Source organism: Orussus abietinus, unplaced genomic scaffold, assembly GCF_000612105.2.
Source record: "Orussus abietinus isolate OABI.00-Male unplaced genomic scaffold, Oabi_2.0 scaffold177, whole genome shotgun sequence".
Lineage (NCBI taxonomy): Eukaryota > Metazoa > Arthropoda > Insecta > Hymenoptera > Orussidae > Orussus > Orussus abietinus.
This window is the reverse complement of record NW_019394363.1, coordinates 1-138196: the sequence shown is the minus strand read 5'-3', so window position 1 is coordinate 138196 and position 138196 is coordinate 1. Positions and strand designations below refer to the sequence as shown.

General features: G+C 44.9%; 13 protein-coding genes and 1 long non-coding RNA gene across 47 annotated transcripts in view; 5 read left to right on the top strand and 9 right to left on the bottom strand.

The window, feature by feature from the left end:
• LOC105700450 (rap1 GTPase-activating protein 1) overlaps positions 1-39682 on the bottom strand; it is an 80051-nt gene extending 40369 nt beyond the window's left edge. For 2 of the 6 annotated variants that reach the window (XM_012426285.2, XM_012426292.2), the window contains exon 1: positions 38692-39682. In XM_012426285.2, the coding sequence (XP_012281708.1) occupies positions 38692-39071 (380 nt within the window). In that variant the 5' untranslated portion in view covers positions 39072-39682. Of the gene's footprint in view, positions 1-19333; positions 20106-28650; positions 29431-32034; positions 32360-38691 lie in introns of those variants that run through there. The other 4 variants (XM_012426308.1, XM_012426324.1, XM_012426314.2 and 1 more) reach the window with 4 other exon arrangements.
• On the top strand, positions 34081-38769 carry LOC105700499. Its single transcript, XR_001104135.1, has 4 exons — positions 34081-35222; positions 35308-35517; positions 38003-38189; positions 38465-38769. It is a non-coding gene; the product is annotated as an uncharacterized LOC105700499 (long non-coding RNA).
• A 90-nt stretch (positions 39683-39772) lies between the features above and the next one.
• Positions 39773-42519, bottom strand: LOC105700489 (cytochrome c-2). 2 transcript variants are annotated; one of them, XM_012426344.2, is made up of 4 exons: positions 42368-42519; positions 41259-41311; positions 40534-40675; positions 39773-40390 (listed from the first exon to the last, which is right to left on the bottom strand). In XM_012426344.2, the coding sequence occupies exons 2-4, from the start codon at positions 41295-41297 to the stop codon at positions 40245-40247; spliced, it is 327 nt and encodes a 108-aa protein (XP_012281767.1). In that variant the 5' UTR covers positions 41298-41311; positions 42368-42519; the 3' UTR covers positions 39773-40244. The 2 variants fall into 2 exon arrangements, with proteins under 2 accessions (XP_012281767.1, XP_012281775.1); XM_012426352.1 differs by lacking the exon at positions 42368-42519 and adding an exon at positions 41843-41953.
• A 2842-nt stretch (positions 42520-45361) lies between these two features.
• LOC105701177 (disks large homolog 5) lies at positions 45362-55737 on the top strand. Of its 8 annotated transcripts, none has more exons than XM_012427720.1 (13): positions 45362-45421; positions 46164-46269; positions 46656-46673; positions 47121-47268; positions 47491-47839; positions 47945-48364; positions 48413-49522; positions 49671-51603; positions 52063-53092; positions 53168-53409; positions 53522-53751; positions 53872-54091; positions 54152-55737. In XM_012427720.1, the coding sequence occupies exons 2-13, from the start codon at positions 46227-46229 to the stop codon at positions 54256-54258; spliced, it is 5850 nt and encodes a 1949-aa protein (XP_012283143.1). In that variant the 5' UTR covers positions 45362-45421; positions 46164-46226; the 3' UTR covers positions 54259-55737. The 8 variants fall into 8 exon arrangements, with proteins under 8 accessions (XP_012283143.1, XP_012283152.1, XP_012283098.1 ...); XM_012427729.1 differs by lacking the exon at positions 45362-45421 and adding an exon at positions 45440-45517 and having other exon boundaries at positions 48437-49522; XM_012427675.1 differs by lacking the exon at positions 45362-45421 and adding an exon at positions 45440-45517.
• Positions 55738-63010: 7273 nt separating this feature from the next.
• Positions 63011-66930, bottom strand: LOC105698926 (protein spaetzle 4). The gene is made up of 7 exons (XM_023432023.1): positions 66723-66930; positions 65078-65259; positions 64834-64989; positions 64503-64518; positions 63637-64457; positions 63423-63545; positions 63011-63263 (listed from the first exon to the last, which is right to left on the bottom strand). The coding sequence occupies exons 1-7, from the start codon at positions 66750-66752 to the stop codon at positions 63011-63013; spliced, it is 1581 nt and encodes a 526-aa protein (XP_023287791.1). The 5' UTR covers positions 66753-66930.
• Positions 66931-69775: 2845 nt separating this feature from the next.
• On the top strand, positions 69776-77795 carry LOC105699270 (heparin sulfate O-sulfotransferase). 4 transcript variants are annotated; one of them, XM_012424150.2, is made up of 14 exons: positions 69819-69900; positions 69988-70120; positions 70280-70366; positions 70476-71072; positions 71163-71358; positions 71430-71595; positions 71660-71801; positions 71877-72065; positions 72139-72357; positions 72429-72614; positions 72684-72935; positions 73113-73455; positions 73528-73743; positions 73810-74385. In XM_012424150.2, the coding sequence occupies exons 2-14, from the start codon at positions 70085-70087 to the stop codon at positions 73989-73991; spliced, it is 2811 nt and encodes a 936-aa protein (XP_012279573.1). In that variant the 5' UTR covers positions 69819-69900; positions 69988-70084; the 3' UTR covers positions 73992-74385. The 4 variants fall into 4 exon arrangements, with proteins under 4 accessions (XP_012279580.1, XP_012279573.1, XP_012279566.1 ...); XM_012424157.2 differs by lacking the exon at positions 69988-70120 and having other exon boundaries at positions 69776-69900; XM_012424143.1 differs by lacking the exon at positions 69819-69900 and having other exon boundaries at positions 69918-70120.
• On the bottom strand, positions 74885-75931 carry LOC105699397 (60S ribosomal protein L35). The gene is made up of 3 exons (XM_012424343.2): positions 75846-75931; positions 75335-75471; positions 74885-75174 (listed from the first exon to the last, which is right to left on the bottom strand). Exons 1-3 carry the CDS (start codon positions 75846-75848, stop codon positions 74943-74945), a joined length of 372 nt encoding a protein of 123 aa, XP_012279766.1. The 5' UTR covers positions 75849-75931; the 3' UTR covers positions 74885-74942.
• Positions 77395-79168, bottom strand: LOC105699338 (N-terminal Xaa-Pro-Lys N-methyltransferase 1-A). 4 transcript variants are annotated; one of them, XM_012424238.2, is made up of 5 exons: positions 78643-79167; positions 78378-78564; positions 78198-78306; positions 77767-78089; positions 77395-77512 (listed from the first exon to the last, which is right to left on the bottom strand). In XM_012424238.2, exons 1-4 carry the CDS (start codon positions 78814-78816, stop codon positions 77795-77797), a joined length of 765 nt encoding a protein of 254 aa, XP_012279661.1. In that variant the 5' UTR covers positions 78817-79167; the 3' UTR covers positions 77395-77512; positions 77767-77794. The 4 variants fall into 4 exon arrangements, with proteins under 4 accessions (XP_012279661.1, XP_012279671.1, XP_012279679.1 ...); XM_012424248.2 differs by lacking the exon at positions 77395-77512 and having other exon boundaries at positions 77734-78089; positions 78643-78833; positions 78937-79168; XM_012424256.2 differs by lacking the exon at positions 77395-77512 and having other exon boundaries at positions 77734-78089; positions 78643-78833; positions 78950-79168.
• Positions 79169-81563: 2395 nt separating this feature from the next.
• Positions 81564-86256, top strand: LOC105699311 (protein FAM122A). Its single transcript, XM_012424186.1, has 5 exons — positions 81564-82211; positions 82531-82594; positions 82903-83300; positions 83404-83544; positions 83634-86256. The coding sequence occupies exons 1-5, from the start codon at positions 82075-82077 to the stop codon at positions 83857-83859; spliced, it is 966 nt and encodes a 321-aa protein (XP_012279609.1). The 5' UTR covers positions 81564-82074; the 3' UTR covers positions 83860-86256.
• Positions 85871-88579, bottom strand: LOC105699321 (ribonuclease P protein subunit p30). 4 transcript variants are annotated; one of them, XM_012424217.1, is made up of 9 exons: positions 88426-88579; positions 88037-88092; positions 87588-87796; positions 87448-87516; positions 87179-87379; positions 87029-87096; positions 86764-86843; positions 86545-86658; positions 85871-86242 (listed from the first exon to the last, which is right to left on the bottom strand). In XM_012424217.1, the coding sequence occupies exons 2-8, from the start codon at positions 88056-88058 to the stop codon at positions 86549-86551; spliced, it is 759 nt and encodes a 252-aa protein (XP_012279640.1). In that variant the 5' UTR covers positions 88059-88092; positions 88426-88579; the 3' UTR covers positions 85871-86242; positions 86545-86548. The 4 variants fall into 4 exon arrangements, with proteins under 4 accessions (XP_012279640.1, XP_012279630.1, XP_012279621.1 ...); XM_012424207.2 differs by lacking the exon at positions 88426-88579 and having other exon boundaries at positions 85871-86353; positions 88037-88388; XM_012424198.2 differs by lacking the exon at positions 88426-88579 and having other exon boundaries at positions 88037-88388.
• Positions 88580-93064: 4485 nt separating this feature from the next.
• Positions 93065-96958, bottom strand: LOC105699361 (ras-related protein Rab-14). 3 transcript variants are annotated; one of them, XM_012424279.2, is made up of 8 exons: positions 96845-96958; positions 95908-96367; positions 94332-94444; positions 94031-94157; positions 93809-93926; positions 93537-93655; positions 93349-93417; positions 93065-93269 (listed from the first exon to the last, which is right to left on the bottom strand). In XM_012424279.2, exons 3-8 carry the CDS (start codon positions 94435-94437, stop codon positions 93152-93154), a joined length of 657 nt encoding a protein of 218 aa, XP_012279702.1. In that variant the 5' UTR covers positions 94438-94444; positions 95908-96367; positions 96845-96958; the 3' UTR covers positions 93065-93151. The 3 variants fall into 3 exon arrangements, with proteins under 3 accessions (XP_012279702.1, XP_012279710.1, XP_012279717.1); XM_012424287.2 differs by lacking the exon at positions 96845-96958 and having other exon boundaries at positions 95908-96379; XM_012424294.2 differs by lacking the exons at positions 95908-96367; positions 96845-96958 and adding an exon at positions 95313-95844.
• LOC105699202 (chromodomain-helicase-DNA-binding protein 7) lies at positions 96638-132583 on the top strand. Of its 10 annotated transcripts, XM_023432024.1 has the most exons (26): positions 97401-97783; positions 98504-98698; positions 98849-99165; positions 111134-114999; positions 115377-115777; positions 115867-116214; positions 116347-116638; positions 116728-117363; positions 117487-117711; positions 117813-118129; positions 118207-118681; positions 118775-119139; positions 119224-119419; positions 119497-119799; positions 119886-120177; positions 120519-121041; positions 121181-121270; positions 122128-122322; positions 124275-124677; positions 124913-125198; positions 125390-126657; positions 126739-126982; positions 127082-127358; positions 127723-127867; positions 127964-128725; positions 129008-132583. In XM_023432024.1, exons 4-26 carry the CDS (start codon positions 111241-111243, stop codon positions 130814-130816), a joined length of 13611 nt encoding a protein of 4536 aa, XP_023287792.1. In that variant the 5' UTR covers positions 97401-97783; positions 98504-98698; positions 98849-99165; positions 111134-111240; the 3' UTR covers positions 130817-132583. The 10 variants fall into 10 exon arrangements, with proteins under 10 accessions (XP_012279458.1, XP_023287792.1, XP_012279485.1 ...); XM_012424062.2 differs by lacking the exon at positions 98504-98698; XM_012424097.2 differs by lacking the exons at positions 97401-97783; positions 98504-98698; positions 98849-99165 and adding an exon at positions 109375-109936 and having other exon boundaries at positions 111134-113442; positions 113530-114999.
• Positions 131076-134170, bottom strand: LOC105699354 (1-Cys peroxiredoxin). Its single transcript, XM_012424267.2, has 5 exons — positions 133756-134170; positions 133479-133635; positions 133166-133383; positions 133015-133087; positions 131076-132933 (listed from the first exon to the last, which is right to left on the bottom strand). The coding sequence occupies exons 1-5, from the start codon at positions 133839-133841 to the stop codon at positions 132799-132801; spliced, it is 669 nt and encodes a 222-aa protein (XP_012279690.1). The 5' UTR covers positions 133842-134170; the 3' UTR covers positions 131076-132798.
• A 295-nt stretch (positions 134171-134465) lies between these two features.
• On the bottom strand, positions 134466-136468 carry LOC105699300 (probable 26S proteasome non-ATPase regulatory subunit 3). Its single transcript, XM_012424175.2, has 2 exons — positions 136320-136468; positions 134466-136114 (listed from the first exon to the last, which is right to left on the bottom strand). The coding sequence occupies exon 2, from the start codon at positions 136082-136084 to the stop codon at positions 134582-134584; it is 1503 nt and encodes a 500-aa protein (XP_012279598.1). The 5' UTR covers positions 136085-136114; positions 136320-136468; the 3' UTR covers positions 134466-134581.
• Positions 136469-138196: the final 1728 nt, after the last annotated feature.

The following is a 138196-nucleotide window of genomic DNA, read 5'->3' as shown; positions in this document are numbered from 1 at the left end:
GGGCCCCTTTATTAGCGAATGTCGCACCGATTGATATGGGCAATACCCTAAGCCGCATTACGCGGTGTTAAGCCGCGTTAAACAGAGCTCCAAGAAGGAGATTTCGAGTTGACCTTTCGTTAAATAAATCTCTCTACATGGTAATTTTCCGCCATTATTTAAATAAAATATTTCCAGAACCATGACAATATTTACGGTGCGTTGGATGAGATGGATCCACTAATTATTGCATCGTTGGTTAATTGTTCATTAATTATTAAAATTGCATTAAGTCGAGGGAGAAGAAAGGAATTGTTTGTGGATTTATTTGGTATCTGATAAGAGCTAGATCGAGGGTACGTGGCGGTACATTATCTGTAGTTGACTCAAGTCGGGGGCTCAGATTTTCATCAAATTATGCCGTTTCCCGATGTCGAGTTTGTCCGGTACGGTAGCGGAAGTAGTATCGAGAGGTCGAATGATGTCGGGCGCAATTTCTGCGGAATTACGGGCGTACTGGTAATTCCGAGCCGTGCGAAATTGCACCGATGTAATTTAATCGAACGGGATTCAGCGGGAACCAATTTCGCGGGACTTAAGGGGTCTCCTCCGGTGCAATTCGTTCGCGAATGTCGCGCCTCCGCGTCACGCCAAACTTTTCCAATATCCGCGAATTATTCCTGCTCGGCAGGAAATTTACATATTTCATTTAATTTTGCCCCCCGCCATCGTCAAACGTTCCCGAGACACATAATTCAGGATGCACGCGATGTAACCTACAATATTCCACATTATGCCCTAATATTTCATGCCCAAATTCTAGAATTACTTTACAAATAATGAATCGATCTGTCGAATTTTATGCCTCATAAAAATCGTCAATAATTCCCAGTCGCTACCTGTTGGTGCACCCCCCCCCAAAAAAATGAATGGGATGATAAAGACATTTCGGAAGCGCAGGGTATACGACGAACCGACGCGACAATTACCGAGAAAAATGTGACTGCAGCCGAATTTTTTTTTTCCATTAGTCAAGTAAGAATTATGTCCGCATGCCGGCATAATATATGCCGCATTCACTCTCGTAGGCAAACTAGGGAAATATACACATCGAGCCCCCCCCCCCCATTGATCGGCGGGCCCACTTTACGTCATTCATGTCAACCGGAGCCCCACTGGGGCGCAACAAAAGCCGAGATGCAAAATTGCATCCGGAGCGCCGATCTCTCCCGTGCACGTCCGTCTCTGAGGGGGACACTCGTGCGTGCAAGCGAGCGAGCGTGCATGCGTACACGCACGCATAGATGAATGAGTGTAGACCCTGTTGGCCCAGCAAACAATTATTTCCCATTGTAATTATGAATATAATAAAAATTTTTATTTTCTTCCCTTTATCGCGTTTATTTGGCGTGCCTTTACCTCCTCCCTAATAATTTTTCAGGTGTTACTCACGTCACGTCAATGTAAATTCGCACGTTAAGAAACGGAAGCGAGTAGAAAAGTGAGGCACTCGTCCATTTACTTCCATTTTCCACGGTTAATTGCTAATTATATTCATCCCGTGTGTCGGTATCGAGGCAATTAACGTAAACGATTCCCTAAGTGTCGGTACGTTATCGTGCGGTGATAAATACCAAAGTCAGTGTTCTGGACTTTTGATAGGTGTACCGAAACGTGTTATCAGTTTCATATAGGAATATTATTCGAGAGGTAGTTCAACGGAACACCATCGATTTTTCAAAGTGATTTATAACTCGCGATCCGCGAGTGTCACCCAGAGGAACGGGTAGATAACGTCACGCGGCCGATTATCATTTCTGCCACCTCGGCACTCGACGTGACAAAAATTGGGCCGTCCAGCTCCCCGACAATTGGACCGGATTAACAGACGGAAAATGACCCTTCATATTTATCGCCGCCCTCCTGCTTATGGGACAAACGCGGCACTGCGTGCAGGGCTAAGTGCACGCGTGCCCACACATATGTCGCGTCATTACGCGGAGAGCTATCGGGAGGGGCCGGAGGCACGGGATGACACTTTCGAAAACTTCTCATTTACATAACCATATATCTCCTCTCATTACTATTATTACGAGCACCCGGCCATTGTGCGACGTTCGGCGTAGCACACGGCGATGCGTATCCCGTTGACATTAGCATTTCAACGGAAATAGTGTTCACGCCTATTCACGAGCTCTCGATTGACTCGCCTCGAGGCAGCCTCCTCTTCCTACCGGGATCCGCGAGAGGATATTACAAGTCCGACAAGGCGGACTTCGCGAGGAGAGAAGACGTCGTGGAAATCCTCTCCCCGGCCCCAAAAGGACCGCCTCGACGTTTTCATCCCCCGATTGGACCTCGGATTTTATTACCTCGCCGGTCCGCTCGCCGATTGAGAATTTCTATCGCGGCCTGCGCCAAGGCTCGAGATATGTCCTCCTCGGGCTTAAAGGGAGCCCGTGGAAGACACTAAATAAATGTTGAATCCATTTGCGCGGATTTTTCAAACGCCCATTTCCCCGGTAAATCGATGACAAGGGGGGCCTCGGAAAGCAGCTTTTCTGGATTAGCTTAAATTGTTGCGGTGTCCTGATTTTTCGAATTTCAATTCCCTGACTCCTGGGGACGCCGATAAAATAAGGCACCTTGGATGGTGCCTGAATGGTCGTACAATCGTAAATATGGGGTTGTGTTAATATTTTTTTTTCAATAATTTCACTGTAATAATACCTATCCTTGGGGTACGGTAGACATTTCTGTATAATCCAAGGAATTCTGAATAATCCGTGGTTGGCTTCACCGGGCATGGAATATCTTTGAAAATTGCGAAAAGAACACCATGGCGGATGCGCTTCATCGGGGATCCGTGAATCAGTCGGCGGAGAATTTGGGAGGCATTTCCGATCGCCAGGACTCGATCGGGGAATCCTAATCCTCGACGAATTCGACAATCGATCCCCGGCTAATTCCCCCCGAAATTCATCCGACAAGCGTCCAGCGATTGGCTATAAATTCCCGGCCACAATGCGGCCGGCGATTGCTCGCTGCGCGTGTACCACCGATGTATGGGGTTAATAATAATCCCCTTATAATGGAATTACCAAGGGCTTAGCATCGGGTGCCATGTGGGTCAGTTCGATTCCAGAGGCCGAGTCATTCCGGGATGTAAGTCGGGGCGCGAAACAATTGCGCGTGCAGAGCACCGTGAAGCGTTCCTCTATAAATCGCCGCAACTTTTGCCGGGCCTTTTGGCTGCAAACGAGGTCGACATGGCATTTATGCCGCGAAACTTATGTCGCGTGCCCTCGCATATGCCATGGCTTGTCCGATTTAGGACCATGGACGCATTCTCCCGAAGCCTCGTATTTTTTAATCATTATCGGCCCGGGTTTACTTGCTCCACTGCCTTTTCTTTTCTTTAACCAATCCTAAGCTAAAAATGTTGCTAGAACAAATACACCGTTATAAAGTATCTCTGTATCCACACTATAAATAAATAAATCGGAGAAATTTAATATACGCCGAAAAAAAAAAAGAAAAATGGCAAAACCCAAAAATCGAAGTTGATTTTAATCGATTGATTTTTATTTTTAAAAAGAAGTCATGACTTTTATCAGCCCCGATATGTAATAACCACGTGTATTGTCTAATATCTCGATAATTACATGTATTTTTAGTCAATCGATATATGTTAGCCTCTGATTCGCACGAGTTTTATTTTTAGATGTGATATTTTTTATGTGAATAAATTATGACAATGGAGTTCACTAGTCCAGGTCCTTCTCTTCTTGGTGGAAATAAAAATGCTAAATTACGGGCGGTGAAAAATTGTTACGTCAAACGTCGAAGTTACGATGATTTAAATTTTGTAAATGATTTTATACATTGCATGACTCTTTTGTGACGTTCTTTACGTGGAACCGGGCATTGAAGTGTGTTGGCATCTCCTAGCAAGCCTATTTCTATGACGTGCTGACTAACGTACCGCAACTTACATGCGTTAATGTCCACGCACAAGGATTCAGTTAAGAAGCGACTCGGCCGCGCGGAATTCCCGGACACGGATTCCCCTAATTACTCATTTCCGGTGCCACTCGATTTCCCCGGTTTGGACTGCCGAGCTTTACCGATGTCCGCTGTTGGAAACCGAAACCCGGTAGAGCCGGAAACGCAATTAAGAATTTCTGGAAAGGGAATAATGGGTTGGAAAAATAAACTGGACGTCTGCCATCGGTAATTTTCCGCTCAAACTACCGCGTGCAGTGCAACCCTCCCGAGGGAGTATCTATTATGCACTTGACATATCACATCCAAGTTTCTGGCACACGCTTATCAGCGATAAGAGATTCAACTTTTCTTAAAACTACCCATTAAAATACTTCAAACTGGAACTTCTTTCAGTACACCATATTTCCACCCTTAACCATCATCCTAAAACATTTGCAATCTAAATTATCTATATCGCAAAAGTCCTTCTCGCCAAAAAAAAAAAACCTCAACGCCTAAAAATCAAACTGGAGCATGTCCGATAATCACATGTATCGCTTAACAGAATGAACGAAGAATGTGACTGCACCTCGATGGTTACAAATATTTTTAAACCAAAATTGAATCGCCATCACTATTACCTCAACAGAGTATGTCCTTTTTATTTACACGATTTTTACTTTTAGGTGTTGCAATTTGTTATCCTTTTTTTTTTTCTTTTAGCGAGCAGGGATTACGGATGCAATTGCTTTTCCAGAATTACGTAACAGGTTTATCCAAGTCTTGTCATGTTCCCACTTTGCATTCCCTCGGTTGCTTTTATTCTGAAAGGTGCTCTTCCTTTTTTATGTACTATAGAATTTAGAGCTCCCAGCGAAGTCGCGCACACTCTGACGTAAGCGCGACGTATAAATTTCATCGTGGATCGACACGCTGACATGCTCGAGTGGTTGAAATGTATTCATCTCGTGCTTTGAAGGGAGTGTTTGCGCCCGGCGTCGTAATATCCATCGGAGCGTGTTAGGCGTTTCGAGCATTTCAATCGAAGCGATCGCCCTCGCGCCGATACGCCCCGAGATATATCGAGATATATCGAGATACCGCGGGGATTTTCAATCCGGGATCGCCGCGTGGTAAATCGTCGATTATCGTAGGGTCGATCGACAGGGATGCCAATTTTACGAGCATCCACTATCCGCGGTCTACCGACAAATGCAAGCTACTCCTTCGAATCGCGGCAAAACCTGACCTACCCTCCTGGAAAAGCTCCTTCTCCAATTTCCTTATTTTCCCAATCACGCATCCTTTAACAAGACACCGGTCGTTTTCTCATTTCACCTCTAAGTAGGGGGAAAGTCGTTTACCCGGGGAATGGTTCCGCGATCGATATTCTTAATCAGTGATCGATGATTGCCCCCATCAATCTATCGGATCGATCACGATTGCCTCGGAAAGGGGCAAGAAGCTGAGAGGCCGGCAAATTGACCCCGCAAAAACCGACTTCCGGGCTCCCTTAATGCCCCGCAAAGTCGACTAGTCATCGAGAACGTTTCACTCGTCCTTAATTTGCTTTTAATTTCGCTTAAGGAAAAAAGGTCTCCGAGGTACCAGGAAGCGGACTGACCCCGATAGATAGAGACGCCGTCGTTTGAGTGCGTGCAAATGTTTGCGCAGCCAAGAGAGCGAAGTGCCACGTTCTCGTGAACGGTGGAAACCTCTAAGAGGGTCGACTAATTCGCCCCCAGAAAATCAACGAAAGAAACTAAAACGCATCCAAAGAGATTCCATATCTCTTGAAGAAAATCTGAGATCCCGGCACCTAACGTAAGAGGTGGTAGAAATCAATGATATTAAATTAAAGTTCGTAAATATCATAGTACAAGTTCACGTTCCAGAATTCAAAGGAGGTTAGACAGAAATAACCAGTCTTTTGATACACGAAATTTAAGCGATTGAATGAAAATAAAAAAAAAAGGATAAAGATATGCGATAGGGCGAAAAGTTAAAAGAACTCGCGAAGAAATTAATTTCGTATCATTTTGAGGTGTCCCTAACGTCAAATATATTCTACACTTAGGTAGTGAGAAAATTTTAGAGAGGGAAAATATCTCTCTAACCTCCCTTGGGTAGTCTCCTCTATTTCTATAAGCCCATGGGGAAAGGCGTGTTGCAGGGTGTACAATATATCACAATACTGTCTGCGGGAACCCGTTTAAGAAAAATGTGGGACTTTTGCGCGGCGTGGCCCCAAAGGGAAGAAAACGAGCGTGTTTCGTGGAAGACGGCTCTCGCGGGAAGTTTTCCTCGCTTAGGAGCGCAATATCGCGTGCGCCACGCGTCACGCCGTAGGCGCCGCATCCGCGTGCCTTTAGTAAAGAGATGAAAGAGGAAGATTCTCCCTAATTAAATGCATTCCATCGCGTTGGGTAACACGGAGCCGGGTTCCTGTGCGTTTTCGATCACCCCGATACATAAGCCGAGGGGGGAGACGCACTTAGAAAGGACCCTTGTCGGGAGGAAAGCGCGAGTCGTAAAATACGAATCCGAGGCCGTGGGGGAAAACCGTCGAGCTCGAAAAACGGGGAAAACGACGCGCTCGAGGGTTTACGGTCGCAGGATTTTCCGGTAATGCGATTTCCTCGGATAGATTACGGCCTGCTTCCTTCTCCGCTTCGAAGATATCCTAGTAAGCAGCGTTCACTGGTTTCGAAAAATTTATGCGGACGCGATGAAACATTTACTGTGTACGCGAAGCCGGGTTTTAATTTTCTCAATTTTAATGCCCTACGTAGGTAATTATCGAGAACCCAAGGAGCAGATCTAAGTCGGAGCTTGTTAAGACTTAATCTGGGTTGCGAGGTGACGACGCATACGATGGGCAAAGAGACATTGATATAAAAAAATTCTTGGGCAATTAAAGTTTCGATGTGATTATGGATGGACTTGGAATGTTCCCGTATCAACGTTTCGACGCATTCCTCTCAATTAATAGAATTTTCTTTACGTTTGATGGGTTTTTAATTTTTCCTCTAATATGTGAAATTATTGCGCGTATCGTCGGTGGGACTAATTTTGAAACTCGATATCTTCATTGGCATAGAAATTTATGCTCAATGTCTTAATCGGTGTCAAAATGAACGCTGAACATCCCCGCCCGCCAACCTGAGGCGAGGTTGCACGGTTCGTTCTTCATTTTGTCAAGATCGGCACGAGGCAGCACTTGTCTCGAAAGGTGAGCGTCGTTTTTAAACACCGTTTCCTCGTTTATCCGAGCAATTCGAAGCGAGTAAAATAACGATGGATCATCCAGCCATTAAGGAGTTCTTTGAAAACGCCGGTTCGGCAGCCATCGGCGTGGCCGAGTTGTAAGTCACGGTGTGAAACGTCAGCATTCATGGGGGAAAGCGCCATTACCGCGGACTTTCCGGGCGTCCCCGAATTTCTTTTCTTTTCTTTTTTTTTCCTTAGCAGTTTTTTCTCCCCACGAGGACTGAGGAAAAAGGAGCGAGCCTCGGCGATCGGTAATGTGGATGGGCATGAAAATCGGCATCGGGTCCGGACTAGGTGAATCGGATGGGAACTGCGACAGCGAGAGACATCCCTCGGAATAATTCCCCCCTGAAAAGCTCCCCTTGAGACCCCCACGAATCCCCATGGATGGGGCAGAACGCGTCGCCCAGAGGGGTGACTCGCACCTATACTTTTCTATACCTTCCTGTGCCCGTCTATAGACACCTCTACCCGTCTATAGACACCTTTACCCACCTATGGAGAGGAGAGGACTATTGTGTCCGATCGCCCTCCTGCACCGCCAATTGAATTGCGGTTATTCTATTCGACGCGATTTACCGAGATTACGAATATCAGAAAATCTCCAGAAGGTCCAATTTTCCTGGCGATTGATGCCGGACTGGACATTGCGACAAATTTTGTAAAATGTCGATTTCGACAATGTGACCTAAATTGAACTGTAACAAATGTTCATTCACAACGCCACAAAATTGTAACATACAGACATATTTTTTGTTCTTTAATTGCCATAAGTATATGAAATGTTTATCGCCGTTGCCAGACAATACAAACAATATAAAATCAAGAGATGATACAAAATCGCTTCGTATTGATTTGCAGAAGACATATGTTGAATTTAATATTTTTGCACTGTCTATCTACACGACCTCAAACATACGTATCCTCATATCACCGTGATAATATTATGTTAATACCAACGTGCATTTAGAAATGAGTATTCCGCATGACCAATGCATCATACCAGTAAACACTCATTTCTTACGCAAACCTGACGACAAGGACGGTATCTAAATCAAGACACACATTACCGCGATAAGATACTCAACACAGCCTTTCAATATAGTAATCTAAAACGCGTACCCTTAAGATCTCAATTAATGCAATTGATGTTTGTCTATCTTCTCGGAACAGATAGTTTATCAGTGCAGAGCGCGACTCGAATGAATTCAATTTGGAGTTGCAAATTGCCGAATCAAATCATAATGGCGAACACGGAGCCAAACAGAGTCATACTGTCTCTAGGTGGAAAGTACCCCGTCATACGCAGAACGTATCCGGGCATAAACGAGCGTAAACGAGCACGGACGACACTAATTCGTAGACGGGACTCAATGGCAATAATTAGACCTAGTTTTTGCCCCGGCGTAATGAGTAATTCAAGCCTGTACGCGAACCACTTAAACCGCGGTGCTTTTCATTCACCTACTCGAGGCTACTCACCTCGATACGATTAATTTAACCAAGAGCGAGGCGAGCCTTACTACCGGATCATGAAAATGAAGATGGGACTTGTGTGCTCCCTCCATCCCGGATCTTGCTCTCGGTACTGGTTACAAGTGTACTCTATCATCTTTGCGAGTCCGGATGCAAGGACCGAATCTCTAGATGCAGCTTCGAAAGGGAGCAAATTCGTAAACTTGTATTCTCGGATTTTCTCATTTTTAATACACGATTATACGATCGCAAGCAGGGTCATTTCAGGGGCTATAAATAAAAGCTCCGTGAAGTGATTAATAATTAAACTATTATGAACGCCTCGAGTAATGAAGATCTGCGGCAATGAGGCTGTTGACACTTTTACGACGTAAAGATAGCCTGCCAGGTCAGAGCAGTTTTCTGTGACGTGCTTGAAAAATGATTACTGGCTGATATTTTAATAAGATGTCGGGAATTTCGGGAAAAATATTTATTGAAACTCTTGGTAGAAAAGTACGTCTGATAAGTCAAGATAAATTCAATGTCGGGTAACAATAATAACTCTGTATTGCCAAAAGCTGTATTTCAGATTGTTTACCTCTACAATGGAAATATACTTTATTCCCAGGTTGGGTGAAATAAAACGTCCACGTCGATGAGCAGGTATCAAATTAAAATTCAGTAAACCCATTATAATCTAAACGTATCCCAGGGAGGGAAAAATAAATAATTGCTTTCTCGTGCAGTGCCACGATACGTCGCTTAAAGTACTCGGAGAAGTAATTAGTGCTGAGTGCATCTGCCGGGTAAAAAGGAAAGGAGTGGAGAAAAAGATCCTTCGCGGAACGTTTCAAGCACGAGCCACTTTCAACCGATACGACGAGAAGAGACCTCGCGCGATCGAGGTTCTGATTGTTCCACGGACCGAATTTCTTCGAATTCGCTTCACCGCTAATTACGTAAACGATTAGTTACTCCCTGCGTCACAGGGCCCGCGATAAATCCAGCTTTCACCCGAGCTCCACCAAATGGAAGAAAACATCGAAACGTTTCTCCAAATTCCAATTTGCTAATTAAGAAAAAAAAAACAGGTCCACCCAAATCGACATAAAGCGGCGCCTTCAGTAAATTTCTACATATTTTTCTCATTGTCACAGACACTATTCAGTGTTTAATGTATTTTCGCATCAAACGTACAGATTTTCACATTTATTTCGAAAAACGAGCCAGAGACCGATGGTGAAAGAAAGTGGAACTTTTCAAGAAGAAGCCCCGCGCCGCGCGGGGCTTCTCTAGCCTGGCTCCCAGCGGATCAGCTATACGCTCATTAAATGTGGAACCCCGGATCGCGGAAAGTTCCACTCGCGAAAAATCGCCCTTAGGTCATCGTAGCCGCGTAGTCCGGGCACGTGTGTGCACGAGCCTTTAGTCCCCGCTCTCATTTATGGGATAAACTCGCAACTGGCACTTAATTGCTCGTTTCCTGCCTGGAAGGAGAGCTCCGACGGAATCTCCCTCCTGCACCCCGGTGTCCCTCTCGATCGCGCAGAATGCGCATCTCTCTCCTCTCCTCTCCGATCTTTTCGCCTCTCGTGACTCTCTCGTGTGTCTTACTGTGCCTTTCTCTCGAGTATTCTCGTTGCCGATGTCTTTCTCGCCCTCGTCACCTCTCGGCCATCCTCGACATGCGGCTCTCGCGTCATTTTTCGCGCCAACTTTCGCCTCGTCCCTCGCTTGGCTTCTTTCTCTACATTCGCTCCGTCGCTGCCACTTTCCACCTTCAAATCTAGGCATCGATTATTATCGATACCTTTCACGATCTCCACGAATATAAGAAGAACCAATCACATCATAAAGTGAAATTTTAAACGAGGGGCCTGCGTCGCCATCTTGTTTCGCCATGCAGCCCGCGAAGTGTCCTTACGGTGTCTTTCTCGAAAAACGATAAATTGGGTGCCAAAAAAAAAAATTAAGATCGTAAAATTGCGCTATCCATAGTTTTTAAGGACAGACATTACAAATGACGACAACAGGTACCCTGGGCTTGAAATTGTATTTATATTTTATTAAAAGCCGGGAGGACGCGCTAGCAAAACAAGATGGCCGACACTAATTACCTCCCCTTGCGTCTGGAGCTTCAACCGTGCAGCGGTACTCTGCATCAGTATCTTCTTATATCTATAATAGATGATAAATACCGCGGTTTTTCCCGCCCCCCAAACACGACTCAGCAACCCTGACCTTCCGCAAGGCGTCCCCTAAGCTCCCCCGCGGATTTTCGCGGATTTTTTCCTCTTGCATTGGGGTGCGTGGGGTGAAACCGCCCTTCCCCTGGTTATTACAGCGGCTTACAAACACCAAATCCAATTGGAAACCTCGGCTGCAAATACACCGGGGATGAAAATCGCCTTGTCGCCCTGGGTAATCGATTACAGATCGCCAGACGTGAAAACATTGAAATGTACACCCGTAGGGCTGCTCGCGTGTTTGGGCAAAGAATAGCCACACAGTGGGCAGAAAATGTGTATATACATCGGCGCGTGAGCTTGCTTGCTTGCTCGCTCGCGTCAAGCGCGTAATCCCCCGTAATCCTGTCATATTCCCGTGGTAATCCCGGGTCGGTGGGCAATAAGCCCGCGAGCTGTTGGCCGATGTTTGCCGTGGCTTGTCTCATCGGGCTCTTCGACATCGGCTTCGACGTCGACGTCGACGTCGTCTCGACATAGTTTCGACATTGGCATTAACCGCGGCTATGCATCGACATCAGCCGCGTCTATCACATCGATATCCATATTGGCATCTGCATCAGTATTCATATTGGCATCCATATCGGCATCAGCATCAGCATCAACATCAGCATCAGAATCAACCGCAGCTACCACATCGGCATCAGCATCAGCATCGGCATCGACCAAGGATGATCTGGGTGCAACGCTCGACCCGGCGTGATTCGAACCACCGGTTCCCAGTTCTCTGCTCCCGTCGGTGCCCTCAGGAGAGGGGACGAGCAGCGCGTCCGCTTTTCCTGGGGTCATGCTACCGGTGGAACGGCGGGATTTCAATGACCGGTCAACAAGGGTTCTTTCGAAAGAACCTCGTCGAACGCGATCCTTATCGCGTGATTAATCACCGCGATCATCGTAAACTTCTTAATAATTCCGTAATGCCAGACTCTCTCGGCGAGTGTTGACAGTTCCCTGGAAACTTATAGCCGGGAGATTTGGCCAGTCGGCATCTTTCATATTTGAAGACATTTTAATAATTCGACGTAACTCGCAGATGGCTTCGTCGATTACAATTGACGTCGGTCGCGAATGGAAGAAAAAGTAAAAATGAAGCCTTTATTAGATGTAAAAAAATTCTATAGTATGTTTTAATTTTTAATGACAGTATTGGTCATGTAAGGAAAAATAAATGCCCTGTAGAGCTCCGTGACTTTTGTTGGAGACGCTATCTTGCCTTGTGATGCAATTTTTTTTTTCACGTTGCAGATTCATCGCAAGAAAGTTCAAGGTTTTTGGAAGTAGTGTATGGAATTTTTATATTGACATTTGAATATTTTTGAGGAATCTAGCCGACTGATACAATTGTATAGTTTCGGTAGAGACCCAACCATCGGGTGTGAACGTTTAAACGCACGTTTCTGCCTGGTGTTAAGGAAATTTATCGTTCCTGATACCTGCGATCATTGCCACCTCTGCCAGAAGCTCCTGAGAAAAAGATGCTGGGTTCAATGCTCGATCCGTCCCGGTCCAAACCGGCGGTTTCCCGACCCCCGTTCCCTGTCGATGCCCTCGGGAAAAGGGGGACCTGCGGCGTCTCCGTTTTTCCTCGGGTCCACGGGCCCGGAAAAACGTTGCGATTTCAACGAGTCACCCAAGGACCCCCTCTTTAAAGTCGCCAGTCTAAGCTCATCCCCCTTTTTTCATCCTTCAGGACCGTGAGAGGGTTTCCGTCCCAAGGACCATCTCTCCAGGGATTCGATCCTTTCCTGAGAAGCTTAAGGGGGCTACAAATTGATACTTTGACCAGGTATCGCTTGCCGATGAAATTCATTTCTTACAGTTGTTCAAAATTGCCGAATAAAGAGGCGGCAATTTGACCAAAATGAGTTTACGGTGTTGGCACTTTACCCACTATCTACGATGCAATTTTGATCGTTGCATCCTTGCCACCCGACTAAGGGACGATCCGGGTGCAACGCTCGACCCCATGCGATTGGAACCACCGGTTCTCGGTTTCCAGTTTCCGGTTTCCCGAAGACGTCCTTGGGAAAGAAGTAGCCGTGTATTCGCTTTCCTTAGGAACCCATGGAATTTCAACGACCCGCCGTAACGAGATTCCGCTATCTATTTAAGATAGTTTCGTACAAAAAGTGACTTAAAAGCCGTCGCCAATTTGTTCGCAATTAGTGGCTAGTTAATGACCGTACTTAGACATTACCCCATATTTTTCCCAAATGAATTTCAAATCAGCTTAACGATGAGATTATTTACAATATGGCAACCTTACTCTGAAACATATAATTTCGTTAACTTGGAAATTGTGTAAAAGGAGGGTTCAAAAAATGCTCATACGTTTGTAGTCCTCCCAGCGAAGGGATTATCTGTTAAACAAGCACAGATTTCTGACTTCCTCTTCGAAATCACTAATCTCCGTCCTTATCCACGCCGTATCTTCAAAGACAACAAATGCTTCCCCGGAAAAATTCCTTCCCTTCAAAGTCAGATCCTCCTAGAACATGGTCCCTTTTTTTTATAAAAAGAAAAAAAAAGAAAAGCAAACTTTGCGTATTCAGAAAACAGTTACTACCACCTGTTGAATACATATCTTGAACCCTTAATGTTCGCCGCCATATTTCTTCACGTAAATGTACATTTAACCCTCGGACATGAACATGTACACGTTAATAGCCGAACCCCTTTCACGAACCTTCGGCCCCGCGTTTTTTAATAAAACTAGTTGTTACCCGAGTACAATAACGGCGCCGGTAAATTTGTATATTCCTTTTCAACCAGCGCTGTAACAAAACACATTAAAAAGAAAGACCTCCGGGCATTGAGGGATTAAGTCGGAGATGATCATTAAAACAAACATGAGGACGCTCATCCAGACTCCCTTATCGTCCCGTGGACGTTATCATGCGATAGGAAACCGCAGACCGCCTCGAGGGTTTTCCTAAGAAGAGCCAAAGCCTCCTTTTAATCATCCTCACGGTCAACATCTCTTCCTCTCGGCTCGCCGAGAGACGCCCTCGAATTTTCCTTTTCGTCTCGTGGAAACGAGAGAGACGAGACCTCGATCCCCGGGGCTAAAAAGAGAGCGCGCGGTATCCCCTGGACCGCAGCATCCCCAGAGATAATAGGTGACTCCAAACTGACATTTTATCACCTATATGCTTCCCATAGCCTTCCATCCGCCAAAATCGGTGCGTCGTAAAGTCCTAAAACGTCGATGCCATCACGCGGTAAAAAGTCAACACCGTACACCCTTCATGGCCAATTAATTTTATTGCACAAGTGCATGGACCGCAGCAGGGATGCTGCCCTGAGAAAAAAGATCAGCTGATCGAAACAAATATACATGTATATCCTCGCCTGAATCGCATATAATTGCAAGAAACAATTATTTTATTGAGAAGAAAAATTGATGTTGACGAACGAATTTCGCTTACTCAATATGACATTTCTTTGGAGGTATTTAATCCCAGGATTTTGTTAATGCAATTCATATTTCTTCGAGTCAACCAACTATTTTTCTCAGTATGGAGGTAAGAGGCGATCCCGACTTCACTTTTTATTACCTATATGCTTCCTATAGCCTTCTATCCTAAAAAATGAGTGCATCGTAAAGTTCTAAGATGCCGATATCGTCACGCGGCAAAAAGTCACCTCGGGACACCCTTCATGACCAATTTATTTTATTACACAAGTGCGCGCCATAATCACGAGCTATCGAGAGCGACCGCCAGTGCTCGGTGTCTCATCGGACTTCTGACGATCATTAATACGCACTAATGAGCGCGATAATGACTGACGCGGTAATCGTCTCTAGTTGAGTACGACGCTGACTATTCGTTACGATTTCCAGGTAATGGTATTCGCAATGCTCTCTTGTAATCTACCAATTCTGACTTTCTACCCAAGAAAACTTCACTACCACAATCAAACCTGAACCGCTAAAAAAAAAAATAAACAATGTGGAAATAAAAGAAAAATCGGAGCGTAACTACGCGGATTGGCAGTGAAATTTCTGAGTAAAAGAGTTACAATTAGTAATTACTAATTATTCCTAATTACTCTGTCATGAAATGCCCCACGCGTTCCGTGCTATCTGTTTTGAGCAAAACAATGTCGACACGCAAGGATAAATGTAAATAGTAATTAACTGAAAAAAAAAATAATAATAATAAGTGTTATACTTTTCGACACGTTACTTTTCTTAACATGCAAGCTTAGACGTCCACTTCACGTGACGTTTCACTTAAAAAATTACTTTTATAAAAAAAAAAATGTAAGATTTCGATCCTCAGCGACAGCTCCGTCGACACGCGAGAAGTAGGTTATCAGAGTCAAGATTTCTTTTCTCGTTCTTTTCTTAAGTGCACACTCTGGTAAAATGTGCACGCAAGTGTTTCAAAGCGTACCGAGGAGACATACCTGGGGCTAAAAAATATGCTTACGATTCCTCCACAAGGGTTTTCCTCCGCCGTGATAATAAATCTTAAAAATATTTCCCGGTCCCGAGCCATTGATTAAAATTCTTTCCCACAACAAGGGGAGCGCGTAGGTATACCCGATGACAGCGGGTCGGTTTCGGGTTTACTCATGGGGTTTGATGGGAATACGGGTGCCCCATTAATTCGGGTAGCTCGATATCGGCCGATATCAGGTATCATTCAATGCGCCCGACATCGGATGAACTTGATTTAATCTCGTTAACACGACCTAACCGATAATCTTCGACTCTGTACCGGGTCTCTCTTTAATTATTCATAACCGCCGTCATACCCAGATCCTTCGAGTGCACTTGCGAACATGCAGTCCCGATCGGAATAACGCCGGCTTGAAATAATGAATAATATTAAGTCGAAACTCTATTGATTGAACTATTTCCGCGACATGTCGCGCCGAGCTCGTTCACTCACGAAAAAGAATAGACGTCATCGAATCGCGGGTCGACCTCCTTTCGCGAAATGGGAAGCGAATTCCCAGGACGGTGACACACTGGCGACGAGGATGTTGAGGATGACGGGGATGACGAAAATGACGAGGATAACGAGGATGACGAAAATGACGTGGATGACGTGGACGACGAGGATGCACCGGGAAATAATGGCATCCGGAAGCCGCGACAGCCTAATCGAGGCCGAATTATAATCGCGCGACAGAGCTTGGGGGAACATCTACGAGAAATTCGGAAGACTTGGTACTCGAGCACGTATCGCCTCGTCGAGCACAATGCGAGCGCTTCTTGCGCTATCGCGAGAAACAAGATAATGACGGAAAGAGGATAATAAGTGAGAAAAGCGAAAGCCGGAGAATCTCTCAGCTGAGAATCGTCTGTAAAGAGACGTTTATGTAACGCAACCATGCCAATGGGACTCAAACCGAGTACTCGTGTTACCTTGTCAACGTTTTAGGATTTGCGATAAAGACACGTAACAATGCTAAATGCATCGGCATCCACGAATCCGCGTATCTGGAGTTCCGTACAAAATTCATGCGAAATCGAAAGTGGAGTTAAATGCGCGTTACGAGTACTTGCCGGAATCTTACTTGGCAAAATTCGAAATTTAAATTATTCACCACTAGCCGGTAAAAAAAGTTCATCCTTAAAAATAAGGGGTAAGATGGAGATCAATGTAGAGTAACCCAGAATTTGTCAACGGTATGAAATATGGTAAAACAATAGCAATAGCAACCTCGTCTCTCACCACTCCCCGAACCCTTTCGTTCCTTTTAATTCCATTTAAAATAATTCCAGCTTCCTCATTGCGGGTACTAAACATTGCACAGAGTCGTACGGAAGCACACAAGTCACTTTTCAATCGCGGCCTAGCACCGATCCCCAGAGCTTACCAATTATTTTATTAAGACTAAGAACCTCCTGCCATTACCTTAAGTATCGGCGATGGTACAGGGCTTTTAAAGGAAGTACAAGCAATAGCTATTACGGTTACCACGACTGTCGCTTCGGTAACACTTAATCTTCCTCTACATACATTACGGCGCAACCCAATAATAGGACGAAAATCTCGAAGTTTATAAAATAAAATGAATAAAAACAATAAAATCAACAAAATCAGCAATCATACCGCGAGGAATTTCCTGCAATTGGAGGAGTACCACGCTTACCGTAACTCCTTCGAGCAACGCAACGAGATTCTAGGAACGATCTAAAAGACAATTTTAACCCGGGCCAATGGGTGAAAAATTCCAGAAGGTCGGTAAACGCACGGGCACGCGTGCGGCACGCGTAAGCGGATCTCCCTAGGGAGGGCCGGGACCGCGCAAACTTCCTCGCGGAGGGAGCCGTCCCGTCCCCGAGGAATCCCGGGAGAAACTTCTCTCTCGGGCGGCACAGTGCCTCGATTCATACTCGCGGCGAACATACCCGACGCAGGCGCGATAAGCGTCCGAGAGCGGGCGAGAGAGAGAGAGAGAGAGAAGGGTCGAGAGGGGGCGTGCGCGAGAGAGGGAGGAGAAAGAGAGGCCGAGATAAGAAAAAGCCGGGATAGACGGAACTGCAACAGCTGCGGCGCTTCGGATTGAGAATGCGTCGCGCCTACGCCGACGCGCCTACCGCCGCCGTTGCGTACAGTGCGCCGAGATACGAGCCCCGCTAACGAGAGGAGTTAACGGCACCGCCCCGCACTAAGGTTCATATTGGATGGCCCGGTCGCAGGATTACAGTCCTTACGGCTGGCGAAGGCCCGCGACCGCAGTCGCCCGGGCTGGCCGCGCGGTAAAGTCTATATTCGCTTGCACGGCCGCGGGAATGTAGACCTTACGTTGCCACGGTCGGCGGTAGATATATCGCGAGGCATGATTAGGACCTGTCACGGGCTGCCGGGATACCGGGATATCCTCGTTATCGATAGGCTATGGTATCCATATATATATATATGGGATAGCTTCGTGACGGTCGAGAGGTGGAGGGCCTCCCGCGGTACGGGTCGTATTGGCGCGCCCAGCCGCGGGAATATCGCCCTTACGAGAATCACGCGGTACCGCGCATTGCGCACTCCGCGTTTAATTTATAATCGAGGGGCTCGACGTTGGGCTTACTCCGTACCCTATCATCGATACGTTCTTCTCGTCATTTTTCAACGCGAGTTGTGTAAGCTCTCTCCCATTGCGTAGGATTTTGGATAAAGATAAAGATACGCGTTTAATGGTAATGATAATGGGCGATTTGTTTCTGGCTCGCGACTTGGACAGTTCCGCATCGGATGAAACGGGGCAGCTCGTGGCGCCTCTACCTCTCCCTCCCTCCCTTCCCGGCACATGCCGTCCGTCTCGGAGAAGGACCGAGTCGGATTTTATCTGGCGTGAAACCCGGGCTAGGGGAAATTTATCGTTGGGTCCTACTAATTTATGGGAACGATGTCCGGAGCGGACCCCGAAACCGGCGAGTACCGCTACCGTTGCGACCCTGTCCGGTCCGGTCGCGTGGCAGAAATCAGCCGAAATAGCCGTACCCGAACACCCACCCACGTCCACGGTCGTCGATGAAGAACTATCTCTCTCTCTCCATAATTACCGATAATCCGTGGCTATCATTAGAACCGATTATTTCGAGGTAGTAACGATAGCGTTATCGCACTCTGGCGAGTCTTATGTCGCCTTTCAAGTACTAAAGTATAAACTGCCACGTGATAGAGGCAATCAGTCGCGTCCTCAGACTAACCGCTTATTTTAAAACGTCATCGAGCTCTCTATCATCTGCTTCGAAAGACATTGAATCTGACCGAGATAGGTTCGACTTAATTGAGCAAAAAATTCCTCCGGATAAAGTGCTCGTCACTTCGCTCGAGTCCTCCTGAGTTCATAAACCGTTTGGACAGGATATCATTTTTAAATCTCTGGACAGGAATTTTGACCACACGCTTTTGGGTAAGATATAAATTTTAAGACATCAGGAAACTTATACCGGATTTACTGATTTTAAATGATGATAAAAAAAACTAAACTTTTAAATCATTGCCTGCGACGTTACTTCAAGAGTATGAAACGGCAAGTTTTGAAATAACCTAAAATAGATTTAGAACTCAAGATTGTCTACACTAAAAAGAATAGTGTCAATGGTTACTAGAAAGAAAAAAAAACTGTGAAACAGTCGTCAGTACTGAAAAAGACACGATAAATAACCGCAGAAAGAAAATAAACACTTTAGAAATTCGAGCCGGGGTCTAATTTCATAGCTGGCAACGTCGACGCTATTTTTTTTTTCTTTTTTCGTTTCAGTATACCGCGTCAAATCTTCCTCGAAAGGAGGAAACAAAGATAACGTTTGATCGATCGATTCGCCGGATCGGCAGCGCGTCTCGAAACGGGTCGCCGTTTTTCCGGGCGATTCCGAGTAGCGCGACCCACGTGGGGGAAGATAAACCGGACGGCGCTCAAGATCGATTTACCGTTTTCTGGAGAGCAGCGTGTAGGACTCCTTGGAGGTGGTGCAGAGGCGCATGCGCATCCTACGGGAGCGGTCCGCGCCGCGCTTCCTGGCGACTCCACCTTCCAGGACGGGCATCCAGATCCGGATGGAGCCTCGGGGCGCGCGAGCCGAGGCGCAGGATCACCATTCCACTCCCGGCTCGCGGAGGACCCGGTCGGGCCGTGCGCGCTCTCCGCTTGGTTCGCGGCGCGCGAGATTCAAATCCCGCCGGCTTCGCGCCTGCGCGCCACCGACGAGTCACCAAAGTCTAGTGATTCGAGTCGCGAATCATGCGACGTATGTTACCAAAATTCGCACCAACGTCCGGCGAAGTTCACTTTTTACCCAGCAGTTCAAGGTCCGAATTATTCTCCAAGGAATATTTCCGAAAACACGTGGCAGAGTTCACTAGGTAGTCCCTATTTGCCCTCCCTAGTAATACGATCAAAGTCAGATAGTTCGAATTGAAAATGATCGCAACGGATATTATGAAAATTCGAGAATACCGACCCCACGTGACCTCGATCCGAATCTTTGCGCCTCACTTAAAACCGGACAGGAAACGTTCGGGTCGCAGTTCGTTATCGGTGCAACCAGGTGTTCGACAATTTGAATTGCGAATCTGAACGAATTTCAGATCTCCCGCGCCACGGCACTCGTGGTATTTAAATTGAGAGCTCGGGGCGCGTCTCGCCGCGACTCGATATACCGGGCAGTACTGGAACGCGCTCGACTCTCGTGGAACTCGTGCCGTGCCGCGTGGCCCCCACCGACTGTGGCCGCGTTGCGTGCCTCTTGTGTGCCAACTACGGACTCGGCGCGCCTCGGTGGGGGGCTGCCCCTCCCCACCCTTCCGACCCGCCGTCCCTTCCGATCGTGCCCACGAACTCGTACCCTGCTCGACGCAGCTCCCTCTCTCTGTCTCCCTCGCACCACCGCCTACCCGCATCGCTCGGTCTCTCTCGCTCGCGCTCTCGACTTCACGGCGTACAGCGAAAACGCGCTTCTTCGGCCAGTCCTCCCGGGACCCCCCGAAAGTGGAACGCTTCGCGGCCTATTGACTGCCTCTCCCCGATAGGTGTTACGTTTCCGTATTTATAAGCCCGAGGTTTCGTAAACGCTGAGTTTAGCGTGCCGCGAGATCTTGCCGCGTCGGTCTCGACCCCGGAATGGAACGGCCGCTTTTCCGGAAGATTCGGATCGGCGCCGGCGAGGCCGGTTTAAAAAGGAGCAGCTGCGAGGACGACGAAAAATCGTAAATTTCCGCGCTATCTAAACCCGGAGAAGAGCGCATTACGGGGACGTCTTCGGGTTTCACCTGTGCGCACTAATTAAAATTTTCTCTCGTTAAGTGGCCCCATTCCCCCGCGTTTTACCGAACCTCCACGCGCGCAAATATACCGCTGTTCAGTAAATTGCTACAATTAACCGTAATTCGTATTTATCCCGAGACGCGGTTTTACTTGATAGTCCCTACTTGTTGCGATTTCCACCGTGAAATTGTCCCCTATTTTCTCGGCAACATTGAAATACTAGCTTTACATGCGCGGATTATACCACTTAATTATGAATTATTATTTCGAGTTTAATTAATAAGGGGATACCGTACGTGTTCTCGTTCGAGGATTGCCCACGGGGGCCGTAAGGCGAGGTCGCGTTAAATGTCCACCTTTCCACCTTGATGCTGAAATAGAACTCTCCGCAACGTCCGCGGATTATGCCGATCGGGGGAAACCGGTCGGGTCGGCGTCCCGCCTCGGTATCGCGTTTCCCTTAAACAAAAGGATATTACCGACCTCGTACCGGTTTCTCCTGACAATTGGGCCGCCTGTTACGCTCGCTTTCCCCCGCGCTGATTACATATCTAAAGGACGCACCGGAACGCGCCGTAGGCGCATCTAGACAACTCGTGACCAGCGGCGTGTCTTCGACCTCGACGTCTCTCGGTGACCTGCCTCAACATTAGAAAAAAAAATTTCATTTCACCTTTTTAGCTGTCCTATATTTTAAGGTGATATGAGAATAACATCCGAGAAATCGATCCCTTATGAAATTTTTCCACGGAACAAGTGAACCGAATTGTTTGTAACTTTAACCAGTGAATATGGAGGATCTTAGAAAAGTCCTGACCATCCATTTTATCTAACTTTTTAAATGCAAAACTTAAGAAGGTTTTATTTATTCTCGTTTAATGTGGGGAAATTTTACGAGTGCCAGGATTTTCTTTAGAGCCTTTTTATGTGTGTGGTAAAAGTTTCGAACAATTCAAAGGACCCAGTTTTGAGAAAAGTTTCGTATTCGCCAGTCGGCACTTTCATGTATTATGCTTGCGAGAAATTTGTACCACCTGAAAATGAAAATTGGACAAATCTTAGACGAACGTGTAATGTTTGGGGTGATGTAAAGAGACAGTGACTCGTCGTGCTAAAAAATATACGTGGTCAAGTATGAGCAACTCTAATTTTCAAGTTTTCCATACCTTTTCACGGAACGAATTTCTCATACCAAAATCATGTTACATTACCTTACTTTTTAATCGGGATCGCAGAACAACAAATATTAATACAAGGGCACGATTCGAAAAATCTCCCCCTAAACGCTTTAACTTCCTTTAGTTTTGTCCGTTCTATTTCTACTATTCAGGCTCAGAGACTTGTAAACATTAATATCTTCTTTTTTTTTTTAATAGAATCCAAAAAATCATGGATTCGTATTACCTATTTCAGTTTCACTTTCCGAGGTAACCGTCAACGTCCTAAGCCCCTTCTAAAATTTCGCACCGATTACCCGGCGTAAAAATGCATTCGCAACTGCAACGGGTGAGCCTCGCCTTTAAATGGGGAGTTTCACGCCTGCATAGAATAAACATATCGCGATGGCTGAGATTATCGTGCACAGGTGTGGCATCCGGATTTCGGGGTTGCCCGGCGATTAATATCGCACCGGGGGCACGGGAGAGGAACGATAAAAAGAGAGGAAGTTCAGCGAGGCGAACCGTTCCTTCGGGAGCGGAAGTCCTTTTCAACCCCCCCGGGGGGCGTTTCCTTCGTCCTTCCTAGGTGGCAACCTCGAAAATCCTGATAAAAGTGCCTCGATAAATGGGAACGTGTGATGATGCGACGACGCGACCTCACCGAACCGGCGGTGAGACCGGAAGTGGAACCGGATGATGAAACGGTTTGCGTGATCTCTCACCAGGGCGGGTCTTTTTCATTGAATAGAAACGAGGAGGAAGTAGGGTAGCAAATTCTCCGTGCGAATGGAAACTCGAAACTGTCTTGGTATTTCGTCGCAGAAGGACGGGTCCTCTATTCTGTTCGTTTAAGATTTCGAGGATGGAAGGGAAGAATTTAAATTAGTCTCGAGTTTCAGCTCGACGGGCGTTGGTCGTACCATAAAATGATAATAGTTATGGCTAAAATGAGAATAATGCGAATGCCGTCTGCGTGTGAAATCGCAAGGTAAACTCTGGATAGCGAATACGTGAAAGAAAAAGAGGAACCGAAGTCTCGACGAAGCGATCCCATATTTGGCGGAAACCTGCGAACTTAATTAGTACATGTCTGTATGGATGTTAAATCAAATTTAAGTCGATACAAAAGTGGCATATCAGCAATCAATCGTTGAGGAAATTTTTCTACGAACTTGGGGTACCGAGTAGATTGAAATCCCACCACCTGAATATGGAGGCTCTAAAGAAGGTCCTGACAGTCGTGAAGTTTAATCCCTTCAACGTGTAAACAATTTTCATCAATGAACTTGAATAAATGAAATGGGTGTCGGGACCTTACTTAGGACTTCCATATTCCCGTGGTTTTCAAACGATTCGGTACACCCAGTTCGGAGAGAAGCACCATAAACGAGGTATCTTAAACGCTACATTCATATCCCCCAGCCCCCCGATAAAAGACCCCCCAATTTGAGTCCGCAGTGGCCAAATTTTCCAATTCTTCGAGCTAGAGGAAGCTACATCATGATCAACAAATTGACAAGGAAACAAGTCATGCCCATTCAGTGGCAAAAGGGGTAGGAATTCCCTCGCCTCCTCGGAGCGTTCCGAGCGTCAGTCGCCCGGAGATATCAAAGGATATCAAGAGATATCAAAAGACAACGGGCAAACGCGGGGGAATTGTTAAGAGGATCCCTCTCTTCCTGCCTTACACATCCGGCCGCGCTTTCGACCCCACCCTCGGGGGTGACTCTCGAGGTTTTTTCTCTCCCTTCTTTCTTCGGTGCTCCCGTCGCGAGAAATTGAAAAGCGAAGAGGCGGCCTCGTATCGGGCCGCGCCTCCACCCCCGAGGAGAGCTACTCTCGCAGCGTCCCGATGAACAATATAGACGCGACGCTGCGGCTGTCGGCAAAGAAGACAAAGAACCGGAGAATACCCGCCAGGATGACAGAGCCTAATGGATGACCAACGTCGCCGAGGCATCCACGATGAGACGCGACGCCGTACATACCGCGCGCGACACGCGTTACATGCGCGGCATGTACCTATACCAAGTGGTGCACCAAGGTGCACCAAGTACGACATGCCCTCTACACTTGCCTTCTCGCTTTCGGCGAGGCTTCGACAAGGACCCTCGAATTAGGCTTTCCAGCCTCGTACGAGCAGGACGTGAAGGCTTACGTGCGCTAATCGCGAGCCTATCGCACGTATACGCGTTAAGGTGCTCATTGTTGAAGGGGATTCGAGATTTCGAGGTATCGGATGCAGATGTACATGATCAAATCGAACGTGACTCAACGTATGCAGTGGCGTGCCCATGAGTCGAAACTCCCCCGACTTCAATTTCCATGTCTCTTGTCTTGGCGAGTAATGAGTAAAAAGTAGATCCCGATAACCCTCCCAAGAATGCTTTCCGGGAGGATTCTCCCTGCGATCACTTTTCCCTCCACCCGTAAGTCGTATTCCAGCGAAAAGAATATTGTAATCTATTAACATTTTCATGGCAAGTATTACTCAGACATGGTATACTATCTACGAGATATCCTCAAATTTAGTACACAAGCACATTCATTTCCCCACGATATTTCACAGAATCGTAATAGGGCGTTAGAGAATGATAAACTTCTAATTTACAGTTTCTTTATTTCATCCTTGTACTAGAAGCGCGTACGAGTTTGAAGAAAATATTTAACAGCGTAGGGAGAGATAAGGGGGGAAAAATAAGAGATCGGGGGAAAGAATCCTGACTAAAATCCGGAGCTTCGGATTTATTCACTTATAAATCCGTTTTCACGGCCCAAGGGGTATATTCGAGATACCGCGGGGGTATAAATTCTCTGAAATTCGTGTACCCGCGTACACGGTACGTGTACGGTAGAAATCACGGAACGATTTCCACTGGTGCGTGTACCGCGATTTGAATAAATATTTTTAACAGCCCGGGCAAGTACGTGGAACGGCCCCGACCATGAAATATCATTTCACGGGCCGCGTTACATGCTACGCACGGGACGTTACATACGATGCGGCGCGTACGCGACACGCCGTTTTACGCTTGCTTTCTTGCTTTCGGCGCAACGCGGGCGTAACTCGGACTCTCGAATTACGCTTTCCAGGATCGTGCCACGAGGAGGACGAGATGCCTCGCGTGCACCGATCGTAAATCCATCGCATATGCGCACTTTTTTCCGGGGTCTGCGTTTACGTTTCGCCCTGGACGTCACCTTTCGCTCAGGAGAGGCTACATGCTTCTCGATTCCCAGGCACTCTCGCTTTGCTCGTCTCTCCTCGTAATTTCCTCGCTTTTACGAAGGATAAACGACGCGATCTCTTCGCATGGTCGTAATTTTCCTCGAGTACGAGCTTTGACTCCGATTTTCCGCATGAGTCCCAGCGCCGAGCTTTATTTAAGCTCGATCAAAAACGAGAGCATTTTTACGGTACACCTCGGGTAAACGTGATAAAACAATGCAAGCTATGTATTAAGAACGTAAACAATGAAATTAGAAATCCGGGAGGATGAAAGAGTGAAAAAATTTGTTGTAATTATGCTCCTTTCGCATTCTATAAAAATGCGAAATGCCCACGGGTACTGTTCTATATACCTCCACGTCAAAGTGAAATTGAAAGAGAGAGGGAGAGAGAGCAAACGCGAATAGGAGATGTCCACAACAATTTTCTTATACACTTCCCCCGAGGCAGAGATAAATTGAAACTGTAAAAGAAATGAAACGCGTATAAGAGGCATCTACAGGGATATTCTTAAGAAACGTTCTCGAGAAGGGAATGAATTAATTTAAGATTGAGAAAGAAATAAACCACGAATATGAGATGTCCGCAAGAACTCTCTTGAAATTTCCTCCGGACGGAGATAAATTGAAATAGAAAAAAGGAGAGAGAGGGAGAGAGATAAATTGTGAAGAAAGGCGACGTTTGCAGTGATTCTCCCGGAATTTCCCCGAGAGATAGATTAAGCTCAAATCGAAAGAGAGGTGAAACGCGAATAAGAGATGTCTACAATAATTCCCTTGAAATTTCCTCGAGACGGAAAGTGGCAGGGACATTCCCGTAGAAATGTGGCGAGGCTTAGCCAAGAATGTCGCCGTCATTAAACGTTACAATCCCAATTAAGGCACCGCCACTCCGAGCGAACTCGGCCCTCGGGTCCCACTCCGGTAGTGCCCCTTATCGGAGGGTGCGACGGCGATTTCACGCCTGTCGATATCCTTTTTGCTTCCTTTCGACGAGCCTACAGTCCGACGCACCCGTTCGCAGTAAAAAAGTCGGACCTCTTCCTGAACGGTGACGCACATCCGCGGTGCCGCGACCGCGGGGCGTTATTACGTCCCGGCGCGTCGCGTCGCCGCAAACCGCAGGGGGGAAAAAAGCGCCTCGCGCCCCGCCGAAATTCCTGCGACTCGAGTCGCCTCTTAAACGCGACACTTCCTGTGCAGAAGGGGACCGAATCTTCCCCCGACAGAGGAGGAAAATTTCTGAAAGATTCACTTCCGGCATGGAAATACCTAATTATGGGAGACTTATAAGAGTCGTCGTCCGCTAAGCGAGTCTCCTAATTAAAAGGACGACTGCATAAAGAAGCCAAATGGGATTTTCCAAATTTCCTTCAATTCAAATTTCAACTACTTCTAACCACGTTTAATCTCCAAGGCGGATACCTTCTGCAGGAAAATGCCCTAAACACTTAATCGTAGTGTTTGTTATAATACGAAAGTTGGAGGTTATTTAGCAAAATATCTAATACGTAAATGCCGTTTTTCTTAAAGTTTATTGTATTTAACTTTTAGCATAGTTTGAGCCTGTTATTTAAAGAAATATACCCCGAGCAATTAATTTTATTATCGGTTGTAATGAAAAGATTCAGGTATTCTAAGAAAATTCCGGTTTTCTCACGATAGATATTTGCCTTTTTATCCACTCGTCCCTTCAATTGGCACTTGCGGTCATACCTGGTTGGTTAAAAAGCTTCTTATCTTGCGAGTTCATTGACTACTTTCTGAAATTGGCGCAGAGCAATGTCTGAAATCGTTGTCAGTACATATCTGGATCAGATGGATCGAATTACCGGACTCGGCGAGAGTGTAATTGTTACGATTAAAGAGGACGCCGTCGACTATCGATCAATCGAACGTGATTTTCTGGGTCATTAAATGGTTCGTTGGGAACGATCCAAACTCGGTCTTACGGGGTGTTTCCGTATGATAACGCGGTTTCTACACGATACCGTAGGCGTAGTCGTTCCGCAGGTTACGCATATCTTATGGCATTACGACAATGCGTATATTCACGTGGGAAGATAAGGATCGAGCCTGAATTGGGTCTTTAAAATCTTATCAGTCTCGCCTTTCTATGTTGCGTTTTTTTGTACCATCGCTGAATGAAAGTGATAGTCCGAGAAAGTGAAATACCGATGACGAACCACGAGATAATTTTTTCCCATTAATGCATTCATCGATTGTCGTGTATGTTGCGTTTATTCTTAATATTATTCCCAATATCAAAGAATACAATCAAATTGATAACATGTACCACATATATACATATTAGGGCATGGTGCATTAGTCACGTAAAATATACACTTCTGACCGCGCATATCTTCCACTCTAATTTCGATGCATATTACATGAGTGCATTATGCAATATGTATATTACTTCGCGCGGAAGGTGCAGAAACATTAAATCCAATGGACTTTCTCCGCAGCGGTGCAACATCACTGAAAGACATTTAGGTTCTTTATCTAAGATGCCCTACCGAGGGTTGGATTTATGCCTAGGGGAACAAGATCCTATCGTAAAACCGCCATATTTAGAGGCAGCATATATTCAATGTGATCACTCGATTATCGATAAAAATAAATTAAAAGGGAGGGAGGAAATAATTTCAGCCCAGGGGTAACAGTTATGCTAATTCCAGTCCCGATCATGTATACGTATAACTATAACGTGATTTTTACACGCCTGCGGCATTTAAGAGTATGTATGTACATGCATATACAGAGTGTTCCTAAAATAGGCCCCTTCGTTTTCCAAGAGTATTAGAATCTTGATGAAAGTGATATTGATGTCATAAGCATTCCAGCCAAAATATGGCACCACTCTATCACGAAAAAGAGTTTTATAATTCGGAGGGGAGAGCGTATCCTTATCAGTGCCTATAATTGGTCGATTATTTTCCATCCTGAGCGATAGGACAAAACGGTTCCTCAATATCAATTTCACGACCTATCCAACAGACCCCTGTGTCTCAAATCGGTAAAAAAGTGATATTTAATTAAGAATAATGTATTACTAATACTGCCGTTAATGAACAGCATTGAAAAAATTATTACTCCGTAAGTAATTTCAACATTTTTTTTTATTACTCGGTTAATCGGTACTCGAACTATACTATACCACAAAATTAAAATAGTATCATTTTAATAAGCATTCCTGTATATATAAAAGACGTTCTCCTAATTCCGATAAAGATAAATCCATCCTTTTCAAATAACAGTTGTTAATTGTTATTACTGATCAATCGTAAGAATTCTTGACCAATCGAGTAATAAGAAAATATCGGCCCTGATTACTTGAATAATGAAAAGGGTGCTCTGATTATAGTTTAATCGAGTATCGAAAAAATGTTTTCCTCCGTTTAATCAATTGGCATTTTTTTCATTATTCCACTACCGGCACTCGAGTCACCAGAGTGACAAATATTCTTGAAAACATGTTCAATGTATTTTTGCCGATCCCTGCCATCGGCATAGGCGTTTCGTACTCGCGCAACATTAACTCTGTTACACGTCTGAATTGCATTTGCCGTGCGGAAGTGGCAGAGGCGACTCACCCTGCATCCGCGATGCAGTCCAGCGTGTGAATCTTGATCATCGTCGTAGAAGGTGGCGGGATGTCCAGGGAGGTCCGGATGTCACCTGGGCCCTGATTTCCGAGTATATCCGGTCTCCGAAGAGCCGTGTTTCCTTACGAGAATTTGGAGACGGAAACGAGGAATCCACCAAGGCTCGACTAAAAATCACCGCGTCGAGCCGGACGGCGCCGCTTTGTTCCAGATACTCCGGGCTCTAATTACCCATCACGCGACGATGGGACGTTTCGTTAATCTTCCATTTTGCACCCCGATTAAGGCCAGGTCGTGCCTTACTTTCCTACCCCGAAGCGTAGCCTCGGCGACCCCACTTCCGGTCCCCGGATCGCCCGACTTCCACCCGGAAATTGCCACCTCAACTGGTAAGGTGGATACTGGTAACGCGGACGTCGAAGTAGGGGTCAAATTGACCCAGCCTATAAGTCTTCATATTACGTACTCGAGGGGACTGCAAAAGAAAATCGGAATTATTTCGACATTTCGAAAGATTCGCTCCCCGGATTTCACTCTCCGTCCCCACCGCCCATCGGCTTTACGGATAAAAGCGAAAACGAGTTTAAGACCGCCACACGAAAGTGCAACGTCTTTTCTTATTTCTCCTTCACATTAAATATCAGTAACTAACCGAGACAATAACGCATTAACGTTGTAATAATAATTAACTATGAAGAGAAATTAAATGTTACATCTTTTTTTTTTCTTTCACTTTCCATTTTCTTGAAATGCGAACTCGGGGACAGAAATGACACGAAGGGCGAAGAAAAGGGGTGAACGTGATATTTCCCCCTGTGGAGAACACTTGGTCAACTTCCTTCCTCTTTTTAGCATTCAGGTGCCTCGATCTGTCCTTTGTCAGGCCGAGAGCTCCGAAGAAACTCATTCGTCTTATCGGACCCGGATGTGCCGGACATTCGGGTCGTTTCTAGGTCTCGGGGTAGCCCGTCTCGTATATCTTTATATTCGAGGCCCGGGTCGAAGTAGAAGAACGGCGCGACAAAAACGCCGTCCACGTGGGACGCGGGTAACATATGGGGGCAAATAGAAACGCCCCGGAGGAAAGGATGGGGGAAAAAAGACGTCCACGGTTTTTCTCCCGGTCGTACGGGCCTCCCTAGGGCCGTCGAGGTTTCCCGAAGCCATTTCCCGCGGAATGTCCATGGATTAATGTCGCGACCTGTACCCACGTAGTTAAATCCCGCGCAACCGCCCACGCGGGTGGACGTCCCGCGCACCAGGTGCTCTTGCCGAGTTTTTAGCGTTGTTTTCTGCCGGGGGACAAGACCCTAAGAAAACCAGGCAAGGAACACACTTCGACGGGATTTCAAAGAAACTAGAGAAACAACTTGAAAGACGTTTCAGGGGAAACTTTGTGATTTTCATGACCGTCTTGCTTTTTATCTTTTTATAAGGGAACTGCCCACGAGGGTGCAAGAGATTTCGTCATTTCAATCTGCTATTGAATCGGTGCCTACTTGTTACACCTTACTATTTCCTGGTTATTTCTTAGTGTAACATTAATTATGTACCAACGTGATATTTACTACGTAGTTATTTATTCTTCAATTTATAAGAGGGAAGGAAGAGGTGAAGATGCGCTCGTCATGTTTTTAGTGCTGTTTTCTGCCGAGGACAAGCCCTAAGAAAACCAAATGGAAGAAACACACTTCGGGGTTTCAAAGAAAGAAAATAAACTACGTGAAGACGTTTCATTTCGTTTTAATTTTAATTTACTATATATCTACTTTTCGCTGTTTATTATTTTATTGATTATTTGCTACTTATCAGGAGGGAAGTAAGCGACGAAGAGATCGAAGGGCAGGAAATTTCGACACTGAGAGGATCCTTTCCCAGGAAATTTAATATCGGAGCCTTTGAGCCTGCAGAGAATACCTACAGGTGGCCCCTTAAAGGACCCACTTCTGCTCTCGAATAAACCTTGAGTATTTCCCATATGTACCTTCTAAGGAACAAAGACGTATGTGTTTCGTCCAGCGACCCATAAAGGATAAAAACGAAAATCCTTACCGTCCTTCATTTCTCATTTAAAAGCACAGCTTAACGTGAATACGAGATTAAGTATGTACCCAACAGGTGGCACCGAAGTTCTACCAATTCGCCTAGCGTTCCTTCAAATACATTAACCACGTGGAATGAATGAAAAGGTCGGTGTTGTCAACCCCGAAATTTCATGAATCGAGCATTTTCTCAGGGGAACAAGGACCTTCAGTCTGTAGCTGAAGCTCTGATATCGAGAACACTAATCAGCCATTGATACCGCGATGTAAACAAAACCACAGGAACAACGCGACAAAGGTTCTTTGAGGTATATCTCAGAAATACCGAGGATGTTCCCGGGATTATTTTCGGTACTTTTTGTAGCGACACACGCACCTCTTCTACATTCTGCATGTCTCAAACAAAATCCTTCCATTTATTACGAATTTTTTGAACAGCGCCAATGCAAAGATGACCAGATCAAGACATTTGTTTAACACGGTATAATTAATCCGACGATGTTTCAGTGCACCGCATCGATAACACACGTGAACGCGTTTTCATCGAACAGATCTATAACCCTCGTTCGCGGCTCGCCTGACGGCTTAAAAAGGGGCAAAAGAAGGGTTAAGATTTAATCCGACCATAGGTAAAGCATCCTATCACCCGGCAACATACACGCGCGTGCGACGAGGACAAATCTATAATCCGCATCCGCGACGTGCCAAGCTGCAAGAGAAACGACGAAGAAAGAAGGCAAAAAGACTTCAAGATGGGCCTCCTACGAGAAGATATCGGCCAGGCTCCATGTAGACAGGATCAGATCTCTGGGTTTGTTTAACACGGGATAATCGATTCGAAGATCTTTCAAAGCAGATTTGCTTATCAGGAGATAACGCGATAAACAACGATTTAAATTCTTCAAAACGCCATCCCCGCGATTCTCGTGTATAGGCTTATTTGGATAAAAATCTGTACAGGAGTTTTCGTGGTTAGGATGTAAAATAAAAATACGATAAGAGATGCCGGAACGTCTCAAACAATTCATGTTTTTTTTTTAAATGAGATAGGATTTAATCCGAAAATAAAAAGGACACCAAACGGGCCTGCGAAAACACATCGTCCAAGCTGGCAAAGAGGATCAGTTTAACACGGGATAATCGACCCCAGGATCTTTCAAAGCAGATTTGCTTATCGGGAGATAACGACTTCAAAGGTACTTAAAACATCGTACCTGGGGCACGCGTGAATGGGCTTTCTTGGACAAATCTATGCGACGCTAGGGAGATAAGAACAGGATTAGGATTAAGATTAGAATCTAATCCGAGCATAAGTAAAGCATCGCATCACCTGGTAAGGCGAATACCCGCGCAGGCGACGGGGCCGAATCTATAATCCTCGGTCGCGACGCGTTTCGCCGCGAAATTGCGCGGAAACGAAGATAAAGGAGTCGTGGAGGGAGCTCCCACGAGAACGTGTCGGCCGGCTCTCGCGTACGCCTCGCACGAGGTGGACAGTGATCGCGAAAGGAGGGCTTCGCTCCACGGATCCCGTTAGCCGAGCCTGGTGTTTCTCGGCTCCGAGGCCGGGGAGAGTAGCGAAATAAGGACGCGCCACCTGGGGACTCCGCTCGGTTCGCGCTCGCTGGTTCCGTCGGTTCCGCCGCGCCGGAGGACAGCCGAGGACTGCCGAGCGCTCGCGAGGACCGTTCGGCACTGTCCGAGCCCGCGCGGCGTAAGCCACTCCCACGCGCCGAACGGGTCCGAACCGGTGAGTGGCGGGATGGGGATTGGCGAAACTGCGAAACTGCGAAACTGCGAAACTGCGAAACTGCGAAACTGCGAGTCTGCGAGTCTGCGAGTCTGCGAATCTGCGAGTCTGCGAGTCTGCGGGACGGCGAAACTGCGAAACTGTGAAACGACGGAAGGGCGAGAAAACGAACGGGGTACTCGCTTATTCGGGTGCACGCATTCACTTTTCGTGTTAGGTGTGTGCGTGCACTCGTTGCGAGTTTTTGCGGCGAAGCGATCCGCCATGTCCGGCGGCGTTGCCGTGTTGTACCTTGCGGTACCGCCGTGCGCAATTTCCAGTTTTTCGGCGAGCCCGATAGACCGGCACGCACGGGTAGATCGTATCGGTAATTAGCACTCCGCTGTAAGGAGTGCATTAGCCCGAAAAGCGAGACATGCGCCGTGCATTTCGGTATCGTGAAATTCTCCGTGCAATCTATCTTATCCGCTCGATTATAATGGTTACTTTTTTTTTTTTTTTTTAATAAATGTCGCGAAAGGAGATGACTCGTGGAATGGACAAAAGGCATCCTTTGATTTCGGAATTATTTCGGATTTTTTTTATCATATTGTATCACACCAGCTGTGTGGAAACGGTCCCATTGAAATCCGAAAACGAGTAGACCAGACGCTAGGCTAATTGGACGAATTACACAAATTAAGGAGGGCCGTTATTACTCCGGGCGCACTGCTGGTGGGAAATGACCGTATTCAGCAGCATGAAACTCGACAAGGATACTAGATTATACATGCACTCGTTCCATTCCTCGGTTTTTCTCAATGAATCGTCCACCAGCACTACCGGCGTACAACCACCGTACACGGTCACGTAGTTCGCCTTTTCGCAAAAGGAATATGAGCAACTAAAATCCAAATAATCTAATCTTCGAATGTTGATAAAAAAAAAAAGAAATCGATACGTGGTCGCCGCGTTGGAAGTCAGACTTTTAAGTTACAGATAATGATAAGACATTACCATTTATCCTCAATTATTCATTCACGTAATTCCCTTACGCTGTTTGAGCATAATTAATTTTACTTTTTATTGGTGCGACTTTTGCTTCACTTTACAGTGCAACAATTAACCGAGAAAGTAACGCATTGGCACGAACGAAAGGGTTTACGTAAATTGTCTTAATACTAAAACCCCATAGGGTCCCTTGAAAACGTGCGAATTAACATGTACTAAGGTGACCAAGGCATAAATTTAATTGAACCAATGAAATGTTTTGTTCATTCAAACAATATTTATCTCCCATAAACTCAAATAATTCATTATTCATAGTTAATCATTCATTAATCATAATTCCGAAGAAACGTTCCATCCAATTCATTCCAGTTTGAGTCAAATAATTATTCCTTGAATTAACCAAATATTACTTTGATACCGTTCAAAGAACTATTACTATGGTTCAATGACACTTTTTTTCCCAGGGTGCCATGAGAAGTTTCACTTAAAAATCTATGCCAAAATCTATCTATAGGCAAGGGATTAAATTGATCCGATTTATTTTCAGTTCCTGCATAATACGAGGGGATCGCTTTGCACTCGATCCCGGTGGGTACCGCAGGATCGCCTGATGTACCGGAAGCGTAAAAAGTGCTAGTACGCATCGAGAGAGGGGATTCCATTACGTGAGTTGTTGGTAATTCTTCAACCAGATAGTACATTGCACCGCGATAACGGTGTCGAGGAGTTGTCTCCTACGAACACTAACAGCACACCTCTATTTTTGGACACCGTTATGCTTGCACAGATGCAGCGCACAACACGCCACGTGCCGTGTCGGTCCACATTCTATCTCTAATGTACATACGTGTTCATATTTAGATCTTTTTATTAACGAAAAGAAAGCATTTTCCTGCATGTCAAGTACAGATGATCATACCTAAACTTTCACGGCGTTTCTTTTCAATGATTGACAACACTACATTTTCTTCTTAATAATTGTTTAGTAATTCTTGCGACACTTTATAAGTACTACACTTGGTCAGTGGTGTAAAGAAAATACTCAGCTCGTCGAAAAATCGCATCACTTGAAACTAAAAATCATGAAAATTGGAAACTAACGTAAAGTTTGGAATAACGTAAAAAGGATTGTGATTCAAATCTGCTTTCAAAAAAATACACGTAACGAGATATGGTCATAGCCTCTTTTCATTATGCTAAACAGTACATTGTAGTCATCAGATATGCACAATTTTGATGTTAGATATTTCAGATAGGATTGTTGGATAGAATAGATTTCTTTTAAACGAGCAAGATAAAACTTTAACATTTCAATCAGCGCCATGCTAATCAGCGGTAACTTAAATTGGCCTATCGTAAACCACGTAATGTCGCATTTCAAAAGGCACGACTTTGCGACGACAACCTCTTTTCTGTTTCCCTCTAAACCTTACGACCATACCAGAGGATGATTCAAGACCGAGGCACCAGGTAATAGTACAATATTCCCCATGATTACCGACACAGTGTTACATTTCCTTCGCAATAATTATTGTGACATTTCGTAGGAACTATACCATGACAGATTCTATTCAGCCAAGGCTAGTGGCACAGTCAAAACAAAGTTCATCACCGTTTCAATCAACGGCATGTTCATCAGCGGACAGACGGGTATAATCATAAAACACGTAACGTAGCATTCCAAAGGACACAACCCTGCGACGATTATTCCTCTTCCTTTTCTCTGGAGACTTTACGACCAGCCCAGGTGATTCCAGCAGAGGATGATCCAAGAAGGGGTAATAGTATAATTGAGCCCCATCGCGCGGGCAACCACACCTTTACGATGTTTCTGCGCAATAGAATGTCCGATATTAATTGCAGCACCACCGTCGGGGCAATTTTGGCACGATCACAGGCAACCGGTGGAAGTACCGTTTTGCACATAAATAAAGTGCCTCGGCACGGCATTCGACATTCTTGGGCATCGTGCTCGGCGGGAATAGGACAGGCAATAGAACCGACGTTGGATAGGCGCTAGGACTGGCGCTGGATGGGCAATGGAACCGGCATGGGATAGGCAGTATAATGGAGGTAGGATAGGCGCTGGTCCGGCGTAGGTGGACGGGTAGAGGTAGGTCAGCGTACGTGCGCCGAGAAATAACGATACCGATCGGGCCGATTTAATCTCCAGCCGGGTCGGCGCAGGAAGATCCACATTGACGACCGGCAGGAGGTTGTTTCGCTCCTATTCTCGATAACTCGGTGCCTAACGCTACCCTAAATCGACCTAACTCAACCCAACACCAGCTAATGCCGCCCGACGATACGCGGACCCCGATTGGTGGTAATGACTGTAACGAGCCGAGAGCGATCCCCTTTCGATCTCGCCGTTTTACGCGTACCAGATGCGTGTATGTACCCAATGCGCGTATGTACGCGCGCAAGCGCGATTCGCGGCTTGTTCCCACCTGGAAACCTCCGGCGAAATACGAGCAGCCTTTCGAACGGGTCTCCAGGACTTTTTCTTGCCGACCGCCTCGGAGCCTGAACGAAAAGTCCTCGCTTAATGTAAACTAGGGCTGAACTATTCCACGAGAGCGTGCTGCCGGGAGAAATTAACGGAGATAAGGAACTCCGTGAAAGTATCGCACGCGGGGAATAATTAACTCCCGAGAGAACTCCGATGGAAAGTGGGCTGATAAAAAGTGAGAGGCGAATTAAAATGTGGGTGGGTGTTTTTTAATGACTGGGATTTATTCGAGTCCTGTATATGTGGGCTGGAGTCACGGGAAACTCATTTGTTCATTTTCATCACTCGCGGGAGATTTTATCGGAAAAAGGTCTAATCTCTTTATTGGGAGTATCGGAGTTCTAGGGTTGGATCAGTTTCTTGTTCGGCATTCGGGAAAAATCTCGGCTTTCTATCCGACTCCAAATATTCTGGGTATCGTAAAAACCGGGGGTGGTATCGTATGTCATGCCGAAGACTTACGTACGAATACCCGAAACTTCTGATTCACAGAACGAATCGATTCATCGCGGCTCTCACGCCGGAAGTGCGCCCACTACTTGAAACACTTCACGTGTAGATTCCATCGGTACGAATTTGGACGGTCTGATTTAAAAGTAAACTCAATAACCCCGTCTTGCCGTCTGGCAAACGCCCCTCTTCTCCTTTGATATCTTCAAAAATCTCTACTCGAGAAAATTCAATTGAACCAAAGAATTTAGATGGTTCGACGTTGGAGTTTCGACAAAACGTTAGAATTTCATTCCCATCGATATTTGTCACCCTTTCTGGTGACGTGGTTTTTCTTGGCAAAAAAAAACTTAACATGACCGTCCCATCATCCCTATCGGTGTCGTTGTCATTAGAAGTGCATAAGAGTCCCAAGTTGTAACGATACGTCAGCCCGCCCACGTGGCCTTTGACAGTGTACAAGTGTTGCGACAGTGACATTACCGACTCATTGATCACGAGCATTTCCGTTATTTCTTACTCCTCTGTTCGAACGTATTTATTTACCGAAAGGTTGGTTAATCCCCGGCAAGGATAGCGTGGGCATCCCTACATATCGTCCTTTCGGACGAGTCACCCCCGATGTATGTTAATATGGTCACCGCCACTTCCACCCACGTCCGGTGTCACGGAGGCGGCACCGATCTCGCGATCGCGAGATCGCGAGAGATCGAAAGAAATCGATTTCGCGGATTAACAGGCGAAACGAGCGATCGCGATAGTACGCGGCCGTTTTGTACCCGCGATACCGAATCGGATCCCCTTTCATTCATTTTAATTCAACGAAGAATCCCCTTACACACTACCTGAACTGCACGCTGCAACAAGCACAGAGGTGGCTTGATATTTTACATCCTTTTCAAATTTTCACATGCCTACTCTTTTCCAGTTAATCGGGATGTTTGTTTTATTTAACTGATAAGTTATCCCGCCCCCGATATCGATAAAGGCAGGAGAAACGTAAGGAAACACTCCTCGCTCTTCTTCATAATTTCGAAAACTTCGAAATATTTCCTTGGCGCGACGTATGACGTCTTATATGAGGTACTTTTCACGGGATTTGTCAGTACATTGTTAAACAATAATTAACTATCGATGTAGAGAACACGGCAGTTACGTGGATACTACCGCACGTATATCATCCATGTGAGCCAAAATAGTCGCCCTTGCCAGAACGTTTGTCCGACCTCGACCGAGATTTATCACGCAACGTTAACTGCTTTGTCACTGGTAGTTCATAAGTCTAATAGTAAATGACGGATATATCAATCCCGGTTAATTTTTGTTAAGCATTTTTTAAGACGGCCTGAAGTGTAGGTGTTAATAAATGCCACGTAATGCGCACGATAGTCATGTATATACAACGATGGTCTTTTATATATATCGATTGATGAACCGAATATTCCACGAATAAGGTATAGAATTGTTAAAAATAAATTGGATATATATAATCTTTAGCAACAAAATACCGGCACTTAAGTATGCGATTGGTCTCGTTGCGGTAAAAATATGTACCATCTCTTAGAGACACAAATGACGGATCTGAACATTTTCCAGGAATTGTCTGAAACATCGATTCATAACATTGGCTCTGACAACAAAGAGAACGATGGTCATAAAACGAGTGTCGGATCATAAACCAGAAAATGCCGCTCCCCACATCGTTGGCGGATCCTTTATTAAAAAGGACATGCATCAACTTTACGGATAATACTTCCTGCGTACAAAAGTATCAACTTAACTTGTAGGTAACAACTATTCAATACTGATTCTAGAATCGTTCTTCTTTCAAGTGAAAAGAAAAAAACCCTTGCAGTTGAAACTTTCATTTACTTTGATATTCCTCGACTTCATGCTAAGCGAAATTCAATTTTAAACAGAAAATTAACACAAAGAGGTAATCAGTGCTAACCATTTTGATACTTGCATGATGTTTAAATCATTTCTTATATAAAGGAAACCTATATAAATACGTCGTGTCTCGTGTAAACATAAATTACAGACGTACAAATTTTCCAGGAATCCCCCGAAACGAGAGTCGAGTACGTACGCCGATTCATAACATTGGCTCCGACAAGAAAGGGAACGATCGTCATAAGACGACTATCGCCGACATTTCAGATCATAAAATGGAAGATGCCGCACCCAGCGTCGTTCACGGATTGCGGTAAACATGGCATACATATGCATGTCGAAGAGTTTCATGGGTCGCATATATAGCGGCGGTGATATTAAGCGGTACTCACGGTTTTCCGGCATGAAGGTTGCTGGAAAACGGACAGTGCGGGGATTCCGGAGCGGAACGAATAGTCGGAGTTCCCGGAGAGCCGCTGTTGCGGTTGCCGTCCGCGAGCGAAGAGTAGGAGGACCTCGAGGTTCCATGATTCCAAAGGAACCTGGACTTGGTGGAAGGACTGTTTTGCGCCGAACAGGATCCTCTAGAGTCCGGCGACCTCTTGTCCGGAGATCCTGGACTTCCAGGACTCGACGGGGTCGAGAAGCTGAAGACTCGAGCCAGTCGGATCCTGAGAGGCGTCTTCATCCTCAGTTCCACCTGAGTCCCCCCATCGTCTATGGATTCGTCTCCGTCCACCGAAGAGTTTAACGACTTGCCCTTGGAGACCATTATTCGCGGAAGGATTCCTCACGATCGACCAAGCCGTGAACACGGAAGCGACCTGGCCGAGCACCGGGTGATTCGGGACCGTTCACCTTGGATTCCGTTTACTTGCCGTGGATTCGTAGAATCTCGGCCACGACCCTTGCGCAAGAACGAGCAAACCGCGAATGAAGAATAATCGCCGGCCAGGAGGCATTCCGTCTCGCGTCATAGAAATCTGGTTAAACCCCGAATCCTATGGTCCAGCTTCCTGCACCCGCAACCGCATCCTTCCTCTTCTCTATCGCTACGGTCACTCGTCAACCTACTTTCTTATACAGGGAAGTAAAAGATGCAGGACGCCGCCTAATATGGTTTTCAAGAAGTACCATAAAGCGACCGGAAAGCATATTTCTTGAAATCGATTGATCCACTGATGGAAGGAACCAGGAAGTGGTTCAAGTTCGTTGACCGTGAGTACCGTGACTAGATTTGTGGACGAGTCGTTGGAAGTGAATAGGCAGAACACGTTACACCTCAACCGCATATTTCCTCCGTTCCCACTCAACTTTCCTCATTCACGCAAAGGAGGAAAATACGCCAAAAGTGCCTTTAAAGTTAAAGCGCAGTTAATTATAATTATGCCAAGGTTTGCTCAATAAAAGGTGCAGAGAATTGCGTGGACTGGAACAAGGAATGCAGGCAAAGAGAAAGAAATTACGCAAAAGTTTCAGTGCCAAATCTTATGCATTTCGTTGCAGACCTACGCACAGCGAGCGTTCGGTACTGGTGAGTCCTGATTAATAATTTATTATGAACAGTCGCGATGACCGGCACTGAGACATCTGGGTTCGAAGTGTTCGAACATTCATTTAAACTGACATTGGTCCAGCCCTAGTCAGCGTCAGATTATGTACGCACCTCGCCCGATCGTGCGTACATGCGTACATATGTCGTCACGGTACTCTATACCTACTTAACAATAACAATTCTTTACTAGTTGATCGGCAAACATATGGGGTACCGAATATCTTTTGAGTTGTTCGGGAAAACCGGAGAACCAGAGATCAAGAGCGAACTCGTGGGGCAGCGGACTGCGTACTTTCCACAGGATGCGGTCAGTTTAGCACCAAGGATGGGAGAACTTCATTTATCTGCTGCCCTCCGTGTCCTTTACGGTAATCCTTGACTCTTGGCACGTTACTTGCTCGCCTGTTCAATGTAAGCGATCAGGTCACCACGGTCTTGAGGTTTCTTCAATCCAGCGAAGACCATCTTCGTCCCAGGGATGTACTTCTTCGGGTTCTCCAAATACTCGAATAACGTATCCTTGTTCCATGTGATGCCTAAAGGATTCAGTTATTTCAATTACGCATCTACTTTGAAATTATCCATACACGATTTATAGTTTCTGTCTCCTACTTTTAAGTATGCCAAAAATGTACTACAGATATCAATCATATTATTAAATAGTAAATTTCGTATTCACCTTTAGCTTTGTTGGCTTCCGTGTAAGTGTAGCCAGCTGCTTGCCCAGTTTTCCTGCCGATTAAGCCGTGCAGGTTGGGGCCCACCTTATGCTTACCCCCAGCTTCAATCGTGTGGCACTGTGAACACCTCTGGACGAAGATCTAATTGCACAAAGAAAACAAAATTTAGGTAATATGTCTTAATACATCTGTAATTTTAAATTCTGCCAGAATATTCTCTCGGATTGCAAATATCTCTTAAAACCAATAAGTAAAAATCAACGACTCTTATTGCATAGATTCTAAAGTGATAAGAAAATTAGTTACGAGTAGGGAACACATGACAAGAGTTCATACTCCGATTCTACGTGTCAGCAATTTTTACGTGGACTTTGCCCGGTCTAAAGTTGCTCTTAGCTCGGATCAAAAACTGATCAATGATTATCAATTACCTTGTACAAAATGATCAAAGCATATCCATATCACTCTACAGATTGTTATCTTTTAAAGTATATGAACATTATACATAAAAAATCACTTCTAACACAAAACAGCATCGTCCATGAGAGGTTCACACAACATAAGAAATCATTATACAACCTTGTTTAAGAAATTTGTTAAAAATTCATGTAAAACTCAGAATCGATGCAGTGCAATCGTCACAGGAAATTCCATTTAATTGCAGCTGGTATACGTAATCAAGGATGAGTAACCATCTCCTCGCTTCGAGACTGCAATCTCTCACCTTCTTCCCCTTCTCGGGATCACCAGCTGGAACACCCATGGCGATAGTGGGATCTGTAAAGGAAACAGAGAATTCAGTTCAAATAATTCCACGATCAAGCGGGAAGAGAGTAAGGGAGAGGGAACGATGAAGTGGGGAGAAGCCAGACGAAGTCGCGCGATAATCGAACAATCGAGCAAGGACGGCGGGTAAAAGCCACGTGCTCGAGATTTTGAAAAAAAAAAATCGCTCCCGAATTCCCCTCATCTTCGTCTATCGTCTCCATGCCCACGTAAAATCCTAAGCATGCGCGATGCGATCTACGTCGATATTTTCGCGCGAATATCGCTCGCCAATGCGCAATCTCGTGACACATACGAGCTCATTGCGCGTAATACGATCTCGAGTTAGCACGCCTTTGAGATACGCGTTTAATTTTCTCCAGACTGTTCGAGAACGCAATGGAATTTTCAGCCAGGAGCAATCTTGAAGTACGGTGTGAAGCGTGCAGATCGTGTCGCTCTATGAAGCTACTAATGACACGTTGTGTCTTTAAAATGAGAAAATGATAAAACGGAGCGGAACGAGATTCCAAATGCACCGACCTTCGTTCGAGCTTCGGCAGAAGAAGACCCAAGTGCGACTGAAACGCCTGTCCTCGCGGCGGGATATTAGTGTCCACGGTCGAAGTGCGACTCGTGTACGCAACCGAAAGAGTGGAACACTGGGCTAACGGCCAGATCGCGCGGATTACATAATGCTGGGTCAGACCGAACTTTAATAGAATATGAAGGCACAAGGCCGACGGAACGGCGATCGATTCCTCGGCGAAGGGGGAAGGTCCGCGACGCCCTTTGGCCATTTTTCGGGGATTTTTTCTGACTTAAATGAGGGATCTCTTTTAATAGGATCGCACGCGGTTGTGCTCGTGGACACGCGGTGCCCCTGACCGAGAAGGAACCCAGGAAGGGCCGCGATGCGAGTGGAACCTTCGAACAGGGTTCGGTCATCGAACAAACGAACTTGAAATCGACGAGTCCGTTCGCGATATAGTTCCACTAAGGGCAGGGATTTTTAGCAATGATTCGCGTTATCGAACGGGTTTGCTTGCGTTTGTTTCAGGTACTTACCGTGCGGCAGGTGGAAAGGAGTGAACGGTCTCGCAGCGGATGCGATGGATCGATCGCGTGCTCACTGACGAGTCCGGGGCCTCCCTGCAAGTAGCTTGTTAGATGACGCAACTGCGTTGAGTTTTGACGACATCGTGCGCCGCGAAGGTTTAGGAATGCTACGTGGCGGCGCTAGTATCGCGCGGGTAAGCTCGTCCGCCGCGTCGCGTTTAAAATTAATTTTACGTAAGGCGGTGATCGCTAGCGTTATATGAAAATAGATATCACTATTCATGCGAAGAGTGGTGTGTTACTGCGCAGTACTTCCGACGAAGTAAATACGAAGTAAATTTAAGGGAGAGGTATAGAATGTGTAAATATTATCATTCCCTGTCTTTCCAGTCCAGTTTTTACATGAATTTATAGAGCGTTTAGGCATTTTTCAGTTTTTAAAATACAGTTAATCCGTCATGATACTTGAAAACCGCCGCCATGTTGCGAAATGACGACGTTTCGGAAGGTGCAGTGCGAGTTAAAAATAAAACTTCCTTGAGGTACTTCTTTTCTCCTTCGCATTATGGAGCATTATTATCGATGAATACAGTAATCAACATTTATCTCGTGTTTTTGGATCAAGTTAAATACCAGAGATGAGTTAGGAGATTGCTCACGGGCAGGGTCGCGCGATCACATACTGTGCTGCCCTCTGATTTCGTACGTCAGTTTTCACCGTTTTTTGCCCCCAAGGGCGGCGCAACGAATTTCTGGTAGGGGCTCGCGCACTCAGGATGGCGGTGCCATCTACCAGTAGCCGTTGGTGGCTCACGTACTCGTGATGGTAATACCATGTGACTGTTGACGGTGGTGGCTTACCTACGCTTACCGACCCTGCTAGCTTTCGATGGTAAGGGACGAACACTCGTAGCGCCTTCTTTGACTTTACCCTTCACTTACCTTATTTATTTTATGGGAAGGTGAAATTTTATCTTTATTAAATTCTACTTCACAGCTAGTTCGCGGATCGGTGTCATCCAATAAGGATTGTACTAACTCGTGAGAATCAGTTTTAAGGTGCCGTTAAAGAGGCAGCCGAGGGGTCAGTGGTTTTCGAAATTTTTCTCGAAACTAGGTGCACCGAATCGTTTCAAATTGTATAGCGTGAGTATAAAGACTCTAAGAAAGGGCTTGGTAGCCATGAAATTCCATTTATATAAAGGAACTAAAAAATTGGAACATATTAAGGTGCGATGAGGAACTGCGCATGCGCATGCCGGGGTGGGGTCCCTATATAAGGCCGCGAGCGGGATCGGACCGTCATTACCCTTCGGTCCCCCGAAGTGTCAACATCGGTTTACCTGTTTCTACCATCGCTCACACATACATACACACACCTGTAAGTATGTTTGCATACTATTAAGGCTCGGTTCCACTCCCGAGTTAACCAAAGTTTAACTGGTTTACCACCGGATTAAACCGATCGTAAACCAGTCAAACTCCGGTTAACTCGAGATGTGAAACCGGACCTTATGGGAGACATCCCCCCTCTTTCCTGTTCCCATTGCCCTTATATACAAATTAATTTACTAAGTTCGTAAAGGGCTCTGGTGCGCAACAACCTCCACGTGGTGAGCCTGGGGGATCGGTGGTTTCCAACTGTAGTTGAAAACCCCCGGTCCGCAAATAGCTGCGCGAGTGGTTCCACTTAGCTTGTTTTTGCGTATGCTAGTAGTTTAACGTAGTTAAAAGTGGAAGCACTCATTGCGTGCGCGCGTTAGTATAAATTGCGGACAGGACGTTGTCGGGTACCTTTCCATGCAGCTAGTAATTTCGGATTTGCATTTGCTAACCGAAGTAGATTTTCTGCAGGTACGGCGATGCCGTACCTTTAGTGTATCCGGCAGCTTCCGTCGGCACCTAGTACGTCGTAGCTAAGCTACGGCGTGCAAGTCTACCTGGCTCAGGTTGTCGGTTGCGCGATACGTTGTTTCGCTTTGGCGGCATCCTGCGGGGGCTCTGCCTGCTGTAAGCCGGGACAAGCTCGTCGAGTGAAACTCGTATTCGCGGGCCGACAGCCGAGCTGGGTTAGTCGACGGTGACGGTGGAAGCTGCTGGATTGTTCACGTTAGAAGTAGTATGCCCCTCTGGCAAATTATATTCGAAATTCGATGCCAACTAGCAATGTACTCGGCGACTTTCCCTGTACTGTACGGCGAGCGTTGTCTGGACGGATGAGTATGGTATGCGAGTGGTGTGTTGTATGGACGGATGCTTACGGTATGCGAGTGGTGTGCTGTACGGGTTATGAAATCCTGGTTCTGTGAGTTCCTGGGACGCTGGGAACTCAACGGAACCAGGTGCCTATGCTTAGGCGGGTCCCAATCGCAGCGGCCTCCTCGTGACGGGACCTGGGGAATCGGTACCAACCTTATGGGATGACACCGATCCGCGAACTAGCTGTGAAGTAGAATTTAATTAAGATAAAATTTCATCTTCCCGTAAAATAAATTAGGTAAGTGAAGGGTAAAGTCAACGTGGGCGCCACGAGTGTTCTTCCCCTACCATCAAAAGCGTGCAGTGTCGTTAAGCGTAGGTAAGCCACCACCGTCAACTGCCGCATGGTATTACCATCACGAATACGTGAGCCGCCAACGGCAACTGGTAGATGGCACCGCCTTCGCGAGTGGGCGAGCCCCTACCAGAAATTCGTTGCGCTGTCCTTGGAGGCAAAAAACGGTGAAAGCAATGTACGAAACCAGAGGGCAGCGCACGATGTGATCGCGCAACCCTGCCCGTGAGCAATCTCCCAACTCATCTCTGTAAATACTTTCCACGATCGATCGATACGTCCCTAAAATGTGGATATATGAGACAGGTTTCTTCGCTCATGGGATCCATCTATCGAGGCGTCGACTGGCGCCATCGAGCGGTGAAAATGTTAACTTTCAATACTCGACGCTACCCTTCACTCCTACTCCCCGGTGCAGTATAGAACGCACCCAGGATCGCTCGGGAACTTCGGATTTCTAGGAAATTTATCTGTCAATAAACCGAACCGATGACGCGGCGCAACTGTAGGTACGTAACACGGTGGAAACGTAGTCTGCCAACTACGTGAATCGGATCGTAGCGGCGAGCGAAAATGGCTAATTGTCAGGATTGTCGGTACGCCAGGTGAGCTTTTCGTCTCGGACGTGGGAGTTCGTTCGCGCGGTGGGCGCCGAGGGATCTGGTTATTCTCAGCTAAGATTATGTTGCCAGCGAGAGAAGATATCCGTTATTCCTTGGCAAGGTGAAATCCAAACTTTCCAATGGAGTGATATCGGATTCACCTATTTCTGGTTCGATCATTTGTCCCGAGGAACGTCCTCGACGGCTCGAGACGATCGTCCTCGCGTCGACAGGTGCGCCGAAAGTCCAGTGACACTTTGTCGGCTGGCTTTGCCAGTTCGAGTCAGTCTAGCGGACACTTGTGCGCGGCTCGCGGATGCATCATTGGAAAGTAAAATTGATTTCCTACGACCATCCGAAAAACATAAGCCCTTCGGTGTATCCTTTACGTCAGTGCATCTCATGCGGAAACTATGAGGTTCACTATGCTCTGTTAGGTGTTTTATCGCGGTATCCTTAATCGTTCGTAATCGCGGCTGGCAATGGCATTTCAGTGGAGTGCGGATTTCGCTCACCTGTGGAAAAGGTAGCAGAGAATCACGATTGTTCTGTAGGCATCCGGGCTTACTAAGTTTGTTGTAGGATAGCTATTGACAGTCGTCCAAAATAGATTTTTTATGTGAAAAAGTGGTGCAATAATATGTTTCAGGAGAAATGTACGTCGCGTACCGATGAAGGCACACATCTGGTAGAGATTCGTCAAAGCGGAAGCATGGCATCGGGTGCTTCTTCCCTTGATAGCGCTGGGAGCAGCGGTAAGTCATTGGATCTTTGTTAATCTACATGTCCATTGAATTTGGAGTTTGACGCGTACTTTGCATAACGATACTGCATAGCGATGTGGTTTTAGGTCTATTTATGGTTTATTTACTAACTGAACATTGTACCTTGTATATGTCTCTGTTTGCATAGTATTCGCTACATATCGATTTATAAAGAATATTTTATGGCAGAATAGGGACTACCGGAACATCCGCGTTAGACTCTTTTCCCTAATACATAATTCATACGAGCAGAAGAGTTGTAACACTTTGAAATCTCATTTGCAATTTACAACTTAATTCTAGTTGAACTCAAAATTTAGTTGTATTCATCCTGTTGTATTTCACAGAAGCGTTTACATGTAAATTTTTTGTTACAGATGGTGCTCTCAATATGGGTAAGCCTTGTTTTTTGCTTACGTTGCGATTTCTATGATGTATTCTGTGTTCCTTCTAGCGTGCAAAGAGAGTTTAGAAAGTTTGGTTTTTAGTGTGTGAATTATAAATACATATAGCTCTCTTCATGATTCGGTTGTTTCATGCATGCAAACTGGTGAGATTTTTACCGTGACCAAATAATAGTTTGATCAAATAATGTGGTATCTTTAATACATAGTAATAAATGCAGTTTGACAATGTCGAAGTCTGTTTTACATCGCAATCATGTGTCACATGATAAAGGTGTTTATACTTATAAATAATTTGATAAAATATGTATATAATTAGCACATCCTTTCAGTTTGACAACCCCCTGTTATTTTTTGTTTTCGTTCGCATTTTGTTGCATCGCTTTATGGTTTTGCGATGTGTCCCCTCGATCGATTCAACTTGGCCATGGCATTTAGAGAGGGATAGTGGAGGGTACGGAAGCGTTGGGAGTCCCGTTGGGGGTTCCGAATGTCGCAGCGACTATGATGGTTTACAGGCTCAATGCGACCAAGCTATGCATCAACTACAACTACTTAGGCATAAGCATTCCGACACCATTCGACGGTTTGTCCATTTTTTATTTTCTTACTTTCATCATATTTTTCTATCCTGAACTTATTAATCACGTTTCTGTTACTAATACTACTAACCATACCGTCTCCAATGAAACTTTATCTGAATAAGTACTCAATGGTTAATGGAAACAAAAGTAAAAGATTCGAGATAACGGTAATATGTACATGTTTCTTCAGTAGTTTTCATAGTGGATCCATTATTCTCTCATAGGTGTGAGCATACCATGAAGGAATTGGAATACTATCGGGGACAACACATAGCAGTCATGAATCAGTTGGAAGCAACCACGCAAGAGAGCTCTGCTCTGAGGGGAAAGTACGGTGACCTGGTCAACGACAAACAGCGCCTTGACCGGGAGGTGCAGGCTTTGCAGAAGGAGGTGAGCGAGCTACGATGTCAGAATCAGGAAATCCTGGCTCCGGAAGGCAACAACACCGATGCGATGAATCAGCACTACTTATCAGCAGTTCGAAAGTACGAGGCCATCAAGGACGAGTACGATTCCTTGAGAAAGCGTTACGATGATCTCATCTCGTCGCATACATCTGCTGTCAACAAGGCAAGTATGCAGGACAGCAACTACCTTTATGTAAACAGTGACGATAAATAGAATTAAATGATGATAACAGCGAATAACCACGTGTGTATGCTTTCGAAAATGTAGTTGGAGTTAGCACAAGAGGAAGCAGCACGCCTGAAGAAACAATGCGAGGAAGTGGCTCAGGAACGTAACAGTGCTGTGCGAGAACGGAACGGTTTGAAGCAACAATGTACAGCAGCGATAAGGCAATGGGACATCGCTCTTCGAGAGCGAAACGAGTACCGGGAAGCCCTAGCTAAATTACAACAACAGCACGAGGAGGCGGTCAAAGAGATCAATCAAGCTATGATACTGCGGATGAAGGCTAGCAAAGATATGAAGCGACTCACGGAGGAAAGGAATGCCGCTCTTCAGGAGTACAGCTTGATTATGGGCGAAAGAGACACGGTGCACAAGGAAATGGAGAAGCTCGGAGACGACCTGTCCCAGGCGTACTCGAAGATCACGCACCTGGAGAACCAGAACAAGCAGCTCACCGAGGAGGTAAGTAGCAGCATGAAGACAATTCCTGTTACCACTCAAATCGTAAAGCTCTCTTCGTTGAAATTCCCCCAGAAAAAGGCGCTCTCCTATCAGATAGAGACCCTGAGGAGAGAGATCTCGTCTGCGCTGCATGACCGCGATGAAGCTCTGAAGGAGTGTAACGAGTTGCGCCAGAAGTTCGGGGACTACTCCGAGTCGAGCAGAGACTACAAGAACCGGCTGGAGTCGCATTCTTTAAGCCACGAGAGGGATAGCTCGAGCAAAGAGGCGGAGCGTGAAACCAACACCAGGGATTACGCTAAGCGCGAGAAAGAGCGAATGGATAACCTGGACCAGGCCAATCTGGAGCTCGATAAGCTGCGCAAGTCGGTGGATACCTTGCAAGCCGAACTCGAAGAGGCTATCCAAGAGGCCGAAGTGTCTAAGAGAAGGAGAGATTGGGCGTTCAGCGAGAGGGACAAGATCGTCCTAGAGAGGGAGAGCATCAGGACGTTGTGCGACAGACTCAGGAAGGAACGGGACCGAGCCGTTTCCGAGTTGGCTGGTGCTCTTCGGGATTCGGACGATATTAAGAAGCAGCGAAACGAGGCATCCAAGGAACTGAAAGATCTCAAGGAGAAGATCGAATCGGGTGACCATCTGCTGCGGGCGAATCAGTATGGCCAGGGCCACCTGGGGCACGACTCCGCAACCATCGACTCCGAGGTCGTCGAGTGGGATGTACTCACGGTTCACCTCGACCTTACCAGGCTTGGTATCGACTCCGATCGCGACTTGGGACTGGTACTGGTGAGCGGTCGCGACGACCCTCAGTATTCGAGTGAAAACGGCGTCTACGTTGCCCAGGTCAGCCAAGGTAGCATCGCCGATGGCAAACTGCGAGCCAACGACTGCATCGTTAGGGTGAATAACGTTGATTGTACGTCTGTATCGACGAGGGTGCTTCTCGAGACCCTAAGAGCGTGTACGGCCGGCCCTGCCACGCTTACCATCCGACGACGTCGCATCAGCAGAAGATCCCTTAGAACTACTCAACTCCCCATTGGTTCCGTACCCCATGGCATCGCCCTTGAATTAGGTGTCTACATATCGAAGATCTCTCCCGGCAGTTTGGCAGCCAAGGATGGAAATCTTGCCGTCGGCGATCGGGTACTCAATGTAAGCATATGTCATTCGATTGTTGCAATCTACACAAATATTCACAAGTATTATTATTTACTCCTGCATGATGAATCCATCTTTATCTCCACTTTTAGTGAAACTTTGTCCACTTTATTCGGATAAACCGAGTATTTTTTTATTGCAGATTAACGGGAAGCCGATGGATGGAATCCCGTCCGCTCACGAGGCAACAACCATCCTAAACGACAACGCAACAGACGTGATAACCATTACCACCCTGAAAGGCATACCATTGCCAGCGTCAGGCTCGCTCCCGTTGGACAGTAGCAATCTCAGCGCGGAAAAGCAAAAGATGGTGAATAGTGGATCTCAAACTGAGCAGGAGCGATTGATGCTGAAGGCGACATCGGACGACTACGAACGTCGGTACGTCTCATCGGGCGTGGGAGAACGGAGCGTCTACAAGGTGTCAAAGTCGGTCAGTGGCGAGAAGCCGAGCGGCATCACCAACGCATGGGAAAACATCTGGGAGAAGTTCGACATCGTGCGGGGCCGAAAACATAGCAAGGACCGGGAGGAGAAGAAGAAGAGGCACCGCAATTCTAGTCCGAACACCATCGAGCAGGAGCAGGTCGCCATCGCCGAACTCGATTCGGTGATCGAGAGCTATCACAAGAAGGCGAACAACGGGGTGCTGAAGAGGAGCAAACGCCGGGTTGAGAAGGCCGAAAAGAATGGCGATACGTGGCCAAAGGCCAGAGGTGGACCGCTCATTCAAAACGGTACGGGAACCATCGTGCATCCGCGCAAAACGAAGGAACGTCTGCCCCTCAGCGTGATCCTGAACCAACCACCCACGTACGACGGATCCAACCGCATCTCCAACCCCATACCAAACTCGAGCAGCGGTAACATCAAGGCCGGTACCAATCGACACACCGTCTACAAGGTGGTCGAGAGTCCGCCGTCGAGCTTCACCAAGTCCCAGCTCCCAGGCCAGAAGACCTCCCCGGTAGTCCAGTTCAAAGACATCCAGCTGGACAAGAAACCCTCGAGCGAGTTCGACATGGGCGACAACAGGCTAGGCTCCATCCTAGCCCCTTCGGACACGAGCATCGACTTCGCCTCGATGAAGGCGACCAGCATCGGACCTGGAAGAGTAGTCAGTCTCGGTGGTACCGGGGCATCCTCCTCATCCACGGGAGGCACAGTTTCCCTGAAGGATGCCGACCACGCCCGGAAGAAGGCGCAGAAGTACATGGGCAGCAACGACATCCCGATCGGTGAGGGTCTGCACAACCGAACCCACTCGCAGGTGTACGGGACGAGTTCGGGCTCGATGTCGGGCGGTATGAAGCTGACGAGCGGTAATTTCAGCCCTCCGTACTCGTACCCCATACACTCCAGGTATCCCTCTCCGCCGCCGCTGCCGTCCGCGCAGTCCGGGGAGTCTATCGGGTTGTCCGACATTCGCAACTGCACTTTTGAACCGCCCTACAGCCCGGGTTCCCACCAGCCCATCATGGGACACGTCCACACCCCCTCTGTAGACATTCACTACCCCAAACCCCGACCACACCCCAGCATTGACTTGCCCTACACCCATGGATACGAGGGCGGCACCTTCCCGAGAAAGAAGGAGAACCAGCGGTTTCGAATACCCTCGAACCCCAGCGTCACCTCCAAAAGCAGCGCTGGCAAGCTCTCCACCGGCAGCATCGAGCGTACCTCCGAGCGTGGGAGTCCCATGCCCACCTTCCACGTGGAGGTCCTCAGTCCCGGCACCGGCACGGTCCGAGGGAGCGGTAAGAGGTCGAGCATGATAGACTGCACCTGTCCTCACTCCAATAAACCGGCGCCCGGGGAGCTGCGCAGAGTCCACATCGACAAATCCGTCGAGCCCCTTGGCATCCAAATTTCCTGCCTAGAGAGCGGCGGCGTCTTCGTCTCGACGGTGAGCGAGCACAGTCTGGCCTCCCAAGTCGGCCTTCAAATCGGGGACCAGCTGCTCGAGGTTTGTGGCATCAATATGAGGAGCGCCACCTACCAGCTGGCCGCCAACGTGCTGCGCCAGTGCGGTAACTCTATCACCATGCTGGTCCAGTACAGCCCCGACAGTGAGTATTGGTGTATCCGGACTGCTTAACCCTTTGACTGCGAAAGGCGTATGTGTACGTCCAACGTTTGGTCCACTTTTACCTCTGCGTGGGCACGACTTTCGCCCATACGTCGAAAGGGCTTGACAGTCGGAGGGTTAAGTACAATCTGCCGAGTAGTAGCTTGTTGGTAGTCGCATGTTGCGTCATGTTAGATGTACTCAGCTTTGACGTTCACCGATGTATCCTAAATGTTACCTGTAGCATCGGAGGAGCTGGCCTGGTTCCATGGTGCAGGTTCCTGCGAGGGAACTCGGCATGGAAACGTTGCTTTTGAACCAACCGTTGACGCTGTATGTTAATCGTTCAGCAGAATTTGCGTCGCCTTCGGTTGCAAGAGGCTGCAAAGGAGGAGATTATCTTCGCTAGCTTGATTTCCTTGGCACTTGTTAGATGGGAACCTAACTTTTGTCTTTTCAGAGTACAACGAGCTGGAGGGGTCCGCCTCGTCAGGTTCCTCGGACGCCGGCATCGAGGGTGCGTGCAGTCGCAGCGGATCTCCGACGCCGTGTAACAGCCCGGAGACTCCTAGGAAGACGGCTCAGCCTATCGAGGTGACCGACCGGGAACCCGAAAGGGACACGACGATCCCCACGTCTGCCGTCTCCGCGGTGACCTCGGCCAATCCCCCGACCATCACGGCGCCCGTCAAGCGAGTACCACCTAGCGACCGGGACAGGGTTATGAACTTGGTGACGTCTTCCCTGGATGCGAGAAGCACCCAGGAGCGCGAACGAGACGTCAGGAACTTCGCTTCCCTGGATATCGATATTCGTAATCCGAAGTTGCGCACCTCGGCAGCGTTCGAGAACCTCAGGAACTCGACTGCACTGGACTCTCTTCGAGGTACAACCGGTACCCTGACCCGAGCCCAGATCAACCAGGCGGTGACGACCTTGCAGCGACAAAACGCAACGGTTCGAAGTCCTACTCAAGAGGAACAGGGCAGTCGCAAGAGCCCACCTCCTGGGGAACCCAGGTACCTCTTCATCGAGACGAGGAAGTGCTCGAATTTAGGCATTTCCCTGGTAGGCGGAAACGGCGTTGGCATCTTCGTCCACTCGGTTCAACCTGGTTGTCTTGCCGAAGAGGCTGGTTTGCGCACTGGAGACCGCATCCTGGAGTACAATGGTGTTGACCTTAGGCAAGCCACGGCCGAGCAGGCCGCCCTGGAACTTGCCAGACCGGCGGATAAGGTCACTCTCATCGCCCAGTACTTGCCAGATCGATATAACGAGGTCAAGGACAAGCCTGGGGACAGTTTCTACGTTAAGGCCATGTTTGACAGGGTCGGCGAGGTCGGTGATAGCCTGCAGCTCAGATTTAACAAGGACGACGTTCTTTACGTGGATAATACCATGTTCAACGGTACTCCTGGCCACTGGAGGGCCTGGTTGGTGGACCAGACAGGCAGGAAACTGATGTGCGGCATTATTCCCAGCAAGTTTAAGTAAGTCTTAGACGCCTGGTGAATACATTTGGTGATAAGTACAGATAAATAGAAATGTCATATACTTCTCTCTAGGATTGAAGAAGAGCTGCTTCTGAGGAGGTCTTTAGGCGATCTGGAGACGGATGCTGGAAGACGAGGCTCGACCAGTGCTCGAAGGAGTTTCTTCCGTCGAAAGAAACACCAGCGTTCATCTAGCAGGGATAGTAAGGAGCTCTCTCAGCTTACTGGAGTTAATCTGGGGTGGTACAGCGACAGCGGAACCTTGAACGAGGAAAGCGTACCTGCGAGTTATCAGCGCGTCGAAAGACTCGATTGTGAGTGCTCTAAGTAGAATCGGTACATCATTGAATGATAGAGTTAACAATGAATTTAATTTTTTACTTCGATGTCTCTTTATTCTTTCTTCCGTGAATTTTTTTTATACAGATCCCAAGCTGAGACCTGTACTGATCATTGGCCCGCTCAGCGAGTGCGTCGCCACGAAGTTGCTGCAAGAATACCCGAATCAATTTACCAGATGCCTTCCCGAGGCGATGCACTGTTCCCAGGCTACCCTCGAGCAGGGTCTGCGCGACTCCCTGTACGTGGACTACAGGAAGAAGGGCAGCTACTTTGAGTGCACCACCGTGCAGGCCGTCAAGGATATCTGCGAAAAGGTACAATCACTATCACATTACATTTATTAAGCGCATTCTGTAATTTCGCTCGTGGAATCCAACATGCGTCAGATTGACGGGTCCCGTAAATCTAGTGTTAAATTTCTCGCTTCTTTCCAGAATTCACATTGCGTGTTAGATATCTCCATCGCTTCGATCGAGCGGTTACACAGACACCAGATATACCCGATCGTCCTGCTTATCAAGTTCAAGAGCACGAAGCAGATTAAGGAAGTGAAGGATTCGCGATACCCAAGCGACAAGGTCAGCGCCAAAGCGGCTAAAGAGATGTACGAGCAGGCCCTCAAAATCGAGGCGGAGTTTAGGCACTTCATTTCTGGTGAGTTGTGTCTTCGTGTCTTTTGATCTAGCTCGTGTAATTAAATCTCTCGTCTTTCAGCCGTTATCCCCGCCGGCGTTAACGTGGCATATATATGCACGCAAGTCAAGGATGCTGTCGACGACGAACAGAGCAAAGCGTTATGGGTGCCTCGAGGGCCTCCCTGACATCAGCGGGGGGGTCCCCACAAACCGCAATGGAAGTCAATCTAAATTCCATCGGGGGACCCTTACACTCTTCTACGACGTACGAAATCGCTGGAATCTTAACATTGCGTTCTCTGGTCAGGTGCTGTGGTGTAGCGAGGTTACCGCGGATGGAGAACGCGCGCATGCGGTGCGCACTTGGGCGTTCTCGTTTACGTACCTGCGCCTGTTGTGAGCGCACAAGCTCAACGGTAGGAGGGAAGAAAACGGAAGTCGGAAGTATCTTTCGGGTCTTTCGGTCGTCGCTTCGACTCGCCCTGATCACAGTGTGCGTTTCGCGTCTCCGTAAAGAGTCGCGGCGCGCGTCGGATTTCCAGAAGCTGAAGAAGTCTTGGGAGGGATGGTCGGGAATCTCCCATTGCCGAGGTTTCTCCCGGGTCGCCGCGTAGCGAACTCTCTTCGATGATTTAACGTGGTTCGCAAGCTGGTGGAGAGCTTCGGCCCGTATTTAAATAAATAAACAATAATTTATTCGCCGAGCTTGGCAGCCCGTGAGGGGGGAAGGTCCTCGGACGCACTCACGGCTGCGTCGATAGTTAACTTCTATAACGAGGAATTGATAAATTTAAGAGGAAATTTATAACGGAATTGACGAGTAGATGACTCGGTGTCTACGGGCCGATTTTACATCGACGTGTAAATACCTAGTAGTGGGCGGTTACAGCCGTGGGTAACTCGTGGCAATCGGATGTCGACGCTCCCGTAAACGCGAGTTATTGGTAATAAATTATAGTAGAGGTTCTTGATCAGCTATCGAATAGTCTTCCGAAGGTCGGGGGTTGGACGAATTAGGGATGGAGAGATCGTTTTATGCGCGATACTTTAACGAAACAGGTCGGAGTGGTCGGACTCGGGAAGCGTTGCTGCTCCGATCTCCAGAGGTGTTATTCACAAATCGTGTTATTATTTATTGTTTCGTTGAATGTCCGGATTTGATATGGGGTAAATTGACGCGAGCTGTCGTCAGAGATCGTTTGGGCTCATTCGCGACGTGCTCGGGTGGCGGCAGTGCTGCCTACTGCAGATAATATTTCTTCTTTTTCTTTTACTTCCCGACTGTGACTGTCGCTGATAGAGTCTGAAAATAAAAAAGAGAAAAAACACCTAAAGCAATCGCATACCGCATTTAACGCGCTTCTCATCACGTTTGGTCATTTTCTCATCGTTCCCATTTGACGACTATTTATCAGTTTCAATTGAACGATAAAGTTTTGTGAATAACTATCCTATCGTCGCGATGCTGTCGTTTCTGTCTTCCGCTACTGCGACGTTAAAGCGAGAGGACTATGTAGATTTTTCACTGTCACTGTCTAGAGCCACATCGACATTGCGCTGATCATTGACCAAAATCTAGGTGGCTATCGACGAGCTTTAATTATGTATTTTTCGTCGTTAACTCTTTTTCTAGCAGCGTGCGACTCGCTAGTCGCTACGCGCGCGCCTCTAATCGGGAAATCGGGAACTTAACGAGAATGAATTTTATACGAATGGAAATTAGTTTTGCTATCGAGACAATATTTAGGCGTAAGTTTACCGAGACCAAAAATTAAAGGAGTATAATAATTAATAAGCGCTACGATTAAACTTACTTCTATTGGCAGCGGGCGACGGTTACGATTAAAATAGAAAGTGATATTTTTCTGCGAGAAACTTACTTCGACCTGAGCTTTCGCTCGCTCGTCGACTGAGCACCGACTGGCTCTTCCATATCCCTGGCAAAGAAAGAGAAAAGAAAAAAAGAAACACCGTTAAACGCGGCATCAATCACATACTTTTCATTCAAATCCTGGATCATGCAAGTTTACCAGAAGTTTGCCATTAATTACAAGCTTCCGCGATCAATTCTATTAATTTTTTAATTCACATATTCCAAACGCTTCCAGTCGGCATCGACATCGGATAGGGTGACATCGAGTACCCTCGGATGCCAATGCTGACATCTCCTCCGAAATCGACTTGACGATATGAGATTTAAAGAACCACATTTGTATTTATAAAACGTCTTTGAGATGATTTCACATCACCTTTATCTAGTACAATCGAATGAAGGTAACGGAGTAAGAAACTAAGGAGCACGTTGGGCCCTACTCGCCGATCGAAACGAAAGCTCAACTGGGAATTCGTTAATTAATACATGATAAGCGTACTCCGGAGGGCGATGCGATGCGACGCGAATTAAAAATCGCCGATAAAAGGAAAGCCGAGAGAGGGGGGAAACGTGATTACGATTAACTCGATCACAGCACTGTGATACGTACACCGCCTCGACGACATATCAACTTATTAACGTCTTACGTATGTTATATCGCACGGAAATATTTTTGGCAATATACACATACGTCACACGCGTATACATATATATATATATATATATACATATATATTTTAACGATGCACCTTCGACATTCTGTGTTAGGCACGTTGTACTGATCCTTTTGTTGCGAGGGGGCGATCGCGCGTTCGCATCGGCGACGTTTAACACGCGGTGATAAGCACTGTTAACACCGAACTGTCGCGTCCGGTCGGGAGCGCTCGCACATTGTTATATTATTTATTAATTAAGGGCTCAGCTGATAGAGATACGATACTGCCGTATATAAGCGATTCTCGCAGCGACGACGCGCTCAAGATTTCTGTCGGCACTCTTTGGCGCAAAGCGCAATTAATCGTGCTCTTCTACTTCGTTATCGTGTATGTATTATGCATGTTATGTATGTACAGTTCTTATGTATGCTCTTGTTTCCGATCTCAAGGCGGAGACGTGTAACGTCCTCGTCGTCGCTGTGCGTGCGTTAAGATATTTAATCGGTACGATTATTAAGGAGCTAAAGACGGCGCTCGCTCCCGGCTCGGCCGTTTTCCGACGTCGCGACGCCACTCGCCGCTAGCCTTCGTTAATGTACTTCACCGTCTAATTACGCTAATTGGTAATCTGGTAATTTAGGGATTTTCGCGCTTCTTCGATCGCGTTTCATTCTTTTTGCTCTGGCTGTTGAACATTTCTTGGTATTGTCTCGCGATACTCTCTCAATGGTCATCCTACGTTCCCGCGTCTTACTGTAATGCTGCATCAGGCACGGGGAGTCGTTTTCATGTCTGATACTTCACATAGCACGGATTGTTAATTACACCCAACTCGGGAGTTAACGAACGGGATTATTTTTTACCTCACTTTTTTTTTTTCTTCATATCCGACACTTGTCAGGCCGTCATTCTGCATACCAGCGCTTATATATTCCTATTATAGAATCCAAATGCAGCGACGCGAAGGAGCCGTGCACGTGGCGAATCTGTTACATGCGATATATGACTTCGCTTACATTTTCTTACTTCATTGTTCAGAAATTTCATTATTCGAAAAACAGATGCTTCCGGTAGAAGGTATCGAATGGAAATAAATTCGTTCGCGGTCGGAAACGTTTATTTAACTCTTGATCGATATCAAACTCGCGTGTACCATATTTCTTTCTTTCTTATTCCTTTTTTTTTCATCTTATCAGGGTCCCCGTGTCTGCGACTTATACCCTACCCCATTCCGTCCTACGGATAACACGTAACGTAACGAAAATACGGATTAACGACGTAAGAGAGCGACGACACGAAAAAGTGGTTCCTCCGAGATATGCGCTAGATAGGTTCTTTAAAAAAATCATGCCTCTGATGTCAAGACGCTCCGATCTCGAAAGCGTCTCTCTTGCGAGCGTCCTTTTCCTGACGAGTGCCGACTCGATGAGGAAACAGCCGTGTTCCGAAAACGCTCCTTCGCGTGTACCTCTCGTTCCTCGTTTCTCGCCTTAGCGGACGCGATTTGGCCGTTCTTCACGGGTAGCTGTCTCTATTAGTTGACTTCAGGACCTACCTAGGGCTGACGGCGAAAAAATAAGCTGATTTTTGCGAATTTAAAATATAAAAAAAAAAGAAACTACACGTCTTATTAACTTGAAGTTTTCTGGACATATTTAACCACATTTTAAGACTGTACCGTTTTTTTCTTTTTTTTTCACAAGTAGAAATTGAAGATTTTATATTTTTTCGTGTTTTGTGTCAAAACTGCATTTTTGAAATCGGTAACCGCAATACCTCAGAAACAAAGGTTTGAATCTCCTTGAAATTTTGCAAGTATTTCCGGTGGATGTCCGGCTCTTGCTAAAACTGGAATTTCTTGAATTCGTGCAAAATTGTGACAAAACTTGTGACTTAAAAAATGCATAGTTTTTTTTCCTTTTTTACAAATAATGAACACTTTTGTTCAACATGCCGCCGTTTTAGTTCTTTTTGATACTTTCAGATGTTTCCAGTTCCGATATAGCCGTACTCGCGTGGATTGGGAATCTTTTTGCTTTCTCTGAATAAGATTTCTAGAACAATTGATTTTACGGTTACCATGGAGAAACGTATACTGTTTGAAGCGCTCCAGTAAATGACGAAAATTTGTGGGAACGGTTCAATGTTGTTACTCAGAGAAGTGAAAACTGAAAAGTCTGAAAATGTAGTTAAATATGTCCAGAAAGTTTTATGTTAACGGGCGTATAGTTTTTTCTTTCTTTCATTTTTAATTCCCACAAATTACCGTTTTGTTGGTCGTTAACCCTAGGGAGGCCCCTTCGCCGCGAAATCGCCGTGTAAAGGGCGGCGATCGGATTTCTGTGATCGATCTTACGTGTTCAGGCAGCGCTACTGCCAGCAGCTAGTTGCAAACGAATTTAGCATCCTTTTTATACGATATACGGTGCGACTGAAATGTCGTTCTCTTTGCCCGCGATTAACCGGAGGAAGTCTGTTGTAACGCGTGGATTTATCGAGGGCCGAGGAGGAATGTTGCGTGCGATCTTGCATAACGCACGGTCTTCCGCAGGGTTTCCATGTTTAAGTTAGAAAGAAGATAACCTGGAGAGAAATCGAGGGAAAAAATCGCTATTCTCATTACGCTTCGGGAGGTGACCGAGATCGGTCAATGTAAATTCTGTAAAAAAAAAAGCAAGGAAGTAAAGCATAGATAAGTTCTAGGGAATTCCTAAGTGCGCTAGTTTTCGACTTTTCCGGCGCACTTCTGGCGATTTTACGTTTCCTATCGAGCGTTGGAGAATCATGATTTGCGATTTATATGTTATTTATATGCGAAGCCACGTGGGTTTGGGAGATCGCACTGTCAGTGCCTGGACAAGTACCGCCAACGAGGATGTGGGAATTTTTCTATTTTTTTTTCTTCTTTTTTTTTAACGCGTTGGACTCCGCGCCCGCTTAGTTATCATTTTGAGGAATCGTTACAGGGAGAGACGGATCATAGATAAAGTATTATACAAAGCCGGGATACAGTACGTACAATAATTGTCTTGCAGAGACCTCGCGCTCTGATTTCTGTAGCGAATAATCGAAGGTGGTCACGAGAGAACCGTAAGAAGAAAAAAAAAAAGAAAAAGAAGATGCTGCGAAAGAGTCGCGTTCTTCGAGAGTTGCAGATGTACTTGGCGCGGAACTCTAACGAATTTCGGAGCATACGCTCGTGGATACCGTATTGACCCTTGTATCATAATTAAGGTCGTGCGTTGGTCTCCGCCAATTATACTCTTTTAACAGTAATTATTTCACGATGTGGATTCTCTTCGGAGCGGGCGCGGAGTATATGTTGTATGACTTTAAAGTATAAGGAGAACGCTATTTTCTACGCGGGCGAGCACACTTACCGCAGTGTCTAATGACGAGCGAAACGCGAGGCTTATTATACTTACAATTGTATTCCGTTACAATTGTATTTACGATTACATTGTATTTCGTCTTAACCTGTCCACTGTTGCGCCACCACGTTACGAATACGCCGCGTAAGAGCTGCGAGTGGATTTGAAAATACGGACCTTTTCCAACATTTTTCCCGCAATGGTTTTTTGTACCAAATGTTTAACACATATTTATAAATACCTCTATATTTATACACGGCTTCTTTTTACATACATACATGTGTGTATATNATATTAGTATAATGTTAATAGCATTACGAGTACACATACATACGGCACGTATGTGTTATAGGGAAAGCGGTGGCAAGTGACGACGCTTCGACGACTCGCGGGCGCCGCTTCTTCGAACCTTGGAAAGAAAGAAAAAAAAAGGAAAAAAAAATCGCCGATCGACGATAGCTAGCAATAAATTCTTAAATTAAGGGGTACGAGGGGAGATTCGATCGGCTTGCACGATAAGAAACTCGGGGAAACTATTGCTAGGGTAACCATTGCAATAATCGTGTACAACGTTAGTCGCGTGTCTCGTTCCTAGACCCGGGCATAGCTCTGAGAAATTTTCATCAAAGTGGTTACTGTTTAATTTCCACCTCCGATCGACAAATACCTGCGTTCGATAGGTATCACAATCGTTGAGAAATGGAAACGGTAAAGAACGCGAAGTGCCGAATTGTCTGCATCCATTCGGGAGACATTGTCTGAAATTCTTGTTTATAGGTTGATGCAAATAATTCAGTTGGATATTTTCCAATGTTTTTTTTTCTTTTTTTTTTGGAACTAGTTGTTGCCTGTTTAACACATGAATTTGTTAACGAGTGGTTCAGGATTAACGAGCAGCATCCCTTCCGAGGAAAATTGTAGGTCATGTGCCACGAGATTTGATCCCGATGAGCGTTCTGCGGAATCCGCGAAAAAAGAAAGGAAACGGGCTTGGAAAATTCACCGAGATATCACGTGGATTCCCACGGCCACGGTCTCGTGGGAAATGTTGCATTCCGCGCGATACTTCTTTCGGAAAGCGCCAGGACAAAGGAAAAGCGTTAACTAGGGTAACTGTTCGGGAAAGCTCCGATTTTGGATTTTTCGGCGCTTTCCCTTGTTGGATTCTAATCGATGCTCTTAAACCGGCACCGTTGGTTTTGCCAGTACAGGTTCGCCAAGGGCCAATAACGAGCACATTGTTCCTTGTTAAAACTTCACGTCGGTTCGATCGTTAATTAACAAATGTTCCACCTCCCCTATGTGCAGCCGAACGTACACCCTGATAAAAATCTAGGGAAATTACGTACACCTTTACATACCTCGTAACTGAAGTTTCACGTAGAAAAACGTAAAATGGAAAAATGTCCAATTAGGAAATATATAAATACACGTAGAACTGTATATTTACCGCGTCGGGTATTTTTGACTTGAATTAAATGTAACATTACATAATAATTTTCTTCAATTTAACTTAGACCCTGAATATGACATTATAGATAGACAATGTAATTTTACTGGAATTTCTCCTGATGTCAAAGTAACCGACTATTGAGTATGTAAATTTATGGGTGGATTTTTATCAGTGCGCGCGAGTTTCTCAATTGTTCGGAAGAAAAGATTCGATTAAACCACCACGACTCAAAATATCCAAATTCGGCAGACTCGACTGAACTTCAGTTAATTAAAAAAATCCAGAAAATTTATAATTCACCCAACGAAATAATATTTAATTCAACCGAGCGATTGTTAATTGCTCAATTTATCTGTCAATCCGAGTTAGGAACCGTTGGCTGGGTTACATATAATTTTATTGAATTAATAAGGCGATGTCGATTTCGGCGAATTTGAGTATGGCGTTTGGTTTAATTGGGTTTTTCTTCAGGGCTTGGAGCCGTTGTTCGGCTGCATTGGAGGAAAAAAAGGTAGAAAAAAATAGGATAGGGAAGAAAGTAGAGAGTTAGACCTTCAAAGTAAATTCTGAGAGTTAGATCGAGCGTTCGGCCACGAAGCGGTGGTCAATCTTGGGAAGTACAAACGAAGACCGCGCAAAGGGTCGCGACGTTAACGTCACCCCAGGCAGCTTTAGTCCTAGCGCTTTTCCTTCTCTCTGTTTGACGAAGGCGTTAACGAAAATTTCCCCTGTTAACGAGAATTTCCCGTCAACGACGCCATTTGGCATTCGCCGTGTCGAGGGAACGATTCGTAACGCCATTCGCCAGCGGATCGCGGAGGGGCGCTCGCACATATCGTACTTTCTCCACGTTGTCGTTATCGTTATCGTTATCGTTATCGTTACACCGTGTCCGTTCACCTAAGAAGGGCGGTACGCCACGTCCGAGTTTTCCGGAGCGTACACGCGCGCGTTTCTCTACGTGTCCTACACGTATATGTATATGTATATGTATATAACGTCCTTTAAACGAAATAAATTGCGTGTAATGAGAAGTGGCGTTATCGTATCACTCACGAGCCTTATCACGGAACCTCCCTGGATGGCGCGAGTAATTTTGCCGCGAACTCGCCTACGTATTAGTGCGTAGCTTAAACCTATACAAATAAATAAATAAATAGTCAGGCCCCTTTTGAAATCGCCGCTATTAAGTGCGTTATCGTTCGCTCTAACTTAATTTTACCGTCGAAGACTTTTAGATGGAGTCGTGAAAAATTTGTTAAATTTAGGATATATTTGTGTGACAACGGATGCCGAATTCGAGCTGTTGACATCGATCGTGGAGCAAATATGTCCTGAATTGAACATCTTTTGTAGTGTTTTTGTTTATCCGTGCCTTCGTAATTCTGCGGAACTTCTGTCTGTATTGACCAGCGATTGGTGTTACAGTTACGATTACACTCCGGGTAACAGTGAATCTCTTTCCACGTATGGATAGGATATTCCAGGCCTAAGAATTGGATCTCCTAGGGCCGAAGACATCTTCTCTGCCGATATTTTCGCCTTCCCGGCACATTAATTCGGCAATTCTGCCCCTCGAGACTTTTCACCCTGATCGCGGGACGTCGGCTCGTTGCCTTCTTCTCCGCTTCTGCTTTTGGATCCTGGGAGATCTGGACGTCACTCGAAATTCTACCGGCAAGTCGTAGCATCGACAGACGCAGCAGCTGGGAAACTTGAACCAGTCGCTGAAAATCCCTCGGCACTCATTGTTAGGGTCGTAGGCCAGCAATCTGTGGAGCCTGAATTGCTGTTCGCACCTGCATCCGTTCCTGCAGTACATCTGCTTGTTCTCGTTTCTGAAAAATGAGCGTTTTTATTTTTACTCATTTAAAGCCCTAATAACCATGAATCGGCGTCGTATTTCAAGATGGCCGACTCACGGTCACTAAGGTCTTAAGAAATCAGAAAATGGATGTTTCCGTCCATAATTTTTATAACTCTTTCGGAATACTCACGTGCATTTCTCCCAGTGGATGTACTGTTCAAACGGGTAGAGATTTAGCAACGCCAGTACCTCGCCTCGAGTATTATTTGCCCAAAATGGAGCGACCACTTCCTCTTTCACGGGACACGCGTTCCTGAAAATCAGAGCCTATGAAATAAAATCTTATTACATCTACATTTTATTTCGATATAATTCTAATCCATGCATCGTCGCGTCTATCTTACACTCCTCTCAGTTTGAGAACCGGCTCCTGATCCTTGGCGGCCACATCCTGAAATAGTTGGCCTTCCATATTCGAGTTCTCCGAGGTCGTCTCCGAGGGTCGGTATTCTGGCCTCGGCCGGAAGTGCTGTTGCTTCTGCTGTTGCACCTGCTCCTCCTCCCGTGTCCTCTCTCCAGAATCCTGGTCACCGACCCCAGTTGGCGGCTCTTTGGGATTTTTATTTCTCTCCAACTCATCCCCGACGAAAACGGTCTCGTTTCTCCCGTCCAAAGATGAAGTCCCCGAGGTCCTCGTTCTCGGATTCGCCGTCGACGTCGTGCTCGTCGAGGTCGCTTCCGCGATCTCGCTGACTTCGATGATTTCCTCGAAAATCAGAGGAACCTCCGTAGAAAATTCGATGGACTGGTTGAGTCTTTCCGACTGGCTGAGAATCTCGTTTAAGCTGAAATTCTGCATAGGAGTCGTCGAGGTTTCGCTCGAGTTCCAGACACTCTGGGAGGTCTCATTCGGCGATAGCGACGATAATATGTCAGATCTGCTCGTTGAATTCTCTGCAATCGATGTCCTCATTGTCGGTACTGTTGATTCAATGCCACTTGTGGGCATGGTCGTTGTGGTCGTTGTGTGTTGAGACACCGTTGATGGCGTCAAGACCACATCCTGATCCAGAGACGTTTCTGACGGAATTCTCGAATTTTCGTTCGATTTTGGAACCTTGCCAAACCTTCGAGCACCGTTCCAGGCTCTGCTCGTGAATCCTCTGCCATCGGATCGAGGTTCTATCTGGACCCTAGATTGTCGATCCTCAAAATCCAACTCGTACTCCCCTTCGTCCTCGACCATCTCTTCCTCGTCATTTTGATCGACCTCGTATCGAAATCGTCTGCAAACGACAAAGAAATGTTATTCCGATACCAGGGAAAGTATTACTGCAATATTGGATTGATAATGAAACGTTACTCTGATATCAGGAACAGTATTACTGTAATATTAGGTTGACAAATAATGCCGTGTGGTTTCCCATGCATCATCGTCTACAAGAACCGCACGGAAAACCGCATAGAATTATTGGCCAACCCATTGAAACCATTTTGATTCCTCTTACAAATTTCATTCTTGTATCTATACAGAAATTTTATTAATTTAATCGAATATTTTTCTACGTGTTCTGTTAACTATTTTCAGACTGCACCCTCACCTAGATTCATCGAGGAAATCTGTATATCCGTCTTCCAATTCTACGTCGACGTCGTTCTTTTCAAGTTCGTTTCTGATAACGTCCAGATGCCTTTCGTCGCCGTACATCCTTCGCATCAGGCCCTGATTCTCCTGGACGAAACGACGTACCGCATGCCTGTTGTAACAGTTTAAGAATTAATTAATAATTAATTGCGAATTAATCTTATTCACCTTTTATCTCTATATATATTTATTTCCATTACCAGGGATACGCGTTACCAGCAACGGCGCACCAATTCTGACGCCGGAAGTCGCAAGGAAGCTTTTCGATGCGGGCTCTACCGAGTCTGGAATATGGTCTGCTGCAAGCCGAAGCTGCATCGTATCCGAAACTGCTGGGCCCTCCAGTGGTGCCCTGACTTCCGGTCAGTTGCAGCTTCAACACCTGTGCAGAAACCAGTCTGTACTTTTCGCTACTTACCGCGAAACTTGTTTGCAGTTCTCATGTAACTTATAAGAAATTATGATTTAATTATTATACAGTAATCCCCGTATTTACGAGCGCCCCGCATTTACTTAGAATTTAATATTGAATTTTAGTACTCTTCTCATAATCCATCGCGATATCTTCAGATAGTATTTATTAAGGTGATATGAAAGTAGTATCTGTGGGGGCCAATCGTCTATAAAACATTAGAAATGATTATGGAGGCTTTAAAAAGGCTTGTGACACCCATGAAATCTTACTTTTTATGTAGAATTTAAAAATATTTATAAATGAATTTTTAAAAATGAATTCTTATGGGTACCAGGACCTTCCTAGGGATATTAATATTCGTGTGTTAATGTTTCTAATAATTCGGTACACCCAGTTTGGAGAAAAGTTACATAAACGAGACCCTAGGGTAAAGCTTTCGTGTCAGCTGAAACTTCTCTAGAAATGTTTATGAAAGTTTGAATATGGCATTAATGTATCGCACGGAATGGTTGAAAACGTTTAATGGAAGTCAAAAGAAGGAGAGACAATGTACTGCGATTTCCGATTGCCGTTTGAGGTGGTTATAGAATACAGGGCACTTCGGAAGCGAGGAAACTCGGTCGGTAAATGGCGCATTTCTTGTCAGCTTAACCCAAGCTTTTAAGTCACTTGAACAATTTCTCGACTAAATGTGTGTCTACAGTGAAAGTCCATCGACGGCGTGTTCGGGGTCAAACAGACATCGTCGGTTTCTCTTCGACGCCACAGGTGCATAGATCTAAAAACAAGACCCTCCGAACACATAGAACGTTTTCATCGAAACGTAGGAAATACCTACCATGTCTATGATTTACAAATTTAATTAATCAACGTGATTATCAAATGACATTCGCCGAATATACGTACTTTGCAAGAACCAATTCTATTCAGTAACCGGGAATTCCAATACACATTTACTTCCGGAAAAATTGCAGGAGCACAGTCTTGTGAGTTTCAGATTTTTTACACAATTACAGAAGTTACAATTCACGGTGTTCTTCAATTATCTCAAATGCGGGACCGTTACAAGTGTCAACAACCGAGATATAAATAAATACATCTGAGCCGACATAGAAATTCCTGTTAAGATACTCGGTGCCATTCTTGCACGCACTTACGTATACAATAGTATTTGGCGTGAAACTCAACCGAGTTTCCTCATAAGATTGAATTTATCAAATAGTCTCTGAAACGGGGTGTTCTTAGTTTCCCCTAGGGATGCAATGCCGGTGCTTTCGTTTTGCACTTTCCCCCAAACGGACGAAACGAAGTTCCATCAAGAAATCTTTTGGTACACGTCCCTTGAACTAGTCCGCAATTAAACCACGACATTCTTGAAAATTAAATGACTTCACGGGCCAAGTTTAATGCCTCGATCAAAGCCCACTCACCTCGAGCAGTACGAACGAAAGGATCTTCATGATCGCGCCTTCCAGAGCGGAGAACAATCGAAGAAGAATTACCACCGGCGAAAAGCAGAAAACCTGAAGTACGACGTTTAACTGCAGATATAGGATGAACCAGATACCGTTAAACAAGTATTAAACACAGAAAAACAGTAAGTTTCTGCGTTTAAGTGGAAAATCTCTAAAACTTCCGAATTAAATTAAATCCCCAGACGACCGCGTCTAGTGGGAAATCGATAAACAAGTTCATTTAACGAGGTACGACACAAATGACATTGAAAGGTCGAAGGAGGAATCGATTCGAAATTTAGAATATCTCTGGACGTCCGTCGAGTCAGGTGGAGAACGCGCACGTCTAAGCGGAAAACAACAACCAATCGTTTCGGATCATCGATCGATTGATTGACGGTATGGTAGGATGGCCAACCGGAAGTCGCGAAGAACCCGGAAGGTCCCGTGGACCCGGAAGACCCGGAAGAGGCACTCTCTCGGCAGACGCGACCGGCCGACGACGTGAGAGAGACGGCACCTTGGCTCGCCAGGGGGTCTCTCATTACTAGCGTCGCCTTATAATCGGCCGGCGGCTGCCCATCCGAGGAAGAGTCGGCAGGAAAAAGTCTACCCCGTCCGATCGAGCCGGTGAAAGAGCGCGGCTGCTCTTGATCGCCAGTGGGAGGAACGGAGAGAGCACCGGAGTGGGGGGCTCGCGGCAGCGGCGCGCGCAGCCGCGCCGCCGAGAGCGACAAAGACGCGAGACCCCTAGCGGCGGCCGCCCAGTGGAACCGAGAGAACGCGCGATACCGCGCGCCGGCCACGCCACGGGAGCGAGAAGGACGCGCGATGCCTCGCGGTAACTTCACCGCGGGAGAGAGAGAGACGCAACGAGGTTGGGATCGGCGGTCTTCGGCCGAGACCGAGCAAGAGTAGGTCACTCACCGTTACCGTTAGCGCACCGCCATTGATGTGTGTCACGGGGCCCCGCAGGGATCGCGTATTTACAAAAAGACCTACGACCGCCTCCCGAGCACTCCCGGGAAAAGGACAATTGCAGTCACACCCAGATATGGATCGGGTGTTTAGGTTTTTCGGATGTTTCTTTATTCTTTGGAAATTTACATCCCATTCCAGGCTCTGTATCATCGATCGAAAGATGAGATAGTTTTTCGAGGATAAGTTATAAATAGGCGGTGGGCGCTCTCTGATTTCATGTTATCTTTTTTTTTAATTTATTTATGCCCGGTCATCAGGGCATTTTGCATATGTTGGAGCAGAGCTGTCCACAATGAGGTTAACTAGCCAGCGAGAGTTCGTAAACGATCCCGCACCTTTCCTCGAATCTTTGCAGCATCCTTTCGCCCGATGAGGATATCTCAGGTTTCGCATTTGTTAACGGAAAGATGGCTCGTGAGCTCCGCCAGAGCGAGAATGTGTATTCGTGGTAGTTAATAACTGTAATTTAACGACTGTACCGAATAAAATGATTATCCACTGTAAAATTATGTGTAAATCGGGTTATCCATAATGAAATGATCCTTTACGCATTATTATCCACTTGCACCCGATCTGATTTTCTAAATAGATTTTGTATATTTCCTTAACGTATTTGTAATTTAAACATTAATTATATAAACAAGATTGCGGAGTTGTTATCGTGTCCACATTTTATTACCATGAGTACATTCAAACCTAGTGCTAGTAAAGGATGTACAAATTGAGTAAGACAAAGATTATACATTATCTCGAGTCATAAATCCTGTTCTTTGTTATTTCTTACAGTGGTTGTCCTCTTTCTATAATTTTTCTGTTGCAGTTTCTTGTATAAAAACCGATTTTTCGTATCGTTAGTCTTAAAATTAAAGAAAAGGCCCGTCGTTTGTAAATACGCTTTCGACTTGATTTGTCTTGTAATGTGATTCGGGCCACGTATGTTCCTGTGCGACTCGTACCAAACTCTTCGGTTCTAAGAGAATCACTTTCACCGCGACACTCAATAGAACGAACTAGAAAGAGCTTATTAACCGAGATGAGTGTTTGTGTCACAAATTGACTAATTAATGCATCGAGGATTTTTGGATATTCAGAGTCGGAATGAGTCCGCCAACTTTCGCACCGCAGAACAGCCGATCGTTGGCGATTTCTTTTTGGTTGGCTTGACAGAATTTATGTGATCGCTCTTCTCATCTTTGCGTAAAAGGAAGCCCCGTGACTGACCTACTTGACAGTACTGCTGTTCTAGAAACAAGTACTGCGTGAGTGTTTATATACGCAGCTTTACGCATTACGGAAATGCTTGGAAATCAAAGAGAACGTAAATAGACATATGCGTAAAGAGGAATAACTCGTCATAGTTTCACTTTAATACTCCTTTTCATATCAGTCTTGTTAATAAGTCTTATAATAAATGTATATCTGTATTAAGATTTATTTAGAAGCGCGTTAAGTGAATGGGTTCCAAGATAAAGATTATCAGTATTTATCAAAATTAAGAATCTAAAAACTACGATCCTAAATGTCAAACCGTCAAATTCTTTGTCTAGTTCTTACATTAATTGTGCTTTGTAAAATAATTGATTGACTTTTAAGACAACCTTTAACTGTTTATATTTCAATAATTTCAATTGTACGTCATCGCTCCGACAAGCTAGAGGGTGCCACATGGATGATGTTCAAACTGTCAGAACTGTTCATAGAGGGCAGCACGAAATCACGAACGCAAAAACTGCATCATAAGAAGTCTTCACTGATTTATATTTTTTTATCACCATCGTTTTCCAATGTAGAGGCATATTGCATTAGTTAAGGCGCATTCGAAACGCAGTATGAGAACTGACCTTTAGACACGAATTATTCAACACTAATAATCTTTTGAACAAATGATTATCTACAAGTTTTACTAATGCTGTAGTCACATTATGCACGTAGTGTTAATTCGTCAAAAATGAAATGCTAATCGGAACTACATTTAACTCCATGGCGCACCAGCTTCCTAATAAGTCCGCGAGTGGGCAGCGCAGTAGACACAGTTATCATTCTCCAACTTTCCCAACTTATACCTGTGATAGATTTAAAGTTTATGGTCCAGTTCGAATGGAAAATACCTTCAAGTACAGCTGTGTTGCATCGTATAATTTATACGTCCATATATGCCAACGATTGGTAGCTGGTAAGTAGTGTTGGATATGTGTCTGTGGTGGTAAAAGTGGTGAAGTGGCATCGATAGGTCATGACATAACCTAAGTGACTGTGTCAGGTACAATATTTTCATGTTGACAATGTGAATTACCAACCGCATCGGTATTTCCACCTGTGACCTTGACGAATATTCGATTTACAATCGTCCAGTCACAATGAATAACAAAAAATTGTCTGCTGCTCGGAAATTGGTAAATTTCAGTACTACGTCTCTTCTGTCAATGAATTCCTTAATAATTTAAATTAATTAAAACTAATGCTTACATTTATGAACCTTCTCTTTTTAATGCTTCAAAACCTTGATTGACATTTTTAACTTTTCGTGCTAACTAAGAAAATGAACTTTGTAGATGAAGGAACATCAACGCAAAAAACGTGGTAACTCTCAAGAAAATTCACAAAACACCCCAACTTACGAACATGAGTCGTTTACGCAGGTATTGTAATATTTCTATGTTGACTGTAATATAGCATAGTGATGTAGTGTAGAAAATTATACTTAATGATGTTAGGTTCGGATAACAGCTGTTAATAATTTGTGTGTAGACTGCAGGCACAGCAGACAATAATATTCAAGATGGAACACATAATTCACAAACCTTGCTGCAGCAAGAATTTCAATCAATAAATCCAAATGTACAAACGGTTGCACCTTCAGTAAAAAATTCATCTAGCATTACCGATGCATTTAAGTATACTGAATCAGTAAATAACGGTAATGAATTAATAACTGTACAGACTGACGAAAGAAGTAATCATAAAGAAAGTGCAAATCATTGTATAAGGAAAATACCATCAGCAACCGTTATAGATTTAGGATTTGAAAATGAAGATGTACCAATATTGTCGCATGAAAATAATGGAAACTGTACAGTGAATGTTAATTCTCCATCAGAAGTGGAAACACTGCAATTGAAAGATCAACATTTAAAATATATAGGATTTAATAAATTTGCATCTGCACAAAAAGAGCATTTGATGCAAATGGCATCTGCTGTAGAGGATGTCTTGATAGATAACACAGAAGACAGTAAAGGCTCTACCCTTGATTCTGATTTAGAGTACCGAAATCAATTCTTGGTTTCTTGTATCGAAGAGCAAAAACAGCTTGTAACTGAACTACATATGCAAGTTAGCCAATATGTAAGTATACGTAAAATATTCTGCGTTCTTGTTTCTTTTTTTTTTTTTTTGTGAGAATGAAATGTTATGCCAGTATCTATTGTAACATAGAGTAGCAGAGTTTCTGAATTAGAAGCTGAGCTCGCAGCGAAAGATGCAATATTCGCAGAAAGGCTCGCTCGTGAAGTAAATCCTTTGAAAGAGCAACTGCAATTACATGCTCAAACGACTGGCATTCTCGTTGGTGAGAAAGCTGAACTTGATGCTGCTCTCACCCAAATCCAATTTACGGCAAAGCAGAAAGCTGGTAAATACATACCCTTGATGTGCTTATTAATAAAAAATTACGCGAGAAATCAATTTTATTGACTTTTGTAGTGGAAGTTGAGGAACTATCGAGTAAGTTGAAAGCTTCCCAATTGCGTGTAGGAGAACTTGAAAAGGAATTAGTTAACGTAAAAAGCGGTACTGAAGAAAAGGGCAATGTTCATGAAAATCTTCAAAAAAGTTATGAGGACCTTGAGAGAAAACATTTAGAAATCAGGTATGGATATTGCAAGACTTATCAACGGATTCTAGTTCGCTCTAGTTATTAGTTCGTATTTCAGGAAAGCAAAAGAAGATTTAGAATTGGAATCATCGGAACTCAAGCAAAAGCTAAATTTCAAGACTACCGAGGTGCTAACTTTGCAAGAACAGTTGCAAGAAAAAGCAGCTTTATTGTCATTAAATGAAATCAGAATACAACAGGTATTAAATGTTATACTTATACATTTCTAAGAATACTTTTCATGTTTTGAATATGATATTTGAATTTTTGTTTAGCTGACAACTTCTCCACAAGCTGCTCAAGCCTTGGATGAGCAAACCAATGCAGTAGTAACACTTGAACAAGAAGTAACCGACTTAAAAGAAGCTCTAAGCTCTGCTTGCCAAGAGAAAGAAGAAATTAGTAAACAATACCAATCCTATGTACGACAAATAGAAGCTGAACATTCCAGGATTCTTGCCGCTGTATGTCTAAGAAGGATTTTTATGCCAGAATAATTAAAAAATAATTACTGGACTTTATTCAAGTTCATTCCAGATTGAAACCGAGAGGAAAGCATTTGGCGACTGGGAAGTAAGAGAGCAAAGTTATATCCAACGATTATCATTTTTGGAACAACAGTTGCAACGTGAAAGAGAAAGGGCCGATTCTTCAACATCTGTTGAAAATTATAAGGAGCAAGTAGATGCTCTCACAAAAAATGTTGAGGAACTCACGATGGTTCAGAATAACCTTCAAGATGCATTGAATGAAAAAGTAAGATTTCTTGTCGCATATAATTATTCGAAATTAACTATTTGATATTTCTTTCTTCATATCTGTTTTAGGATTCGCACATAGAATCACTAAAGAAAGAATTACAAGAGGTACAAGTGAATGCGGAAATGGGGCTTGAAGCATCAAAACTGGCTTCGGCACTCGAAAGTGAAAAACTTACAACTTCTCGTGCAGTTTCACAAAATCAACAACTTAAACAACAACTTGGAGAGATGCACGATGCTTTCATTTCATTGGTAATTCTCCCTGACAATACATCTCTAACCTCTCATCGTTTGTTCTATAATCAATATTTTTTTGTCTAGAGTAACAGTAAATTAGATTTAACGGAACAAATTCAAGCAGAACGAGCAATCGGGAAAAAGTTAAACGCTCAACTATATCAAATGGAAATAGAGATGGATGAATTGAAAGATAAATTAAAAGAAAAGGAAGGTTTAATATTTGAAATGGAAAAGGAGAAATTAGAAACTGCTCAAATTACAGATCAAATGCAGCATTACCAAGCGCAATCCCAGCACGCAAGTACCATACAACAAGAACTTCAAAAAGCCTATGTAATTATGCTTTATTAGGTAGAACTTATTAATTAAGCATAATTATATCATTTGATAGTGTTATCTTATGTTCTATTTTTTACTTTTTTTATATTTTGTTACATACCAGCATACTTGTTTACGATATGACGAATTTCTGATTGAAAATAATATTTTGAATTTAACTTATGTATCTAGATAACAATTGAGAACTTGAAGGAAGAAAATCAGCAACTTCTTGCTCAATTAAATTCGCAAAAGCTAGAACAATTAGTACAAGAAAATACGAACGTCACAAATGGGCTGCAAAGTCAAGATGGCAATAATGAAGAACAGACATTAATCACAAAGAGCTCAGCGATAACCCAAACTGAATTACCATTACCAGATGCGACTACTAATGATTTAATTCTCCCTGATGCAGTAAAGAAATTGGAAAATAGATTTAAAGAGACTATGGAAAGGATTGCTGATCTAACTGACGAAAAACAAAGATTAGAACATCTTGTTCTACAACTACAAGGAGAAACTGAAACGATAGGTTAATTTCTAATAATTGTTAAACTGAGCAATGATGTTTAAAAAATATTACTTCAAGTTTTCGTATTTACAGGTGAATATGTAAGTCTGTATCAGAAACAGCGTGCAGTTTTACAAGAAAGAGCTAAAGAGAGGGATCAAGTTTTTCGTCAGTTGGCAGAACAGCGAAATCATCAACAAGAACAACTACATAAATTAAAAGTTCTTGTCGCTGATTTAATTAAAAGGCAAACGATCAGTCAGCCAGTTGCAGTTCATAATACTACTACTACAACTGATCATAGTTCTGGTAAGTTTTCACACTTATTTATTATTTGACACAGTTTTGTATTGTGTATGTAATCTTCCATTTCAGAGAAACACGAGGATGAACTTAAAGCCAAGGATAACGTTGATCATACGATGGGTACTAATGACAAGATAACATCTGAAATCCTTGATTTGTTAACAGAAATTAAGGATTGTAATGACACGTGTTTCCTTGAGCCAAATTTCCATCCCTGTCCCTGGTGCATGGGCAAGCTCATCACGGTCTAATCTATTATATTTATTTCCACTCTTTGTACTGAGCTTATGCTTCTCTAAGAAAAACAGGTATTTTAAAAATATCTCGCTTGGAATGTAACAATTGTACATAAATATTGGTACTTTTAAAGAATCAAGAAAATTTAGAAATGCAAAAAATCTGATTCTTACATACCTCTAATCCGTAGAGTGCTTCCAGTGGGAACCAACATGAAACTAATATTTTTAATAAATACTTGTAAAGTACATATAACACAGCAGCCATTCACAAAATTTATTTAATAGTAGGAACAAAACAAAACTGTTAGAGCAGCATCAATGATTTCCAAGGTTTCCACAAACATTGCTTTTTTCATATTTTATCCACCCACATAACGGCATACGTAATAAATTGAAAAACTGAAAATGTTTCTACAAAAATTATTTTGCCGTATCGACAACTACACAAATTCCAACAAATAATATATTCATATATAACTACTGTACAGAGGCATGCTGAAGTTGCTAATGAAACTTAGTATGGAATTCTATTTTGTTTTTATGTTTTATAAGATACTTTTAAACTTTATGTTCTCATTATATAATACTGCCAAATTATTTCAATGGGTAATTTTATATTAACAAAATTTAACTGCAGCTTTTTTCAAGAACTTTCTGTATGAAAACAAGTATAACTGCGGACAGAAAATAAATTACTCATTTACCAACTGGTGCCTCTTTTGTAGCATACAATTGATTCTAAAGTGCCACTGTTTGAATAAATAGATTTAACAGAAAGAATATAATCATTATTTTAATTACCATATCCTATACCCTTTCAGTTATTTAATTTTTCCTATAAGTTCCCCCTTTTCTCGATATTTACGAACGATGTTTTTGCATGTTTACAAAATGACTCAAACAACTCGAATACAGAAAAGCTTTTATTAATTTACTGCTTTCAATATGCAAGAAGAAACTTATTTACGTTTTTACAGCATATTTTCGGGGTGGGTACGCAGATCGTTTGCGTATTTCCTTCAATGTTTTGCGACTGCGCTGGTATGGTGTTAATACTCGTCGTAAAGCTCTTGTCTTCTTTGGTCGCAAATCCAAAGGCTTGTACTTTTTGTTTTTAAACAACAGTCGTAGATTTTCCTTCTGTTTTTGATGTATAATGATATATACTCGGGCAATTGCTTTCCGCACAACTCGGCTGAAAAGAAAAAAATTGAGTTGTAACTTCAACATTTCATGAAAAAGAAACGCTGGAGAAAAATCCAGCAATTTCTACAACTAGGAAAGCATTATTGTTGTGTCTTGTCATTTTAATCGAGACACTTTTCAAAGCTTGTGTACACATATTTCAAACATACATTTTGGAAAGCTTCGAAGCCGCTCCTCCCGTAACCTTTGCTACTCGTAAATGGGTAAGCTCAGTCTTGAGCTCCTCCAGTTGCTTCAGCAACTCCTTCTTCTCTTTCTTTCTTAGTTCCGAACATTTCACTTTACCCTGAAACATTCCATAACCAATTAATGAGCGTGCACATAGTTAACAAACATAACCTCCATTACGCAAACGAGTTCGATTCAAATAAAAATGAGGAAACCAGAAAATTATATTGCAAATGTTTAAAAAGGACTTAAAGCATGTCATTTTAAAGCTGTTCTAAAATTATTTTAATTATCGTATACAACATTTTAATTAGGAAACACCAATGTGACAAGCATCTGGACTTATAACAAAATTATTAGCAACAATATAATATAAACTACAAGCGCATGATATCATGACTTTTCTGAGTTTCTACTGCACAACTTTCATCTTACAGTATTGATAACGATTGCTCACAAAATTTTGGATTACGAATCGGCAAATACACTAACCATTTTGTCACCCTTTTGCCCGACGGAAGGAAAAGGAAGCGGGGAAGTCCTCCGTTTACACGTGGGGTGCTGAAGTCAATTAAGCATCTTTGTATTGAAGAACATGGAGCGATCCCGATTAACAATTATGAAATATGTAAGCTCGTGTTATTCACAATTTTAAAAATTCTATAATAATTATATAAAGCAGATTGATGTTTTATTGTAGAAAACTATCCTTCTCATATTAAAATTGATCATGACTCAAGTAGTAAATACTGACAGTTCAAGCGCAGTGTTAGGTTATGTTCCCCATAGATGTTTCCAAGTAAACATTATCGGAGAAAATGTTATTAAGGAATTTCCCTTTTCAATGGATTTTGTTAATACTGTTCATTGTCCTTGTTCTCTACTTTAAAGTTAAGCTAAACTATTTAGAAGAAAGTAATAGAATATTAAGTACGTATGATCCATTATAACCTCTTATGAATCATCAAGGTATTCGTGTTGACACTTTTATATTTCCAGATGATGCTATCACGCAAATTTACAAGAGAACCAAGAGTGATGTACCTGAAGTGCAAATGTATAGATCTAACTTTGAGAATTTGGTTCTGATATATAATAGGGTTCCAAAAACTGGCTCTACAAGCTTTGTGGGAGTTGTTTATGACTTGTGCAAAAAAAATAAGTATCATGCTTTGCATATTAACATCACCAATAATATGCATACTTTAACACTTCCTAATCAGGTAAATATATCTAAGAACTTGTTGTTTCATAGATATCAATGTTTTGTTACTAAAAATGTATTTTATATTTCTGACATACTTTAGATGCAGTTTGTAAATAATATAACCCAATGGGATGCAATTAAACCAGCTTTTTATCATGGTCACATGGCTTTTTTAAATTTTGAAAAGTATGTACATTTTAACTTATTTCCCTATTTTCTTTACAAACAAACTACATTTTATAATACTTCCAGATTTGGTGTTAAACAATTACCTCTGTATATAAATATACTACGAAAACCCTTAGATAGATTTGTGTCGTATTACTACTTTCTGCGCTACGGTGATAACTTTAGGCCACATCTACTTAGAAAAAAGCATGGTGATACTAAGGTTTGCATCACTAATACAATGGTTTGATCCTACCCAATAACAATTCACTAAAGAATAAATATTAAATATTATTTCTAGACTTTTGATGAATGTATCAAAGCGGGACAAGCCGATTGTGATCCCAATAACATGTGGTTGCAGATCCCTTTCTTATGTGGACATGATCCAGCTTGTTGGTAAGATTAAAACATATGCCAATGAGCATGAAATAATTGTAACTAATGAACAAATTCATAAAATTATTTTTGTGTTATATGAATAATTAGGGAAGTTGGGAATAAGTGGGCACTAGAAGAAGCAAAACGAAATCTGGAACGACATTACTTGCTTGTGGGAGTAACAGAAGAATTAGCAGAGTTTATAGACATGCTTCAAGCTGTGCTACCACGATTTTTTAAAGGGGCATACGAACATTTCTTACACAGTAAGAATTAGACTACCTGACATTATTAATCTATTACGTAATAGTAATATTTGATCAATGTAGCATTTACATATTCTTTATCCTTTTAGATAACAAATCACATTTGCGACAGACTACCCAAAAGATAAATCCTCTTCCTGAAACAGTGGAAAAGATTCAGAAATCAATTGTTTGGAAAATGGAAAATGAGCTATACAATTATGCTCTAGCACATTTTCGTGCAGTCAAAAAACGACTTATCAATGCTTCTCCTCAAGATACCAATCAACATTTCATGTATGAAAAAATCCGACCAAAATAAAATCTCATTTCTATATATTTTTTGATAATGGTAAACTTCTATAATATACTTAAAAGATTTTGAGAATTTTTTGTTGAATTTAATGCTTACATGTTTATGTACAAATTTTGGTTATGACTTAAAATGTGAAATCTAGTTCATTATTACTGGTTTTACTGGTATCGATCTCACTGATCCGACTGGACTGGACTGGTCTTACTGGTCTGAGGGCAAACATGTAAACTGGATAAAGTCCACGCGGTAATCTAGTTTGTTGCTGTTCTTTAATACAAGTAAATCCTGCTTTCTCGAAAATGTGACGATAATTATCCAAAGGTCGCGTTATTGATGAATCTTTTGTATCCACTTCGATATTACTTGAAGTTGTTACATTTTCCTTGATAACCAATAATCCATTTGGTTTGAGCCCAGCCCTAAAAACAGGTTTAAGTTATAACATATAAACTATACATTATTTAATTTTTTTAATAACAGTATAAGAAAAATTGGCATATAATTCATACTTCATGTTATAAACTTACAAACATCGTTTAAAAAAGTTAACCAGATCGTCATTTTGCAAGTACCCTAAAACCCACTGACACCATATGACATCATATTTTGCAACGTCAGGTGTAAAGTCTTGTAAACCTGAAAGTTCAGTTCTGTACAATATATTTATTCTTATACAATCAAAACGTATTACACCCTTAAATGATTACCTAGGGGGTATAAAATTCCGAGTCTTGATGAACAAATCTGCATTAATACACGAGCTTCTTGTAAAAATCTTGGATTCTGTTCAACCAGATCAACGTTCGTAAAGTACTTAGTTAACAACGACTTTGATATTCTTCCTATACCAGCGCCACAATCTAATGCATATTTTCTTGCAGGAGGGTTAGGAAGCTGAAAATAACAGTTTAGACAAGGTAAGTACTTGCAATTCAAAAATCTTAAACTGTTAAATTTACACATGTAATTCACCTCCAAAAGAGAATTTAGAAACAATGCAGAGCCTTCGATATCAGTTTTGGTGATGAAGCCAAATCCACCCAACATGCCATTAATCGTGGGAGGAATCTTTTTCCAATATTCGGCAGAATCGGTGTAGAATTTGCCGCCATGTAATTGTAGCTCCTCATTTTGTTCCACGTCCATATTTCTCTTCTATCCGTCTTAAAGGTATTTTGTAGCTTAATATTATATTGAAATACAATATTTCAAAAGAGCAATAACTGTTTTCGTTTGTCTTTATAAATTAAATAAACTACAAAATACCCATGATGCTGACCATGGACACTAGAGACCAAGACAGACCAAGAAGACGAACTGCATAGACCAGCATAGACTTTCTTATGGGATCTCGTGTCTGCGAGAAAGGATACAGAATATTGTTTGAAATTTATTCTGTGGGTGGCAGCGCTATCGCACTGTTTTTTGCCCTCAAGGGCGGCGCAACGTATTTCTGACACAGATGAGTTGGGAGATTGCTCACGGGCAGGGTCGTGCGATCGCATCCTGTGCTGCCCTCTGGTTTCGTACGTTAACTTTCACCGTTTTTTGCCCCCAAGGGCGGCGCAACGAATTTCTGATAGGAGCTCGCGTACTCACGATGGCGGTACCATCTACCAGTCGCCGTTTGCGGCTCACGTACTCGTGATGGTAATACCATGCGGCAGTTGACGGTGGTGTCATACCTACGCTTACCAACACTGCTCGCTTTTGATGGTAAGGGAAGAACATTCGTAACGCTCCATTTGACTTTATCTACTTATCTACTACTATTAAGTACATTGTTGCCTCGAAGTCGACGTGATGCGGAGCTTTGGGGCACGCGTCGGTGTCGCGTACGGAATTCTCATTCAGCGAATCTGCGTGAGTGCGATCGCTCCTAGAAATCTTCGCGCGTTTTCTTTGCGGCAACTCTCCGACACTCTCCGGCCCTCTCCGGCACTCTACAGCAACTCTCCGACACTCTCCGACACTCTCCGGCACTCTCCGGTCCTCTCCGGTACTCTCCGGCATCCCCCGGCACTCTCCAGCCCTCTCCGGCACGATGCGGCAACTCTCCGTCACTCTCCGTCACTCTCCGGCACTCTCCGGTAACTCTCCGGCATTCTGCGGTACTCTCCGGCACTCTGCGGAAACTCTCCGACACTCTCCGGCACTCTGCGGCACTCCCCTACACTCTTCGGCTCTCTCCGGCACTCTGCGGCACTCTCCGGTAACTCTCCGGCACGATTCGGCAACTCTCCGGCACTCTCCGGCACTCTCCGACAACTCTCCGGCAGTCTACGGCACTCTCCGGCACTCTGCGACAACTCTCCGGCACTCTCCGGCACTCTGCGGCAACTCTCCGACACTCTCCGACACTCTCCGTCACTCTTCGGCACTCTCCGGCACTCTGCGGCAACTCTCCGGCACTCTCCTGCACTCTCCTGCACTTAACAACACGCAACGGCACTGTACGGCCTTCGATAAGGCTCGAAAATACTTGAAAAACGCGCGAAAACGATCTATAACGTTCGACAACGCTCGAAAAAAGATTGATAACGTTCGAACACGCTTGAAAAACGCGCGAAAACGATCGATAACGTTCGACACCGCTCGAAAAACGATTGATAACGTTTGAATACGCTTGAAAAACGATCGAAGAATGCTCGATAATGCTCGAAAAAGCTCTAAAAACTCTCGATAACGCTCGGAAATGCTCGTAAAACGCTCGATAACGCTCCAAAACGCTCTCAAAACGCTGGAAAACACTCGAAAAACACTCGAAAACGGTTGAAAAACGATCGGTAACGCTTAAAAACGGTCTAAAAACGCTCGAAAACGCTCGAAACCTCTTTGAGAATGATTGAGAAACACGTGAAAACGTTCGAAAACGGTTGAAAAACGCTCGATAACGCTAGATAACGCTCGAAAACCTTCAAAAACGCTTGAAAACGCTCGATAACGCTGGTAGGGAAATGTAAAAATCATACATGAAATAACTCGGCTTATATCCGCAGTTAGGTAAGCCTCGGGAGGATTTTTCACAGTATTCGACTCTCACGCAACTTGTCGAGTGTAGCGCCGCACGCACACATACTCAACGTCTCGACCCGTAGCTTGGCGCTTGGCTGGTTGGGACGCGCGAAGATTTCTAGGAGCGTTCGCACTCACACTGATTTGTTGCATGATAGTTCCGAACGCGACTCGCCGACGCGTGCCCCAAAGCTCCGCATCACGTCGACTTCGAGGCAACAATGTACTTAATAGTAGTAGATAAGTAGATAAAGTCAAATGGAGCGTTACGAATGTTCTTCCCTTACCATCAAAAGCGAGCAGTGTTGGTAAGCGTAGGTATGCCGCCACCGTCAACTGCCGCATGGTATTACCATCACGAGTACGTGAGCCGCAAACGGCGACTGGTAGATGGTACCGCCATCGTGAGTACGCGAGCTCCTATCAGAAATTCGTTGCGCCGCCCTTGGGGGCAAAAAACGGTGAAAGTTAACGTACGAAACCAGAGGGCAGCACAGGATGCGATCGCACGACCCTGCCCGTGAGCAATCTCCCAACTCATCTCTGCTGTGTAATGTTCCTTCAGCATTATTATCAATGGTAGAACGACACATGCGCAGTAGATGGCCAGTCCACTTGATTATATCCTGATTATATCTAATGTTGGAACCGCCTAAAACAAAATGTAGATAGACGACATGCATGAAATTTCGAGAATATCGTTGAATATAATAGAAACCGGTCGTTGAGGAAGGCATTGTTGCATTTTTCAAATCTGACAAGCTTAAACGAGAAGGTAAAAACGTAAGACCGCGCATGCGCAACTGCAATTCCTGAACACACTTCACGACGGTGGGAGTGAACGATGGCCAGAAGTGGCCGCCAGTGGCGGCGGTTCATTAGAAACGAGGTGTTATTGCCTCTTACTTTCGTGGCCAGTAGGTATGCACGCTTTTAGCCGTGTGTGTACGATTTATTCGAGATTCCTTACTCGCACATACCCGGTTCGCTTGCTTCGCAGGGAGTTCGATCGAACAGAGCTGGCGGTTGGGTTTGCGGCGAGCCAATGTTCGGTCGATTGCGTCGCGAAGAGGTGTCCTTGTTCGGAGACACGTTTGATTAGCGAACGAGCGAGAACCGCCCGCGCACCTCGCTTCGATAAAGAGCTGCAGTCGCCAGTAATATCCGGGCTAGAAGAGTCGCTCATGCCTTCACCGAGTCCCTTTGAACACACATGCTGCGGATCCTGTGAGCTGTCACTGGAGAGTGTCTTTATCAGGCGGTGCACGGGTGGACCGGCCAAAACTTCAGGACAGATTCGCCGCACGATTTCGCACCGTGTTGCTGAACGACCTGCCGAGGGCTTTCCAATGATCCTCTTCTCTGTCGACTTGCATCCTAGGAATACATATGCACGCTCGGAAGATCCTCTCCATCATGGATGTTGATTGTCCGATAGTCAGTTTGAAGCGATCGAGTAGCGCTCCGATGATCAACGAGATCAGTGCCACTATGTCGGTCACTTCGCCTTCCGCTTCTACGACGAGGTGTGTTGAATCGACTTGTCGTTTCTATCATTCGCTGAGTTTAAGCTGAAGTTGATTTTAATATCTTGTCTGTGTTTACATGCGTATCGTAGTATTTATTGTTTGTAAATGATCTTATTAATGATTCGTATACGAAGTTGTTACGTAGCATCGAGTGGATACCGATGTCATTTGACCACTTGATGTTTCTTTTGTACTATATCGCAGCTTTGAATGCAACAGTTCTTAGCAACTTTTGAAACTTTGGTATGGTTGTACTCATTTTTGAAATTTTGAAGAACGCTTTGTGATTAGTCTAAATGGTGCTACTTGATTTCAGAGATGCTGTGTCGCCGTTTAACATATTTTCGGACACCCCACGTACACGGCGTTTCAGCACTAGTGTAAGTGATGATTTTAATGGTCTATTTTTAATGTTGAGTTTATTGTTCTATCGCACATTAAATATTTAATCTACATTTAGCATATTTAGTAGTAATGATAAAGTTTATGAGCGATTTGTGACAGTTTTCCTATTTTTTCTTAAATGTCATTATTTTTTTTAATGTTACAAGTCCTAAGTTGGAAAGTTATTCAGTGTTATATTCATATGGCATGTTTGCATTATTTATAATATTTTATTAGATCACCCGTTATATATCATTTAACGTACAAAATTATAAACTATGGAATTATTTCTTTGTTACTTTAGAGTCCTGGAAGCGCACCTAGATTAACACCTCGTGTTAGTCAATTAAGGCAGGAAGAATGTATCGACGTAGTTGGTAGAGAAGCAGCTCATGAAAAGGAAATTCACAGTGCCATGCAAATGTCGCAGTCATGGGAAGACTTAACATTAGAAGCAGAGGGATTGTCATTTAAAGACTCGGATTCGCTGTCCCAACAACTAAACAATAAAGAACGACAGAGCACGAAAAGATTGTTAGATCCTCTAAGTTTAAATTTATCGGTCAATGGTCCACCGGTATGCTCCTCACCCTCTCCAACGAGGTCGGGACTCAGTCGACAATGTTACTCACCTGGGATTCACATGGTTAATTGGAAAAGTAATTTATCTCCCAGCCCCACGAGGAAGGCCTTTGCTACACGGTATACTTTATCATTATTTATAAAATCGTTAATGCACATAGATTGAACAAGTTACAACAGAATCTTCTATAAAATTGAGTGTAATGAATTCTTTTATTACCAGACGCAGTTTAAGTCCTATAGCAATACGACCGAGTTGTCTCGGTCCTGTGAAAAGAAAATTCGAATTGGATGATAATACGGATCATCATTTGCAACCTCCCGTGAAGAAAACTTCTAGCCTGGTAACGTCACATTCAGTGAGGTAACTTTTTTCTCTTTAAACTCGGTCAGCTTATTTTTGTTCATTTTCTTCTATTAATTGCAAACGGATTTGCCTTTTTTGTTACATAGATTGGATGCGATATCGAGTCCGCTTCCCGGAACGATTAGTTCCGTAGGAACTCCTGAATCGTTATCCAGCGCAGATTCTCCAAGCTTTTCCTTCCGACCAGTGGACAGTCCATCGCCTAGTCGTTTGGTTTCCAATATCGACGAACCCATGTCTGACTCGAACGATCAAACGAAAACGGCGGATCACATTCAAACCGACCAAGTTGGTCAGTGCAATCACAGATGAACGAGGCCTTCGGTGAATCATTCAAATTGAAAGTAACTCGTTTGCGGCTGGGGAGATTTTGTCAAGTTCTAGGAGTCGGCTTGGACAGCCACGACAGATTTCCTTGCGTTATCTAATGAGCTAAAATCTCTATGCTGATCGCTACTTGCCCAAAGGTATAACGAACGAGCGAAGGAGCTCTCGTTCGATCTGGAATCCGCGAAAGAAGGAAACGAGGAATGACTGTTATTAGATGCAATGCACACGATCATTTGCGCATAGTTTTAAGCCATGTTCCGAGAGAATGCGTCCGCCTGAGGTAATCTCTAACGTGAACACCCCAAGGTGAGGCGATCTCGATTTTCCGACGAGGTCTGCACTCACACCTAGTCTTCTGGTGTTTCTAACCGAATCCAAATATCAGGTACTGATATACCCGCCTGAGACAATTTTTTTTTTTATCATGGTTTATGATGTACAATATAAATGTAAGTCATTCGACGGACGTAGAGCGTAGCGATATCAACGAGCGTACCTTGTCAGTAATTAATATTCGACTGCGTTAGAACGATCTGATATTGTCTGAAATGGGTATTCCCTTTGGACAGACATCGGATGGAAACTACGTCTTGCGTTGTGTAGGTTTCTTTAGTCAGGCGCTTTTACTGCTCCTCGCACCTGCCAACGTTTAATAGTCCCATCTTATCGCGTTTACGATGTACGACGTAGAGAACGTATTCAATAGACATTTGACGTAGGGAGAATCAAAATTCGGAACTCTCGGTCATCCCACTGACCCGTACCAAAGTACAAGTAGAGCAATGCCATATGTTACAATTAATTCTTCTCTTCCATGCCACCGAGACAGTTTATTTTCTACGTGCGAAGAGTAATCGTACCTTATCGAAGGTAATTTTCTGCAAGAATCCAATCGCTGTGGACCTACCGAATCGAATAGCGTTAATGAGATGTCTATAGCGAGTCGAAAATGGAGGGACTGTAATTATTCAATCATGCTTTTCAAGTGCCACAATAATTTACGAATTACCAGATTATCACGATCACCTTTTAAATAGTCCCCGCGTCGACGTAGCAAGTGAACTGAGCGTGCTCCTGGCAAACGTTATCGTGGTATTATCGGAAAATAGCTGTAATTATAAATATCCTTTATATTTACTATTATCGCGAAATTGATGCTACTTCGAAAGCCTTGTAGTGGCTAAGTTTAGACTGGATTAGAGTTCCAGTAGCTTTAAGGAGTTCTCAGTTTATCGTCTAAGGAACGACCTGGACTTTTGAGATGCTTCCTACTTCTAAGACTGAAACCGATGTTTCGGCAGAGAATATCCGCTGAATTAGAACTGACTTCCAAAAGTAATTATCGAAAGGTGAACACCGTCGTGCTCCCATTCGTGGAATGTTTGAGTAATGATTAACGGCACGTCAGATCTGTGTTCTTTTGTGGAAGTGTACCATTAACTAATACCGTTAACAGTTAATCCTGGATATAAATAGAATAAGTGCAAAGATGCCCCTGCGGTAATGATAAATTATAATCGAAGGATAAATAGTGGTTAAGTAGACCGGCAACAACTATTACCACCGCCGTTTTAATTTAATAGCCAAATTAGGGAGTTAAGTTATTCGTGTAAAATAATGACAGAAATTGTAAATTATTTTTCCTGCGTAGTATTAGAAAAACGTTAGATAGTTATTAATGATAGCGTTAGGTGAGTGGTTCTCAACTTTTTTGCCCCGTTCACCCTTTTCGCCATGTCGGAATATCATTCGCCCCTTGTTAACTACAATTTACGGTTCAACAAACTACATTTCTACAGATTGTATGTAATACACAGGACATGTTTTATTCAATTGTAGTCCTATCTCGTCCCTTGGTTGAGAACTTTGTAATCTGTTTTCAAATAATGCAGACCTGGCCCAGATTTTCACTTCTTTGAAACAATTGCATTAGTGTTTCTAATTGATTATTACAGATGCGAGAGAAATAGGTGTGCAAGAGTGTATTACAGAATCGGTAATCACTTACAATTTATTTTCAAAATACACGTTTGTTGTATTTAAAACACCAAAGGTCAATCATACCTTGAAAAGTTCTACTTCCGAAATCATTTCAAGCTATTTTATCAGCATTCGGTTTACGCAAGTACAACTGTATTCTATTGATAGAACCGCTGTAACCGTGTGCAGTTTATGTACAATTCTAATTACAGTGTAAAATTATCCTGATGTACAGTTGAGTTTTCAAAATCCGAGAGACCATTACACGCGTTGTTACTTCTGTGAAGATGTTAGTTTTAGAGAAATTTAAAACATGATCTTCGTTTTATATCATTCTTGAGTTTTATCACGAATTGTAAAAAGCTTGAGACCCGTAATAAACAAACTGCAATTATAAAATGTTTCTTTGAATCTAGTTGTTCATTTCCAAATGATATATTGATTAACACTTGAACTACCAAGACCAGTCAAAATGACTGATTTCAAATGGCCCATCCTATACAAAAAAAATCCGTCGGTAGTTCTAGTGCTAAGCAGACAATATATTTTTACAAAATTAGACATAATACAGATCATTATTTTCTTAATCATCTCTTAGTAATTATACTAAATAATTATGAAAATAAATTTAAATAACAAATGTGAGAAATAAACTATTTAACTGTTATTTTTGCTTATCTTACTTACAGAATTACAATTTCTTTTTCTTTGTTACCGGTGATGTCGTCTCTTCCGTATTGTCCAAGGATCGTTTTTTTAGTGGTACAATAGAAAAAATTGCTTTACCAAAACGTCTTCCTTCTAAAAAAAGTATTGCGACAGTATCATTAAGTTTATTTGATAATCGCAAGAATATTAAAAATATTTAAATTGTGTATATGTTTATACTTTTACATAACTACTGACCAGCTTTTAAAAGTAGAAATCTACACTGCCAATGTAACGATGCTTTCGCTTTTGTTTCTGACAAACCTAATAAAGCAGCCCTATTATTTATTAAGGAAAATATACATATGCAGAAGTAAGAACATGCACAGAGTTGCCAAATTTATGAAATGTTAAATGGAGTAAAATACATTCTATAAAAATTATATCTGAAGATTTTTAAATTACTTAAGATAATGTATTCCTAAAATCATAGATAATACATTTTATATTTGATAAAGGATACAAGTTGATTATATCATATGGATTTCTGAGCTGCATTTTATTATGAGCACCACTGGTTATTATTACGTTCTATATTAGTAGAAAAATAATTAGACACAATAATATATCAAAAATAATACTTTAAGATCGATTCAAATAAAATTTACTATACCTTGCTTTTGCCAACTGAATGAAATAAATGAGAGTAATACAAAGCAACCTTTCGAGTATCTGGATTAATCAGATGCGTATATTGTATTTCAAAATGCAGTCCCCTCTGTATTGCTCGAAAATACATTTTTCTGTTAATACTAAGGCCAGAACGTGGTGTATTTATAACAATTATGTCTGCATTCAACTGGGAGCAGGCAAACTAAAAATTTGTACATATATTTTGAGTTCTGAAAAGGTTGCTAATAAAAATGTAATATAATTACTTACTTGAAATGCATCCTGTGATTTTGGTAGAGCAGCATACAGGTGATACTTCTTTAATGCTGATGACTGAGCCTACAAAATGTACTCTCATTACGAAACCGGCTCGTTTTTTAAGTTTAGTCTTATAATAATGCCTACAATACCAATGAGTGAGTCCGGAGAGGATCGGAGAAAATAAATGTTATTCTGTTCAAAATAGTCAACTTTCCCTTAAATTCTTCAACTAAGTTTTTAATGTCCACTGGCTCAGGTACAACAAATCGGTTGGTTGTATTTTGTCCTTTCTTCCTTTTGCCATCATTGAAAACACTTTCGTCTAGAGTTTGATTAATTGCCACTGTCTCGTAACCCACTAATAACAAATGAACATGTGAAACCCAGTAAAATATTAATAATAGATAATAATAACTAGTACTTAAAAAATTTTAATGAAATAGCTCAATAATAAATAATTATACAACAAAAACTTGTTGCGATTAGTTATAAATAAGACGTATATTGAAAAACCTTTAATATTACAGTTATAACAGATATGTAAATGGTATAGTTTACCACAGGTTAAATAAAATATATTTAATAAACATCGACGTACACTGATATAACTCCGTTAACATTCGACTCAGTGTCTGCTCTTCAAAGTTTCTTGGGCTGATACATAAATCACAAAATCCATAGTTCATATTCATGTTTAAATCTGCTAAATTTATACTTATCACATGAAACAATGTAACATAACCTCTTCAGACAATAGATTGGGTAAATATCTCACAGAATTAGCAGATATAAATTTCTCGTTTTTCAAACTCAATACACCAAAAGTTATACAATAAAAAAAATTCGTAATATAGATTCAATGTCAGTAAAAATTCATATTGTCAACATTCACTGATAAACATAACCTTGAAATAAAATTTGACACGGTAAATTACTGCATTAAGTATATGTCATTGAAAGAAACCAACATTATGGCAAGATACTGACTCGGATTTTAACTAAGGAACTGGTGCCAACTGGTGCTGGCTACATTAAGCTTTGATTGTTTGCACATCTCTGGTACAATTTCGCTTAACTTAAAAACATTCTACAGAATGTAAAGTCAACGATATTTCTTTAACCCGGCGGAGCAGGGTCGGTAAGTCGGGTAAGTATAATACGTATAATACATCTTGTAATATCATGGACGTATCATACGTCCATGCATAATATACGTAGCCAGAGATCTGACGTAGCTTTCTACGTTCACTTCTATGCTCGCTTTTGATGGTAACGGACGAATACTCGTGGCGCCCTCTTTGACTTTACCCTTCACTTACCTTATTTAGTTTACGGGAAGGTGAAATTTTATCTTAATTAAATTCTACTCCACAGCTAGTTCGCAAATCGGTGTCATCCTATAAGAATGGTACTAACACGTGATAATCAGTTTTGGGCCGGATACCTGACCCCCAGTGAACACTGTTATATAACTGTTGGGTAAATGTTACGTTGAAACTAACATGTTATGTACCATAAAAGTAACATGGAAGTTAGATGTTAGTTATTATTAGATTTTATTATTATAGTTAGATGTTAGTAACAAATGTTATGTAACGCGTTAGCTCAATGTTACATAACTGTTAAGTTACTGTATTGCAACAAATGTCATGTAACTAGTTAGCTCTATGTTACGTAACCGTTAAGTCATTACCTTGTAACAAACGTTATGTTATTTGTTACTTTTAGGTTACGTAACTGTTAGGTTTGGTGTTCAGTGGGCCACGAGTCTCACGCGTTGTTGTAGGGCAAAGGGTTAAAAGAATATTGACAAATGATTGAGATCTCGGAGAGATCTCAAGATCAACATGAATTTGAAAATTGGTTAATCGTCAAAAATATCTAATACAAAGTTGATTAATAAATTTCAAAATTGGTTAGCTGAGCAGCCATTCGTGAATCGATGCTTCTTTTGCATTTCCATGCAAGTCGAACCATCGATTCCCCAGGCCCACCACGAGGAGGTTTGCCGCTCAATGGGGCCCGTCTAGAAGCTCTAAAACGTCAACCTAGACACCTATCCTGACACCTCTCCGTCACGAGACTTCGAGGTGCCACGATGGGATTTTCTTCATTTGTTCTCGCGGGAAGAAATGTCCTTAAAACTATCTTAAATACTTGATTTTACAATAAATTAACCTACGCGAGAGACCACCTTCACCAAGAGTAAGAGAGAAGAAGAAACAGAATACTGCCAGAAGGGCCTGAAATTATTTTCGATCCAAAAGCATTCGTTAACAGTACAGGCGACTGTACGACCCACAACCGCCCGCAACGCACGCTTCACCTTGTCGGCCGCCAAGAGGAAGCGTGCGCCACAAAACGGAAGTTAGGTCGCACGGTCTCGCATACCGCAGACTTGCTGCGACACACTATGTACTACCAACGAATGCGGACTCTAGAGCGTGAAAATCATCACGCCAGCAAACTTTAATTTCGCGTGACTCAATTCGCGGAGCAAAAGCAGACGTTAACGATGCAGGCGACTGTACGACCCGACAAACGCCCGCGACGCACGCTTCACCTTGTCGGCCGCCAAGGGGAAGCGTGCGCCACGAAACGAATGTCGGAATCGCATAACCTCGCATGTCGCAGCACAGCTGCGACACACTGTGCAACGCCAACTGCTGCAGACTCTAAAGACATGAATACAATCCACGTCTGCAAAATCTACCGAAACGCATCAAAAGAAAATCTTACTTTGATTTCAGTGGTCCCTGTACACATGGACGGCGCTTATATTTAACGCAGGATCTTCTTGGATGATGTCGATCCCTCCTGGTGGGTGCAGTCAACGTCTTCTCTCTTCGGCGTCTTCTTCGCCACTGGTTCGAAGGGACTTTTGGAATTCTCGTCCCGAGGATAATACGGGAAGGGAGTCTAATTGGAAGAAGGACAGAATCATTTGAATTTTTACCATGTACATATGAAGGCCTTAAGGGAAAGCTGGCGCCCATTAAATTTTATTTTTATGAAGAAACTCAAAAATTTGAACATATAAAGGTGTGATTACCCAACCCTGATTTCTCCTACCTTCTGAATCACAATGGCAGCAACACTGATCACAAGATTACATGATCCACTCCATTTGTAAGAGTTCTTCAAATTCATTCAAATTCTAAATATTGATTTCATGTACGAAACTATTCGGTTTATGCGGTTGTGTTTTCGACATAAAATATAATCCACACGAAATACGAAATAAATGATTACGATCGAACGAAAAGATAATTTCTTTTCAATTGATAGAATATTCATCTCTTTTCCACTGTTGATAGATATGAAAGAAGTAGGTCTCGTTGAAAATATTTCTTTGCATTTATTGCCATTTTAAAGATATGTCATCGAAATATATATCAAAAATGTTTGTTTTTAAGGTCTACTTCATCCCCATAGAATGATTTTTACAAAACTCACAAATTAAGGTTGTATCGTTGTATGTAATAAATTATGACGCTATTGCTAAATTTCGTAATAAAAAAGGACAGTGCTCTTAAGAAATATTCATTTGCCTACAAAGCAAATTTTATTTACACCTCTTTGTTTCAAGGCTACATTTACTTGAATAATGTATTCTCTATTGAAATAAATAAAATCAAGTAAATCCCTTTATAAACCCATTGTTATGTTATATTAATATTAAATGTCTAACTAGATATGCATTTTATATCGGTTCTTGTTGGGCATATGAAATATATGCGGTATTACAATGCAATGATAAAGAATACTTTTGTTTCAATGCACAGAAGCAACGTGTTGTATTCCAGAAATTTTTGATACTAAATATTTATTGACATTTACTTAAACTTCTTTACATATGTATTCTCTTATAAGTGGGGTTCAAAACCAATATGTAAATAGTGATCTGAATACAGAGTCACTGTACATGTTTCACGCGTCTTTGACAACGTAGTGTATACTTTGTTAATAATTGTCTTTCAAAGTAGTTTCAAGTACTACTTTAAATGTGTACGAAAGTAGTACCTGCAAGAAAGTAATCAACGATCAGCAAAATTGTATTTGAAGCTTACAATATGCTTTCGGGCATTATTTTCTTTTCTTATACACAGCAAAGATCTTACAAATTTAACTATTATCGGCTTGCTTCATTTAACAACCCTAACTTCATACATTTTTCATACGTAACGTCACTGTCACAAATTCAATCCATTAAAGCACCGACTAATGTAATTTTTCATCATTATTAGATCTGTAATCGATAACGTTAACCAAACTGTATATTAAAACTGTAAAACGATCACCAGTGTTGAAACAAATCAGGCAAAGCTCTAATCTGAGAACTTATCCTGCATGCTGTTATCTAAGGTATGATTCTGATTTATATATTTGTGATGATTACTTAAAAGAGAAAATAGCTAATGGTAATAGACTGTGAGCTGCGATCACCTTAGTCCTTTGTTCCATTTCAGTGGTAATTACCCATATTTGTAGACCTCATTTAGCTTAAGATCTTTCGTAAGATCGTAATAAGCATTTCATACTTAATGATCAGCCAACTTAAAGTTAAACGAAGGTTCTGTCATAGAAATCGGGAATATTACCTATGGAATACATTTCTCGCGCTATTTCTCCCTCCATTATTCATTAATCATAATTATGAATTATTAGAGGGTGTAATAAAATTCTTACATCTTCATAAAGTAAAAACGGTACATAGGCATCTTCTACTTGCCGCAATATATTTTATAATTATTATCATGCAACATCTTGTGTAGGCCCAATCTTGACAGTTGTAATATTTCAAGAGGAGAGCAGATCAAGTGAACATTTTAGACTTTGTTAATTATTCTATTTGTTATTTTACAAATAACCACATTTCCATGTTGTAACACCTGGAATAATTTGCCCATTCATAGAGAATCTTAATATTTTTGTAATGTACAGGAAGAAACACTGAGCGTATAATAAACAAATTCATTCAGAATTAACAGAAATGTCATGCTTCATTTTTTAACCTATGAAGATGTATGTTTACATTTCTACGCCCACTTATTTTAACTAACAAAATATGATAACCATTTCTGATAATTTAGCCGATAAGCATGGTAAAAAACAATACTGATTAAAGATTGAGTAATTCAGAATGTTTAATTTTACCATCAATATTTAAGAAGTTCGAGACAACAAAGATATTACGCGCGAAAGAAGTATCGTGATTATTTTTAGAAACTTTGAATGCGCAAGGAGTAGATGACTGTGTACTGTTTACAAAAGTAAGATCTACAGGGTCCTCAGTTACAGACTGTCTTTCCATTGCCGTTTATAATACTTTTATGTTTAATAGTTGAGGATTGTACCCCTACTAAAACTCAGTTAACGAAAATCGTGCTCATAAAAACTCTAGGGAGGTGTCATGGACCGGAATGTTTTTAATAACAATAAGTAGAAAAGCAACCCTTTCCCTGAGTCTTCAGAGTTGATAGCAAGTCAAATTCTCTGAAAAATGAAGTATTCATAGATTAATTATGAAATTGCTTCAACCCGAAGTGTAACGGTAATGGAAAAACATCCTGAACAGTTTACGCTAATAAGATCCTTCTCTAAAGGGCGGGAAAAGATGTAGGACGACGGTTTACTAGCTATATTTAATGTAAATCATATATGCATAATTAGTATTAATGAATTAATGGACTTATATACAGACATCAACGGTCTAACAGGAGCAAGCATCTTTGCCTCCCTGTTGTTCGTTCGTGATAGCTTGTAAGTTGGTACGACCTGGTTGACTGGGGTTATGTTGTACTCCAGATTCCGTGGCATTTAGATCCAGCCTTTAAAAATATACGATAGCAGGTTATGATTTTATTTTAGTATAAAAGATAAAACTTAAATAAAATTCATCGAACTCACCGGCCATCTTGTATACTTTGGAATATTTTTTTCGCAGTCTCCAAAAAGGCTTCTTCGACATTATGTCCCCTGTTTGATAAATATAATTGATATAATAAAGACTTTAAACACTTGATTAGGGGGTGTTCAAAATAAGCATAGTTTTTAAGCTATGAATTTACTCAGCTACTTCTATTATGTAAACGTACGTTTTTGCACTGGCTTCTACGAACATTAATCCGTTTTCGTCAGCAAACTGCTTTGCTTCTTCGTAAGTGACATCTCGTTGAGCTTCTAAGTCACTTTTATTTCCAATCAAAAATATCACCTGCAAGAATTCAATCTTATTAGGATTGTAGTAATAACAGTGTTTATAAATGAAAGACGGCACAAAACAATGTTCTTTCTGTCCTGTGCCGTTTTGGCTTGATCTTCTATGCATGACAATAAATGTTAACTATAAGAAAATTGATTTGCTCACAGTGCTTGGGTTTGTCAGGCTCCTTGTATCTGTTAGCCAGCTACTTAGGTGATTGTAAGTTGAACGACGTGTAATATCATACACCATAAGTGCTCCTGCTGCTCCTCTATAGTACGACCTAAAACAACATCAATATGTTATAACTAACATATTACATATACATATTTTATAAAATTAGAAAATGTATACATGATTTTTTTTTAATACAAAAATTGCATGTACCTAGTTACTGCTCTAAAACGCTCTTGTCCTGCAGTGTCCCAGATTTGTAATTTTATTTTCTGTCCTGCTACCTCAATTATTCTAGTTCCAAATTCAACACCAATCGTATGTGGACAATCTGCCATAACTGTAAATCAATAAACAATTGAAAACATATATTAATTAAGAATCCAGTTGTCAGCTCATTTCTAATTATTAAAAAGCAAATTAAGCATTATGTTAGAATAATATATCCTTAAAAAAATGGTATATAAATGATTTCTGCAAAGCGCATGCCATTTCAGACGTTTAAAATCCTTACATTTCTTTTCTGTAAACTGATGAAGCAGACATGACTTGCCCACTCCCATATCACCTATGATGATGTATTTGAAGATGTATGAATAATTATAAGGTCCCGTTGACATTTTGTACCTGTAAGTGAAAAGTCAATATTGATTGCGAAAACTACACACTATGGTAATGAGAAGTAAATAACAGATAATATTTAAACAGTTGAAAGAACATTACAGAACAATTCTTACTGTGTTATTTTACCACATTTAATGGATTAGAATGTATTGTAAAATATTGAATAACAATTTAAGTGATGCAAACATATAAACAATTCAACTTAACATTTTAAAGCATGATAATAAATATTATGAAATGAATCTGAAATATCATAAAAAGAAATTGTTGCCATTAATATTTTCTACGCAGTACTTCTAATTAAAACTGTTGATACATGTTAAGGTACCTTAAATAAATGATTGGAAATATATATTTAATTGTAAGTAATGTTGTATATTCGTCATTATTTTCATCCTCTACAAATCTTATTTCTTTTTAACGTAACTAGTCTTTAATTATTTGCATGTATTTTTTTTTCAAGTACATGTTGATATTATCAATTATATTCTTAAGACGACTGCCTCTGTAATGCAAATTTGAAAATATCACTGTGTTCAAGGTCATTTATGAGTTAAATCCAACGACCTAAGTTTGGTTTATTAAATGGAATATGTCTTAGCAAATGTACAATTACTCACTATTGTTGCTAACCTAGATCTTGGTTGTTGTTAAATAATTGCTCAACTTATGTCTATAACTACATGTTGTGCAACGAGATACCATTGTCCAACTATTAATTAACTAGTCTTCTATTCTTCACGAGGAATGCAAACCTAACATATATCTACGGTAAACGTTGTTAACGTATTGGAACCATAGACACGAGGTGATTTCGTTTCAATAATAATCAAACTCATAAAGAGACAGTCAAAAGATTGAATATACTCACCAAGCGACTGTGATCAAATGCACTAACTTTTTATCTTTGGAAAATTGTAATGAAAAAATACAGATAAGTAGCAACGCGATTTACATGAAACGTCAGAAAATGTACGTTTCCGTGGACGTAATTATACTATCTCACAACGTCAGGTCTGTCTTTACATAAAAGAAAGATAGTCACTATAGAGAATACATCATGTACCGCACAATATTAGTCATACAATAACTGTCGACTGTTGGCGAATTGAATCGAGTTTACTGGCAGCATGGAACACCGAGGTTTCGTTTAACGATGTGATTCGAATTATCGAATTTCTTTCCTCGAAAGGACCATACGACTGAAATTCATCAAGTCTAAGCTGTAATCAATTAAAATGCCAAAGATAAATTCTATTGATACGGGCAGTTGTATAATGTGTTGAGAATTCTGTGAGCAAAAGGTCGAGGGTATCCGGTGACCTGCAGATGGAGACGGTAAGAAAGTTCACTTGTCGTTCTGCAAAGCGACAGAAATTCGCCGTCCCTGGACGGTGTCGTACGTAACGGTAGGCGGTCAGATTGGAGGCGATAAAAACTGACATGTCAAAAACGTGAACACCCACCTTTAGGTGATACGAGCTCGAAAGACTTGATCAGAGGTGTCCTGCCGCCGAGAATGTCTTTCGTGGACTGGCGTTGCTCCGTAGATGCTTCACTTTTCCATGGAATGCGGCGGTGTTGTTTGCAATAAAATTAATTGTTCAACAATCTTGTATATCGCACGCAATATGGCAGGACCCTCTGTCGCCAACAACGATGGCGGCGGACAAACGTCAAACCACCTGTCACCCAGGAGAATTTCGCACTTTTATACGATGACTCAACGTACGAGGAAAATCCCTGTTTTTTTATAACTCTATCGAAAAACGGATTTCAAGACGTCTGCAACGTAACTCCGAGATGTCCAGCCGTTTAGACCGTGGTGAATGGTCCGAGCTCATGCTCACTGTGGCGGCAAATTCAAAACGTCGAGAAACCCATTCTCTCCGTTATTCTTAGGATTGCGAATCACTCACAACGGGCCTGAAAATATTAACAAATGGTATGTAGTACAGCCTCGCGAAGAAAGATTTTGCATTTGTTCCATCGATTAAGTCGCAAAAGTAATGGTACATTTATTAAATAAACTTTAAACAATTCGAATAGAGACCATCCTTCTTAATGCCCGCGCCATGCGCGTTCCATTTTGTTCCAAGATGGCAGCCCTACCCGAGCGCCATTTTGGAACACCCCTCAAGTACAATCGAATTATCGAAACTTCCACCTGTGCGCGTAATCGTAATCGAAGCATCGAACTCGCCGGTTGTCTTCGTAATGTTCGCGCACGTTCCTAGACCACCTCGTTCGGTGTCGAAGTGATCACGTTTTCCGGTGCAACCTAACGTAGTATTATATTCCGAAGCTTCTGAAATCGCCGCTCGAAAATCCACTTTCGAGCAGCGAAAAACTGGCCCTTCCTCGGCAAAGTGGAGCGTGCGGGCTGCGCGAAGGCTTCCTAACCTTAAATCACAACCTCGACCCTGGACCCGCAGACTTCTTCCAAGTTCTCACGTGGAGCTCGCTACGGTATGGTACTTCTAAACAAAATTTCTATTCCGAACTAAGTTGAACGGTACTCAAAGCCCAGTGGTACTCATCGCGGGCTCGAAACGCGACCTGCGAGTCAGCGTCTCATCGGTCCCCCCACTCTACCTGCCGGGAGACCGTGGCATCTCTCTCCCTTTCCAACGGGTGGCGAGACAAAGATCGTCGCTCTCGCTCGGTCGCAAGACGCGGTCTCTCGGCGCCCCCCTCACCGTACTTCCGCGTCTTTTCTTCCACGAGGCAACTTCGCCCGTCCGAGCCGTGTCCGAGCGGTATTCGGCATCGAGACGGACGTCACTTCCGTTAGATTGGACGCACAATGGTAACGGACGTGCGGCTCGTCTCAGCCGAGCGTAATTCGCATGTAGTGGGTATGCACTAGGCCGGGCCAATGGCGGGGCTCGTTCGTTAGTGCGCTTGCTTGGGTCCGGGAAAATGTCGGCGGCGCGGGACGCGTCGTGAGCGAGTTCCCTTAGTCGTGCAGTGCGCCGCGCCACGGTCGGGACACGCGAGAAGGGAAAGAGGAGAGATGCGCCGAATTGGCGAGGCCCTCGAGCCGGCGTGCCCGCTCTAGCAGGAATTCGGCCCTTCGCGCGGCAAAGGGAACGGGCTCGCCTCTTTCGGCACTCTCGCACCCGATAATCGATACCATTCGAGCGCGTTTCGAGTCCCCCCGTGTCTCTCGGTGCCCTCGGATACCCGAGTGTGTTATGTCAACGTAACCTGCGGCAGCGCTGCCACCTCTCTTTAGCAATTAACCAAACAAAATGGACACCGAGGTAACGATTGAACGAGTGGCCCTGCGATCGCTCTAAATGGGACCCACGGCGAGATGGCGAGGAACCCCGTCGAATCGTGAGTCTATTTAATCGTTACTTCTCGAGAGCGGCACTCGAGCGACCCCAGGGGAGCGGGCCACCTCCGAAACGCGACTTTTCTCGGCCCGCCGATTTCAATGATAAAACGTGCGCCGCCTCTATTTCCGCGGAACGAGGTCAGGTGCCGGGCTGGAGTCGCGAGGCATTCCGATCGGTCGTGCCGCCGATTTGCGGAATTTTCCTCCGGGCCGACGCGGCCGCGTCTCCCAGGTGCTCGCTCTCCTTTTCGCTCCTCGACCACCGGCCCCGGAAACTCGCCCGACGACCCACGGACCCCCTCGAATTTTCTCAAGGTGGCGGCACGCTTACGACAAATCGTCTCGATTAATCCCCGTAAAAACCGATCTCCTCGGATTTAACCCACGCGTGGATGTTACGGGGAATTACCCCCTTGATTTAAGGGAATTCATTTGGAATCACCGGCTCGCTACGATTTATCGTCACTTTGCGTGGCCACCTTTACTCGCCGCGCGGCCAACGGCCACCGGAAAAGGGACAACCGACGACGCCGACCACCTTTCGACCAGTTTTCGACCAGTTTTCGGACGCTACGAGCCCGGCCTCGGGTTAACGGACGTCGGGCGAACGTTTTTCACCGTTTTGCGGTAGGCCGTTCGATGCGCGGCCCGCACCTCGCTCTCTCGAGTAGCGCCGGAATATTCAAGGCTGCTCTTCTCTTTCTCTTTTTCATTTTTAGGGACCCGGGAGGGTGTGTGAGAGTGAGAGAGAGAGAGAGATAGTCGAAGTGGGAGGAGTTACTGGAGTGTCCAATTTATTTATGCATCGAGAGGCCGTTCCACTCGGCCGAAATTCGGTGACCTCCGAGTTTTCTTCTCCGGAAATAAAAGGAGACGCGAGACTGGCGTTACGCTATCGAAAGTTGGGTCAACTCGTAAGGCTTCTTTCTACCTTCTGACGTTACCTCGTTTTCGTATTACTTTCGACCGTGGGTCGAATAAGTGAACTCTCGCGGAGTGGAGTGAAATGTGAGAGGATTCTCTTTTTTTTTTCTTCTTTCACCTCATTTTTATGCATTTTTTAGGGGATTTGGAGAATGCCGTTCGGAGCTGCGTCGAGTGGATTTCGTTGTCGTGAAGATGGGAGGCGAGTTCCGTTTTTCTTTCGATTCGATCACCCACGGATTTTCTTCCGTCCTACCGCCAAGACATTCCCCGTGACGCGATGAGAATTCGAGCACGGCGATCGGCGATGGGTTAACGAACCCCACCGAGTTTCCGGGGCTGTATAGAACCGTTTCATGGATGAAAACGAGGCTTGTGCGCAGTTTCTACCCGAATTTTTGGGAGACTTGCCCGACCCCTGTCGAAATTTTGGCCTTACTTTTAAACCATTACCTAAGTAAGCCCTTTCTCAGTTATGTTTCGCTTTTCTACGATTAATCTCGACCTTGTGCGTCGTATTTAATGTGATTTAATGTCTGTATTTTAAGTCCATAAGTAGAAGAAATGGAAATATTTGCCATTATTAAGGTCAAGTTTAAGTATAGGCTTGTAAATTGCCCCGAAACTCGTTTCAGGCCTACAGTTAGAGGTTATATGTGGGATAAAAATTTCCACTCGAGGTCCCCTTTTTTGGATCATTTTAAGACCCATTAAAATCCGCAATTGGAGGTCGTAAGTGGGATGAAAATCTCGAGTAGGAAAGTCTTTCGGTAACTGGCACGAAGGCGTGTCTCCTGGTCTGCGTTTCGATTCCGAGCGAGGTCGTCTCATCCTGGGGAGGAAGGTGAGGAAGAAAACTGGCGAGAGGAACTTCTTCCTTCGTTTTCGGTCGCCGGGAAAAAGGGCGGCGAATTATCTGAGCCGGCATCGATTGATTCCCTTATCGGGGACCCGAATTTTTCCGCACGGGCGTTGGAACTTCGGATGCTTCCAATCGATTACCTGGGCGAAGGATAGTGGACCACTTACGACAAAATTCCGTTTTAAGAACGGCTGGCTTACGTTGTTTTTTCCTGATACTTTAAGGAGGGTCTTTTTTTTTTTCGACGTAAGGAAGGAACAGGTCGATCTTTCCTTCTCCTCTGCGAAGTCGCTCCATCTCGTTTTCGGCGAGCCGGGAAAAGGTTGAATAATTTAGGGCGATATTGATTGGTTCTTACATGAAGGAGACGATTTTACTCCGGGCTCGGAAGTTCGTCCAACAGAAATTCTATCAGCGACTCGAAGATCCGGAGAGAGAACGTGACGAGCGGTGTTATTTTCTTTTCTTTTATTTTTTATTTTTTTTTATCTTTTCGGAAACTCAACAAGAGAAAAAGATTATTTTACCCAGTCTTACGTAATGTCGTTTGCCATCGAAACATTTCGCCGGCTGCTACGTTAAATCGTACACCTAATCGATAAAGTGACCGATCTTTGCGCAGGACTTTTAAATAGTCGTTAATTAAATGTCGCCTCTAAGGTCCTTTAGGTCTCTCCAGGATTTTTTTTTTCCCTCCCCAAGGGACATTTTTACCTTATACCCTGTTAAAAATGTAATATACACGTACTCGATATATTATCAAGATACGATATTTCGAAATTTCGTACAGAATCGTATTCGAGATTTTAGTATAGAAATGTACGAATTTCCAGGGGGCTTGTGTCCGAAAACTTGGATACTTTTGTATATATCGAATTTCGGTCAGGTAGACACACCTGAATTGTTTTGTATTTTGAGAAAAGGGCGCTGTTCTTTATTCGTTAACTTTTGCGTTGATTTCTTTTCCCGTTTTCTTCAAGATATATTTTGGGTATTTTCCCTCCTACTTTTGTGGGAATTTTCCCGTGGAAATGGTGTCCTTCGGCAAGTACAATTACGCGTGGATGTTCACAGATATGATCGAAAATTAGTACACGAAAGGTTTCGGTAAATTGGTATACATACCCTCTGAAATTCGTATACTTGTATTAATGAAAATCCCAATGCACAATTGTTTGCGAAATTTCTATATACCGTATCATGACATTTATCAAGTTTCGATCCAATTGAAACGTTTCAGGGACTCGAGGTGTTTTTTAATGAGAAAAAATTGAAATCCGAGGCTCTCGGGGAACTAAATGAGAGTGAAATTTCTGTCGACGGAATAAATGGTCACAAGAATAGAGGATTTAGAGGTTCGACTTAAGTTATCACCGCAGCTTGAATGAGACGATTTTTCGATTTCGAGGGAGGAGAGGCTGCCTTACGAGATTTCTTTCACAAAGCGCAGCCAAGATTAATGGACATTGCGCTTATTATTTGTCCTGCCCAGTTGGCTACAAAATCGTATTGCATTAAATAAATGCAAAGTTCGGGGCTCGGCCAGCGCGAGGGGAAAGTTCCTCTCGGGCGATTCCGTCCGATCAGTATAAACGTTTGTCTTAATCTAAAATTAGTATGGAGAAGAGATTCTACCGCTTCACGAATAACATTGCTTAGCTCACTCGAGCCGGCCGGGAAGAAATTAAAGATCCACCGAGGGCAGCGAGTCCATTTTCATTTAACGTTCTAACGGGGACACGATGTTTCTCCGCTATCCGGAAAAGAAATAATATCTGCACTTAAAACCCAGCTTATCGTCAATTTGTTATTTAACTCTTCCGCCGCCTCGGAGCCGACTAGAGTGACTCAAAGTTGGGATGGTATCGTGATCTTTTTTTTTTTTTAATTTTTATTCAGCGGCCCGCAAAAATTCAGGAAAAAAGAATACGGCTCGCCTTAAATCTAACTTTGCGGATAACGCTCGCTGGGATTTCGAAGTCGGACACTTCGTCTCTAAATCGAATCCTGAACGGTAATAGAACAAGGAGGAAACGTGTCCTCCGCCAGGACGAACGTTTTCCTTTCGAAGCCTTAAATGCCTTTCTCTTCTACCGATCGGCAAGCGTAATACCTTTCGTTGCGGAATGGACGTAGCTCGATGATGTTGCATCAGCTAAAAATGCGTTCAAATGACGTATCGTTTTCGCCTATTGTGCGACACTTTATGTTTATTCAAGCGAGAGCTCGATTCGCTACCCTAAGGGAAAATCCACTGATTCGTCCCTTGACATTTCTCGGCAACGGGCATAAATAAAAATCACATAATCAGCGCCTGTAATTAATTATTCAATTTGATACAGTACTTTATCGTTAATATGTACATATTTTCTTTTTCTTTTTTTTTTTTTAAGCGCGTTTAAGGAAAGCCTCTTTTAAGTAAAACTTCATGCCTTGCTGCTAGGCGCACTGACAGTGAGATTTCTAAGTTAAAGAGAATTATTCTTAATTATTCTAAATTATTCAATGCCCTCACGCGTTCGCTATTTCAAGCACAGTGATACCAACGCGCAATGAGGAATCTAAACGTTAATTAACTGAAAATTTATTGAGAGGACGACGCACTAACGCCAACGAAAAACATTCACGGAAATTGTTTCAATGCCTTCACGATGATTGTAAACAGTAATTAACGACAAAGGAAACAACGGGAACGTGGGCAAAAATTGTACCGAGACACGGAGATGAGTTTAAGTAGGTGTTAACCGTAAAAAAAAAAAGAAAAAAAAAAGAGAAAAAAGCAGTCGGCTCCACTTTTGCGATCCTTTTTAACCTGAGAATTTACCCTGTCGGGGTATAAGAAGTTTCATTTCAAAATGAACAAGCAAATGATAGCCGGATAGAGTCGGAAACTCGCTGGAGCTCGGGAAAATGCTGGCAACCTTGATCGCTCTAAGCGGCAACCCTTTCGATTGATTTTTGCATCGGGGACTCTGCCCCACACCCGGGGAAATTCCCTCGACTCCCTCAGGAAGTTTCCTCGTCCGAGAATTTCGGTTTCCCAGGAGTTTCGCGCTTGGTCTGGTTCTCGTTGTCGCCTCTCTTCTACCGACTCCGAGTTTTCGTACGTGTAATCGCCGTCGAGAGGTTAACGGACACCGCATTTTTCTTCCATTGCATCATATTTGCATTACACGGCCGGCCTGTATTCAAACCGCTTGCTTGCGACATCTCTCGTTGCTAAAAGATGCTGGACGCGGCCGATCGCAGCTAACAGGGCTCCATCGCTGGCTGATCGGTTTTTATCTCGGATAAGAAAAGTCGACTTTAAACTTTATGGGAATGTTCCGCGCTCCTTGTCGTCTTATTCCAGATTTCACGGTACGGATGTTTCGCCAATCCTCTGTAACTCAAGAGTTTAAAAGCCAAGGAGATCGATGTAGAGCTAAACTTGGAAATATTAACCTTCTGGTTATAACTGTTTGTTTATAAATCTATAATATACCGTCTTGTAGATTGAAATGTTTATAGATTTACAAACTGTAAATAAGTTCCTTGGGTGTAGAGGAGTGGGATGGGTTATATGGCGCTGGGTTATATTTTGCCGGAAAAATCAGATATAAATTATTAAGTATCGATATATCTGTGTCGGGCACGTGACTTCAAGTCACGTGGCGTTATAGAGGGCTGAATCGCTTTTACGGGAAGGTGAATTGACGTTCGCAAAGAAATTTCCGGCGTCTGAAAATCGAAGTTTTGCGTAGCTAATAATCGCACGTATTGTTCAGCATGACGGAAGAGGGCTTATGCCTCGATTGTTACTAATACTTCTTATGCCAAAATTAAATCACTGACTTTTAACCCCTTATTGACCGATCATTAGTCAACTCATATTTGCACATACCTCAGCTTCTAGAATCACGCTTCTAGAATTACTTTTGCGTAAAATTGTCAGTCAACAATGCGTTAACGATATTTCAAACGACACATTAGTATCTGATTTGCATAATTTGTATTTCTAAGAGTTGCGCATCTTTTGCCGAGCAGTGTACCTCTATTCTATATTTTTAACGGAACCCTTTCTTGACTATTTCTTCGTCAGATCAATTTTTTTTCTTTTTTTTTTCAAGTGATACGGCTAATCGAATTCAACGCCACTTTATGCATTTCCATTTTAGATGACGAGGACATGTGTTCCCAGGTTCGCTAGCGATTCCGAATAAATAGATAATTATTTTCGAAAGCAGGTAAAACGAACCTCTGCTGGTAACTTAAATTATTCTTTTTAACCAACTCTCTCGGTGCTTTTGGTATTCAAAGGTCTTAGCTCGTGATTTTAGCCCGGTTGCTTGCAATCCCCGCAGAGAGGTCCCGTCGTTTCAGATATTTCTCCTCGGTTGGAAAACGTGGAACGGCGACTGCTTGTTTTCCTCGACTTTATGCCGTGGTTTCTTACTTTCGTCGACCAAGAGGTAATGAAGGGACGAAAGGGCATTTTTCCTCATTTGCGGCGTATTGTTTACGCTCGAAGACGCGGATTTACAGGGCCGCCCGATTTCTGAGGCGAAACGCAGTTTTCCCTCCGTCTTACCTCTATGGATGAGAATCTTTTTCCAAATCGATTAATCCTCGACTGCTCCGAGGACTGGTGGAAATTTGCACCGCTGAGTATCCCCGGATCTGTATAAATATTTCGTATACGCATTTAAACCCAAGCTCGCGATAAGAGATAAAACCGAAGGTAGAACGAGAGATATCACTGACTACAAGCGGCAATAAAAAAATTTGCTTCGTTCAACATAATCGTTCGATTGAATACGTTCCGGTTGAGCCAATCATGTTTTAGTTCACTTACAACAATGTGCTTCGATCAAGCAACGTGTATTGGTTAAATTGATTTGCAGATTTTAGAAAATATTTCAGTCGCCGAGATCAAATATTTTGGTTAAATCTACCAGATTACATTAATATTCAGTACGCTCTACCACAATATTTGACGTAATCGAACCGTAGTTACTAACCAAAGTATTTTGTCGTGTCATCCAAATATATTGTCTACGTAATAATCCTACTCTATAGCTGAACCTGCAAAAATAATATCGACTTGACCGAATATTTTCTCTACGTTAACCTGATATATATCTCGGGTCGAACTTCTCGTGCGCTCGAAGAATAAAGGTAGAACAGACGAATTCCTAATTGCCCGAATCGTTCTGACAAGGAGTTTAACCCCGTTTAATTCAGTCGTTATCATTGCATAAAGCGAAGCATTTCAAGTAGTTCCAAGGCCTCGTCGTTATTTTAAACTGTATCGTACTGCACGCTCCATTTACTGTGTCAAATCTGTGAATCCACAGCAGGCTGAATCACACTCGGGAAAGTAACATTGTTTCTCCTCGATATTACTTGAAGTTAATTGCCGATCGTTTGTACGACTTACTCGACCCGATTTTTGCTTTTCATTCCGAATATCTCTCTCTTTCTCTCTCTCGGAGAAATGTCGGCGAAACGGTGGATTTCCGTAAGCAACGTCGCGAGGCCTTATCGCTGTATTAAGCGTTATCAGTAATACGCTAAAACGCAATGTAAGACTCCGACGTGCCAGATGCCGTCCGCGTTTATAAAATAAACGGCGGTACAAATCGATTTCTCGTTATCGCCGGAACCTCCAAGGTGGCGGGACGATTTTCTCGATTTTCCCGATTTTCCGAGTTTACGAATATAGCCGCTCCGCCTCGGCTTTTACACGACCGGCCATATTTCACTGTCTTTTCGGACACTCCTGAAGCTCTTAGAAAAAGTGGGGAAAAGAAAAATCCAAATCGGAGAGGGGGGCAAATTCGCTCCGCGTCCGTGCCCTTTTCCGAAACGGAGAAATCGTGCTAATCTTGGATTTCATTCGCACACTCGCGACCGCCTTATCGTGGGCATTCGCGCTAACGCGATTTATCACCCTCACGAGCGCGGTGTTCCGAGCACCTCGGCCATTGTGAATTTACGTGTGCCGCACTTCTTTTTTTTTTTCTTTTTTTTTTTTCCTCCACGTACGAATAAGCGAGACTTCGGTGCACGGATATATATTTTTTTTTTTATAAATTCACGGTTTTCCGCCGCTTTCGAAAAATCCTGGCAAATGGGAGGGAAAGAAAAGCGAAGGGGAGAAGTACAGCCCCACGTTTTCAGGATTACACACCTTGCCCGGGAATATCAAGGGAATTGTTGGGTTTACTGGGCTCGTACGTTACGTGTACATGGTACGCACTCGCGTTTTGAAAAATGAAATGTGAAAAATTCGGGAACGTTAGGGAAGAGAAAAAAAAATGGGTGCTCGGCACGATATGCGCGAGTGGGATGTGAAACTTATCTTTCTGTATTTTCAATTCACCTTAAATGAGGATAATTCATCGAGAGAATTACGTATGGAGGCTAACGAAATCATTGTCCCAAATTAAATGTGAAAGAAGATAAAATAAGTGGTTTGGACACGGCTAACGGTTTGCTTACGAAATGACGCTAACTGAAATGTTTACACAAATTCTGCATTAAGAAGGTATAAAAGGGGCATCTGAGGAGTGAAACCTTTCTCCGAATTGGCTGTACCAATTTGTTTCAAATTATACCACGTGAATAAGAAGACCCTAAGGTAGGTCCCGAAACTCGGGAAATTTCACGTTTTATAAAAAAAATTTTTTTTTAAATAGCCAGTAACAAATTATCTTAAAATTGGAATTTCGTGGGCGTCAGGACCATCTTTAAAGCCTCCAGATTTACGTAATAAAGTTTGAAACGGAATTCGATACACCCATTACTTAGAAAAGTTTTACAAACGAGACCTCTTTGACGCCACTTTGGACATTACCTTAATACCAGGACACAAAGATGAAAGTACATAGTAATTCCCCGTAAAATGAGAAAGGGGAAAAAAAAGAAAAAAGCGCAAGATAAAAAACGCTTCTCCTTTCGTAACACGTGAACTTGCACCCACCATCGGCAGGTAAAAAGCATAATTTCAAAAATTCTACAAGACTTCTTCCGGCTCCATTTTCAACGAACATGGCGATGTGCAAACCTTAGTCGGGAATTCTGTTACACCTCGGGTATATATGTATGCGTGTATCTGTACACAGATGCATACGTATATATACGAGCGCGGCGTCGCATTCGGGGCTTTCTCTTGCCGGCAGATCGAACAATTGGAGCTGACAGGGGAGGCGCGAGGAGCTCGAAAATTCTGGAAAACCGTACCCTCGTGCCGGCCCTGGAGAGGCGAGGATCGCCGCGACCGGGCGGTACCTGGAGAGGCTTGGAGAGGAGAGGATTGCCGCGACCGGGACGGCACCTGGAGGCCCCGGGGTCAGCGCGATGCGCCGCCGTGGCTTTCTAGGGCCGAGCCGCGAGGAGAAGCTCGTGAAAGTTTACGTTTCCCGGTGGGAAACGCTGGGCTCGATCGAGCAGCGTCGGCTGCTTCTTCTTTTTTTTCTCTCTTTCTCTCTCTCCCCGCTCCGCTTTTTTTCGAACATCAAGAGAGGGAGAGAGGGAGAGGGAAAGGGTAGCCCCTCTGTTTGCGCTCTCTCGTTCTCGCTTGATATTCGGAAGAATATCAAGGGAACAATGGCCGCGTGTCGGATATAAAGATCTAAAAACTCAGAATTTCCGTCGTCGGGGAAACTTTTTTACACCGTCTTTCTCCTTTCGATAGCTGCCACCGTGAGGCGCTGCGGTAGGTAAGGCGCTGTCGAACGTAACCTCGAAAAACTATATCTCATGTGTCAACGAGAGACGGGGTATGAGCAGGGTTGGGTAATTTCAGGATTTTCGAGGCTTTTGACGTATATTACGTAAATCAAGTAGTTTAACGTAGAAAATGGAGAAAATCAGGAGAAACGTATCAAATATGGCGGACGAGACAGCGTAGGGCATGCGGTATCCGCTAGGTTGTAAACATCCATCTTGTCCATTTTTGTTTCATTCCATAATTTACTTTTTGGTCTCCCACCTTTATACATTTTGATACTAATATTAGTTACGAATCTTACGACTTCAAATAGCCGTTATCAGCCGTTATAAAGAAACGGAAGTCTGTTTTTGCAAAATTTGAGTTAATTTTACCATAAGAGAAAATCAAAATCGGGTAAGAAAAACATGATAAACGTTCTGGCATTTAACTTTAACATTACAACTTAAACATTATGTTAGAATATATTACACGTATACATAATATTATGGGATGTAATGAGGGTACCAGGTGAATCGAACTGAGGATGGTGGAAGGATGTGGTTTTTCACTTTTTATTATAATATGTTATCTTAAATAGTACCTTCGAACGTCTCGGAATTTAATCAGGAATGATTGGAATATTTTTTTCGAGGGATGTTCTTAAAGCGTTCCGCCGGAGCGTTATTGATTTAGATTGTAGATTTTCCAGAAAGAGACTGATTCGAGGGTAAGAGAGGGGGGGCCGCGATCGATCGTTTCGCCGAGTGACAAAGTATTTTAATCCGCATGCTGAAAGCATGATTCATTTTTATTAGAAACGTCCTTATCGACCTAAGTTTCCTTACTGGCAGACATTGGTGGGTAAACACGTCGATCTTATTAGAATACAATACTCTTGCCTGTAACTACACTTGACATATTTTTTAACATAATTATTTCGGAAACTACTCGATTACCCGAAATAAGCGACGCCATTTATTTCTTTCGAGTTGATGAATATAGATTAAAGTAAAAGGTGGGCAGAAAAATGTACGAATTAGAACATGCGGAGTTAAGAGCAATGACAAGGCAGTATTTACACCACACATTATTCTGGAGTTAATCAAACATTTATATAACATTTGTATTTATTTTTTTCGGATTTTCCACAAACCGACGATTTCAGTCACCTATGGTTGGCAGTTTTTGTAGAAATAATCGCGTTACGGTGTAAATATCTGGCGAGGGTCTTTTTCCGTCCTTCGGCAGGATTCTGCCTTTCTCGAGTAAGGCCGAAGAAGAAACGGGAGCCGTCCCTCGGCGAGGATTTCTCGCGAGGCACGTGCAATTGAATGGATTAACCGGACAGGTGCGTTCGAAAAGTCTCGAAAGACAGTGCTCTCGCATCGATCGTTCTCGACTCGGCGAGAGCGGTATTTACGGCTTATGGACCAATGGCAATTGTCAAATCGCGGCGACGCTGGGCGCCGATTGGTGGGTCGGACATGTCATGGCGCACATCCGTAAATGCGATACTTCGATACTGGCCGCGTTGACCGTGGGGGCCGTTCCTCCGAATGCCGTCTCAAGTCCCGCCGAGACGAGTCAACCGCGAGAGAGAGAGAGGCACGGGCGTCCCTCCCGTGAGCGGAAGAGAGAAAGACACAGAGGCGTTCGCACGCGCGAGCCACGCGCGTGCACGATGCGGTGCGCGGCGCACGGGTAACCTCGCGGAAGCGGTGCGCGCCGGAGGGCGCCTCATTGGGCACCCCCACCCCGCCTCCCGGGAGACCGGTCTCTCCTCTGGCGCGCGCTCCGCCGGCGCGAGGGAGTGAGAGGGTATCCCGGCGGCTTCCCTTCCCCCACCCCCGGGCCCGCAAGAGTAGCGAGCTCGCGTGCCGCCGCGTCTCTCAGTGTGTGCGTGCACGTAGCCGGCGGAGCGGTGCATGGCGCGGCGGGGGAGGAGCGAGGACGGGTGCACGGAGAGAATGGTTAGGCCATAGAAAGAGATAAAGATGGAGGGTGACGCGCGATCGGCCCGGGCGCAGGTGCGAGTGAGACGGAGCGAGGAGTGAAGCGACGTGTAGAATGATTCGGGCCCTCGGACACGCTTGCACCTCGACGGTTTGTGCCGCCGCCACTGCCGAAGAGAATTGCCTGGACGCGTGCTGCGAGGGTCTTTCCGTCTTGGTGCAGTCTCGCGCGTTTCTGGGATCACCGCGCGTCGGTCGTGTCGCGTGAACGCCATCGAGGGAGTCGCCGAGCTGGAGAGCGTGCCGAGGAGCGAGGGCGAGAAGCGACGCCACCGCCGTGGCCGAGTATCGAACGTCGCGCAGGCCATTCGGGCGCCTCGGACTCCTCGCTCTCCTCGGATGGCCCAAGCCGAGGCCTCGAGGTAATGGCGCACGCTCCGACGTGCTCCTCGTCGTTCGCGCGTCCGGGACCTGCCGAGGCGGACGACGCGAGGCCGGCGTGCATGCGCCTCCGTGCTTCCTCTTCTTGCTGAGAACGCCGACGACGAAGCGAGAGACGAGTCGAGGGGCGATGGACGTCGCGGTCGCGAGTAATCGCGAGTAGCTGCGAGTCCCGAGTCCTGGCCGTGACTTTAACGCCACGGCAACGTGTGTGCCTACTCCTTGAGAGGTTCGTTACCTTCTGCCAGTCCTGCCTCCTCCGGACAACTGTAGCAGGGTAGGATCATCTTCTGAGACAAGGATTTTCTTGTCACATGTTTCTTGAGAAGCAATTTGTACTTATCTTCAAAGGAAGCAATGTATCCGTTGGAATTTAGATGGGTGTCAAGTTAAGTCGATCCGATGGCATTGCGTGAAAATTTTGAGGTGCGTTGTGGAGTTCGTACGTCTAGCCAAGGAAGACTCGGTTCTAACGATAGAGAAAGTCTTGCATCTGTGCCTGTATCGTTCGGATAGGTTCTTGTTTAAATTTCTTATGTACGTCGTGCAAGTGATTTGCATTGGCTGTGCCGACCGTTGCCGTAATCTGTGTCTGCGAGTTGCCGGTTCGTTGGTTAGGATGTGTTTAGATATGATATTAACGTGGCATGGTGTGTTACAGTAATTTCTCAAACGATGTTTCTTGGTTACTATTTTGTAACGACCTTATAGACCTTTATATATTGTATTCAAGGAGTCGGGGAAATGTATTTTTAAGCTATTTTCTCATCAAGGCGTAACGTAAGCTTGTCGGTTAGAAAACATGATTAATCTATGTCCTTGAGAATTCCATGCATTTTAGTTCAATTACTGAGCAGTCGCTTTAGACGTATGAAATTAATGCTGGTTTATCGTTTATGATCAAACGAAATTACTGTATTGCATTTTTTAAATAATATTTATGAGATACGTGCATTTATAAGTTTGTCATTGAGAAGCGAGCGATGGTAGTAATTTCATTCATTAGAGTTTATATTTTATAATGATTTCTGTGGTACATTTTCAGGGTATTTTTTATATCATTCAAATTATTTCTTATGCCTTTTCATTAATTTAAATAGAGTCGGAGTCTGGTCGTGGATGAAATTAAAAAAAAAAAAACCAAAGTATTGAAAGAGTCTAAAGACAAAGTTATCTCCATGTCGACTGTTACTAATTATTTCTATAGATGACCTTGACCCTGGATAGCACAGCAGCTATGGACCATATTGATTCATTCCGAAGGGGAAAGGTTATAGCGATTATGAAGATTTAAGCCATAAGCGTATAGCTTTTCCCCTTTAGCGTGTAATCATCAGCAACAAAACTGTTCCGGACCCATATTCACATCGATGACCGTGGTCATAGGATTTATTGAATTTATTTCATTTAGTTTTGAATTCTATACTGCGGTTAGCTAGTGCATCTCTACAATTGTAATTCTACGGTGTTTCAGAAAGAGCAGAAACGAATTGACAATGGGCACGTTACCGGTCAAAGGCAAGGTCTTGCAATACCCTCTTGAGCCCGAGACGGAGGCGAAGAGTCGTGCAGCGTAAAGACATGGACTCGTACGACCTATTCGGTGAAGATGTCAGTGGCTCAATGCTCGATGCTCTTCCTGATCTTGGGGGGAACGATCAGTTCGATCCGGCAGGAGCAGCCAGCTCCGTGGTAGTGTCAAGGGACGGTCCCAATCCCGGGCCCAATGGAGGAGGGAGTTACATCGGCCAGACGTACAGTATGTCTCAGGAGTCTCCTCTGCAGAAATTGACATCCTTCGGTGGATCAGAGTTCGGGAGTTCCGGCCCGTTGCAAGGCACATCACAGCGCGGTATGTTCAATCAGAATCTGGGCTCGTTCGACGGCGGCGCTCCCCAGCGAGCGATGGTGCCGGGGGCGTTCCAAAACCAGGCGCGCAGCATAACGCCGCAGCACCGGGGCCCTCACCCCGGTACCGGCACCCAGTACCCGAGTTACTCGGACAACATGTACTCGATGGAGCAGCAGCACCCGATGGCGAGGACCAACCTGAGCATGGATCCCGGGATACAGGGTTGGCCAGGTACCGGAGGTACGTACCCGCAGATGCAGAGGCACTACAACCAGATGGCACCCCAGCCGGGTACCTACCGGCAACACATGCCTCAGTACCCCCACCAGCAGGAGCAGCCCGCCATCAACCAGAAGATCCAACAGCAACAGCAGCAGCAGCAGCAGCAACAGCACTTCAACCCGCAACAGGGGATGATGGGAACCATGGGAGTGCCGCACCAGGGGATGCAGCCGGGCAGCACGAGCGGAGTCTATCAGCACATGGTGGGGCAGCAGCAGCACTATCAGCAGGGCAGTCCGGCGGCCATGTACCAGGCCTCCGGTGGCTACTCTGGTTTCGCGACTGCGATGCACCAGCAGCAACAGCAGACCCAATCGCAGTCGCAGCGGATGCCCCACCACCACGCGACCCACCAGCCCCATCAGACGCATCCGACACATCAACAGTATCCCCAGCACGGCCAACATCCCGGCACCCAGCAGACCCTGGACCCGCAGTACCCTCACCACGCCGCGCCGATGTTCAACCAGCCTCAGCATCCGGGCGCCACCGCGCAGTTCGGGACGACAAAGCTCGCGACCAGTCCCCAGTACCGGGCCAACTTCTCCCAGCTGTCCCCGCAGATGTCTCCCAGGCCGCAGATGTCGCCCCGGCCGCCGAGCGTGCAGCAACAGATGTCGCCCAGGCCGATCATGTCGCCCGCGAAGCCCAACGCCCTCTCGCCTCATCCCCACGTCCAGCTCCCGCCGCACCAGCAGTCAAGCCAGCCGAACTCGGTATCGGTGTCGCCGTGTCCGCCCTCGTCGATGCCGCAAATGGCCTCGGCCACGACGCAGCAGCAGAGTACCCTCCAGGCCCTCGAGCAAATGGTCATCCCCGGGGTCGCGGTCCCTAACCCCAACGTCCCCAGTCAGGACTACAACCAGTTCCAGGCGCGGCCGCCGATGTCCCACACCTCGCCGATCCTGCCGCAACAAAGCTCGCCCGCACAAAACTCCATGTCGCCGGTCGCCGGTCCCAGGATGCCCATGCCCTCGCAGTGGCCGCACCCGCAGCAGCCACAGCAACCGCAGCAACCGCCGCCGCCTCCGCAGCAACAGCAACAGCAGCAGCAGTCGGCGCAGATCAGACCCACCCTGGGCGCGAACGACGGGAGGAGCATGATGGACTCGCAGCCTCCCGCGACACCCGAGCAGTCGCCCAGCGTGTACCCTGTCAACGGACCCGACGGTATTCACAGCGTAATCGAGACGACGTCGAGGGACCCTCCGGAGAATGCGCCGACCTCCAACGAGCCCCCGAAGTCGGAGGTCGGGTCTCCGGACCAGAGCTCGTCGGTCAGTCAGGGTTCCGAGGGCCTTGGCAGACGGGGCGAAAGCCCGGTGCAGAGCAACGCTCAAGTCAACCCGTCCATGGAACAAACGGCACCGATGACTCCGGTTCAGGCCGAGCCGGTGCAGTCCCTGCCGGCTTCCAGTACCAGTGGTAACGCGGATTCTAATTGCATGTCCCCTGCGGTCCAGTCGCAGTCGCAGGTGACGAGCGCAGTCTCGTCGAACGCGGACAACGGGTCCAGCGTCGACGTCATCGCGGAGCAGCCGCTGGAGGTGAACGCCCAGCCTCACCAGCAATCCGTGGCGCCTCCTACGCAGACGCATCAGCAGCCTCTAGTTAGCCAATCTCAGCAACAGAGCCAGCAGCAGTCCTTGGTATGTACCCAACCGCAGATGCAACAGCTCCACTTGCAAGGTCAACCGCAATTGGTCCAGCACTCGTCCCTTAACCAAACGTCGCAGGCCCAGCACTCGCCGATGGGCCAGCAGCCCCAGCCGTCGCCGATCTCTCAGCCCCAGCAACCGCCCATGAGCCAGGCCCAGGCAACGCAGATCAGCCAGCCCCAGCAGTCGCAGATCAGCCAACCTCAGCCGCAGCAGATGGGCCAGCCACAGTTGTCGCAGATTACTCAGGCTCAGCAGTCGCAGATAAGTCAGTCTCAGCCGGCGCAGATAAGCCATCCCCATCAGTCGCAGCCGACGCAGATGAGTCAGCCCCAGCAGGCCCAGATGAGCCAGACTCAGCAGCTTCAGCTGGGTCCGCAATCGTCGCAGATAGGTCAATCCCAGCAGCCGCAGATCGGCCAACCTCAGCAACCGCAGATGGGCCAGTCGCAGCCACCGCAGCTGGGTCAGCCTCCGCAACAGCAGATTGGCCAACCTCCGCAGTCGCAGCAACCGCAAATGGCAGGTCAGCAACAGCAGCCGCAAATGGGCCAACCTCAGCCGTCGCAGATGAGCCAGCCTCAGCAGTCGCAGATGAGCCAGCCTCAGCAGCCGCAGATGGGCCAGCCGCAGCAACCGCAGATTGGTCAAACTCCGCAGCCGCAGATGGCCCCGTCGCAGCAACAGCAAATCCCACAGACCCAGCAGCCACCGATGTCTCAGCCGCCGGCTTCGCAGATGGGACAGCCACCGACGCAGCCGCAGCTCGTGCAGTCGCAGCAACAGCAACCGAATCAGCAGTCGCTCGTGCCTCCTCAGACTCAGAGCCAGCAACCCCTCCTGGGACAGACGCAACAGTCTCAGTCGCATATGGGCCCGCAAGTCCCTATGATCCCGACCAGCAACCAACTGCTTCCTCCTCAGATTCCTCATCAGCCGCAAATGCCGACTCCTGTACAGAACCAAGGTCAACAGATCACCAGCCAGAGCAACCAGGTACCGCCCACGCATCTGGCTGTTCAACAGATGCCTGCCGTGGGACAGACCGGCACCCTCGTGATGCCGACTCACCAGACCGCCGTTTCTCTGCCAAATGCTCAGCCACCTCACCCGGTACAACCTGTTCAACCTGGCTTCGGGGAGTACACGAATATCCAGAAGGGGAACCTCTATCCCGGCGACATACTGGTCGGGTCTGGACAACAGTACCACGCTACTGGGGATCTGATGAGCGGTAATACCATCACCAGCATGTACGGAATGCCACCGGGAGCGACGCCCACGCCTGTAGGACCTGGTGGCTTCAACAATGCCTGCGCCCCGGTCACGCATCATCAGGAGAGGGCTGCTCTTCAGCAACAGCTGCAAGAACTCTATTGCATGCCGCATGCGCCTGAGAACCAGGAGAAGATCGTCGCTCTGAAGGACAAACTTCAGGCTCTGCAACAGCACGAGACCAATGACCAGTGCAACGGTGGACCGCAATGCATCCTCCAGACGCCGATGTTCACCGCTGCCGTCGTTGACAGCCCTCAGGTGTGTAATGTCGTACGTATACTTGCACAGTTTTGGATCTATCGTACTCTCAAAGGGTTTTCGTGGATTTCGGTGGATTCGCTGGGCGTCTTGGATGTGGTTAATGTTTTCCACGCGGTGGTGGGATTTGTTTGGGTAACCGTGTTATTGTAATTGATTTCTGTCGAGATGGTTTACTATGGTTTTTACCTTGTGTCGAGGATCTGTTACCATGCGGATTCACCGAGTTCTCCACGTAGGCTCTCCTGCATCTTTCCTCCTCAGGTTATGAAGTTACGACGAGATTGATACCGTGGTCGATTTTCTTTATTGCCTGAGCGGTGCCGGATCTGTAATGCCCGTTCGTGGAAAGGAATCAGTTTTTATACCGCGGTGTGCCTTTTTGTCAGGTATCGAGCACGACAGGTCGAGGGCGAAGTAAAGGCGCTCCCAGGGCGAAGAAGAGCAGGAAAAAGGCGGACAAGGAAGCGGTCACTCCGATCACGGTGCAGCCGCTTCCTCAACCTGAGCAACCTCTATCGGACAATCTAGTCACACCTGGGGACAGCAGTAACGTCGTCGACAGCGTAGCCGACTCCGAGGACATCAAGCCCTCTTCTGGGGACATGGAGGAGGAGTGGAACAAGACCAGGAAAGCGCGTCCTCCGAGGAAGCCGCGCAAACCGAAGGAACCCAAGGAGCCCAAGGAAATTAAACCTAAGAAGGAACCGAAGACGCCAAAGGAGGCAAAATCCCCCAAGGGCAAGAAGAAGAGCAAGGAGCCCAAGGAAGCGGCGAAACGTAACAGAAAGTAATTGATTCACTTCTATCTCGTTTAGCTATGTCGCGGCCAGTTCTCCGGGCGCCAAAGAATTATTACTATATCGCGTTTTGTCGCAGGAAACCTAATCAATCCGAATCGGCCGACGACGAGGTTGTCGCCGAAGTTGAGGAAGCGGCCGTCTCGGAGTTGGTAATTCAAGACGGCGAGGTAAAGCCGAGCGAACCGCCGATTCAGGATGACCAGGAACACGTCGACTCTTCTACCACCGAACCCTTGATTACCGAAATCAAGGAGGAAGGCGAAGAGAAGACGGAATCCGAGGAGGTTCCCGAAGAGGAGAAGAAGGAGATCGCCCCGGATGCAACGGCTACCGAGGCTGCTACTCCTGTCAAAAAGAAAGCTCCGAGTCGCAAAAGGTCTTCTACGAGCAAACTTCCTGCTGGTAGATCCCCAAGGAATGCTAAGTATGTTGGATTTGGAATTTGTTCTGTAATTTTGTTACGGTCATTCGTGTGACGGGCAGGCAATTTTGGGAGGTCGTTTAACGCACACGTTTCCGCGTTTGATTTTACTTAACCGCTTGTTAACTGTTCTAGGAAACGCAAGAGTCGCATTGCTCCTGATTCCGATGGCGAGGAACTGGCGACGACACCTCCGCCATCTCCGGAAGCTGGAGACGATCTTAACAAAAGACGTTCCGCGAGAAACACGCATCGCAAGAAGTACGTGGACGACGTGATGCTCAGATTCTCCGATGACGATGTGCCTCTTCAGGAAGCGCAACTGACGAAGAAGTTGGAAGGCGCGAACGCCTCGAAACCCGCAGCGGTGAAGAAAGAAAACGAGGGTGGCGATATTGGACCAAATAAACCGAACTTTGTATATATTGTGAGTACGAGAAGTTTGTTATTAATTTTCCTTGATAGGCTGCATATGTTGAGAATGTTTCGTTTAATTGTTGGGTATTCTTTCCTTAGAATACAACTGACGAAGACTCGATGGTTGTGCAGCACATTTTGTGCACCCGGATAGGGAAACGAGAAGTTAAACCTGAGGTATTACCTGAAGTTAAGCAAGAACCTATTGCTGAAAAGACTGAGATTTCCGCCAAAGCGGCAGACGGTGCCGGCAACGCAGACGGCGATGTCGAGGAGAAACCAAAGGAAGAAGCAGGTTTGGCGAATGAGGCCTCGAAGGAAGAAGAGAGTACAGAGGATAAGCTTGAGAAGGGAGACGAAGGCGAGGTCGAAGAAAAAGAGAAAGTCGACGTTGATAACGTCGTAAAACAAGAACAAGACGAGCCAGAACAAAGTGAAGAAAAGAACGAAGAGGTTGTTGTTGATTCTATGCAGCCCGAACCTGAACCTGAACCTGAGCTTGAAGCCGAACCTGACCCCAACCCCGACCCTCAACCTAAACCTCAACCTGTACCTGTCGATGTAAAGCCTCAGCTTATTGAGGTAGAGGAGTATTTAGTAAAATATAGGAATTTCTCGTATTTGCACTGCGAATGGAGAACGGAAGAAGAACTGTACAAGGGCGACAAGAGAATTCAAGCTAAGCTGAAGAGGTTCAAGCAGAAACAGCAACAGAACACTAATATATTCGAGAATGTAATAATTTGTCCTTTATATGTGTTTATAATTATTTCGTAACATCGTGATGAGAACGATCGTGACTAATGCCTAAGAACGTGGAAATGTATAATGTGTAATCGCGATTTCCTCTTATCGTAGACCGAAGATGACCCCTTCAATCCAGACTTTGTCGAGGTGGATAGAGTTCTGGACGAGGCGACTCATGTGGACCCAACATCCGGAGAAACTTTAAGACATTTCCTTGTTAAGTGGCGGTCTCTCCAGTACGAGGACTCGACATGGGAATTAGAGGAGGATGTCGATCCCGAGAAAATAGCGCTCTTTCATAGATTTAATAAATTGCCGCCGAAGGATCAGTGGAAGGTAATACGTCATGAAGTGTTTCCACCGTTACGTTAATTTACTTTCGATTTATCGATCCCTTGGGATAATGTTTTCCACCTACATGGCTTCTCAATTTCCAGCCGAAAAAGAAGCCTCAAGCGTCAGCATGGGTTAAGTTAGAGGAGTCGCCGATTTATAAAAATAACAACAGCCTTAGGCCCTACCAGTTGGAAGGTCTCAATTGGTTATTGTTTTCGTGGTACAACGGTCATAATTGTATTCTCGCGGACGAGATGGGTCTAGGGAAAACGATTCAATCACTGACTTTTGTCGACGCGGTCTACAAGTACGGGATACGTGGGCCCTTTCTGATAATCGCACCCCTTTCGACCATTCCCAATTGGCAGCGTGAATTCGAGAGCTGGACCGATATGAATGTGATCGTGTACCATGGGTCGTAAGTGTTTGTCCTAGTGTAATAATAGCCAATCGTTTCTTTTTGGATCCGAAATAATCGCGATTGTATGCTTTCAGTGCTGCCAGCCGAACTATGTTGCAAGAGTATGAGGTTTACTACAAAAATGAAAAGGGCCAGCAGATTAAGGATTTAGTCAAATTCAACGTTCTGATTACCACCTTTGAGATCATTATTACGGATTTTAACGACCTGCGGGGGTACAACTGGAGGCTGTGCGTTATCGACGAAGCCCACCGACTTAAAAATCGTAATTGCAAGCTGCTCGAAGGATTGCGTCAGCTTAACTTGGAGCATCGCGTACTTCTGTCGGGGACGCCCTTGCAAAATAACGTTAATGAACTCTTCTCGTTGCTCAACTTCCTCGAGCCGATTCAATTTTCTAGTAGCGAAGCCTTCCTGAAAGAATTTGGTAATTTAAGTAGCGAGACCGAGGTGCACAAGCTTCAGTTGCTGTTGAAACCGATGATGTTGCGTCGTCTCAAAGAAGACGTCGAAAAGTCCCTGGCTCCGAAAGAAGAGACCGTTGTAGAGGTAGACTCCTTACGACTGAAAAATCGAGAAAAATTATTTTTATCCATTATTGAACGGAGGAAATAGTTATTCGCATCTTACCTTTTGTTTCAGGTGGAGCTGACAAACATACAGAAGAAGTACTACCGCGGTATTCTGGAAAGGAACTTCTCTTTCCTCGCAAAGGGCACTACGTCTGCGAACATTCCGAATTTGATGAACACGATGATGGAGTTGAGGAAGTGCTGCATCCATCCGTTCCTACTCAATGGTGCTGAGGATCAGATTCAACTAGACTATAAAACCAACGAGAAGGAAGATTCAGAGGCCTACTATCATGCCTTGGTTAACAGTTCCGGAAAGATGGTCCTCATCGACAAACTACTGCCGAAACTTAAAGCTAGCGGTCACAGAGTATTAATTTTCAGCCAGATGGTGAAATGCTTAGACCTTCTCGAAGACTATCTAGTATATAAAAAGTACGCATTAACGCATATTATAACATCTCTTAAGTCGTTTAGCTTTGTACTCCAAGTTACGTGAACATTGAAATTCCTTTCCAGATATCCATACGAAAGAATCGATGGCAGAATTCGAGGCAATTTGAGACAAGCTGCGATCGATCGGTACAGTAAGCCTGACTCCGATAGATTTGTCTTCCTGCTTTGCACAAAAGCGGGAGGCCTTGGTATTAATCTAACGGCAGCAGATACCGTTATTATATATGACAGCGATTGGAATCCACAAAACGACTTACAGGTACAAGCTTTGATTTCAAACTTCTAAGATCTGTAAGATTCCGTTCGAGAGTAACTTTTCGATTTTCTCATTTCCAGGCTCAAGCTCGATGTCACAGAATAGGTCAGCAAAAGATGGTCAAAGTTTACCGTCTGTTGTGTCGTAACACCTACGAGAGAGAGATGTTCGACAAAGCCTCGTTGAAACTCGGCCTCGACAAGGCGATTTTGCAGTCCATGAACACTAGCCAAAGTAAAGACCAGAGTAATAAACAGTTAACGAAGAAAGAGATAGAGGACCTTCTCAAGAAAGGAGCCTACGGTGCCATTATGGATGACGATAATGCTGGCGATAAGTTTTGCGAAGAGGACATCGAACAGATTCTTGAAAGGAGGACGCAGGTGCGATACGAGCCCTCGATAACACATTCTTAATGTATGGTAATAATTACGGGCAATCTTATCTTCATACGATAATTCTTTTCTAGATCATCACCATAGAGGCAGAGAAGGGTTCAACGTTTTCAAAGGCGAGCTTCGCGTGCTCGTCCAACAGGACGGACATCAACATCGACGACCCGGACTTCTGGAAGAAATGGGCGAAGAAAGCCGAGATCGACACCACGGAGAAGAAGGAAGAGGACGAGCTGGTCATATCCGAGCCAAGACGAAGGACGCAGATCAAACGGTACGGACACGACGAGTCCGTGGTCGACATGTCGGAGCTCGACAGCTCCGACGAGAACAGCGACGACGACGTCAGTGGCTTAACAGGTAGAGGTATGTTACTATATGTGCATGCCGCACATCATTTTTTCGTTTACCCCCCCATAAGTTACCTTGCCCAGGCACGAGTCACCGCGCGATTTTCCCAATTATCGCCATACGTTACGTCCCATAGTTCAGTTTATTAGCAGAGCTAATCGGCCCGGAGTCGCGTGCAATTAACAATGCTCCTTTGTTACGGTAGAAAGTGCATGGAGGTGTTCACACGGCATCATTTTGTTTTACGGGCAATGTTTTGCTTCCATATTCGGCGGTGATACGATCGGACTTTGGTGCAAGCGTAGGTACATCCAAGTCCTGAAAGACTGACATCCGTAATATTCTCTCACGACCAGGCAAGAAGCGCAGGGACAAATTCGGCAAGAAGACTCGGAAGTTCTACGACGAGTACATACCCCGCGAAGGGGAGGTCGTGTATGGAAGTTGGGCTCGCAGCGAGTGCTTCAAGGTGGAACGAGGCCTTCTCACCTTCGGCTGGGGTCGCTGGGAGGAAATCCTCCAGCACAGCCAATTCCGAAGAGGCTGGCGCGAGATCGACGTCGAGGACTGTGCAAGAGTGATCTTGCTCTACTGCCTTCGTTATTACCGGGGCGACGAGAAGATACGTAACTTCATATGGGACCTCATCACGCCCCTGGAGAACGGTGAGAAGATCAAGTCGATAAACGTTAATACCAGCAGCAGGAACAGCAGGCAGAAAAAGAAAGGCCGCGTTCGGGAGGGGAGGGAGACTAGAGGATCGGCTACAGGGAATGGCGGTCCCAGCGATCCCAATCACTGGAGCCATGCCGAAAAGTATGACGGCGACATCTTCCTCGAGAGCAACTACAAGAAGCACCTCAGCCGACATGCGAACAAGTGCGTCTAACTTTGCATCCATAGATCGTGACTCGCAACGGGATTTAAATGCCAGTCATCCGGCGTTTAACTTCTGGTTAAATGTTGTGTACTCGATCAGTGGTAAATGGATGGACGTTTATGATCTTAACGATTCTAGGGTTCTCCTACGAGTTCGTATGCTGTACTACATCAAGCATGAGATCATCGGCGATCTGGTCCAGCACATCTCCGACGGCGTTCACGTGAGGTCAGTAGGATTTGTCGCATACACCGCGCTTTTTCTGTTACTCCTTATTAAGTGGCTTAACATGAACATCGTGCACTTACACATGAGCTTCCACAGTGCTTATAGTTGCATGTGCATCGTATGTGTCTACCCTGGGAGCTGTACTAGTACGGCGAGGTCATACATCATAGAGCTAAGCTGCGTTTAGCTTTTTAGCTCTGCAAATGCGACTGCCTAATGTTGGCGCTCTTGCTACTAATACGATATTACCCTCCCCAACCAACCCCCTCACTTTTAATCGCATCACACCTGCGACGGTTAATGGAACCGCGCACTCCGGAAGGGGTGAGCGAAGTCGACGTCGGTTTGGTAAGACCCGGGGAAGCACCGAGCAGTGCACTGTGTCAAGAGGGCGAGAATCAACCGAAAGGGCAAAAAGAAAAAAAGAAAAAAAAAAAAGAAGGAAAAACAATACCACCTGAATCCCAAAGATTTGGCGAGGTCAGTTCCGTTCGCCGTATTTCGGACTTTAGTACGCAATCGAGATATCTTCCATGAATAGATCTCTCGATTAAAATCACTCCGTTTACTATTAAAGTATCAAGTATCATCCTTCGCTGTTCTGTCGAGATTTATCGCGACTAGAGAGACAACGATCCTTTAGGATCGCCGTAAATGTACGAGATGTCCAGCTCTGAGTGTGCTCCAAAAAGATAGAACCGTGGAGAAGTCAAGTCTCACAGGTCGTAGTCGGAACTGAAATCTCGTCAAGTCTTGAGCAAAATTTCTATCAAAAACGGGGGAGGTCCCTTGCGAGGGGCCTCGTAGACGATTGGCTTTAATGGAATTGGCAAATTGTAAATGGAACCGCCCTACAGTGCGTTGCGGCTAAACCCTCCGCAGTTGGCGGAGCCTCCGGCGAAATGGTGGGACTCTGAGGCAGACAAGTCCCTAATAGTTGGCTGCTACAAACACGGCTACGAGAATTACGAGCTGATGAGGGCCGATCCCGCGCTTTCTTTCATTTCAAGCTGTCCTCTCCTTACCCCGACTCAAAAGACCGCCCAGATTAAGTGAGTATCTATTTTCTGTTTTATGTATGTTCTGGAACCCCTCTTGCGAGGCCCGAGTGTCCTCTGCGTCTTGTAATGTCTCCTTCTCTGTCTACTCGTATCATCCTCACACGCCACTGCTAGTTCTTCTTTTTTCTTTTTTTTTTACCCTTAACGCTAACTTTGCATGCCACCATGTATGTTGCTCTCACGTTTACATGTTTCCCCGACGAGTTAGAACTCTCGCCGACACTGTCGAGGAAGAGAGAAGACTCAAAGAGAGAGAAGAAACGAGTCCGGTGGATATGCGAATTTTCCTCGATCTCTGGTTTGCAACGAGCTTGCGATGTCACGTTAATCTCTTCGTACCACGACTGTCTCTGGGAGATTTCAACGTTTAGAACACTCTCCGCATCGAAGTTTCGAAGCAGGCGGAAACGTTGGATTAAGCAAAGAAAAAAGAAAAATGTATCCAGTTGTCCCGTTTTTTGATCACTTCGAAACTTTGTACGGCACTCTCGTTCTGTTTTTTTTTCCCGTCTTCTATGCGATTGTGACACCGATGATAATATTCTTGGGAGATAACGTGTTCGCAGTCGATATATTAAGGTGACGCGAAAGTGCCATACGAGGGGCCAATTATTCATAAGACTTATCTCCAAACTGGGTGTACCGAATCGTTTTAAATTTTACCCGTTGAATAAGGAGGTTGTAAGGAAGATGCTGACACCCCTGATAATTTAAAAAATATCTATATACAAAAATGGTTAAAATCATGAAATTTCACGGGTGTTAGAACCTTCCGCATGGCCTCCATAATCACGTTGTAAAGTTTGACACGATTCGCTACACCCAGTTCAGAGAAAAGTTTCATAAAACGAAGCCTCTTTGATGCCACTTTCGCGTCGCCTTAATGGTATCTTTGTATTTCTCATCTGTAGACTCTCGTAGGTTTTGTGTGGAAATCTGGACGATGGCTTGCTTCGGGCTCGGTCAAGATCGATGAAAAGTCTCTAGTGAAAATTGGAAGGCGTCAGTATTTTACTGAAAGTTGACTTGCGAGCTGTATTAATTCTATTAAAATCAGTCGGGCGTAAACGATACTGACAAACCGGCATATTTTAAATAGTAAAACCAGCGCTTAGTCATTATTCTTCCGTTTAAACGAGCTTCTCTAATTGTTGACTTAGCCGGAGTTAATAGAGGGCCTTTTATCACCTCGGTGTATTGATTGGCACGGCGCGTACGGTACAATATGGAAATATTTGACGGCAGCGAACGTAGCGGGTTTTCGTTCTTAAGCCTTTTTCCTTGAACTTGACCGTGTTTATAAACAAGCCCTGCCGACATGTAATAATGTACATCGTCTATTATGTGATATCGACTCTTGAGATGCAGGAACTTCGACTGCGGCAAAGAATTCAGAAGTCTCCATAGAAGCCCAGAAAGATACGGACGTTCGATGAGCGATAAATAGTACGTTAGCCAACGTATGGCGGCGCTGTAATCATCTCTCATCTCTCTTAACCCCTTGAGTCCTTTTAACATATGGGCGAAATTTATAAAAGCGTGCGATCAATATTGGACCAAACGTCGGACGTATTTAAACGTCCTTGGGATGCAAAGGGTTAATCTTATGGCGATATGTAGCGAATTGCATTCTTTCTTTATCTTACCCATAATACTCGCCTTTCTATATGCGTCTATCTTCCTCCCGTATGTAAGATGTCGTTGGCTAACAGATGCGATCTCTCTTTTACCCCCACTTCTGGTTTATTAGCCAACTTTTAGAGCATCAAGCGCTAGCATAGGATCTGGGCTTCTATGGGACTTCTGAATTCTTTGACTGCGGTAATCGCAGAGCCGGTTTATGGATCTCAAGAAGATCGGACTGTATTATTTCCTTCGATCGGCACCCTGACATGCTCCGTTGTGGTACTTGATGTAACCGGAGGATACTAATGAAATTTCAGCAACCGGGAGGAGAGCAGTTTGGAGAATGAAATGGAAGACGGGGAGTCCTCGGGCATGCTCAAGGACTCGAAGGACTCCGAGAAATTCGGAAGGGAAACCCCGGCTGATTCTCCAGCGATTTCCAGCAAGGCGGACACTCCTATTCCTGAAGCGGGCAGTAGTCATGACGGCACCGATGGGCTTCTGGACGACGAGAAGACCTGGCCTTCGGTCGTCGACCTCAACACGCGTTTGCGTCGTGTCATTACGTCGTACCAGCGCAGTGTCAAGAAAGTCGAGGTCAAGGGCCATCCGAAAAATAAATCGAATGAAGGGGAGATGGGCGAACACTCCATTAACGCCCCCGAACCGCCCTTAAATATGCAAGGGTGGGATCTTCAACAATTGGCTATGTATCTTCTGGTTCGTATACATATAATGTTTAATGTAACGTAAGACTTTCAAAGTCAGTCGACTCGAGTAAGACGCATTTTTTTCAAGATTATTCCTTCTGGGGTGAAATTAATAGTTTTGGCGGACCGCCTTTCAAATACGTGTCTTATCGGAAACGACTGGTTTGAGGGTTTCGTTGTCACCTTAACGATTGGAACGCATGAAAGAGGAGATTTTGATCATTGCTTTGCTGCTACGTTTGCAGAAAATGGAGAGGAGGGAGAAAATGGAGGCTATGGTGAAGGAGAGGGAGAGAAACCGAATCGAGGAACAGCGGGCGAAGTGGACTCGCAGAGAAGAGAGCGAATTTTTACGCGTGGTGTCAACTTATGGTGTCAATTATGACAGAAAAAAGGCCCAGTATGACTGGACGAAGTTCAAGAGCATCGCTAGGTTCGATAAGAAGACTGACAACGACCTCACCGATTATTACATGTCCTTTAGAGCTATGTGTAAAAAGGCTTGCAATACGAAAGTCAACGATGACGAAGGTTCGTTTCTGAATCGAGTAACACCCATTGAATGCTTTTTTTTTCTCATAACATTAGCGTTAATTTTTTTAATTCAGTTATATACTTTTTTTTTTAATAGTTCTTTGATGTTCTCGATGAATATTCGCTTAGGATGAATTTAGTGTTTTGGAACGTCTTGTAAACAATTCTTAGAGTCTGGGACGTTTCAGGTTTTGCAGACAATTCTATCGATCATCTCAGTCCTAGTAAGGCTAGGCAGATTCTGGATCGCGTGGACCTCCTCAGCAAAATTCGAGAAGAGATCCTCTCCCATCCACACCTAGAAGAGCGCCTTCTGTTGTGTCAGCCATCAGGAGACACGCCGGATTGGTGGCAGCCTGGCAAACATGACAAGGAACTTCTACTCGGAGCAGCGAAACACGGATTAGGTCGAACCGACATCACGATTTTGAACGATCCGGATTTCTCATTTCACAAGATTCTGGGAAAGAGTATGTACGGTGGGCTCCAAGCTTCCAGGATAGTCGAGAAATCGGAGAAGGCCATCAAGATCGAAAACCGGGAGGACATACTGAAATTCGACAAGGACGAGATCCTCGTGAAGCTGGAGAAGGGCGAGGGGACCTTAAAAATAGAGAAGGTCGGCGCGAAGAAGGACAAGGACGGCTCTTCCACGGAGAAGAAACCGGAAACTTCGAACGTGGAGAAGAGCCAGGTGGAGTTGACCATCGTGAAGACCGAAAACAAGGTCGAGGAGAAGCCCAGCACCGGGGCGCTCACGATAACCACAGTGGCAAAAGCTGCGCCCCCAGAAAAAGAAAGTATTCCGGAGAAAATAGAAACCGAGGAGAAAGTCGAAGTGGTTCCGGAGCCTGCCGTAGAAAATATGGAAGTCGAAGAGCCCGAGGAGAAACCCTGTGAGACGGTCGTCGAGGCTGAAGAGACCGTGGACTCCTCCAGCAAGGATATCAAAGAGCCCCTCGAAGAACCGGAGAAAGTGGAGGAGGTCGAAGAGAAAGAGGTCGAGAAGGAGCCAAAGATCCCCGAAGTAGAGCCAGTGGAACCTGAAACCCCGGCAGAGGAGGCGAAGGAAGAGGTGGAAAACACCACGGAGACCAAGGATATCGTCGAGAAGAGCGAGTGTTCCAGCGAGATCTCCGAACAGACCGTCGTCGATGAAGTAAAGTCGGAGTCCCAGGCTGCGAGTACGACCGTTAAAGAGGAACCCGAACCCCAGGTGGAAAAGGCAGTCGAACCGGCGAAAGATCAGGCAAAGACTCCGAAGGTGGAGGACAAATGTAGCGTCCAAGCTGCCGAGCTCAAGGCCATGTTCCCGGACCTGGAGGTGATTCAACCCCTGTCGCGTTTGACGCAAATCGACACGTTCGTCCTCCGAGACAAGGCGATCGATTACAACGAACCCACCGTGGCCCAAATCTTGGCCCATAGCTATCAGTCCTCCATAAAGTGGCCCAAAGTATGTTAGAAGAATGTCGAGTCATCGATATTCGGAGTCGTTTAAATGGGTTCACGTCTAAATTTATATTCTATTATCTAGGAACACGCCATTGAGGCGCGACTGATGCACATCGTCCACGCGATCGAGCACAAGGAGTGGCCGGTGTCGATCAACTTCAGCGCTGGCGAGGAGCTCGACATCATTCCGAATGAAAAAGAAACCTCCGAGGTTATCACCATCACGACGGATCATGGGGTTTCGAGGAACCTCGCCGGCGGGAACAACGCCTCGGCCTCGAAGAAACGTAAACGACACATCGCGATTGACGTTGAGACGGAAAGAGGTAAGTTGGTCTTCGGGTGGGCCTGTTTATCGATGTTTTTATTTTAATATTACTTAAGAGTACGATTAAATTGTGGAATAAATCTCTCCTTTTTTTCAGCAAAATTACACGCCCTGCTCAATAGTACCCACGTGGCGTCGCAACCTCCTGCGGCTTTGAGCAAACCGACCGTTCTTTCTGGCCCCACGTGGGGAGAGGCCAACGAGGAATCCCAGTCGGAGGAGTCTCGACGCTCCACGCCGGTGCAACCTCCGCCTGCGCATCAGCAGACGAGGGCCCCTGCACTTCCGTTTGACCTTAAGTGCACCCTCCCAGGAAAAACGACCATTATCCCGGGAACCTCGAGCACTCTGACGCCTATTGACTTGTCCGCAAGGTACGAACGTTATCTCTGATTAAAAAATACCCCCGAGTCCGTGATGGTTATTTGTTTAATTAATTTCACTTGTAATATTACAGAGATTTTATCAGTAGCATCTAAGGGAAGACTGTATATACAAAAAAGAAAGTTAAATGTACGTGAACAAATGTAAAAAAAAAAAGAATGTTATTTCATGGGGGTCAAGATCTCTGTATTCGCCTTAGAGCCTTTGAATCCACGTGATAAAATTTCAAACGATTCGATACGATTGGATAAAAGAAAAAAAAGTCATGAACGAGACCCCTCAGTTGTTACACTTTCATCTTATCACCCTGAGAGACCTTTTTTACCGTTGATCAATAAAAACCTAAATTTCCAGTTATCCGAAAGCTAACACGGACTCCAACAAGGACATGATGAACGAGGTGCAGGACTTCTCGATGCCGAGTAAAAACAAGCACATGAGTAGCAACAAAGGGAAGCTAGATAGTATGTTGGATAAGTTGATGAAGAGGAAGAATTGCGTAAGTACATGGCTTGTGACGACGTTCTTTTACGACTTGCGAAGAGGCGTCTCTTGCGCCTTACGGAGGCCCTGACGTGTAAATTACATCTTTTAGCCAACCGACGAGCCCGTGGTGGGCAAAGAGAAGAAGCGTCGAAAGCTGGACGAGATAGTGCTGGGCCTGAGCGCGGCCAAGGAACAGCAGAGCAGCCATTACCCCGAGCACAGTAAAAAGGGGACGATCACTCCCAACGTGACGGTGACCCCAACTTCTGCTCCACTAGGTCTTCCAACTCCCCCGGCACCCTCGCAAAAGCCGTTCTCCATCACCGTGACGTCCATTCCGTCTTCTCGAGCGTCGAACACGAGTTCGACGCTGCCGCCGCCCTCGTTGCATTCGCACAAAGACAGCTTCTCCGCGCTGCTCGCGCAAGCCGAGCAGCAGAACCGTGAGCTCAAGAAGCAGCAGCAACAGCAGCAGCAACAACACCAGCACCATCACCAGCAGCAGCAACAGCAGCAGCAACAACAGCAGCAGCACCAGCAGCAGCAACATCACCACCATCAACACCAGGCCCAGCAGCAGTCCTTCAATTCGGCCCACTCGTCCTCGAACAGCCACCGGAAGAGCTATGAAGCGATGATCGCTGACATCAACAAGGTGGCCGAGTACTCGTCGAAGATCGGCTCTTACTCGCACGAGGCGAAAGTTAACAAATGGCTCGCCGAGCAGACCGCCATGTCGGAACAACTGGGGGCCGAGTATCTGAACGCTCCGCGAAGAAGGCGACCTCGCGTCGATCCTTCCCTCCTCGACTGGAAGAAACTCACCGGCGAGGAGAACGTCGCCGTCATTAACAGGCTAACTGGGAAGAAGGTAAAAGATTGGACCTGAATGAATTTGTAGAAATATTCAAGGCTCTGAGATTACGGTGTCATTTTGCAGTTTTTTTTTTTTTTTTACTCTAGATATGGTTTATCTGACTTCGCTCCGGAAATTCAATATGGCCGACTTGACTTTACCGTATCACTAAAACGTTTGCTTTTAATTCGAGATACGTGGATTTTAAGTTTTTTTCGGAGTTAACGACAAATTGTTGCGCGTTCTTGTTCTCTCAACGTCGATTTTTCTTGACTCATCGCCGTTTGGTGTTCTCAGGTGACGGGCAGCAAGGCTCCGCAGCTGAAACGGCTAGGTCAATGGCTGATCGAGAACCCGATGTTCGACGTGGACCCGAAATGGGCGGAGCTGGTGAAGGAGCGCGGCAACCTGCCGCACGACCTGCAGAAGAGGCTGCCTGGTGCCGAGCGGGCCGGCAGCAAGGGCAAGAGCCCGGGGAGGCCGCCGATGATGCCCTCGCCGACGAGTCAGCAATCGGCGAGCCAGGCGAACCTCGCGGCGACGTCGATGGCCTCCGGGCTGAACTTTCCGTCCTTGGGCAACCTGAACAACTCGCTCCTCTCGGGATTATCGCTGGGCAACTTCGACCCTAAGAACAACCCACTGCTGATGCCGTTCGGCGGCCTGCCGAACTTGGGAGCACTAGGGGGCCTGGGCAACCTAGGCAACCTGAACAACATGAGTCTGACGAGCTCGCTGTTCGCCAACCTGGCGGGCCTGGGTCTGCCCTCGTTGGCGGGCATGGAGGCCGCCTTGGGCGCGACGACGAGCTCCGCCGAGGCGAGCGTCGCCAACGTCGGCAGCAAGACCTCCAGTTCCGGAGGCGGGGGCTCTGGAGGTGGCGGTTCCGGAAGCGGCAGCAAGTCACGGGGCAAGATGGATCCGCCGACGAGCAAGCCCTCGGCGGCCTCGACCTCGACCTCGTCGTCGCTGCCAACGACGACGCCCTTCCCGTTCTTCTTTCCAAACCCGAGCCTCCTGTACACGCCCCTGGGCCTGGGCGGGCTGAACCCGTTCTCCATGCAGCCGGGCGGCGTTTCTCCGGCCTACGAGAGCTTGGCCCAGTGCGGCCTGCTGAACCCGTCGACCTCCGCGGGGGCCTCCTCGTCGCGCAAGCCCGCGTCGAGCTCCTCGTCCTCGAGCTCGCGGCAGCGTGACGCGATGGACGCGATGAGCAAGCAGCAGCGCAAGGAGCCTGCCGAGAAGAAGTCCCGCTACCCAATGGAGCCTAGCCTGGGCCTCCAGCAGTACGCGGACCTGGCCCTGCACGGCGAGGAGACGCGCAAGCGACAGCACCAGGACCCCGAGCGACCTTCCAAGGAGGTCGAGCTCGGCGAGATCGCCGACCTCTCGGCGAAGCTCGAGCGCAAGAGCAAGGAGCAGGAGATCCGGGAAGCCCTCGAGCAGATCAGCAGGAGCAACGCGGAGCTGCACGCGAGGAACCTCGAGGACCTACAGAGGTCGACGAAGAGGTCGCGCGGCAACCCGGACCAGCTGCCGATGGAGCAGCAGGTGCCGCCCTCGCTCGAGGTCACGCTGGAGCCGGTGAGCAAGAAGGCGCGGGCCGAGTCCGAGAGCACGGCGTCCTCGGTTAAGGCTAGCCCCGTCCCGGAGAGTCTCCCTGATGTCGACCCCATCCCCAGACCTGGATCCACCTCGAGGCCGACCTCGCAGCCCGCCCAGGAGGAGAACGCTCTCCCGGTGGAGGCACCGACGACCTCTGGGAAGGAGCGCGCGGAGACCCCGCAGTCGGAGATCACCTCTCCCCAGGCCTCGCCTCCCAAGCCCGAGGTTGCGAAACCTCCCCAGGAGGCCGAGGAGGACTCCAAGAGCAACAAGAGCAAGAAGGCTCGCAGCGGCAAACGGATGAGCGTGGAACCTCCTCCGGAGCGCAAGAACCTCCGCTCGAGTGCCGGCAGGCAGGCCAGAGCCGCCGCTGAGCGGCAGGCGCGGATGGAGGGCGAGCAGCAGCAACAGCAACAGCAACAGCAACAACAGCAGCAGCTGCAGCGCCAGCAGCAGGCCGAGCAGCAGCAGCACGAAAGTCACGCGGCCACGGGCGAGTGAGGACGGCGGGCGCGGCGCTTGGCTCGCACCGAACCGCATCGTTCCTCGCCGGCCCCCAGGGCGCCGGCCAGTCGGTCTTCTGACAAGGGCTCGCGGGCGCCGGCCACAAGGACCTCGCGCGCTGCTTCCTCCAGAAACTCTCGCTCCAAGTGAAGACGCGAAGAGTTCGCCTCTCGTTGGCTCTCGCCGACTCGCGGAAGGACGCCAGGCGTGAGGCTCGGATCGCAACGAATTTGCAACGTTCCTCGCCGATCGATCGGATTTTTTTTTTTTTTTTTTGACGATGGCTCAACGGTATTGACTACCAGATTTCCTGCAGGAAGTCTCGCAAAAACGTGAAGAGGTCGAGATAACGTATCGTCTCTCGGTAGCTTTCGGGGAAGGGAGGACGGCGGAAGCGGTGCTTAGATCGCAAGGAAGTACGTTGCTCGTGGCGGACGCCGAGCGCAAGGTCTTCGCGCGCTGCTTCCTCCGGGAGCGCAGACACGAAGACGTCCGATTTTAGAACCGATTCTTGACGACGCGGTCGATTCGGTCCTCGTACGCTTACTCGGGAGTTGTTGCCCAAAGGTCCTCGCGCGCTTCTTCAAGGACCCTCTGTCGATCGGTCCTCGCGCGCTCTCATTTTCTGGGCGCGCCGAAGGGACGGCCGCGACGGCTCGCCGGAGAACTGCCATGGTATATCCAGCTCTCTCAGGACGGATCCCCGGGTGTCGGCGGAACACCTAGGGGTCCCCTCCTGGACTGGAAGGATGTAAACCTAACGAATTAGTTGCGCATCATTAGGAGCTCGAAGGAGCGTTGGTGGGAATTATAACGGAACTCGATGAGTTTACGACTTTGAGGTTATGTGACGCCAACGACTGCGTATCGCACGTTTAGACTGGATCTGGACGACTCGTCCGAGCGGGTGTATCCTCGACTCCCGCCGAAACGCTGGAATGTCGCGATTGAGTAACTTAAGGGAAAAATAGAGGAATAAATTAATTACGAGATACCTGGTTTTGTACCGAGGCTTCGTTGGGCACCACGAGCGGGCATCGTTCGTCCCGGTTCCTAAGGTTACCGGGGGTCGATCATTGCAGCTAACCTCAACGGGCACCCCGAAGAGATGCCTCGAGCCACGGCGATGTCCACGGTCGTGAATTAGATAGTGATCGCCTCGATGGGAAATGAAACCCCTTGTACGAGACGTGGAGATCCACGGTTGGGTCCTCTGATGCCGATGCACTTGTGACGTGGTAACGTTGGAACAGTTTTGTTGATGGACTGCGTTTGTCGTAGCGACTCCAGGGATTATTTATGCCAGGATTTACGTCCAGGAAGCGACCTAGTGCACGAGGTGCGGACTCTCGGGACACGACCTGGTGGATTCGACGCGAGTGGATACACCGAGCCACCCCGGGCAGAGACCGGGCAATAGTATTTCTGCGGAGTTATACACACTGTGTGGTAATTAACTTTTTAATTACGTAACGTTATTAACGAGGTATCATTTCTGTTAAATCGATTATTCCTTTTTGATCTTATTGGTTTTGACCGAGGGACTGTTTTATATAACTGCTGCTATGCATTATTATGGACTATCGTACGCGTAATATAATGTAACCGTAACGTAGACAAGTTATTAATATTTAGCGATAATTTAAAATGGAGAGGAGGACTGTACATAATATACAATCTGCCTAGACATAGTAAGCAACATGTGTACTTGGAAAAGTGTATATAAAGCAGTGTACTTTTAATTATATTAGGTGAAATAATAAACGGCTTCTTTTGTTGTTTGCAAACGTCGACAAATCGTGTGGGTTTTGCTTAGTTTCTCCATGAGTGGGTTGGCCAAGAAGTTTTCTTATTATTTGATTGTCGACGAGAAAAAAGATTCGGCACTTATTTGATTTTATTTGAAAACATTTGGAAGTAGTAAACAAAATATCATTTATTTAGAAGTCTGGTATTAAATTATTTTGGGTTATTGGAATTTAGTTGGTGGGCTGAGGTACGATTCGAAGATAAGATTTTCCTGATGGTAAGGCAATAACCTTCAAATCATCTGCGTATAGTTTTTTAGCTTCTTCGTCGGATACTGTAGGTTGAACCATTACGTCATCTCCTTTCTGAAATGTAAAATAATTGTGTCTTATGAATGCAATAACATTTTGGGAGTTTAATGAAAAGCAAGTGAATTAAATACTAACCTTCCAATCTACTGGAGTTGCGACTTTGTGTTTCTCCGTGAGTTGTAACGATTCAATTGTTCTTATGATTTCACTGGAAAATAGTGCATTAAAAATACATGTCCCAATCTTAATGTTTAAAACTGTTAACGGTTTGATCTAAATAGCTTACTCGAAGTTTCGTCCAGTGGTGGCAGGGTATAAAATTGACAGACGCATTTTCTTTGATGGATCGATAACAAAAACTGCTCTGGCAGATAACGGGAGACCATTGCTATCCGTTTCCATAGGATCTAACATCCCAAAGAATGTCGAAAGCTTACGGGATTCATCTTCTATTATTGGGTATGGAAATCCTTCTTCGCTTATATCCCCAAACGATTTAATATCCTGCTCCATTTCACGAAACACATAAATGAGATTTGGGCTACTTAGTATACTTTTTTCTAAAAACTAGAAGTTTATATTTGACTTCATGATTTTACCTCAATCCATTTTCTATGGGATTCGACTGAATTACAAGACATGGCGATAACTTTCACACAGAGTCTTTTGAACTCCGGCATAAGCTGTACCACTCTTGCTAATTCGGTGGTACAAACTGGAGTAAAGTCATTTGGATGGGAAAACAGAATACCCCATCTGAAAGAATTGACTCGTAATTCTCACCATTGCAGAAAATTATGAAAAAAACATGCTGACACTTGTCAAACGCATGGCGATATCGTGTATAAGGTTAAGTGATACTAGATTGATACTTACGAGTTGCCTAACCACTGATAGAAATCGACCGTACCCATACTCGTCTCGGCCTTAAAATTAGGAAAGGTTTCTCCTAATAAAACCATTTTGGTTTTGTACTTGCCAATTTATGGGTTCTCGTATTGCTGTATTGTTTTCCTTGACAACCTACTCGCAACCGGTCATTGTGCAATATGAATGCAACAGGATGTCACGTGTGCAAATATATCCCGTGATTAATTTCACTTCCGTTCAAGATTGAACATGAGGGAATAAAACCACTAATACCAGAAACGAGTTGTCTAATACAATAAATTGAATGACGAAATAATGAAGACGGTTATTCGATTCACTAAAGTAGCAAAAAATGGAATGCTAATATCAGCGCCATTTTAAGGTAATATCCGCGTTTTTACTTTAATTATATCGGTAATTTGGTAATTTATAGCAATCATTACTCAATTGCCTGACACTGTATTAAAGAATATCAAACGAAATCCTTTTATTGAAGTTAGAATAGCATAAGAATATATCGATAAGATGTTGAAAAATCAATGAAATAAATAAGTGGTAAGTGGGATTGAACATGGTTTGATTTAATCATTTTAACATTTATAATAATACTTTAGGTAAACTCCTCTCTTTCTAAAAATGTAGTCCTGTTACTTCGTCCAGTTTTACTGGATTCAAATTCCCAAAAAAACGTTCCTTATTCATCGTATTCACAGAAGTTCCAAATATCGAAATGATTTTTTTATTATTACCTTAATGATTACAGTTTGCAAGCAAGCGATAGAATTCTGATTACAGACACGATGCTGCTATTTATAATTAAATATTGTATTGTTTAAGGGAATCCATCATCGTCTTCTTCTGCCATTTCTTTTGCAAGTTCTAGATCTTGTTGTTCTCGTTCTCTTCGTTCCTCTGCAGATTCCAGATCCTTGCCATATGATTTCGGTGGATAGCGCATGGCTTTGACGCTCTGGTTGTGTAAATCAAGACAGAATGTTATGCGCTGATGGAAAGCTAGTAAAGGTTCTTTCGTGCAATAAATATCCGTTGTTTCTTTGCTACGCATGTAACCATTTTCTGGGTCTAAGGTTGCTTCGATAACCCCATCTCTAATTGCTTTAGCAACTATAAACTCTGCATCGACACCAGAATCTAATCCAAGTTTAGATGCGATATCGGATGGTGAGATACGTGAGTATGAGAGTCCAATGGAGCGAATGGCAGTTTTAATGACATTATGTCTCAAGCGCAATATTAAAGTGAAGGTGTGATCTGATCGGAATTGTGGTCCAAAGTTTTCAAGAACTTCACCAAAGCGCTGCAAATTTCCAAGTCTCACTGCCTGAGTTAGTTGAAAATACGGTGCAAGGGCACGGCGCAATGCTGCTTGCCTAAATATTTGCCTCTCGGGAATATCACCAAGCAGAAGTTCTACAGTGACTGCCAACTTTTGTACAGTTTGTCTGAATCCAACTGCTGTAGTCTGAGGAGCCTTACGCATTGCTTGCACTAAATTTTTATGTGCAGCTGAGTATTCTAGTCTAGCAGCCTTGATTCTACCGAGATAATACAAAAACCTAGCCCATTCGTTATTACTAGCTAGTTCAGGGAAAGTTGATTTCAGTACCAACTTATCTGCTTGATCGTACAAATTGTAATGCAAATAGTTACGCAGCAGACAGTTGATTAGTACTGCTTGACCTTCGTAATCATTCCGGAGTGTTGCTGTACGTAAACGCAGATGTAAGAAACTCCTGATCTTGTCTAATTGATTTGTTAATTCATAAGCTCGTGAGTGGTAAAAATAACACTTGGCAGCAATCAAATCTATTGTTCTCCGATTCTGGGCAGTAATCTTTTGAACCAGTGCTTCCGAACACTGCACTGCTTCTTCAAATTTCCGGGTATCGATTAATCTTACTAAAATTAAAAGATGGATATATGCATCAATTTCTGGAAGTAGGGGAGAAGCGGAACTGCGAAATCGTAGAATAGCTGCCTGAGCTCCTTCCGTGTCCATTGGTTCTTCGATCCAGGCCAAAAGTGCTTCGCGTTCCGCTGCAGATTTTGTATAAAATCCACCAATAATTCCTCTCAAGACAATTGGATTAAGCTTACGCCTTGTATTTGGCAAAGCTCGCAACACACGCAGAATGAAGCGTGGCTCCTTATTTTGAACAGCTTTCTCTATCTGCCGAGTATGTTCTCGCAAATCGTGAATTGTTTGCAAATCTACATCTTTCTTTTCACCAGTATCACCTTCTCCATTAGGAATCTCCGAACTAGCAACTTCTACTTCCATAGCTTCTAAGTTTCTTGCACCTGGCACACCCATATCTGGTCTTCTGAGAGTAGGTGGACTCAACTATAAATAATATCAGACGACGTTAACTAAAACCTAGTAATTGCATTAAAAGAGTGTAATTCTTATTGAGAAAAAATAACGCAAATCATAACCTCACAATTCTGCAATACGGAACAAAGAAATTGTATGTCTACTATTTAAAGGAATCGATAAATATTTCACACGAATCAGCACAAGTTCTGAGTTGTAAGAATCGTATAATTACCTATTTACAGACCACACTAGACAAATAACGAGTACACGCTCTAACAATGTCAATCTACTTCATTTCCTATACGTGCACTCTCATTCAACGCAACGTTGCCAAATCTGCATACTTTCGTGATGTGTTCCATAATTCACTCGCGCCTCCTGATAAAACCCACCATTGGTTATTTCCGATGTATTCTGCATCCTGATTGGAGAACAATTCCTCACTTTTTTTTACTATCTCGTCCTTAGACCACATATGTATATAGACCGCGCATTGAACAGAGATGAGTTTCGAAGACACAGATGAGTTGGGAGATTGCTCACGGGCAGGGTCGTGTGATCGAATCCTGTGCTGCCCTCTGGTTTCGTACGTTAGCTTTCACCGTTTTTTGCCCCCAAGGGCGGCGCAACGAATTTCTGATAGGAGCTCGCGCACTCGCAATGGCGGTACCATCTACCAGTCGCCGTTTGCGGCTCACGTACTCGTGATGGTAATACCATGCGGCAGTTGACGGTGGTGGCTTACCTACGCTTACCAACACTGCTCGCTTTTGATGGTAAGGGAAGAACATTCGTAACGCTCCATTTGACTTTATTTACTTATCTACTACTATTAAGTACATTGTTGCCTCGAAGTCGACGTGATGCGGAGCTTTGGGGCACGCGTCGGTGTCGCGTACGGAATTCTCATTCAGCGAATCTGCGTGAGTGCGATCGCTCCTATAAATCTTCGCGTGTCCCAACCAGCCAAGTGCCAAGCTACGGGTCGAGATGTTGAATATATGTGCGTTCGGCGCTACACTCGTCGAGTATGCGGGAGAGTCGAATTCTGCGAAAAATCCTCCCGAGGTTTACCTAACTGCGGATATAAGCTGAGTCATTTCGCGTATGATTTTTACATTTCCGTACTAGCGTTATCGAGCGTTTTTGAGCATTACCGAGCGTTTTTCAACCGTTTTCGAGTGTTTTTAGACTGTTTTCGAGCGTTTTTAGAGTGTTTTGGAGCGTTATCGAGCGTTACCAAGCGTTTTTCGAGCGTTTTCACGCGTTTTCGAGTGTTTTCGAGCGTTATCGAGCGTTTTCCGAGCGGTTTTCGAGCGTTTTCACGCGTCTTTTGAGCGTTTTCGCGTGTTTTCGAGAACTATCGAGTGTTTTCGAGCATTATCGAGCGTTTTCAAGTGTTTTCGCGTGTTTTCGAGCGTATTTCGAGGGTTTTTCGAGCGTTTTCACGCGTTGTCGAGTGTTTTCGAGCGTTATCGAGCGTTTTCCGAGCGTTTTCACGTGTCTTTTGAGCGTTTTCGCGTGTTTTCGAGCGTTTTCGAGAGCTATCGAGTGTTTTCGAGCATTACTGAGCGTTTTTCGAGCGTTTTCAAGTGTTTTCGAGCGTATTTCGAGCGTTATCGAGTGTTTCCGAACATTATCGAGCGTTTTTCAAGCTTTTTCGAGCGTTTCTCGATCATTTTCAGAGCGTTTTCGAGCGTTTTCACGCATTTTCAGAGCGTTTTCGAGTGTTATCGAGTGATATTCTAGTGTTTTCGATCGTTATCGAACGTCTTTACAGCGTTTTCACGCGTTTTCGAGCGTTTTTCAACCGTTTTCGAGTGTTTTTAGACTGTTTTCGAGCGTTTTTAGAGTATTATGGAGCGTTATCGAGCGTATTCGAGCGTTATCGATCGTTTTTCGACCGTTTTCGAGCGTTATCGATCGTTTTTCAGGTGTTTTTGAACTTTTTCGAGCGTTTTCACGCGTATTTCAAGTGTTTCTGAGCCTTATCGCAGGCCGAACAGTGCTGTTGAGCGTTCTTAAGTGCAGTAGAGTGCCGGAGAGTGTCGGAGAGTGCCGGAGAGTTGCCGCAGAGTGCCGGAGAGGGCCGGAGAGTGCCGGAGAGTG

Excerpts from the sequence above, each read along its gene's own strand:
- LOC105700489 (XM_012426344.2), bottom strand. The coding sequence starts at position 41,297 with ATGGGTGTTCCAGCTGGTGATCCCGAGAAGGGGAAGAAG. Across the intron at positions 40,676-41,258 it reads ATCCCGAGAAGGGGAAGAAG|ATCTTCGTCCAGAGGTGTTC; the intron begins GTGAGAGATTGC and ends TTGTGCAATTAG. Across the intron at positions 40,391-40,533 it reads GGAAGCCAACAAAGCTAAAG|GCATCACATGGAACAAGGAT; the intron begins GTGAATACGAAA and ends TGAATCCTTTAG.
- LOC105701177 (XM_012427720.1), top strand. The coding sequence starts at position 46,227 with ATGGCATCGGGTGCTTCTTCCCTTGATAGCGCTGGGAGCAGCG. Across the intron at positions 49,523-49,670 it reads TCGGCGATCGGGTACTCAAT|ATTAACGGGAAGCCGATGGA; the intron begins GTAAGCATATGT and ends TTTTTATTGCAG. Across the intron at positions 53,410-53,521 it reads GCGCGTCGAAAGACTCGATT|ATCCCAAGCTGAGACCTGTA; the intron begins GTGAGTGCTCTA and ends TTTTTTATACAG.
- LOC105698926 (XM_023432023.1), bottom strand. The coding sequence starts at position 66,752 with ATGAAGATCCTTTCGTTCGTACTGCTCGAG. Across the intron at positions 64,990-65,077 it reads GCTGGTAACGCGTATCCCTG|GCATGCGGTACGTCGTTTCG; the intron begins GTAATGGAAATA and ends CTGTTACAACAG. Across the intron at positions 63,546-63,636 it reads GTTCTCAAACTGAGAGGAGT|GAACGCGTGTCCCGTGAAAG; the intron begins GTAAGATAGACG and ends TCTGATTTTCAG.
- LOC105699270 (XM_012424150.2), top strand. The coding sequence starts at position 70,085 with ATGAATAACAAAAAATTGTCTGCTGCTCGGAAATTG. Across the intron at positions 71,596-71,659 it reads AGAAAACATTTAGAAATCAG|GAAAGCAAAAGAAGATTTAG; the intron begins GTATGGATATTG and ends TTCGTATTTCAG. Across the intron at positions 73,744-73,809 it reads TACAACTGATCATAGTTCTG|AGAAACACGAGGATGAACTT; the intron begins GTAAGTTTTCAC and ends CTTCCATTTCAG.
- LOC105699397 (XM_012424343.2), bottom strand. Across the intron at positions 75,175-75,334 it reads GCTTCGAAGCTTTCCAAAAT|CCGAGTTGTGCGGAAAGCAA; the intron begins GTATGTTTGAAA and ends TTTTCTTTTCAG.
- LOC105699338 (XM_012424248.2), bottom strand. The coding sequence starts at position 78,816 with ATGGACGTGGAACAAAATGAGGAGCTACAATTACATGGCGGCAAATTC. Across the intron at positions 78,307-78,377 it reads CGGAATTTTATACCCCCTAG|GTTTACAAGACTTTACACCT; the intron begins GTAATCATTTAA and ends CTGAACTTTCAG. Across the intron at positions 78,090-78,197 it reads AACTTTTTTAAACGATGTTT|GGCTGGGCTCAAACCAAATG; the intron begins GTAAGTTTATAA and ends ACCTGTTTTTAG.
- LOC105699311 (XM_012424186.1), top strand. The coding sequence starts at position 82,075 with ATGCACGCTCGGAAGATCCTCTCCATCATGGATGTTGATTGTCCGATA. Across the intron at positions 82,595-82,902 it reads CACGGCGTTTCAGCACTAGT|AGTCCTGGAAGCGCACCTAG; the intron begins GTAAGTGATGAT and ends TTGTTACTTTAG. Across the intron at positions 83,545-83,633 it reads GTAACGTCACATTCAGTGAG|ATTGGATGCGATATCGAGTC; the intron begins GTAACTTTTTTC and ends TTTGTTACATAG.
- LOC105699321 (XM_012424207.2), bottom strand. The coding sequence starts at position 88,130 with ATGAATATGAACTATGGATTTTGTGATTTATGTATCAGCCCAAGAAAC. Across the intron at positions 87,517-87,587 it reads CTCTCCGGACTCACTCATTG|GCTCAGTCATCAGCATTAAA; the intron begins GTATTGTAGGCA and ends TACATTTTGTAG. Across the intron at positions 87,097-87,178 it reads ATTCAGTTGGCAAAAGCAAG|AACGTAATAATAACCAGTGG; the intron begins GTATAGTAAATT and ends CTACTAATATAG.
- LOC105699361 (XM_012424279.2), bottom strand. The coding sequence starts at position 94,437 with ATGTCAACGGGACCTTATAATTATTCATACATCTTCAAATACATCATC. Across the intron at positions 93,927-94,030 it reads CGTTTTAGAGCAGTAACTAG|GTCGTACTATAGAGGAGCAG; the intron begins GTACATGCAATT and ends ATGTTGTTTTAG. Across the intron at positions 93,418-93,536 it reads GTAGAAGCCAGTGCAAAAAC|GGGACATAATGTCGAAGAAG; the intron begins GTACGTTTACAT and ends TTTATCAAACAG.
- LOC105699202 (XM_012424035.2), top strand. The coding sequence starts at position 111,241 with ATGGACTCGTACGACCTATTCGGTGAAGATGTCAGTGGCTCAATGCTC. Across the intron at positions 115,000-115,376 it reads GCCCTCAGGTGTGTAATGTC|GTATCGAGCACGACAGGTCG; the intron begins GTACGTATACTT and ends CCTTTTTGTCAG. Across the intron at positions 120,178-120,518 it reads CAGTGGCTTAACAGGTAGAG|GCAAGAAGCGCAGGGACAAA; the intron begins GTATGTTACTAT and ends TCTCACGACCAG.
- LOC105699354 (XM_012424267.2), bottom strand. The coding sequence starts at position 133,841 with ATGGTTTTATTAGGAGAAACCTTTCCTAATTTTAAGGCCGAGACGAGT. Across the intron at positions 133,088-133,165 it reads ACCACTGGACGAAACTTCGA|TGAAATCATAAGAACAATTG; the intron begins GTAAGCTATTTA and ends ACTATTTTCCAG. Across the intron at positions 132,934-133,014 it reads CAACTCCAGTAGATTGGAAG|AAAGGAGATGACGTAATGGT; the intron begins GTTAGTATTTAA and ends TTTACATTTCAG.
- LOC105699300 (XM_012424175.2), bottom strand. The coding sequence starts at position 136,084 with ATGGGTGTGCCAGGTGCAAGAAACTTAGAAGCTATGGAAGTAGAAGTT.